Source organism: Salvelinus namaycush, chromosome 3 (genome assembly GCF_016432855.1).
Source record: "Salvelinus namaycush isolate Seneca chromosome 3, SaNama_1.0, whole genome shotgun sequence".
Lineage (NCBI taxonomy): Eukaryota > Metazoa > Chordata > Actinopteri > Salmoniformes > Salmonidae > Salvelinus > Salvelinus namaycush.
Genome location: NC_052309.1, coordinates 26,637,477 through 26,760,568, shown reverse-complemented (window position 1 = coordinate 26,760,568; position 123,092 = coordinate 26,637,477). Strand labels below are relative to the sequence as shown.

General features: G+C 42.9%; 4 protein-coding genes across 6 annotated transcripts; 1 reads left to right on the top strand and 3 right to left on the bottom strand.

Moving 5' to 3' along the window:
- The first annotated feature begins 13,581 nt into the window (after positions 1–13,581).
- Positions 13,582–22,756, top strand: LOC120045148 (guanine nucleotide-binding protein G(I)/G(S)/G(T) subunit beta-2-like). The gene is made up of 10 exons (XM_038990071.1): positions 13,582–14,439; positions 17,856–17,963; positions 18,272–18,310; positions 18,548–18,654; positions 18,792–18,855; positions 19,260–19,422; positions 20,181–20,247; positions 20,417–20,618; positions 20,799–21,015; positions 21,323–22,756. Exons 2-10 carry the CDS (start codon positions 17,907–17,909, stop codon positions 21,427–21,429), a joined length of 1,023 nt encoding a protein of 340 aa, XP_038845999.1. The 5' UTR covers positions 13,582–14,439; positions 17,856–17,906; the 3' UTR covers positions 21,430–22,756.
- A 1,077-nt stretch (positions 22,757–23,833) lies between these two features.
- LOC120045147 (misshapen-like kinase 1) lies at positions 23,834–58,195 on the bottom strand. 3 transcript variants are annotated; one of them, XM_038990068.1, is made up of 30 exons: positions 57,128–58,195; positions 54,401–54,466; positions 53,778–53,960; positions 53,466–53,576; positions 53,223–53,313; positions 52,200–52,330; positions 52,071–52,125; positions 49,733–49,811; positions 42,890–43,065; positions 42,109–42,178; positions 41,723–41,936; positions 40,531–40,638; positions 39,319–39,498; positions 38,836–39,006; positions 38,128–38,391; positions 33,485–33,564; positions 32,885–32,988; positions 32,675–32,775; positions 31,989–32,140; positions 31,631–31,748; positions 31,255–31,371; positions 31,004–31,115; positions 30,542–30,697; positions 30,181–30,324; positions 29,793–29,927; positions 29,525–29,625; positions 29,245–29,394; positions 28,770–28,929; positions 28,535–28,674; positions 23,834–28,397 (listed from the first exon to the last, which is right to left on the bottom strand). In XM_038990068.1, the coding sequence occupies exons 1-30, from the start codon at positions 57,182–57,184 to the stop codon at positions 28,314–28,316; spliced, it is 3,810 nt and encodes a 1,269-aa protein (XP_038845996.1). In that variant the 5' UTR covers positions 57,185–58,195; the 3' UTR covers positions 23,834–28,313. The 3 variants fall into 3 exon arrangements, with proteins under 3 accessions (XP_038845996.1, XP_038845997.1, XP_038845998.1); XM_038990069.1 differs by having other exon boundaries at positions 38,128–38,283; positions 57,128–57,184; XM_038990070.1 differs by lacking the exon at positions 38,128–38,391 and having other exon boundaries at positions 57,128–57,184.
- Positions 58,196–62,007: 3,812 nt separating this feature from the next.
- Positions 62,008–93,392, bottom strand: LOC120045146 (phospholipase D2-like). The gene is made up of 24 exons (XM_038990067.1): positions 93,284–93,392; positions 91,212–91,365; positions 90,931–91,061; positions 88,995–89,137; positions 88,731–88,824; positions 79,706–79,771; positions 79,563–79,621; positions 79,184–79,429; positions 76,550–76,693; positions 76,330–76,413; positions 75,885–75,963; positions 74,509–74,619; positions 74,123–74,341; positions 73,811–73,985; positions 73,569–73,687; positions 73,288–73,404; positions 73,052–73,156; positions 72,560–72,648; positions 67,999–68,112; positions 67,744–67,790; positions 67,269–67,403; positions 66,361–66,514; positions 64,359–64,476; positions 62,008–64,221 (listed from the first exon to the last, which is right to left on the bottom strand). The coding sequence occupies exons 2-24, from the start codon at positions 91,351–91,353 to the stop codon at positions 63,997–63,999; spliced, it is 2,916 nt and encodes a 971-aa protein (XP_038845995.1). The 5' UTR covers positions 91,354–91,365; positions 93,284–93,392; the 3' UTR covers positions 62,008–63,996.
- A 3,546-nt stretch (positions 93,393–96,938) lies between these two features.
- LOC120044297 (acetylcholine receptor subunit gamma-like) lies at positions 96,939–105,025 on the bottom strand. Its single transcript, XM_038988908.1, has 11 exons — positions 104,814–105,025; positions 104,223–104,356; positions 101,418–101,462; positions 101,096–101,205; positions 100,640–100,899; positions 100,175–100,375; positions 99,545–99,659; positions 99,310–99,424; positions 98,882–99,089; positions 97,381–97,514; positions 96,939–97,127 (listed from the first exon to the last, which is right to left on the bottom strand). The coding sequence occupies exons 1-11, from the start codon at positions 104,893–104,895 to the stop codon at positions 96,960–96,962; spliced, it is 1,572 nt and encodes a 523-aa protein (XP_038844836.1). The 5' UTR covers positions 104,896–105,025; the 3' UTR covers positions 96,939–96,959.
- Between the last annotated feature and the right edge of the window lie 18,067 nt (positions 105,026–123,092).

Below are 123,092 nucleotides of genomic sequence, written 5' to 3'. Positions count from 1 at the left end.
CATGTTGAAAGAGTGGATTACTGAATCAAGCGTGCCAACTAAACTGACATTTTGGATTATAAAGAAAGACTTTATCGAACAAAACGACTATTTGTTGTGTAGCTGGGACCCTTGGGATTGCAAACAGAGGAAGATCTTCAAAGGTAAGTGATTTATTTTATCGCTATTTGGGATTTTGTGACGCCTGTGCTGGTTTGGAAAAGTATTTTGGTGTGGGGCGCTGTCCAAAGATAATTGCATGGTATGCTTTCGCCGTAAAGCCTTTTTAAAATCTGAAACAGCTTTTGGATTAACAAGAAGTTAAGCTTTTAAACGATGAAAGACACTTGTATTTTCATGAATGTTTAATATTACGATTTTGTCATTTGAATTTGGCGCGCTCCAGCTTCACCGGATGTTGTCGATTTTGATCCCGCTAGCGGGATCCGTGCTCTAAGAGGAGCCTTTTGGACCTAGACTTGCTGTGCGGCAGAGAGAACAGTCTATGAATAGGGTGACTGGAGTCTTTGACAATCTTTTGGGCCTTCCTAGTATATACAGTTGAAGTCGGAAGTTTACATACACCTAAGCCAAATACATTTAAACTCAGTTTTTCTGACATTTAATCCTAGTAAAAATTCCCTGTCTTAGGTCAGTTAGGATCACCACTTTATTTTAAGAATGTGAAATGTCAGAATAATAGTAGAGAGAATGATTTCTTTCAGCTTTTATTTCTTTCATCACATTCCCAGTGGGTCAGAAGTTTACGTACACTCGACTAGTATTTGGTAGCATTGCCTTTAAATTGTTTAACTAAGGTCAAACGTTTCAGGTAGCCTTCCACAAGCTTCCTAAAATAGGTTGGGTGAATTTTGGCCCATTCCTCCTGACAGTTGGTGTAACTGAGTCAGGTTGTAGGCCTCGTTGCTCGCACACACTTTTTCAGTTCTGCCCACACATTTTGTATTGGATTGAGGTCAGGGCTTTCTGATGGCCACTCCAATACCTTGACTTTGTTGTCCTTAAGCCATTTTTCCACAACTTTGGAAGTAGGCTTGGGGTCATTGTCCACTTGGAAGACCCATTTCCGACCAAGCTTTAACTTCCTGACTGATGTCTTGAGATATTGCTTCCATATATCCACATAATTTCCGCCCTCATGATGCCATCTGTTTTGTGAAGTGCACCAGTCCCTCCTTCAGCAAAGCACCCCCACAACATGATGCTGCTACCCCCGTGCTTCACGGTTTGGATGGTGTTCTTCGGCTTGCAAGCATCCCCCTTTTTCCTCCAAACATAACGATGGTCATTATGGCCAAACAGTTCTATTTTGTTTCATCAGACCAGAGGACATGTCTCCAAAAAGTACGATCTTTGTCCCCATGTGCAGTTGCAAACCGTAGTCTGGCTTCTTGATGGCGGTTTTGGAGCAGTGGCTTCTTCCTTGCTGAGCGGCCTTTCAGGTCATGTCGATATAGGACTTGTTTTACTGTGGATATCGATACTTTTGTACCAGTTTCCTCCAGCATCTTCACACGGTCCTTTGCTGTTGTTCTGGGATTGATTTGTACTTTTCGCACCAAAGTATGTTCATCTCTAGGAGACAGAACGCGTCTCCTTCCTGAGCGGTATGACAGCTGCGTGGTCCCATGGTGTTTATACTTGCGTACTATTGTTTGTACAGATGAACGTGGTACCTTCAGGCGTTTGGAAATTACTCCCAAGGATGAACCAGACTTGTGGAGGTCTACAATTTTTTTCTGAGGTCTTGGCTGATTTCTTTTGATTTTCCCATGATGTCAAGCAAAGTGGCACTGAGTTTGAAGGTAGGCCTTGAAATACATCCACAGGTACACCTCCAATTGACTCAAATTATGTCAATTAGCCGATCAGAAGCTTCTAAAGCCATGACATAATTTTCTGGAATTTTCCAAGCTGTTTAAAGGCACAGTCAAATTACTGTATGTAAACTTCTGACCCACTGGAATTGTGATACAGTGAATTATGTGAAATAATATGTCAGTAAACAATTGTTGGAAATATTACTTGTGTCATGCACAAGGTAGATGTCCTAACCGACTTGACAAAACTATAGTTTGTTAACAAGAAATTTGTGGAGTGGTTGAAAAACGAGTTTTAACTACTCCAACCTAAGTGTATGTAACTTCCGACTTCAACTGTAGGTCCTTGTTGGCAGTAAGCTTGGTCACAGTGATTTACTGGGCCGTACACACTACCCTCTGTAGCGCCTTACGGTCGGATGCAAAGCAGTTGCCATACCATGTCACATTCACATGGTTAGCAGATGTTAATGCAAGTGTAGCGAAATGCTTGTGTTTCTAGTTCCGACAGTGCAGTAATATCTAACAAGTAATCTAACAATTCCCCAACAACTACCTAATATGCACAACTCTAAAGGGGTGAATTAGAATATGTACATGTAAGTATATGAATGAGTGATGGCCGAGCGGCATAGGCAAGGTGCAATAGATGGTCTAAAATATAGTATATACATGTGATATGAGTAATGTAAGATATGTAAACATTATTAAAGTGGCATTATTTAGTGTGCATTATATAAAGTGACTAGTGATCCATTTATTAAAGTGGCTAGTGATTGGGTCTCAATGTAGGCAGCAGCCGCTCTGAGTTAGTGATTGCTGTTTAGCAGACTGATGTCCTTGAGATAGAAGCTGTTTTTCAGTCTCTCGGTTTTGATGCACCTGTACCGATCTCGCCTTCTTATTTTTTTGTTTTTTAAATTTTTACCCCCTTTTCTCCCCAATTTTCGTGGTATCCAATCGCTAGTAATTACTATCTTGTCTCATCGCTACAACTCCCGTATGGGCTCGGGAGAGACGAAGGTCGAAAGCCATGCGTCCTCCGAAGCACAACCCAACCAAGCCGCACTGCTTCTTAACACAGCGCGCCTCCAACCCGGAAGCCAGCCGCACCAATGTGTCGGAGGAAACACCGTGCACCTGGCCCCCTCGGTTAGCGCGCACTGCGCCCGGCCCGCCACAGGAGTCGCTGGAGCGCGATGAGACAAGGATATCCCTACCGGCCAAACCCTCCCTAACCCGGACGACGCTAGGCCAATTGTGCGTCGCCCCACGGACCTCCCGGTCGCGGCCGGCTGCCTGGGCGCGAACCCAGAGACTCTGGTGGCGCAGCTAGCGCTGCGCTGCGATGGTGTTGATTTGAGCCAAGACCAGCCTTTCAAAGCACTTCATGGCTAGCGACGTGAGTGCTACGAGGCCGCAGTCATTTAGGCAGGTTACCTTCGCTATCTTGGGCACAGGGACTATGGTGGTACTGTATGCTTGAAACATATAGGTTTTACAGACTCTGTCAGGGTGAGGTTGAAAATATCAGTGAAGACACTTGCCAGTTGGTCCGTGCATGCTTTGAGTACACATCCTGGTAATCCTTTTGGCCCCGTGGCCTTGTGAATGTTGACCTGTTTGAAGGTCTTGCTCACATTGGCTACAGAGAGCGTGATCACACAGTCATCGGGAACAGTTGGTGTTCTCATGCATGCTTCAGTGTTGCGTGCCTCGAAGCAAGCATAAAAGGCATTTAGCTCGCCCTGGTAGGCTTGCATCACTGGGCAGCTCGCTGCTGTGTTTCCCTTTGTAGTCCGTAATAGTTTGCAAGCCTTGCCACGTCAGAGACGGTTTAGTATGATTCAATCTTAGTCCTGTATTGATGATTTGCCTGTTTGATGGTTCGTCTGAGGGCAAGGCAGGATTTCTTATAAGCGTAAGGATTAGTGTCCCGCTCCTTGAAAGCGGCAGCTCTAGCCTTCCGCTCAGTGCGGATGTTGCCTGTAATCAATGGCTCTGGTTGGGATATGTACGTACAGTCATTGTGGGGATGACGTCGTCGATGCACTTATTGATGAAGCCGGTGACTGAGGTGGTATACTCCTCAATTCCATTGGATGAATCCCGGAACATATTCCAGTCTGTGGTATCAAAACAGTCCTGTAGCGTATCATCCGTGTCATCTGAGCGCTTCCATATTGAGCGAGTCACTGGTGCTTCCTGCTTTAGTTTTTGCTTGTAAGCGGGAATCAGGAGGATGGAATTATGGTCAGATTGGAGGGCAAGGGAGGGCTTTGTTTGCGTCTCTGTGTGTGGAGTAAAGGTGGTCTAGAGTTTTCTTTCCTCTGGTTGCACATGTAACATGCTGGTAGAAATGAGGTAAAATGGATTTAAGTTTGCCTGCATTAAACATTATGTACAAAATAAGTTACAAACAATGCGAAAAAAACACACACAATAGCACAGTTGGTTAGGCAGGAGAACAAAATAAACATAGGTCCTTGAAAGCTTTTCTGATCAGCTCAGTCTTTTGCTGTGCCTTAATATTATATATTAACATTTTGTATCTACTAGCCTAACACTGGAAGATGCTGGCCAGTGGAATAGACTAGAGAAATGTCAACAACTTCCTATCTCAGTCTGCCGGTCATTTGTTGTGGTTACAAGTGAAAAGGTGGTTACCCCCAACTCAGCCAGCTCACATAAAAATATCCTCCTATCTCCCCATATTGCCTGCAATACAACATTTCCCAGTCTCCACCTCCCCACACTTCCCATCTAGGTCTTTCCAGACTAAAAGTTACCCACTTCCCAATCCACAATGAATCAATCTCATCCTTGTCAACAGAACCCCATCTCTCCTTTCACTCCCCAGGTGCCTATTGACTTCTGAATATTGAAAAATTGCCACCCCCTCTCCTCTATCTCCTACTCACGCTGACACTTCTGGGTCGTCCCCTCCGCTATAATACTTCTGCATTCCATCCCCCCTAACGGGACCACCACATCTACCTCCTCCCTCTTCCCTCTTCAGAGCTTCCTTAGCTACTTTATCCACTGCCTCATTTCTCCCTACCCCCACATGAGCTGGAACCCACAAAAAAACACCCTTTCTTCCCCACCCTATAAAGCACCATCAACAGCTCAAATAACAAGTCTGTGTTCTACACCTCCCTTATCTCAGCCCGACCAGGGCAGTGGCAGAGTCTGAATCCAAAATAACCCTTTTACGCCCCACTTCTTCCACACACCCCAATGCCCACACTAGTGCCATCACCTCAGCAGAAAAGACTGAAACTCCATCAGACATAGGGCCGCATCAAAGGTGGATAAATTAAGATGCCTTACTCAGTCTGTTTAACGTTGGACAAAATGGTCACAGTTCCGATCTGCTGTGGCTCTCCATTAGGCACCAAAGAAATAGCAGCTGGGTCTGGTCTGCCAAGTTCAATGACTGTATATGAACCAGAAAAAATTAGGGCGTGGGATGTCGACTCCAACACCATTAAGTTTGCTGACGACAAAATGGTGGTAGGCCTGATCACCGATGACGATGAGACAGCCTATAGGGAGGAGGTCAGAGACCTGGCAGTATGGTGCCAGGATAACAACCTCTCCCTCAAAGTCAACAAGACAAAGGAGCTGATCATGAACTACAGGAAACAAAGGGCCAAAAAATGCCCCTATTCACATCGAAAGGGCTGTAGTGATGTGCCCACATCACTAAGGATCTATCATGGTCCACACACACCAAGACCGTCATGAAGTGGGCACGACAACGCCTCTTCCCCTTCAGGAGTCTGAAAAGATTTGGCATGGGCCTTCAGATACTCAAAGTTCTACAGCTGCACCATTGAGAGCATCTTGACTGGGTGCATCACTGCTTGGTATGGTAACTGCTTGGTATCTCATCACAAGGCACTACAGAGGGTAGTGCATATGGCCCAGTACATCACTGGGGCCGAGTTACCTGCCATCCAGGACCTCTATACCAGGCGGTGTCAGAGGAAGGGCCTAAAAATTGTCAAAGACTCCAGCCACCCAATCATAGACTGTTCTCTCTGCTACCGCATGGCAAGCGGTACCGATGCAGGTCTGGAACCAACAGGACCCGAAACAAGACTGATCATCAAGCCATCAGACTTAAAAATAATTAGTTAAATAGTTAACCAGATAGCTACCCGGACTATCTGCATTGACCATTTTTGCCCTGTTGGTTTCGACTCATCACATAAGCTGCTGCTACTGTTTACGGTTGAATTATTTATCCTTTATTCCTAGATATGTGTGCTGTACATACAGTGCCTTCAGAAAGTATTCATACCCATTGACTTATTCCACATTTTGTTGTGTTAGGGCCTGAATTCAAAATTGATTAAATTAACTTGTTTTCTCACCCATCTACACACAATACCCCACAAAACACCAGTCTCAATGTCAACAGTGAAGAGGCGACTCTGCAATTCTGGCCTTCTAAGCAGAGTTGCAAAGAAAAAGCCATATCTCAGACTGGCAAATAAAAAGAAAAGATTAAGATGGGCAAAAGAACACAGACACTGGACAGAGGAACTGCCTAGAAGGCCAGCATCCCGGAGTCGCCTCTTCACTGTTGACGTTGAGACTGGTGTTTTGCGGGTACTATTCAATGTAAAAGCACTTCTGAATAAACTACCTTCTTATTTATCATCACTCATCAACATTAGAATTAGAATTCCTAAAACCAGGTCTCAAGCATGGATTACACTTGAGGCCCGTGCGATTTCCACAGAGTTGGGTATGGCTGCCTTTTCCTGTTAAGCTCCTTGCCTATGGAATAGCCTGCAGACTAAACTTAAATTTGAGACTCTTGTCCCCCTTGCCCATTTTAAACATTTATTGGAGGATTTTTATTTTTGTATTGCTTGTAACTGCTTCGGGTAATGCAAGTTCTTGTGCTGTTAGGGGAATAACCTATGTGTACATGTAACAATCTACTGCTGTATTTTTTGTGTTATCTGTGATCGTTTTGTTTGTCTTGTGTAGTTTCTTAATCATTGTACCTAAACTGTATGTGTAAACATGTATACGCAGGTGTAACGATGTTCGTCTGAGGAAGAAGGATTAGACCAAAGCGCAGCGTGGTACGTGTTCATGAGGTTTATTATAACCTGAACACTGAAACAAAAACAAAAGTGGAACAAAATGCAACAGTTCTGTCAGGTACTCACACAAAACAGAAAACAACTACCCACAAAACACAGGTGGAAAAAAGGCTACCTAAGTATGGTTCTCAATCAGAGACAACGATAGACAGCTGCCTCTGATTGAGAACCACACCCGGCCAAACACATAGAATTAGAAAACATAGAACAAAAACATAGAATGCCCACCCCAACGCATGCCCTGACCAACCAAAATAGAGACATAAAAAGGATCTCTAAGGTCAGGGCGTGACAGCAGGGCCCAGCTGTAAAAGATACCTTGGTCTCAGTCTGTGTTCCTTGTTGAAATAAAGGTATAATAATGGAGCTGCCAGTTGAGGACTTGTGAGGCGTCTGTTTCTCAAACTAGACACTCTAATGCACTTGTCCTCTTGCTCAGTTGTGCACCGGGGCCTCCCTTCTGTTTAGAGCCAGTTTGCCCAGTTCTGTGAAGGGAGTAGTACACAGCTTTGTATGAGATTTTCAGTTTCTTGGCAATTTCTCGCATGGAGCTGAACAAGGCTCACATGGAGCCTTCATTTCTCAGAACAAGAATAGACTGACGAGTTTCAGAAGAAAGTTCTTTGTTTCTGGCCATTTTGAGCCTGTAATTTAACCCACAAATGCTGATGCTCCAGATACTCAACTAGTCTGAAGAAGGCCAGTTTTATTGCTTCTTTAATCAGAACAACAGTTTTCAGCTGTGCTAACATAATTCCAAAAGGGTTTTCTAATGATCAATTAGCCTTTTAAAATTAGAAACTTGGATTAGCTAACACAACATGCCATTGGAACACAGGAGTGAAGGAGTGATGGTTGCTGATAATGGGCTCTGTACGCCTATGTAGATATTCCATAAAAAATCTGCCGTTTCCAGCTACAGTAGACATTTACAACATTAACATTGTCTGCACTGTATTTCTGATCAATTTGATGTTTTTTTAATGGACAAAAAAATTGTTTTTCTTTCAAAAGCCAGGAAATTTGTAAGTGACCCCAAACTTTTGAATGGTAGTGTATGTCTCTGATAAACTCTCATTTTAACTGTTAGTGTAATTTACTTGCCTGATATGAAGGTCAGTCTTTTGCGGGATAATTCACGCCTCTACCTTATTATTCACTGGTCTAGACAATTGGGAGACGGCACTACTAAGCTACAGTGCATTCGGAAGGTATTCAGACCCCTTGACTTTTTCCAAATGTTGTTACGTTACAGCCTTATTCTAGAATGGATTAAATCCTCATCATTCTACACACAATACCCCATAATGACAAAGCAAAAACAGATTCATAATTTTTTTGCAAATGTATTTTAAAAAAAAACTGAATTTTCACATTTACATAAGTATTCAGACCCTTTACTCAGTACATTGTTGAAGCACCTTTGGCAGCGATTACAACCTCAAGTCTTCTTGGGTATGACGCTACAAGCTTGGCACACCTGTATTTGGGGAGTGTCTCCCATTCATCTCTGCAGATCCTCTCAAGCTCTGTCAGGTTGGATGGGGAGCTTCGCTGCAGAGCTATTTTCAGGTCTCTCCAGAGATGTTTGATCGGGTTCAAGTCCGTGCTCTGGCTGGGCCACTCAAGGACTTTCAGAGACTTGTCCTGAAGCCACTCCTGCGTTGTCTTGGCTGTATGCTTAGGGTCGTTGTCCTGTTGGAAGGTGAACCTTCTCCCCAGTCTGAGGTCTTGAGCAGGTTTTCATCAAGGATCTCTATGTACTTTGCTCCGTTCATCTTTCCTTCGATCCTGACTAGTCTCCCAGTCCTTGCCGCTGAAAAACATCCCCACAGCATGATGCTGCAACCACCATGCTTCACCATATGGATAGTGCCAGGTTCCTCCAGATGTGAAGCTTGGCATTCAGGCCAAAGAGTTCCATCTTGGTTTCATCAGACAAGAGAATCTTGTTTTTCATGGTCCGAGAGTCCTTTTAGGTGCCTTTTGGCAAACTACAAGCAGGCTGTCATGTGCCTTTTACTGAGGAGTGACTTCCGTCTGGCCACTCTACCATAAAGGCCTGATTGGTGGAGTGTTGCAGAGATGGTTGTCCTTCTGGAAACTTCTCTCATCTCCACAGAGGAACTCTGGAGCTCTGTCAGAGTGACCATTGGGTTCTTGGTCACCTCCCTGACCAAGGCCCTTCTCCCCCAATTGCTCAGTTTGTCCAGGCGGACAGCTCTTGGAAGAGTCTTGGTGGTTCCAAACTTCTTCCATTTAAGAATGATGGATGCCACTGTGTTCTTGGGGACCTCCAATGCTGCAGAAATGTTTTGGTACTCTTCCCCAGATCTGTGCCTTGACACAATCCTGTCTCAGAGCTCTACGGACAATTCCTTCGACCTCATGGCTTGGTTTTTGCTCTGACATGCACTGTCAACTGTGGGACCTTATATAGACAGGTGTGTGCCTGTCCAAATCATGTCAAATCAATTCAATTTATCCAGTTGTAGAAACATCTCAATGATGTTTCATTTTTTTATTTACATTTGCAAAAATTTCTAAAAACCTGTTTTCACTTTTTCATTATTGGGTATTGTGTGTAGATTGAGGAAAAAAATGCATGTAATCAATTTTAGAATAAGGCTGTAACGTAACAAAATATGGAAAAAGGGAAGGGGTCTGAATACTTTCCGAATGCACTGTATATGGAATTGTTGATTTTGAAAATTTGATAAATTTTTTGGGGCCGTTACTGCTATTAGCCAAAGCAAAAAAAGTTGACTTACTGCTATTAGCCAAAGCAGAAAAAGTTGATTTTGAAAATTTGATACATTTTTTGGGGCCGTTACTGCTATTAGCCAAAGCAAACGCATTGAATAACAGATTCTCTACATTGAACAACAGATATCCCCCCAAAACAATCTAAAGGAAGTTTCTATCCTATATCTGATAGATATTAAAAAAGGTCAGGAAACATTTTATTCATTTTTTTACATGTATGTAATCCCTTATTTTTGGCACAAAACAGTCTCCATAAACTTCCATATTTTTTTTGACTGGTACCGGGAGACCTTCAGACAAGGGTATGTGTTCGTGAGAGAGTCTCACCTTTACACAGATGGGTCATTTTAGTGTGTAGTAGCCCAAACTGTTCGGACGCTACAGGCAGAATTTGGCAGATCGGCTGTACCGACTTCAGACAAGTCCCAAGACGCTTGTGGGGGTCGTAGACTTTAGAAAATTGTAAAATTTATTTTTTTAAATGCTTGATTATATGCGAAGTTCCATTTCTGAACCATAATCAGCTTTCCTGGTCAATTTCCAAATGTACTGTACTTATGTATTTTTTCTTCTTAGAATTAGTTCTCTCCCCTATAACACTTCAAGGGGCCAAGAGGTCGAATACAAGTAAGTGAAGCATTATTCATGAAAAAATCCATTGGAGGATGTATTCTCTCCTGCTAAGTACTGAATGAATTTCAGAGGTGAAACAGGCCCCTTTATTGTAATCTTTCTTTCAATTAGGACAAGCATCATATTCACCACAGCAGCATGTGGAGGACAGCCATGGAGGTATGTAATACATTCACTTTTCCCAGATGACTTATCCTATCTGTTCTTTTGTGCACATTATTTAATTTCAATGTATTGTTTCAAACAGGGCCTACATTGAGACACTTCAACGTGCCAAATGATGGCGGTAGACATGAAGGTAAGAACATACTGACTTAAAATATGAACAGTAACTTTTTTGCACCATGTATGAATGAGTGTGTACATTCAGAGGAGACACAAGACCCTTTATTTGTGTAATCTGTCTTTCAATTAGGAGACTGGACAGCCCCAGGATCATATTCACCACAGCAGCATGTGGATGACAGCCATGGAGGTATGTAGTACATTCACTTAGCACAGATGAGACTATGCTTGTCTGTCCTGTTTTGCACAGTATGTAATTATATTAAAAAGTAACCTGCAATTTACTTTTAACCTTTTTCAATTTTCTTGAATTTTTCTGGGTAGAAATGCAAAGACCAGAAAGAAAACAGTGGGCAATCAGGTGAGAACATAACTTGCATATCTATTTTTGGTGTATAATTGTTTTTAGGGGTGTGACAGTGATTAAGTGCTTCTTTTTTTCTATAGGTCCGGGTGGTATCGGACCGATGGGCCAATGGGTCGGTAGAAGATTTGTCCTTGCCTGATGATTTCAATCTCCCGATGGGGGACCGGCAAGGACTGAAGCTGCTGGAGACCAGGCTGAGCCAGGACACCGAGCTCCAGGAGAGACTGTGTGCTCAGAAATGTATATAGCCATTGCTTTTTCCGGGAAGGAGCAAGAGACATTCAACTTTGACCCTGTTGTTGCGACCGTTGTCTTGGATTTACATTTACTTTGTTACTTCTACCCCTGAGTCCAGGTTGGAAATGCACGTTTGTGACTGCACTGGGCCATTAAGGGTAGGTTTAGTTTAGCTTAACTTCTTCCAGTGAGAAGTAATTGGTAGCTTGGTAAACTATATTTTCAGAGTAGCTTCACCAACACTGTTCCTATCCTACTCTTGCAGTCAGTGTCCTTAGGAACTGGGCTTCATATTGATGTGACCCAACAACGTATCCAAGGACTTCATGGCCATAGTTGGTGACATTCTCTTAAAATAAGAATACATCGCATTTTATGAAAATGATGGTCTCTGTTTTGTTGAATGTTCACTGCCACCCACTGTTTAAGCAAAGAACTGAGCATCGAATCAGCATCAGCCTCTCTTGCTTGCAAAAAAATGGAGAGCGAAATGCACCATTGTGTTTATCTAAAGGTTTAATCAAAGCTTTATGGTGAAAAGATAAGAGCGGTCACCTGGTTTTGGGATGCAATTCCGGTTAACAATGCCTTTAAAAGTAAAGCATTTTAAATGTGGACTTTGCTCTGATTAGGGGAGCCCCTATTGGAACAAAAACATCTGATAATTTATGCTTATGTGTAGTTAAGTAAGACATTTTTAGTGGCATATATAATATTTGCATGCATGTGTATTTTCAATCTGTGGATGTATGGCTCCTTGTGTCCATCTCTTTGCTCAAGCCCTTGCTGTTGCTAGGCAACCTATCCTCATTTACTACAGTCCCTTATGGCCTGCAGAGGGACAGGGCAGGTGGGATATACCATTGCCTTACTTTGTGTAGGGGAAGGATGCTTGTCCCTGCCTATAATATTGCAGCCTCGCTGTTTCACTTCCTTGGATGTCCAAGCCATATCACCCCTTTGTCTGACAGAATGCACTGCAGCCAGATCCAGAGATGGTAGAGTCTACTGTATTCTGTTGAACTTCAAAGTACACCTTTCGACTTTTCCAATGACCTTTTGGAATACACTGACACACAGAGTGTCAACAAGAGCAAATCATGCATTCTCTTTAGATGTGTGTTGATCATTTACCTATCCACAGACTTTGGCAGATCCCGACTCCCATTCAACCAAAACCAGTCACTAGATTTCTGGGGTCAGCCCACCAAATCAGATTATGTTTGCTGAGAGTAAGCATACTTATATCAAATTGAAATTGAGTTAGCTTTTTTGACTGATCGAGGGCCTAGGTAACCCCCCACCCTAGGGGCATTATTATAAATTATCATTAATGGTATGTTTGGTTAAACAATGGTCTGCTCTAGTCAAACCATGGGAATATATTTCTCAGGCCCATATGGCCATTTAGTACCAGCTGCTTGGTTCTGGTTTACTCCTGTCTTACAAATGCATTAAAATATAAGAATATAATTATTATGTATATATTGTGTGTGTGTTGTGTGGGTCTCTAAGTTCAATGACAGTTTAAAAATGCATTAGATATAAGAATAATGATTATGCATATTATGAATTGTGTTTGTTTGTGTGTGTGTGTGTGTGTGTGTGTGTGTGTGTGTGTGTGTGTGTGTGTGTGTGTGTGTGTGTGTGTGTGTGTGTGTGTGTGTGTGTGTGTGCATGCACAGGTCTCTGACCTTTTTATCACACTGTAACCTTCACACAGTCTTTTGACAGTAAATAAAGACCAAGGTTTAAAAAAAATCTGGACAGACAGAGGATTTAGAAATGAGCGGATTACTCACTATCATGAATATAAAACCATGGCTTGATAAAAACCCAGCTCTCAGCAGCCTATGGCCTTGCTCTCGCACACACACATCTGCTAATTATAAAAGAATCCTTAGGTGTATAGCCTACATCTCCAGGGATAATACAGTGCTTCGGAGTAATTAGTCTACTATGAGGTATTAATTACACAAGTAGTTTAATCAAAACGTGAAGGGGACGAAGTAAGAAATCTGCTATGAGTGATGAATTGAGGCCGATTGGAGCCACTTCAACAGTTATTTTTTTCTAGGTGGGTGGGCTCTTGCAGTAATTTTCCTACAGTGGAAGTAGTTAACGCTATAAGTGCACACTGTACTGAGAGATATAGTCGTAGGCCTAATCAATAACTAAGACACGAAAAGGGTTCTCATAAAGGAGACAAATGCGGCCCTGTGATGTTCAAGATCTGCAGTAGATCGAGGACCATCTGAGAGTCATCCCACCCGTAGCCTATCGAGTAGACATCAGAGGGGGGTTTTAAAATGGTATAGTCTCTCCGAAATGGGTGTGGTTGAATCGTGCTTACGAGATCTAACGTTAGCAAGCGCAGACCGGGTGATTTAATCTGAAACGACGTTATTTTATTACAATACTGCAATTTAGAGCTTTGAATACAAGAACACCTCATGCGAATATGCATTAGGCCTATTGCATGTTTTTTTTAATTTGTGTACCAATGGGTGGGTTTCCTGCTCCTCCGGCAAGATAGCCCAGTCGCTTTTAAAATATCATTTAAATTTTTCTCTCAAGAGTTTAAGCCTCTGTGTTTGGCAATTTATTTAATAATTCATTTTTTTGACGAGGAGGCGACGGTCATTACGAAGCGAGGGAGTGAGGGGAGAGAAGGAGGAGGAAGATATCCGCGAACTAGCAGAGGAGGAAGGAAGCGAGGATCACGAAAACCACAATCAAGAGAAAAACTGAGTCATAAAAAAGCTATTTACTAATTTCATATGGTTCAATGCATTTTCTTTGATGCGTGGACAGATTGCAATTGTGTTCAATCCGCTCCAACAAAGATGTTTTCGAGTTTATGAAGGTCTCGGGCGTAGAAAGGCAAACCATTCTAAAGAGGAAACGGGAACACAACAGCAGAACTCATCTTTTCAAGGAGTCCAGTCAAACGGAGATATGGTGTCTCTGTACTTCGATCTAATACTTATTTGATGTGTAGCCTACATTGGAGATTCACTGAGCAAAAATCTAGAGAAGACAAGGAGCAGAGAGGATATTGAAAATATCTGCATATTTCTGTCCCTATATTGTTTTCTTTTCTAAGGAAAAAGGGGCCAATAAACATCCCCAGCCTTTTTGAAACATTAAATCCAGACTGTATTCGAGAAAGACTACCAACCTCATCGGAAACATTACCTAACAGGTAGCCATCCATTATAAAATGCTGTCAGAATTGTCATGGATGTAAGATGGCTGGATGATGTAGCCTACCAGTGATGGGCCTATTCATGACTAGGCTCATCATTTCGCTGAAATTATATTTCATCTGTATGTTTTGGTAGCCTAAATATAGACATATGGACGAACCTCCCCACTGTACCAAATGTTTTTCTATTTGCATATAGCATAACTTGCTGTACATTCTTGTGATAACCTATATTAACACAGGCAACCCCGTAAAGTGTTTGCATATTTAGCGGCTTGGAAAAATTACACGGTTGCCAGGGTGTCAGTGCCATTAACCACGAATGCCAGGGGTTTACTGCTATAGTCGTGGAATTATGGCCTTAAATTCATCAAGTAGCCTTAAAGCTACCTATATCAAGTAGCCTCCATACATTTGTGGGTACTGGGTAGGCTACTGTTGCTTGTAGTGAGGGAGTAGCCTAGCCGTCTGAGCTGCGCCCCAAGGCCGATGTAAGCAACCTATTTGTTGATGAGGGAGGGCTATTCTACAGTGTCTATGCTGCAATTTGACCTTAAAATGGATTTTACATTTTATGCAAGGAATTTATTTAGAATTCTATTATAGAAAATTATGCTTAAATGCACTCAATCCAATAACGCTAATATAATGTGCTTATTACTTTAGCACTCTTGGTTCGCTGTGAAATGTCAACCGAATAGACCAAGTAGGCTATCGTTTACTGTGCATGAACATAAGGGGTGGGGCCATACTGTATTTTGCATTATTTTTTCCAAATGACAAGCAAATCTTTGACCTATAGTTTAGGTAGCTTCTGTCTGTCAGTTGTCATGGGTAATATATTGTCTTGGAGAAAATGCTTAATAAGCTATTATGGTGACATTGATGGCCACCTATTCAGCACAGGACACGTGCTGAGGTCCACAACCACGTATAGTCAATAAGGATCATTTACATCCAGCCCTGCCCTGTGTTTTGCATCATTTTATACATCTTTCAAAATTATTTTACTAGTGTACAAACACTTCTTGAACCAATTCTACCAGAAATGCTCCCTTAAAATGATGTTCTTGAGGGAGGGTTAGGAACTGGAACGTGTGTCCAGACAACAACGGATTGGGTTGGTGACTGCCTGCAAGGTGGATTGCATTGCACATACTGTCCAGAAAGCATTGGGGAAAGGAGGAAACCAAAAAAGGGTCATTTGATGATGTCAGTGGGCGATGGTGTATCATCCCATCCCATGATGCCCAGTCCTCTCCTCTCCCACCCTGGTATCTGATGGTGATGCACCACCACCAACCCCTCAGTGCTTTATTGGCTAAATGAGCAGCTGTGCCAGGAGACTGGGACCCACCAATTTTCCCCGGTCGCCTTCCATTAGTGCTGTGTGATCCATCTGGTTGGAGGTTCCCACCGGGAACAATGACCCAGTTAACTGCTCCTCTCCCTAGCCTAGTAGATGGTGATGATGTGGATGTTCCTGTTTATTTGTTTGTGTATGTGGAGTTGGAGGCCTTTAATAACATGGCACATGTGATGTGAGTGTTAGGTAATGTTAACATTGAGGCACTGGAATTAGAGGAAATATGGAAAATGTGAACACTAAATGTGATATTACCAGACACTGCTGTATGGGCAGTGTACCTGTCTGTGAATGCATTTTCTTTTTTTAATATGCGTGTTTTACAAGTACCGGTACACCGCCACCGAAAGAGGTACAGTATCGACAGTGATGCAAATTAGAATGTGCAAAGCAGAGTACAATGGTCAGAGGTATTTCATCAGTGTCTTAACGGATTTGAATAGGCCCACAAACTCATGCAAATACTAGTGCCCATTTTTGAATAGGATTTGAATGTGAAACCTCTCTCTCTCTTCGAATTCCCTGTGCATGTGATCATAAACACATCTGTAGTGCTAATCATGTTGATATGGAAGTGTATGGTACAGCCAATACTGTTTTGGTGAATTTAAATAATACAAATAGGCCTACCATAGTATTTTCAGTCACATTCAACTGTGACGGTAACAATCGAGGTCTAGCGGGTGAACATTTTTGTAATTTGGAAATGTAGTTTGTTATAATGCTAGTGTCAGCCATTTTCAGTGTATTTCACTAGATGATCGAGATCTTGCTGTAAAATAGTTTTAATTCGTTTTGATACTGCAGCTTGAACAATGACATTTTGTGTCCACTAGAATCGACCATAATCGCAGCAATGTTGAATCATTAACAAGTCATTGTTAAAACATAGTAATAGCCAGGTAATAACATAGTAATTATGCAAATATCCCACTGGCAAATTCCAAATGTAATGATAGCTATGCTAAATAGAGATTCAAAACTGCTTTTTTAACATTTTTATTTTATTTATTCTTTATTCAAGTAGGCAAGTCAGTTAAGAAAATTCTTATTTACAATGGCGGCCTACCCCAGCCTAACCCGGACGACGCTGGGCAAATTGTGGGCCGCACTATGGGACTCCCAATCACATCTGGTTGTGATACAGCCTGGAATCGAACCAGGGTCTGTAGTGACACCTCTAGCACTGAGATACTGTGCCTTAGACCGCTACGCCACTTGGGAGCCCCCTTTTAGAACACAACACAAACACACATACATTTTGTTCAATGTGCTTGTAATGAATGGATATCATAAGGTGAATGCACCAATTTGTAAGTCGCTCTGGATAAGAGCGTCTGCTAAATGACTTAAATGTAAATGTAAATGTAAATGAATGATAAATGCCTGCCTGCCTGCAGTAATTCTAATCTTGTTTCTGTGCATTAAGTGGTTCGTGGATATCAAAGAGAGCCCATTAAATGATGAAGCGCTCTCTCAGATTATACCAGATTAGAGATTATTCTCCACAGTTAAACCAGACAAGGCTGTACTAGCATAAATATACAGATTACAGAGCTTTACGTATTTTAGATGTGCTATGTTAGTAAACCGTGCACTTAAAATACTGAATTAAGTATTATTTTATATGCCCAATTTACTCTGATTCTAGCTGCCGCTCTGCAGCCATGTTTGTGATGGTGTTAAACAACTAGCCTCCAGGTGAAACATGCCAAAATGATTATGATCAGATCAAACCCATTGATCAGGTTGAGACCAGCAGAGGACTACGAGACCTCTGATGTAGTTGGAGTCGATTACTCACCATGATAACACTGCAATCAAATCATGCAATCTGATACGCATGCCATGTACAAACATAGCGCATATTACATTACAAGCAGAAGATTGGTTTGTTCTGACGCAGGCACTGTCCATCATTCTAATTGGACATTTCTGCTCTTAGATGGAGTCCTAATTTTGAACTTGATATCTCAGTCTGGGCGATCTACATGAATGTTTTAAGTTTAAATTCTCATGCTGTTTTTCCATCCTTTGTTCCCACCAGGTGACTGACTGAGTGACAGAGGACTTCGACGAGGCCAGGGACCAATCCAAAATGAGCGAGCTGGAGCAGCTGCGTCAGGAGGCGGAGCAACTTAGGAACCAGATAAGAGTACGTGTGTCAGAGAATGTTACTGATCTGGGCACACATTTACAAAGAGTCCCAGAGGCTAGGCATGCTGATCTAGGATCAGTTTTGCCTTTTAGATTACAGGATATATCCTAGATCAGCAATCCTACTCTGAAACGCTTTATGATCTCAATGAAAGCAGTAAAACCATTGGGTCTAGAAGAGAAGGGGGTTGGTGGAAAAGGGAGTAGGCCTAACACACCATATTGAGAGGTGGGATATTTGCCTGGGTGAGATTCAGAGAGATTGCTAATGCTTGTCTAACCACTCTCTGTTTCTCTGTCTCTTAGGATGCCAGGAAAGCATGTGGGGACTCAACCCTGACACAGGTAAGTATCACACATACCCGCATAAAAGAGAGTATGGCTGCGTTTTGACAGCCAGCCCAATTCTCATCTTTTTTTCACTAATTGATATTTTGCCCAGTTAGATTAGCTCTGTAAAAGATCTAATGTGAAAAGATCTGATATGCGAAAAAAAGATCTGAATACAGTGCATTACATTGACACAGTAACCCTGTGATGTCTTCTTTACATTGCTTTTCTGTGTGTTTGTGTGTCAACCAGATAACGTCAGGTCTGGATCCCGTGGGGAGGATTCAGATGCGGACGAGGCGCACTCTCCGTGGCCACCTGGCTAAGATCTATGCCATGCACTGGGGCACAGACTCTAGGTGGGTGTAACGTTATGCCAACCCCTTAGGGGGCTTCCCTCTCTTCACACTCTCTCACTCATATACCACACATGGCAGTACAAGCGGTCCTTTCTGATGAGGTATAACACAATGGCTCTACCTCTTTGTCTCCGCAGGCTCCTGGTCAGCGCCTCTCAAGATGGAAAACTGATCATCTGGGACAGCTACACCACTAACAAGGTGAGAGCCTCACCCAAATAACAACATCTCCCCTGGTCTCACCAAGGGGCCTGGAAAGGTTGACTCACTCTCAGCAAACTAGGCAGCCTTCAGGGATTGGAAATGAAATGGGAGCCGACTGTGTGTTTTGACTCATCTCATACTTCTACTTACATCATAACCTACCAGAGTCACTTTGCCATTCAAACATTGTACATTATATTATACAATGGCTCCCCCTGAAAAGATCCCACAAATTCAATATAGAGGAAGCAAAATGAACTACTATTACGCTCCTGCTCTGTCTGGATGTGGACTTGGCTCTGGACTCCTGCCTGGTCCTGTTTATGATACTACTCTCTCCTTGTCCATGGCCAGGCCTTTATTCTGTGACACACAGTGACCAACTCTTATCCCCCCTCCAGATGCATGCTATCCCCCTGCGCTCCTCCTGGGTGATGACCTGTGCGTATGCCCCCTCTGGTAACTACGTGGCCTGTGGAGGTCTGGACAACATCTGTTCCATCTACTGCTTGAAGACCCGCGAGGGCAACGTCAGGGTCAGCAGGGAATTACCCGGACACACAGGTGAAGAAGCATTACTACACACAAATACCTATGTGACTAAGCTTGAGTCATTTTGTGTTCATTTTTATTGAGAAATCATGGAAGTGTCTTAGCTCGGTTATGTGAGTTTATTTGAACCTCCTTGATTCTAACTTCCCCAGTGACACTACATATGGTTATGTATGCAGTTCAGTTGAGTATTCCTACCTGTTCCCTGTCCCACTGGGATCCCCAGGTCCCAAACCCCTAAACAAGGAAGACTTTAATTCACATGGCTAATTAGTCACAGGGCAACACAATTATAACGAGCTGAGACATCAGCCAGAAAACCTAGTGAGTCCCTTAGCTGTGTTACAGCGCTAGCTCACCTGGGGCTTTTAAATTACTCACATTCGGGAGGACGAGTATTGTTGAAATTAAGTCTTACTCTTCGATCACACCTACAGCGTCATTTCGCAAAATGGTACGCAGCATCATCTGGATATGTGTGCAACAAAAGTTCAACATTCACATTCTGCTACCATTTCTGTCAAGCCGTCTACGCATACAGTCTGACGCATTCGTTCAATAAATCCAACGTATGCACAGCACAGAACGCACTGAAACTGCCTCTGCAACGCAATGCTGCAAGGCAAACGCAGCGTTCCATTGGAAATGAATGTACTTCTGGTGTACCAAAATGCAGTGAAGCTGTTGGTGTGATCGAGGCGTTAGTAGGAGCACCATACATTGATATGGTGTGGTCAGTGTTCTACTAGATGTTTTTATTTGTGTTACAGGTTACCTGTCCTGTTGTCGTTTCATCGATGACAATCAAATCATCACAAGCTCAGGAGACACTACCTGGTGAGTCCTGATAGATCAGTAACCAAGGCTGATGGAGAATGCAAATATAAATATACTACAGTATATTGTCTATACTGTAACTAGCTATGAGCTAGCCTAACCTTACACTCAAAATGATCTGATAGCAGTTGTTAAATCCAGTGGGTCGCTCTTCTGTTCTCTTATCCAGTGCACTGTGGGACATCGAGACAAGCCAGCAGACCACGGTGTTTTCGGGCCACAGCGGTGACGTCATGAGCCTGTCCCTGTCTCCAGACTTCCGCACCTTTGTGTCCGGAGCCTGTGACGCCTCCATTAAGCTGTGGGACATCAGGGACAGCATGTGCCGACAGACGTTCACGGGCCATGAGTCTGACATCAACGCAGTCTGTGTGAGTGTGCTGACCTGCTTTCTGGTTCATGTCATGGCATTAAGCCAGGAAACCATACTCTAAGACATGTCACCGTTCCCAAAGTCCTTCATGTTAGCTGCACTAGCTAATTCTGAGTGTCTAATGTACCTAATGCTAGCTGATCTAACCCATGGCTGTCACTCCCTCTCTCCTCTACAGTTCTTTCCCAACGGCAGCGCCTTTGCCACCGGCTCCGACGATGCCACATGCAGGCTGTTTGACCTGCGCGCTGACCAGGAGCTCAGCCTGTACTCTCACGACAACATCATCTGTGGCATCACCTCCGTGGCCTTCTCCCGCTCCGGACGGCTGCTGCTGGCCGGCTACGACGACTTCAACTGCAACATCTGGGATGCCATGAAGGGAGATCGAGCAGGTCAGTGGGGTGGAGTAGGAGCGGGCGGCTGTCATTTAGCTGGCAGCCATTGTTGTATAGTTGTGTCTGGCTATGCATCAGACCCGTGACTGAAAACAACTGATAACTTAAAAGGGAATGTTATATCTTCTGATTTCATTGAGATGTTAGACTTCAATTCACAAGCTGATCTCAGTCAAATGTAATTCAACCCTCTAAGGGATCCCTGTGTTAACAGTTCAGGGGTATTTCAAGATGGTGGATTGATGAGAGAGCTAACCAGGACACCATATGATAACACTTGTTTGTTTGTCCCTCTCTGTGTCAGGAGTGTTAGCCGGCCATGACAATCGCGTGAGCTGTCTAGGTGTGACTGATGATGGCATGGCGGTGGCCACTGGGTCCTGGGACAGCTTCCTCAAGATCTGGAACTGACAAGTTACCTGAGCCATGCACACACACACACACACACACATTACACACACATAGACACACACACATACCCACACGCAAACACAATATTGATCATACAAAGTATTCACATCTCACATTTTGGTACACATAGTTTGCACACTGTATTCACACTGTACGTAAAGATGTACACATACACACATACACATTGAAACATTGTACATAATATATATATATAACGCCAATTAGGTATGAGTTTACACAGACACACAAATGCCACTTGCAATTGTACATGTTACCAATCACATTGTATGCAGGAAGAGTCCACCAGAATTACAAACAGATGCCCACACTACCCACAACAGATATATATGTACACAGTACACACACAGTTATAATACATTTGTAATTGGAACTACCATTAATGACGTGAACAAATTCAATAAAATCCTGACATATGCTAAACTAAAACACTCATTTGAAATGTCACAATTTACCAGATTTTTCAACACACACACACACACACACACACACACACACACACACACACACACACACACACACACACACACACACACACACTTTAAGTGCATACACACATACATACGCACACAAACATACAAAAATATATACATGCACACACATCTACAGTACATGTTTATTTCTGAGCGAAACTCCAACCCTTGAGCTAAATGGGGGAGGCAATTCTGTTTTTCGTTTGTTTACTCTGAAGTCCCAAATATCCTTCAATCTGATTTTCTGTACTACAGTAGGTTTGTGTGTCTCTGTAACAGGGTGAAAAAAGTCACAGTTGAAGGAATAGAGAGTGATGGGCTGGAAAAGCATGATAATAAGTGAATCCAATAACACTCAAGACACTACAGACAGGGAGATAGATAGAGAGCAGAAAGAATGCCCAACTTTCCACAGTGACACTGTTAAAGGAAAATCAAGATAAACCATCAATTCTTAAAGTTTCTTCTGGCTCAAACAAAATGCTATCATGTAGTTACTGTTTTTATAGATATGTACACCCACATATATAAGTAAATATATGATAGTTTTGATTTTGATGTTTTTGTTGTATTAATTTTTTACGCCTATTTTATTCATGTTTTCCCTGTGTGCCTCAGATACACTTTAAGGATAATTAATAGAGAATAATGATGAAATTAAACTAAATGAAATCAATAAAATGAGAGATTCATAAGGTGAGCGAGATTATCAAGAGACAACTCTCAAATAAGCAGGGGGCAATATTCATACTTTGACTTTGTCAATATATTATGTCAACTTTATGATGGTATACATTGTACATACTATTAATAAATACACGTAGCCTCTCTTGCCAGTTTTGGCCAGTTGTGTGTACTTCTTTTTTAACATAGTAATTTCTGTGTTTAAAACCATGCATGCTAGTTTTCAAGGGAGATATATGGGGATCCTGTTCAGCACACAACTTGAACATAAACAGTGAATTTTACATGCTTTGATGACCCAATTTAACCTTGATGAAACATACCTGATGTCCAGATTTCTGCTCTAATTTCTCAACACACTACTTACTATAGACTGATTAATGATATAAATAGTTACTGGTCATTTTTAGAATGCTCAGATAATGTATTCATGTCGAAGTGTATTCTCTACCCTTTTTCCAGAAGTGTGCACCCGTTCACTCCCCCACATGGGGATTGGATTGGTGCATACCAAGACCAGAGGGAGTTCCCAACAATGATTTATATATACACTAGATGATAACCTGTTTTGAAGCCACTGTACCTCCATCTTGGCACACCCAACCGTTGTAAAACATACTTTGGAAGCTAAAGAAATGCATTTATTTAACATCTAAATTTGTATTGACAAGTTTATTATATTAGACGCTTTGATGCATACTTATATGTGAGCTAAATATACAAATAAAATAAATATTAAATGTTTTCCTTATTAAAGTATAATTGTTTAAAGTTCTAATGTTACTGTCCCCACTACAACATTATTTAAATACATGTAATTTTGTCCTTGAAACATTTAATTGAAATACTGTAGAATTCCATTCATTCATTTGGACTGCTTCATCCGGAGAGTGCCAATATGGCCGACCAGTGGCGTCAAAGCATCTCATTCGCCAATACATAGCATCAGCAATATAGGGTTTATATACATCATTGGTTTCCACCATGTTCTTTAAACCAGTCTATTCCTTTTAATTCCACAAGGTGGAGTATAAATCCACACTTCAGGGAAATGGTTGAATATTGGACTGCAAGCATGGTAAATGTGTCTGTTGGAATGAAGTACTGCATGATGGTGGTTGGGAACTGGAGGCCATTTATACAACACATGCTTAGCCCATTCTCTCATTGGATTCATTGTTCCTCATGCTTTACACCCAATCTATGAATACAGAAACTATTATAGACCGTTTAAGATGAGATCAATATAGTTTTATTTTTCAAACAATTCTTCATCAAGACTTTTACAGACTCATGAGTTCATTCAACACAATCTTTTAAAATATTAAAGTTCATCAGTCTATTTAATACAATCTGAAGTTAACCCCTCAAAACAGAAACACTAAACAAACATGGTAAAAGACATTTCATTTCTCAAAAACAAGAGATTGAAAAAAAAGAGAAAAAAAAGAAGAGATTATAGACCCATCCAAAGATATCAGCTTTTTCAGCTTTCAGACTTTCACCTGTACTGGTTCCCACAAGCACCTATTAAAAACCACAAATCCATTCATACTTTAATCTTATTCTACAAGATCCAAGATTATGTTGTACAGCAGGGTTTCCCAAACTCGGTCCTGGGGCCACCCCTGGGTGCACATTTTGGTTTTTGCCCTAGCAGTACAGAGCTGATTCAAATAACCAAATCAACAAGCTTTGATTATTTGAATCAGATGTGTAGTACTAGGGCAAAAGCCCTGTTGTACAGTATTACTATATCATATATGTGAATGGAGTGTCTGATTAGTGTGTGACTACATTGGGTGGAGCAGGTCATTGCCTCAATAGCAAGAGGAAGGTAATAAAACACTACACAGAAGCAGGAAACCCACCCAACTGATTATCATGTATTATCATTTATCATGAATTTATTGATCCTCCTCATAAAGGCAATTACTGGATAAACACATCAATGCAAAACTAGCATCACAACTGTTAAAGTGATGTTCGTGTATTATGCTGACTGGATTACAAGGTATATTTTCTTGGGATTAAGACAAAAAAACAGATTAAGCAGTGTATGGGTATCTCTCAATTATGAGACACAGACAAACCGTCCATCTTACATTCAGTTTGCTAAAGGCCACGATAAACACCCTCCCACCAAAGTCACACAGACAGAGACAGCAGAGAACTCAACTTAACACTCATATTGCTTATGAAGGAGAAGTGTCAACGTTTGATATGGCAAAGACAGCCTTCGTGATATGCCTGTTTTGTGGGGCTGAAAAATTTGATTAATGTAACAAAGCCCATTTTACTGTTACAACTTTGTCATAACACTACACTTGACTGATACTTTATATTTAGGATTGACAATAGAAATGTTGCTATACAAAAATTAGATGGCACACTTGATGACAAATTGTTGACCCTCTCCATCCACCCACCTTTCTGTCTCAGCTGGCTACTCCTGCATCGAACAGCACATGTCCTCAATAGACTGGTCACTCCCTCTCAACCAATAGCATGACTACTAGTTAGGCTGTATCAAGAGGAATCTGTACTTCCACTGGAAATACATGCAGCTCAGCCATCACTCTCATGCATCTGTCACACCCACCAAAACAGTCCAAACATTCAGTCTTAACGTACACACCCACATTCATAGCTTTCCCCTCTCTACTGTAGATTAGAATACATTGTGCTTAGATTAATTAATATACCAGACAGTAAAGTATGTTATAGAAATCTGTTTTATAGATATACATTCATTTATTTAAATCTCTCAATATCATTTACATATCCTTTAATAAAATAGTCCTTTCAGAATATATTAAGTTGGTTACTTTCCCACTGCATCTCAGCCAGTCCACACACTTGACCACCAGCAAAAACCTGCTTCTTTATCACCATGTTCCTAGCCCCTCTAACACCACATAACAAAACCCAGGTCACTGGCTTCAGTTTCATTTGAACATATGAAATACTATTAAAACTATTCGCAACAAATGTGAAGTAGCATATGGCTTTTCTATGGTATTTTGGCCCCCCTCCCACTGTCTAGAGAACCATCATATCAAGAGAGATGCATTTTTATAGGCATATCATTCTCTACATTCCAAATTGGTTTGCTGCCATCAACTGCACATTCTCCCTGTGCCTATATTCTAGTCACATGAATGTGTCATACAAGCAGATTGTATGCATTGAATGAAATTGCATGAAATTAACGATGGTTGAAATTCTCTAGAGAATGTTTCCTCTTCCACATGGTGGCAACAGACACAATCCCTGTAACTGGTCCATTCAATGTTTAAAGAGCAGTGGGTAAACATTGCAGTTATTATTACAGAATTAAATATATAATCATTGACAATGTAAAACATTAAAAGTTGTTGAAACATATTGGGATGTTCTGGTTTCTATTTAAGTGCACTTAATTGGCACAGAACACCATTCTTAACGAGGGAGGCAACTATTTATTATTTTGATCCGTCTGTCAGTAACACCTCTTCTTCATGAAGTTCAGAGTTAGAGGATTGAGTGGAGGGTCATATTCACCCCCCCAACACCCCCCTCCCAACACCCATCTCCCAGCCCCTTCTCTACTCCAAGGCACTGCTTAAACTGTAAACATGGCAGTTTGGCTAACTAAGAAAAGAGGACTTTTTCACAGCTGCCAGAGCTACTTGTTGAGTGTGTGTAAAATGTGACATTTGCAATATCAGTCACAAATGGCACACAGCTGATATTGAATGCACTAGGCTAGCGATAAACTAATCTAAGAATTGATACGGAATTGTGATACAGGATGAATGGCTCAGATATGTGCATGCAAGCATGCTCACATAAGAGTAAAATATACAAATTGTAACTGTACTAAAAGTGTCAATCGATTCTGTTCTTTACTCCCTTATATATTTTAATATATATTTAATGTTATATTTACTAAATATATTTATAACATTCATTTAGCATAAACTACATAACATACCCACAGCTTAAGCATTTCCCCTGATCTCTAAAAGAATCAAAGCAGATTCATGTATTTCCAGAGGACAATTGGGAACTTTGGTAGGGAAAACAATAGCAAATACACTATATCCAACAACTTGTTGCCTTACAACTAGTTTAGTAAGATGATAAATGAAAGTTCCCAATGAGTTTGAGTCCTCTGGTTCAGTATTGCAGTGACAAATATGACACAAAACTGGGCCTGCTAAAGCATCAGTCAGTGGATTTCAACACTGGCTCTAGAATCACACAGCTATTGCTTGGAACCACACTGATAGCTCAGTATTATCCACTGCAGCCCTATCCCTACAAACCAACATCTCTGAGTACAAACGTAACAAGATCCATACCAATGAACATAAAATACATCGATAACAGAGGTTACAGACAGAGTAGATCTAGCAAGAGGGAACTATTTTTCACTGGATTACAGCCGCCAGATGAGAGCCTGAACCCCAGCACTATCCCCCAGGTAAGGATCATGGACACCTGCTGCCATTATAATATTCTAACAAGCACATCACTCGCTCACCCAATTCCTATGTCCTCTATATTACGGTCACATCAAAACCTTCATACTTCATCACCCCTCAACCCCCACATCTTAAGTCACCTCACTGCCTACCTCTGGTACATTTTACACACAACAAATTAATTCAACCTAAACTCCCCTCTCTGAACAAGAACTGCACTAGAACAGCATATATATTGCAATATAACAGTAGAGTAAAAGTAAGAATGCCAGTTAGGCTAATACCAAATACAGAAACAGTACAGATAATATCAATTGTTTGCAGTGATAGTTTAAATTCTTGACAAGAGAAAAGTTTAATATCTTAAGTCTGTTCGATAGGCTCCTAAAATGGTAAATAGCTCCATCCCCGATATGAAACACGGGGAGAATAAAGAAATAGAAAGCATGACGCTAGAACACAGCAATATGTTCCATTTTACTAGGGACTAGAATGTTACTATGTTCACATAATGGATAGTCTGTCTTCCTAGGAGTTTTTATTTATTTAATTTTTTAAAACCTCCTTCCAAAAAAAACATCAAAATAAAAACATGAAATCAAGTTTTAATCAAATACCAATTTTTCTTTTTGAATGATGAGTTGAATAATTAAACCATAGTGAATCTGAAGCTTAGCATTTTGAGTGTTGCAACAATACCTTAGGGTGTGCCAGTGCAGTATATATATCAGGTCAGTGGTCACACCCTGAATGGAGGCGTTATATACACGTCTGCCAGTGACATCAATCTACCCATGTTTTCTTCCATTTAAACATGTTAGATACTGGCTATTTACAATTCAATATTGACTTATATTGGTTGAATCTTGCTTTCTTTAAAATGTATTTCACCAGGAAGGAATGTTTTTAACATACCCCCAATAAGAAGGAACTAACTACGGTAGTTACAACTAAACACAGGCGCACCAAGTGACTGAGGTACAATACTACAGGACAAGTATATACAGTACAAAGTAGAGATATTACATTAGAAGCCTGTAGTGATGTCTCATAGGTAGCTACCATTCCAGAGGGAGATCAATCAGATCAGGGGAGTCAGAAGATGGCAGGTGAGATGGACTCTTTGTCGTGAAGATTTAGGCTGGAATGGATTTACAGTATGCTTGTGTGTTGGCGAGCGCGCGTGCGTGTGTATATATGTGTATGAGTGTTTTGTGTCTGTGTATGGGACTATGTTGCTTCACCAGTTCATGATGCAGTTCCTGTTCAGGGTCATGAAGTAGACCTGGCTGCTGCCTCCGGAGCGCACAGAGGCAAAGAACACCTGAGACACACATTAACAAGACATTAGGCTTATTACTCATATTCAATGAGACTCCAGTGCCTACAGCTGTACGTACCGGAGGCATAAACATAGATCACTTAAGTGATATTTTGAATACCAATGTGTGTGTGACCCACCTTGTCATTCCTCTCACAGAGGAACTTGAGCCTCTGGGCTCTCTTGTGCATGAAGACTCCGTCCAAGTGGCCTGTCTCCACAGCACGGATCTCTATGGCCTTCTCTCCCCAGCCCATGATCTGGTTAGAGCAGATATGTGCTGCACACAGGGAGAGAGAGAACTCAGAACATGCCAATTTCAAGAGAAAGAAGTGTGTGTGCCTGTGACTGCGTGCAGGTACACATGTGCCATACCAACGGAGGTGGGCATCTCGCCCCACTGCAGCACCACATCTTTGATGATACGTCCGTAGGTGTTGACGTAGACTCCCTCGTCCTCGTAGCACAGCAGCATCTCCATGCCGTCTGAGCTGGGCAGGAACACGATGGCATGGGGCATTATCTGGATCTGGATCTGGGGACACACACAGGGGCGAAGGACTAGAATCTTGTTTTACCTAATATAGTTGAATGCACTGATTCTAAGTCACTCTGAATAAGAGTGTGAAGTGACTAAAATATTAAATATATGTACATCTTGAAAGAAAGTGGTAGAATATGTGAGGAGGTTTTCACATCAATACCTTTCAGGTCTGGGCATCTAATCAATGAAACTTATCATTATTCATGTTTTACAGATATTTTAGGTGTGAATTAATTCCAAAGCTATATTTGATTTGGAAGAATTTGTCTGCGTGCGTCTTGTCCCATGAGGAACTCCTCCACTCACATGCACTGGGATGTAGATGTCATAGTTGTTCCCAGAGTCGACATCGATAGCGTGGAAGCCAGCACTGGAGCCGTAGATGACCTTCAACCTCTGTCCTTCCTCCACTGTGAGGTCAACCAACTGGGGCCTGTGGGGCAGGTCACCAAAAGACTAGAGGAGAGTGAGAAAGGCAAAGAGAGAGGAGAACATGGGGTGTTTTGAATGTTGTTCTGGTCGACTGGCTGAGGGGAAATAGAACTCCTGGCATTTAGAACAATGAGGCAGGAAAGGTGAGACCTACCTTGAAGGCCATGAATTTGTGATAAGGCTTGGGAGCCCAGGCGTATACCTCCACCGCGTTCTTCATAGCTATCACCAGGAACTTGATCCTCTCATATTTCACTAGACACATACAAAGCAGGATTAGAGCCATTATGTGACGCTATAAATAAACAGTGCCAAAAAGGCAAAACCAAATGTGTAAATATACATTGTTAGAAAAACTTCAATAATGGGTTCAATAACGGGTCACATCACTGTTAATCCGTCTCCTCCCTTCCTTTACTCACCCACTTTGTAGTGGACACATCCCTCCATCTCCCCTACAGTGGTCCAGCCCTGCTTCTTCTCCACCTCTGGGTCATTGTGAAGGATCTTGTTCCTCAGCCAGGCCAGGTAGTACACACGCACCTTGTTCTTCTTACCTGGGATGGACACACACACACACAGTTATTTAGTGGATAAGGGGCTTAGTAGCAACATATGGAGTTTGTGATGCACAGGTCCTTTTCCCCAGGCTTATTAAATTAAGTGAAACGTTCAGAACGTCGCAGATAGAAATGCTAAAGTTAGAATCCTGTTAGCTCTATCTGAAGGTTTAATGACGTTGCACTCTCCTAAACAGACCCCAGGTGAGTGCAGAGTGTGTTAAAGTGCAGAGCAGTACTAATCAATCACCTGATATGGTGATGAGCAGGTTGAGTCCCTCCAGGACGTCCATCTGTTGGAACCTGCGGGAGTTGATGAGGGAGTAGACCTTCCCCTGACCACTACGGTCCAGCAGCTTCAGACCGTTCTCTGTCCCCACCAGCAGGTTCACACCTGAGGAACACACATGCACGCTTAGATACAAATATCCCCCTTAATGCAATCAATCAGGACGTACAATATGTGAAAAATGTGATACTCAAGCTGGGTGGAACAAAGCGTGTTACATGTGGTCATTGAAATGCATATCATTCTATATTTCATTTGAATTCTGTGGCTCATATGATTAGAGTGTGGGCTATAGCCAAGACCAGTGTGCCGTCTGTCTCACCCCAGAGAGCAGCACAGAGGATCTCAGAGTTGAACCTCTTCTTGTACTTGCGGATCTCGGGGGTGTCGCTGTGGGGGCGTGTGTTGGTGGGGTTCACATTCACCATGGAGCCTTTCCTCACCTCCATTTTCAGCTGCTCAAACCTGGAGCCCAGGCCTGGACACAGAAGGAGCAGAGTTTAGAGGGAGGAGAGAAACACAAGCCGTTCTCTATGAATGCTAAAACTTCCTTAAGGGAATGATAATATTGAATCAAGCTACTGTGGGCAACTGCTGCCCTCCTGCTTGTTAGACATTTACATGACTTAGATTTACCAACAGCAGTAGGTAAGAGATGCTGATGATTGTGAGCCGAGTACTGAAAATAGAGGGACTAGAATTTGGAAACTAGGTAAGTGAAGGTATATAGGGGAACCTCATTTAACCCCTTATGATAATGACCAGTTCTATTGTCTGTACTTACTGCCCACAGAGATGGCATCCACAGGGCCTGGTGGTTGGTACATGCCCAGGTCGACAAAGGTGGTGAAGGAGGACTTGCCACTTGACGCCTTGACTAGACCCCTGGACTGATACTGGGGGAAACAGGAAGGGAGTGAGAAATACCACTGGGAACGGGGTTTATGGCAGAGAAACATGTACATGGAGAGACGGATTAACAGTCAGAGACAGTCAGAGAGAAAGACAGGTGGTCAGACAGAGAGACAGACTTACATCATAGACAGAGTCTTTCCCAGGGGAGGAGTGGGAGGCCGAGTCAGTGGGGGAGTGGGAGGGCTGCACCACGTCAGGCAGGTTGGTGTATCCATTGTGGCTCCGCTTCTCTGGTGTCTGCCAGGCAACGGGGACAAACCACAGTCAAACTCCCAACACAACCGCTACATAAGAGTAAGCTAACTCCCAACACAACCGCTACATAAGAGTAAGCTAACTCCCAACACAACCGCTACATAAGAGTAAGCTAACTCCCAACACAACCGCTACATAAGAGTAAGCTGACCACCCACACACCCCCTCACGTCAGTCCTATAGGTGTGTGTTTAATGCAGATTAGTCCAGTAGGCTACTTCCTGAGAGACAGATGACTCACCCTCTGCACCAGCATGGTCTGGTCCCCGTAGCCTCCAGCCTGCCCCTCCTCCCCTCCCTCCCCCTCCTCCTCATGAACCACCATGGTGTTGACTGAGTCAGAGTCTGCATCCCGGGGACTAAAGAAAGACAGGAGAGGAAGTCAGGGGGGAAGATGGGAAGGAAACAGAGGAAGGTGACAGAGCAGAGTGCAGTGGAGGATATGGAGTGGACAGGAAAATAAAAAGACAAGGAATGGTCAGGGTGGCGGTAAAAGTGTACAATGGGCTTTCAATAACATTAAGAGCTATGTCTCTAAAAAGCTGTTCCTTTTTTCCTCTTCCTGTTTGTCTGTGTGCCTCTCCCACCCTGGTACTGACCGGTCTGTGGGGCTGTCCTCCTCCTCATTCCCCTCTCCACTCTCACTCTCCTCACTGCTCTCACTGCCTTCTGAGGATGAAGAGTAGTCGTTGGCCTTCAACGGAGGTCTGGGCTGCTCCTCAGGGCGCTCCTTAGCATACAGCCCATGGTCCTGAACACAAACAGGCACATACGCAGACGACACAGACACGCAACAGACATTAGGGAAGCATAGAGCTGGGCGTTTCCTCAATAGTTAACATACTTTGCCAGCATACCAGGACTATGGCAGGCTTGTGTAACTTTTAACACAGCAGCCTGACATAGTGGAAGCAAAAACATATCACAGCACACACAGAGATACTAACCTCTCCTATTGCTCTCTTGTAACTCTGTGCATTGGAAGAAGCAGTGGACAAACAGGGAAGTGAGTGCAGAGGAAAGGGTGTGATCAACAGGTACAGAAAATAGGATCATAAAAAGAGAGCAACTGTTAGTGCAGGTGTCAATATCCAGGTGTAGGGATTGGGGAGTGAGTGCAGATATTACAATAGTGCAGAATAGTCCGTGAAGAGAGCAATATAGATTTCTACAAGTGATAAGCTTAAAAGAAGATGAGTGTGATAAGGGTGTATAAAGTGTTGTCTGATTATCCATCACGCAGTGTTCAGAGTGGGGGGGGGGTTTACAGGTGAGGGGTACTTACAGCAGGGCGACTGGGGCGGGACGAGGTGCGAGACTCCCCTGGCTTGTGCCCCTTCATGCGCCCGTCATGGCCTAGTATGGGGGAGTCCATTTTGGAGGAGCCTGAAACCAACACACTAAATATCACATCATTGTTGGGGTTTGCTTTCATTTCGTAAGAGGGATCAAGAGATGGAGAGAAGCAGAGTCAGCAACAGTGTGATTTACTCACTGAGTATGCGGTGCCTCTCCAGAGAGCCAGTCTGGGGCAGATTGGATACAAGGTGCATGCTATCTCCTCTCTCCCAGCGGTCGTTGCGGCTGAGATCTGGGTTGCTGTAAGACACCAAATCAGTTATCTGGTCTCAGCAGTCAATATCATGTATGTGTCATGATTAGAAACAGAGTAATCTCCCCTGACATGCATTTAAAAGGCAAATCTGTGAGACAGGGAGTAAAACAGTTTCTGATGGGTGTGTTGGAACACCGTCAGCTGATTATTTTGATGAATCACGATATCCCAGATGTGTTGCTTAGAGTGGGAACAGGGATTTTAGCCACAAATCTAATAAACACTGCTTACATGTAAAATATTTTTGTGGAAAACGTCAGATACCTCCATGTTGTCAGCATGCAGCAAAAAAATATTAATAAACATAGGTAGACTTTCTGCAGAAGGAAGGAGGGACTGGGCTTTGGCAGAGGGAGGCACGGACTTTGTTGACAGATTGGAAAGTGTTTTCCTCCAGAACCTAAATCAAGTAGTGGGAAATTGTGCGTTCTTGACACCGAGATTAGACAAGATTAGCTCAAATGTGTCCGCCTGAGTTACCTGGATCTGACTGGATGCCTGATGCCAGACGAGAGGTTGGTGTTGAGAGCTGTGGCAATGGAGGCTGTCCTCTGGGGAATCTGGGAAAGATACAGTGAAATACCACATTAACATATAGATCTATATGCCCTTTAGAGAGCTCCAGACTGCGACCATTTAGTCACATTTTGTGACCCCTTGACTTGGCTGTGCGAGCAATTGTTTTTATTCTACATGGTCGCTTCACTCAAAACGTCTAAAACCACGATTTGGTCAAAACAGTAAAGCACATTATTCTTATGATTCCTGTAATTAAAGTGTCTGTCTGCCCCTGTAAACTGCTGCTGTGTCGAGGGAGGGAAAAAATGCTGCGGGATAATTTTTCTTTCTGATTGTATAAGATTTCAAAATCCAATTGCGGGGAAAACACAGCTATCCGGTTGTCACGGTCAAAGAGGTGGTTCTCAGCTTTCTGTAGTATAATTTATATTTCTCAACTCTCAACTTTGAGCTCAATAGCAACTATTTTACAACCAAGATAATTCTAATCAAATTATATTAGTCACATGCACCGAATACAACAGGTGTAGAACTTACAGTGAAATGCTTACTTACGAGCCCCTAACCAACGGTGCAGTTAAAAAATATATGGATAAGAACAAGAGATAAAAGTAACAAGTAATTAATGAGCATCAGTAAAAAAAAAATATATATATATATATATATATATATACGGGGGGGGGGGGGGGGGGGATTGTGCCGGTACAGAGTCAATGTGCGGGGGCACCGGTTAGTTGAGGTAGTATGTACATGTAGGTAGAGTTAATTAAAGTGACTATGCATAGATCACAACAGAGAGTGGCAGTGGTGGGGGGGGGGGGGGGGGGGGGGGGGGGGGGGGGGGGGGGCAATGCAAATAGTCTGGGTAGCCATTTGACTAGATGTTCAGGGGTCTTATGGCTTGAGGTTAGAAGTTGTTTAGAAGCCTCTTGGATCTAGACTTGGCGCTCTGGTACAGCTTGCCGTGCGGTAGCAGAGATAACAGTCTATGACTTGGGTGACTGTTGTCTGACAATTTTTAGGGCCTTCCTCGGACACCGCCTGGTATAGAGGTCCTGGATGGCAGGAATTTTGGCCCCAGTGATGTACTGGGCCGTTTGCACTACCCTCTGTGGTGGCTTGCGGTCGGAGACTGAGCAGTTGCCATACCAGGCAGTGATGCAACCAGTCAGGATGCTCTCGATGGTGCAGTTGTAGAACCTTTTGAGGATCTGAGGACCCATGCCAAATCTTTTCAGTCTACTGAGGGGGAATAGGTTTTGTCGTGCCCGCTTCACGACTGTCATGGTGTGCTTGGACCATGTTAGTTTGTTGGTGATGTGGACACCAAGGAACTTGAAGCTCTCAACCTGCTCCGCTGCAACCCCTTCGATGGAAATGGGGGCGTGCTCGGTCCTCTTTTTCCTGTAGTCCACCATAATCTCCTTTGTCTTGATCACGTTGAGGGAGAGGTTGTTGTTCTGGCACCACACAACCAGGTCTCTGACCTCCTCCCTACAGGCTGTCTCGTTGTTGTTGGTGATCAGGCCTACCACTGTTGTGTCATCGGCAAATTGAATGATGATGTTGGAGTCGTGCCTGGCCGTGCAGTCATGAGTGAACAGGGAGTAGAGGAGGGGGCTGAGCACGCACCCCTGAGGGGCCCCTGTGTTGAGGATCAGCGTGGCGGATGTGTTGTTACCTACCCTTACCACCTCCTTAGCTTAGTGATGAGTTTGAGGGCACTATGGTGTTGAATGCTGAGCTGTAGTCAATGAATAGCATTCTCACATAGGTGTTCCTTTTGCCCTGGTGGGAAAGGGCAGTGTGGAGTGCAATAGAGATTGTATCATCTGTGGATCTGTTGGGGTGGTATGTCAATTGGAGTGGGTCTATGGTTTCTGGGATGATGGTGTTGATGTGAACCAGGCTTTCAAAGCACTTCATGGCTACAGACGTGAGTGCTACGGGTCAGTAGTCATTTAGGCAGGTTACCTTAGTGTTCTTGGCCACAGGCACTATGGTGGTCTGCTTAAAATATGTTGGTATTAGACTTGGACAAGGAGAGGTTGAAAATGTCAGTGAAGACACTTGCTAGTTGGTCAGCAAATGCTCGCAGTACACGTCCTGGTAATCCGTCTGGCCCTGCGGCCTTGTGAATGTTGACCTGTTTAAAGGTCTTACATCGGCTGCGGAGAGCGTGATCACACAGTCTTCCGGTACAGCTGGTGCTCTCATGCATGTTTTAGTGTTATTTGCCTCGAAGCGAGCATAGAAGTAGTTTAGCTCATCTGGTAGGCTCGTGTCACTGGGCAGCTCTAGGCTGTGCTTCCCTTTGTAGTCTGTAATGGGTTGCAGGCCCTGCCACATCCGACAAACGTCAGAGCCGGTGTAGTACGACTCGATCTTAGTCCTGTATTGACGCTTTGCCTGTTTGATACGGCTTTGAGATACGGAGCGCACGAGATGCGCATAGGCCACTGCGATTGCACAGGCCTTATGTTTATTGGGACATTAATGTTAGATTATTACGTGGCTACTAGCAGTGGGTATTATATTTACAGTTAACGATCTAGCTAATGTGTTTTCAGTTTCCACTTACTCAGGCAGTGAACTAGCCCCAAATAAATTTAAATATAGATAATTCTGTAGCCCTGTTTTAACAGTAAAATATAACAATAGCTTAATTGTCAACCCAAAATGCATGACAATCACTGGATTAGCTTGCACATTAAAATATTTTGAATCAAAACATGAAAAGATGACGAAACAAAGTATTTCTTGAATACTGTCTCAGTAGTCTATTACACTTAAATAACACACTGAGAGTGACTTTATAAGATGATCAAAATATATATATATATATACAATGGGGAGAACAAGTATTAGATAACCTGCAAAATCGGCAGTGTTTCCTACTTACAAAGCATGTAGAGGTCTGTAATTTTTATCATAGGTACACTTCATTTGTGAGAGACGGAATCTAAAACAAAAATCCAGAAAATCACATTGTATGATTTTTAAGTAATTCATTTGCATTTTATTGCATGACATAAGTATTTGATACATCAGAAAATCAGAACTTAATATTTGGTACAGAAACCTTTGTTTGCAATTACAGAGATCATACGTTTCCTGTAGTTCTTGACCAGGTTTGCACACACTGCAGCAGGGATTTTGGCCCACTCCTCCATACAGACCTTCTCCAGATCCTTCAGGTTTCGGGGCTGTCGCTGGGCAATACGGACTTTCAGCTCCCTCCAAAGATGTTCTATTGGGTTCAGGTCTGGAGACTGGCTAGGCCACTCCAGGACCTTGATATGCTTCTTACGGAGCCACTCAGTTGCCCTGGCTGTGTGTTTTGGGTCGTTGTCATGCTGGAAGACCCAGCCACGACCCATCTTCAATGCTCTTACTGAGGGAAGGAGGTTGTTGGCCAAGATCTCACGATACATGGCCCCATCCATCCTCCCCTCAATACGGTGCAGTCGTCCTGTCCCCTTTGCAGAAAAGCATCCCCAAAGAATGATGTTTCGACCTCCATGCTTCACGGTTGGGATGTTCTTGTACTCATCCTTCTTCTTCCTCCAAACACGGCGAGTGGAGTTGAGACAAAAATAGAGCTTTTTGGTCTAATCAGACCACATGACCTTCTCCCATTCCTCCTCTGGATCATCCAGATGGTCATTGGCAAACTTCAGACGGGCCTGGACATGCGCTGGCTTGAGCAGGGGGACCTTGCGTGTGCTGCAGGATTTTAATCCATGACGGCGTAGTGTGTTATTAATGGTTTTCTTTGAGACTGTGGTCCCAGCTCTCTTCAGGTCATTGACCAGGTCCTGACGTGTAGTTCTGGGCTGATCCCTCACCTTCCTCATGATCATTGATGCCCCACGAGGTGAGATCTTGCATGGAGCCCCAGACCGAGGGTGATTGACCGTCATCTTGAACTTCTTCCATTTTCTAATAATTGCGCCAACAGTTGTTGCCTTCTCACCAAGCTGCTTGCCTAATGTCCTGTAGCCCATCCCAGCCTTGTGCAGGTCTACAATTTTATCCCTGATGTCCTTACACAGCTCTCTGGTCTTGGCCATTGTGGAGAGGTTGGAGTCTGTTTGATTGAGTGTGTGGACAGGTGTCTTTTATACAGGTAACGAGTTCAAACAGGTGCAGTTAATACAGGTAATGAGTGGAAAACAGGAGGGCTTCTTAAAGAAAAACGAACAGGTCTGTGAGAGCCCGAATTCTTACTGGTTGGTAGGTGATCAAATACTTATGTCATGCAATAAAATGCTAATTAATTACTTAAAAATCATACAATGTGATTTTCTGGATTTTTGTTTTAGATTCCCTCTCTCACAGTTGAAGTGTACCTATGATAAAAAATTACAGACCTCTACATGCTTTGTAAGTAGGAAAACCTGCAAAATCGGCAGTGTATCAAAAACGTCTTCTCCCCACTGTATATTACGTAACGCTGTGAAAACAATTGGTGTGGCCAAATCCTGGGCTGGTGCCACCAACTGAAAAATGTAGTGGCACAAGCGCCACCAGGGAAAATATTAGTCTGGAGCGCTGTCTTTTTTCAACATCTAAAGACTAAAACCCAGCAGGTGGTCTCTGACCTTGGGCGGCTGCTCCATCTCTGGCAGCCGGATCAAGGGGCCGCGGTCCTCCCTTGTGCGAGGCTGTGGGGCGGGGCTCTCGGAGGTGGGGTCGGAGTTCTGTCGGACCAGCTCCCTGGAGTGGACGGGGCGGGGGGTGGGGGTAGGGGATGGGTCCTGAGTGGGGAAGGCGGACATGGTCTTAGTGGGCTGGTCACACAGGGACTGGGAGCGGGGGACAGGGGCAGCGTAGGGCTTCAGCGGAACCAAGTGGGCCATCTGGAACTGCAGGGGGGCAGCGGTGAGGAAGTAGGGAAGGGAGTGTGAAGGTGGAGGAGCGGGCAGGGTAGGGCAGTGAGAGCAGGCAGGATAGAGTGGGACAGGATTGTGCATGTTGAGGATTTAGGATTGTGTATGTTTTAAGATGGGGAATAGAGGGATTTTTGCCATTTTATGAAATGGCAATAAAACAATATGAAAGCAATAAGAAGGGAAGAGAGTGGGTCCAGGAGGAGAAGGGAGAAAAGGAAGGTAAATAAGATTGGAAATAAATAAAATTCAAAGAAGCATTATTAGACAGGGGGTAATGCAGCTCAAGAAAGAAAGACAACGCAGTCGCCACTGTGCTAAACCAGTATTTGACCAAAATGTCTGCAATGTTGTAACAAGGGAAAACATACAAATAAAGTACACACTGACTAATACATTCCCAGATGAACACCAACACACCTTGCCCTGTCCCCCCTGAGGTTCAACAGGCCGCTGCATAGGCGGGGTCTGAGTAGCCTGGCCCCCTCCGGATTGGCTGATGGAGTCGGAGCGTGATTGGATGGCAGTGTCAGAGACAGTGGTGCAGATTTTGGGTGAGCCCTGCCTGTTGAGCTTACTGCGCTCCTCCACCTGAGACAAAGGGAGAGAAGGAAAGGGAGGCAAAGACGGGGGACAGGAGACGGGGAGAGGGAGGGAGAGAGCATATCACAGAGATGTCGATTCAGACTAACTTCCAGGAAAAAAGATGACACCTAAGGTGATACTACATAACTGCTTGTATATGCTAGCTTGTTACAGGGAAATAGCTAAATGTATTCCACTGGTATTACTCTATATTACTCGAGGTTATAAAACACTATGTAATGAAAGGTGTGGTCCCTAGGGTTATCTAAGGTGAAGTAAGAGCATGTTCCACTGTTCCTGTCTGTGTGGTTATTGTACCTCTCGGGCCCATGCGGGCTTGTTGTTGGGCTCCAGGTTCTTGCTGTAGTGGTAGAGGGGCTGGGGCTTCTTGTCCTGTTGCTGCTGCTGCAGGGACACCAGGTAGGCATGCTCCTGCTGCAGCTGCCTCTGCAGACGCTCAGACTGCCTCTGCTCCTCCAGCTGCTTACGTTTGTACTCCTGCACACACACCATGATACGGTCAAAGCAGACTTACTAAGGACTGAGCATGGCTAGTACACAATACACACCGCTTTGACATGCCCCCAAAACAGACACAATCCCACATACAAAGATGGGGACATCATGCAGGGTATACATAGACATGGGCTGATTCTCCAGTTCTCTCAAGAAACGTTTTCATCAAGTAAAAAGCAACATACAGAACATGGAGTGTTTGATGCCTCTAGTGGTGAGAGGTGTGAAGTGCAAGAAGGAGGAAGAGGGTGAGCAGTATGCCCTGCAGGCAGAGGTAGGGGTAGACTAGGGCTGAGGAGAGGAGGTGACTGCAGGATAAAGGAAGGAAGAGAGTTACCATGAGCAGCGCCTGCTCCTGAAGCAGCTGCTGCTGAAGGATTTCTAACTGCCGCTGTTCTTCCTCTAACTTATTTCTTATGAACTCCTGAAGAGAGGTGGAGGAGGGGTGAAGAGGGAAAGGAAAGACAATGGAGAAGAGGATAGATATAAATAGACCACGATGTAGGGGGGGGGGGGGGGGGGATTTATGACTGTCATACACTAGTTAGTATACAGCCCTAGTGATTTGTCATGGCTTTAAAGTTCTACATTCACACTAAAAGCTAAATGGTATTAGCTTTTTTCTATTGAATATCTACTGTTAAGACTACAATACAGTTCCATATAGGCATCACGTCTTCTATCAGTACTAGATGCAGGTTAGTTATCGTGAAGAAACGGGCCATTGTAGGAGAGTTAAAAGGTTGGAGAAAAGAAGACTAGGAGAGTAGATTATAAAACGTAGGTTGACTGTGATATAATGCCAGTCACTGTGTGGTAGAGGTAGAGCGGAAACAGAGCAGCAGAAACTGAGCTCTTGCACAGAAAACACACTAATTTAGATCCCGGCTGCCATGGCAACCAGCGCACGGACATTCCACAGCTGAATGGCTTGCAGTAGGCTGCAGAGTAGGCTACACCCACACCTCTTCTCAATTGGCTGATTGTGCTCCTGTGCTTCTCGTGGTTGGTTACCTGCTCCCTCTCAGCCAGCCTCCTATCCTCCTCCCTCCTTATATCGTCAAGTCTCCGATGGGGGCCCTTTTCTTGCTGTCTCACCATCTCTCGCTCTTTTCTCTGTTGCTGAGAGGGATGACAGGAGAGAGAAATCAGTGTGGAGGCCACTTTTGCACATTAGTTGTGGTTATAATGGATGCCTTGCATAAACCTTTAGTTTTTTCCCCCTCCACCGCGAGAGGAAATGGAAAGAAAGAGAGAGGAAATGGAGAGCGAGAGAGCAAAAGAAAAGACAGCGAGAGACAGCGAGAGAGCAAAAGAGTGAGCGAGCGTGAAAGAGAGAGAGCAAGCGAGCGAGATGTTAGTTGTGAGTCACTGCCAGCCCCCGTTACCAACAGCCACTGCAGCCCTGCTCCTCTGCTGAGACCGCACAGCTCCCTGATTCAAACACTTGGCCAGTTGTTCTTTTAATTGTTATCACCCTGAATAGTTTTAAGCCGCCTTCTGAAGACACTACAGCCTCCCTATTAAAACAACTCCCTTGAGAGGATGCCTCTTAGAATTAAGATAGCACTTGCAAATGACACGTTTTACATTTAAATGCTCGTCTTCTCTTTTGTTGTTGAGAATTAATGATTAACAATCTCGAGAGAATATTGAGCTATCATTTTTTAGTTCTCTCCCTGATGGTAAGTTGCTTTCTGACCTTGTGATAATCAATTCCCATCTACTGCACACTGTATGCAGGTAATCCAACATTAATTGAGATTTAAATCCAGTGGAAATATTTTAATTGCACAGAAATGATGTGCAATTATTCATAATTATCATTAATAAAAAATGTATTATAGATATCGTCAAACCGTTGGTGTTACCAACTTGCTAAATTAGCAAGCTTCATATCCTGCTGTATTACGGTATCTCCCTAAACAGTCGCAATGTACATAACAACAATCCCAGTAAACCTGTCTACTGTGAAAGCCTTAGACTTGGAGTGACATAAATAGCTAGATAAAAGGCTTGTGATGATTCATTCTTTGTAAGGTGGGATCAAGTCAGCTGAACCATGTTGGTCACAGGTTTTACCTCAAAGGGTAAAAACGTGGTTTGCTTAAGCAAGCTAAAGAACACAAGCCGCAGTTGATGAAATTGTCTGTTTGTCAGTGTGTGTGTGTGTCTCTGTGTGTGTGTGTGTGTGTGTGTGTATTACCTCTTCCAGGCGGCGGCGCTGTTCTTTCTGCTCCTCGATGCGTTTCTGTCGGTCGTGCAGCAGCTGTCTCTTGTGTTCCTCTGGGTCTCTACGCTGAGCAGCCAGCTGGGCCTGCTGTCTCTTCAGAGCCTCCGAGCGCTCCTTGTTCTCTTGCTGAAGACGCAAGAAGTCCCGCCTCAACGTCGACTCACCCGGCACATTCAGGATGGAGGTACTGGAGGAGAGAGGTGGAAGGGTTAGAAAGGAGGATTTAGACAGGGAGGAATATAGCATGATGAGGTGATGAGAGATCATAGTAGAGAATCAGGAGATTGTGTCATTAATCTCAGGACACTATAGTATTATATTACGGGAGTAGTAATGTTATATGGGTAGTGTTGTGTTACCTGGACTCCCTGTCTTCCCCACGGTTCTCATCCTCCTCATCACTGCCACTGTATTCATACTCGGTCTCCTCTGAAACAAAGGGAGTGAGAGAAAGAATGAACAGAAATGAGAAAGCATATCATATAGTAGTGAAAACATACTAGGTAACTGCCAAAAAGGAAACACATGAGTAAATGAGGGATACAAAGTATATTGAAAGCAGGTGCTTCCACACAGGTGTGGTTCCTGAGTTAATTAAGCAATTAAAATCCCATCATGATTAGTCATGTATAAAAATGCCCAGTTGCCCATTATTTTGGCTACCGTGGCTAGAAGATGTCAGTGACTTTGAAAGAAGGGCTTTAAAGGACCACAGGGGGTTTAAAGGGTGTGTGATTGTGACTCAGTCACCAGATCTCAACCCAAATTAACACTAACAGGAGATTTTGGAGCGGTGCCTGAGACAGCGTTTTCCACCACCCTCAACAAAACACCAAATTATGGAATTTCTTGTGGAAGAATGGCATCACATCCCTCCAATATAATTGTAGACACTTGTAGAATCTATGCCAAGGCGCATTGAAGCTGTTGTAGCCCAATGACCTATTAAAGACACTATTTTGGTGCTTCCTTTATTTTGGCTGTATGTACATACAATGACAATAATCCACCCAATCTTCTCAGTCAACCTCAACCCTCCAACCATTATTCACACAGACATGTGCAAAACACAATATCTCATGCCCAACCCAAACCCACAGAGGCCTCAGTCGGGCTCAGGCCGGCCCTTCCCTCGCTCACCCTTCTCGCCCCTCTTCTTGCGTGTGCGGTCGATGTGGTCTTTGAGCTGGATGCGGACCTGGCGCTCCGTGGGCTGGTCCCGGATGAACGAGTGCTTCAGGAGCTGCTCTGTGGTTGGCCGGCTGGTGTACGTCTTCACCAGGCAGCCCTCTATAAAGTCTATAAACTTCTTAGACCTGGAGGTGGGGTGGGTGGGTCAGGTGAGGAAGAGGGGAGTGTTGAGTAACAGGTGTTGGTGGAGAGAGATGGGAGAGCTGGTGTGAGTGGGAATTTTAGGAGGCCTGGTATCTCCTGTAGGTCGCATGTATTTGGGAATGAAAACTATTCCATGATGAGTGTTCAGAAAGAAAGGAGAAGAACAGGGAAGGTCTGTGTGCGTGGGAGTGAAAGAGACAAAAAGACAGTCCGAGTATCCATACATTAAATGTACAACAGTGCCTCTTTCGGTAGATTTTTCACTGCTATTTTCATTAGGATGTACTTGGGTGTATCAATTGCAGTAAAGTTGTCCACATGACTTGTCTGGAGGCCAATAGCTATCCCTAAGGTATGTACTATAGGTCAACCAAATGAAACATGTGCATTGAGCAACAACTTCATTCAATACATTCTTGTCTTAGTCATTGAATAATTTGTAGTTTAAATGTGATTTGCAGATGACTCGCTTGTTTGAGGTCTAAGAATTTCTTCCTACATGCCTGGTTTGTCAGGAAAAAACTGTGCAAGTAAAAAACAGGCTACATTAGTTTAAGTTAGGGCTGTTGTGGTGACCGTATTACTGCTACACCGGCGGTCACAAGTCAGGAAGGCAGTCAAATTCTACATGACCGTTTAGTCGCGGTAATTAGGCTTCTCCAAGAACTGATGCTGCTGCTGGTCATTAGTAACCTACCAAACTTGCTAACTACTGCCTGGTACTCAGCACTATTGTCCCTCTAAAATCACTCTGACATCAATTCAAATTTTATTTCACATGCACAAATACAAAAAGGTGTAGATCTTACCGTGAAATGCTCACTTTCAAGCCCCTTAAGTCCATTTATTGAACTGCATTTTTGGTTAAGAAAATATTTACTAAATAAAGTACATTTAAATTCGAAAAGTAACAAGAAAATTACATAACGAGGCTATATACAGGCGGTATCGAGCCAATGTGCGGGGGTACAGGTTAGTCAAGGTAATTTATAAAGTGACTATGCATAGATAATAAACAGCGAGTAGCAGCAGTGTAAAAACAAGGGGGGGGGGGGGTCAATGTAAATAGTCCAAGTGTTCATTTCATTAATTGTTTCATTAATTGGGTGTAGAAGCTGTTAAGGTCCCAAACGTGGCTCTCCGGTACCGCTTGTAATACGGTAGCAGAGAGAACAGTCTATGACTTGGGTGACTGGTGTCTTTGACAATTTTTTGGGACTTCCTCTGACACCGCCTTGTATAGAGGTTCTGGATGTCAAGAGGCTTGGCCCCAGTGATGTACTGGGCCATACGCATACCTTACGGACAGATGCCGAGCAGTTGCCATAACAGACAGTGATGCAACTAGTCAGGATGCTCTCGATGGTGCAGCTGTAGAACTTCTTGAGGATCTGGGGATCCATGCCAAATCTTTTCAGTCTCCTGAAGGGGAAAAGGTGTTGTCGTACCCTCTTCACGAGGCGGTATGCAAATTGGAGATGGGTCTAGGATTTCTTGGGATAATGGTGTTGTGAGCCATGACCAGCCTTTCAAAGCACTTCATGGCTACAGACGTGAGTGCACGGGTCGGTAGTCATTTAGGCAGGTTACCTTAGTGATCTTGGGCACAGGGACTATGGTGGTCTGCTTGAAACATGTTGGTATTACAAACTCAGACAGGGAGAGATTGAAAATGTCAGTGAAGACACTTGCCAGTTGGTCAGCGTATGCTCGGAGTACATATCCTGGTAATCCGTCTGGCCCTGCGGCCTTGTGAACGTTGACCTGTTTAAAAGGCCTTACATCGGCTGTGGAATGCGTGATCACACTCGTTCGGAACAGCTGATGCACTCATGCATGTTTCAGTGTTACTTGCCTCTAAGCGAGCCTGGAAGTAATTTAGCTCATCTGGTAGGCTCGTGTCACTGGCCAGCTCTCGGTTGTGCTTCCCTTTGTAGTCTGTAATAGTTTGCAAGCCCTGCCACATCCGACAAGCGTCGGAGCCGGTGTAGTACGATTCGATCTTAGTCCTGTATTGATGCTTTGCCTGTTTGATGGTTCGTCAGAGGGCATAGCGGAATTTCTTATAAGCTTCCGGGTTAAAGTCCCGCACCTTGAAAGCGGCAGGCTCTACCCTTTAGCTCAGTGCGGATGTTGCCTGTAATCCATGGCTTCTGGTTAGGGTATGAACGTATCGTCACTGTGGGGACGATGTCATCGATGCACTTATTGATGAAGCCAGTGACTGATGTGGTGTACTCCTCAATGCCATGGGAAGAAACCCGTAACATATTCCAGTATGTACTAGCAAAACAGTCCTGTAGCTTAGCATCTGCGTCATCTGACCACTTTTTTATTGACTGAGTCACTGGTGCTTCCTGCTTAATTTTTGCTTATAAGCAGGAATCAGGATGATAGAAATATGGTCAGACTTTTTTAAATGGAGGGCGAGGGAGAGCTTTGTATGTGTCTCTGTGTGTGGAGTTAAGGTGGTCAAGAGTTTTTTCCCCTCTGGTTGCACATTTAACATGCTGGTAGAAATTAGGTAAAACAAATTTAAGTTTCCCTGCATTAAAGTCCCCGGCCACTAGGAGCGCTGCCTCTGGAAGAGCGTTTTCCTGTTTTCTTGTGGCCGTATACAGCTCGTTGAGTGCGGTATTAGTTCCAGCATCTGTGGTGGTCTGTGGTGGTAAACAGACAGCTACGAAGAATATAGATAAACTCTCTAGGTAGATAGTGTGGACTACAGATTATCATGAGATGCTCGCCGGAGGTAGAGTAAAACCTTGAGTCTTCCTTAGATATCGTGCACCAGCTGTTTACAAATATACATAGACCGCCACCCCTTGTCTTACTAGAGGCTGATGTTCTATCCTGCCGGTACAGTGTATAACCCACCAGCTGTATGTTCAGCCACGACTCGGTGAAAAAAGATTACAGCTTTTAATGTCCAGTTGGTAGGATATAGGTGCTTTTAGTTTGTCCACTTTATTATCCAGCGATTGTACGTTGGCCAATAGTATCGATGGCAAAGGCAGATTAGCCACTCATCGCCGGATCCTCACAAGGAACCCTGATCTCCTTCTGCGAAACCTCAGTCTCTTTCTCCTGTGAATGACGGGGATGAGGGCCTGTTCAGCTGTCTGGAGTAAATGCCTCTCGTCCGACTCATTAAAGAAAAATTCTTTGTCCTGTTCAAGGTGAGTAATCACTGTTCTGATGTCCAGAAGCTCTTTTCGGTCATAAGAGACGGTAGCAGCAACATTATGTACTAAATAAGTTACAAACAATGCAACAACAAAAAATTTGCACGGTTGGTTAAGAGCCCATAAACGGCAGCCATCCCCTCCGGCGCCAATACACATTACACTTCACAACGGCCTTAGTGTATTTGGACCATGAGACCTATAGTCCACGATCAATGCAAATGTTTTTGAAAATCTAAATCAAACACTTCATGAGAGCCCATGAGCTCATGTTGCGGAACATTTCTATCCCATTAGCTTTCTATAGGCTAGGCAATATTTATTTCTCAGCTTTCCTAATATTAAGCACATTACTTATATTTACAACAGGAGTACAGCCTACCTGGCTGGCATGAAGGAAAAAAACATAGGGAAAACCATCCTCCATTCGCCATTTAAGTGCATAGATGACATGTATTTTCCCCGCTGCCCGTTTCGATACATGTGCTTGATAATGGTCCATTATAAATCAAATGTGAGATATTATTTAGTATATGTGAAGACAAGATTAGTATAGTCTGATGGGTGATAATATATAATTCACAAGTGATAGGCTAATATTATCACTTGAGAATGATGCCCAGCATAAGAAACAATGCCTTTTTCTTTGCAACTTGTTCGAATCATAGCCCATAGGCCAGTATGTTTTAACAAGGTTAGTAGCACAACTAAAGTGGTCAAATAACTTCTTAGAATGAAGCACATTAATCTGCTTTACAAGGGTTGTAGAGCCTAACTGGCATATATAAGCAAATATTTATATCTTGCTCAGAATAGGTTGACTTTTGTACTATGGGGGACAGTGGATTGACATAGGCTAGTGCTTTTGCTGTTCGTTAGGCCTATTCATCTTGTTGACTGACGAAAAGTAAACGTGGACAGTTCTTCCAATATCTTCAATATGCACCTCGGAATTGGATAATTCTGGGACGCGGGCAGTTGCGTCCCAGATGTGCCTGTCTTAACTTACAGCCTATGAGAAAGACCCGATCACGTGACGGAGAACCGTGCGAGTGAGAAACGCTTCGGGTTGTGCAGCACACTCAGGGAGAACGGCACAACACAGCACTCCGGGCCGCAAAAGGCATGGATTTGTTTAGGGTCCATTACAGCCACAAAGGGGATGCCGCCGTGAAATTCGAGGCATTATGAAGTGCTTGTCAAATTGTGAATGAGTGACTATTGGAGTGTGTACAGCCTGCACAAAAAAAACAAAGCAGAGCTCATGCCTTTCAAGCGACTTTTTTCAAATCATCATTAGAGTCACATCATGCAGCCTTACAATGTATAAAAAAATCAAAACATATAGCCCAACGTTTGTAGAACTAAAGTTACAATAATAACTCTAAATTAAGCACATAGGAGTACCTAAACTCCGCAAAAAAAGAAACGTCCTCTCACTGTCAACTGCGTTTATTTTCAGCAAACTTAACATGTGTAAATATTTGTATGAACATAACAAGATTCAACAACTGAGACATAAACTGAACAAGTTCCACAGACATGTGACTAACAGAAATTGAATAATGTGTCCCTAAACAAAAGGGGGGGGGGGGGGGGGGGGGGGGGTCAAAATCAAAAGTAACAGTCCGTATCTGGTGTGGCCACCAGCTGCATTAAGTACTGCAGTGCATCTCCTCATGGATTGCTCCAGATTTGCCAGTTCTTGCTGTATGATGTTACCCCACTCTTCCACCAAGGCACCTGCATGTTCCCGGACATTTCTGGGGGGGGAATGGCCCTAGCCCTCACCCTCCGATCCAACAGGTCCCAGACGTGCTCAATTGGATTGAGATCGGGGCTCTTCGCTGGCCATGGCAGAACACTGACATTCCTGTCTTGCAGGAAATCATGCACAGAAAGAGCAGTATGGCTGGTGACATTGTCATGCTGGAGGGTCATGTCAGGATGAGCCTGCAGGAAGGGTACCACATGAGGAGGATGTCTTCACAGCGTTGAGATTGGACTGAGCTTGTCATTGCAGGCAATGATGCTGTGAAACACCGCCCTAGACCATGACAGACCCTCCATCTCCAAATCGATCACGCTCCAGAGTACAGGTCTCAGTGTAAAGCTCATTCCTTCGACGATAAACGCGAATCCGACCATCACCCCTGGTGAAACAAAACTACGACTCGTCAGTGAAGAGCACTTTTTTGCCAGTCCTGTCTGGTCCAGCAGCGGTGGGTTTGTGCCCATAGGCGACATTGTTGCCGGTGATGTCTGGTAAGGACCTGCCTTACAAAAGGCCTACAAGCCCTCAGTCCAGCCTCTCTCAGCCTATAGTGGACAGTCTGAGCACTGATGGAGGGATTGTGCGTTCCTGGTGTAACTCGGACAGTTGTTGTTGACATCCTGTCCCGCAGGTGTGATGTTCGGATGTACCCTGTGCAGGTGTTGTTACATGTGGTCTGCCACTGCGAGGACGATCAGCTGCCCGTCCTGTCTCCCTGTAGCGCTGTCTTAGGCGTCTCACAGTACGGACATTGCAATTTATTGCCCTGGCCACATCTGCAGTCCTCATGCCTCCTTGCAGCATGCCTAAGGCACGTTCACGCAGATGAGCAGGGATCCTGAGCACCCTTTCTTTTGATGTTTTTCAGAGTCAGTAGAAAGGTCTCTTTAGTCTCCTAAGTTTTCATAACTGACCTTAATTGCCTCCCGTCTGTAAGCTGTTAGTGTCTTAACGACCGTTCCACAGGTGCATGTTCATTAATTATTTATGGTTCATTGAACAAGCATTCTTTTTTTGCTGAGTTTACTTCTTTGATAACTGCTCAACACAGAATAGTTGCACGCCCGCAAATCATTGATAAAATATGTATATTTTATTCAACTTTGTTCAGTTGTAATCGTCATACTATAAAATATAGACACAGAAGTATAGCAAATATTGTCTGCTAAATGAACTAGTGTAGCCCACAGCTATTTGTCATAGCCACATCAGGACTTAACATGGATAACTCAGAGTATGCTATTCTGTTCTTCTGAAATAGACTACATTTTCTTCATATCATGCTTCTTTAGAACTATCTAAAATAAATAATGGATTTATTGTGAAGGTGTAGGCTATATCACATGGATTTATTATGTGTGGAAACTAGGAGATGCTAAATGTGTTTGTTAATTAACTGTCAATTACCTTAAGATCGACAGTTATTTGCTTGACAATCACCAGCTGATGAAATTTCGTGACCACCACAGCCCCTAGTGATAACATTTCTGTCATGCCACTGTACCATGGCCAGCTGGTGTTGAATATAAATAGCTCAGTAAAGCGCAGCAGGGCTATGGTAAGGAAGGAATCTTATCACTACAAAGGGAGGGCAATAGAGGGTGGGGAGCCAAGAGAAAATAGCTATGTCCTAAAATAAAACTGAAGTTTTAGGAAAAACAACAGCAGAAACCAAACCGCAGCACTCACCACTTCTTGGACTTGAGTTTGGGAGGGGGGTTCCTTGGGATGAGGAACAGAGCTCTCATAGGGTGCATATCACACAAAGCTGGGGGGAGAGAGAGAGGTAGATAATGATGGATTGGTACAAAGCATTTAAATCAAAAGAGCATTTAAATACTGCTTGTACACTACTATACAGTATAAACATGTAATGATCACATAATCCTTATGCATACAACTGTAGTCCCAATCAATATAATGTGCTCTTGATAAACCCGATCCTTATCCTTCCTTTGTTGCCTCACACCTATTGCTCCATTGTCTTGTTTGAGCAACACGTACGTATTGTCTTCCAAGCATAGCTAGCTTAACCTGTCTGGTTAGGTTATCAGCACAACAATAAAATGCCCTTTGTTAGGACGAATACACTGACGTTAGTTCTGATACTGCCCAAGGCATGCAGTGGGTTTCATTTCAGTACTTTCAGTGACTACATGTGGACTTCAGGAAACAGCAGAGGGAGCACCCCCCTATCCACATCAATGGGACAGTAGTGGAGAAGGTGGAAAGTTAAGTTCCTCGGTGTACACATCATGGACAAACTGAAATGGTCCACCCACACAGACAGCGTTGTGAAGAAGGCGCAGCAGCGCCTCTTCAACCTCAGGAGGCTGAAGAAATTTGGCTTGTCACCAAAAACACTGACAAACTTTTACAGATGCACAATCGAGAGCATCCTGTCGGGCTGTATCACCGCCTGGTACGGCAATTGCTCCGCCCACAACCGTAAGGCTCTCCAGAGGGTAGTGAGGTCTGCACAACGCATCACCGGGGGCAAACTACCTGCCCTCCAGGACACCTACACCACCCGATGTCACAGGAAGGACAAAAAGATCATCAAGGACAACAACCACCCGAGCCACTGCCTGTTCACCCCGCTATCATCCAGAAGGCGAGGTCAGTACAGGTGCATCAAAGCTGGGACCGAGAGACTGAAAAACAGCTTCTATCTCAAGGCCATCAGACTGTTAAACAGCCATCACTAACATTGAGTGGCTGCTGCCAACATACTGACTCAAATCTCTAGCCACTTAATAATAAAAAATTGGATGTAATAAATGTATCACTAGTCACTTTAAACAATGCCACTTTATAGAATCTTTACATACCCTACATTCCTCATCTCATATGTATATACTGTACTCTATACCATGTACTGCATCTTGCCTATGCCGTTCCTCATCCATATATTTATATGTACATATTCTAATTCATTCCTTTACAATTGTGTGTGTATAAGGTAGTTGTTGTGAAATTGTTAGATATTACTGCACGGTCGGAACTAGAAGCACAAGCATTTCGCTACACCCGAATTAACATCTGCTAACCATGTGTATGTGACCAATAAAATTTGATACATGGTGATTACACGACCAGTTTAAGTATGTCATTCTTGACAATGTTTGTGAAGTATAAAAGCAGTTTATGTGCATCTGTGGGAACTTTTTATGGTGATACATGTACCAACGTGCACACTTCACCGTTTTGCACATTTAGTCATCACAACAGAACGAATGTTGGTTTGTTCACATGAGTTAAATCAGTCTGCTCATGTCAGACCAGAGGGTGGTTTTATCAGGTTTTGAAAAACAACAGCAATGCTAGCTAACAATTAGCCAGTAGCCTCCCAGTCACCAGTAGAAACTCAGTGTTAGTGAGAATGTGAGAAAGTCCATATTGCATAATTCATTGACTACAAGCATCTGACGACAACAGCCCTCGACTGTCTGCCTGTCTGGGCTGTGTCACGCATACTGGGTGGATACAGCAACAGCAGGAGCTCCAGGGAGAGAATCCTTCTCCAGGCAGGCATCCCACTTCAAAGCTGCCTACGGTGGGAGCAGTGTGCAGTGATATGTGCTTGTGTTATGCGGTTTGATATAGAGAAGGCTCTCTAACACCACAGATCAATAGCCCCCTCACCTCGTATCTTACATGAGCAGCACAGTGGTGAATGAGCCATCTCAAACACATGGCTTGATTTATGAGCCAGTGACGAGACAGGAGTTTCATAATGTGGGAGATGATTAAATCTCTCCACTGCAGGCTTATGTTATGCAGAATGTGCTTTTGAGAGTTTAGGAGATAAATATCAGCTGTTTGAGTGTGTGGGTGAGTGTGGACGAAAAGGGTAATAAAGTGGAGATAGATGCATGTGGGTGGGTGCATTCGGGTGGGTGTGGATGAAAAGGGTAATAAAGTGGAGATAGATGGATGTGGGTGGGTGCATGTGGGTGGGTATGGATGAAAAGGGTAATAAAGTGGAGATAGATGTGTGTGGGTGGGTGCATTGAGATGTACTTACGAGGAGCTCCCTCTGCAGTCTCTATGGCTGTGATCCCCAGGGACCAGATATCGCTCTGTGGAGACATGTGAGATTTACTACCCACTCTCACACACAGACAGACACGTTAGGATGGAAAGGGGTCATTACCCTGTAGTCATAGGTGGAGTCGGGGTTCTCGTCACAGGCGATGACCTCAGGGGCCATCCAATAAGGTGTGCCGATGAAGGTGTTCCTGCGCCCCACGGTCCTGTCCAGTTGAGCACTCACCCCAAAGTCCACTGCACACAGCGGAGGACAGAGACTCAGTATTACTGGCTACAGTTACATTTTTCAAGTCTTGATTAAGTTAAGTTGTAGATAAAACCATAATACAAATATGTAGTGTGCTTGATGGTGAGACAATTGAGCACTTTATTCAGACTTAGGGAAGCTGCTATAAAACACAGACTGAAAGATCACATATGGAAACAAAGAGCACGATTACATATTCATCACAACCAGGGGTTGGACCCGGTTCAGAGAACAGAACCAAAAAATAACAAAAATGTTTGAGGAACGGTAACAGAACTGGGAACGAAAGTGATCTCTAATGTTCTGGAACAGAACCGTTATTTTTAAATCTTGAGAACCGATTAATAATGTTCTTTTTTTGTTACAAAAATATTCCTGTCTAGTATATAATTGTCATTTGGTGTAGTTATAATGCTAGTAATAGCTTAAACACAGTTCAGTTCAAATTACGTCATGATGTTCAGCGCATCAAGCCAAGCCCCCTCCATGTCCACCCCGCCTCCTCTCGAGCTCTCCCCACCAGTGAAATTTCAATCGCATCTGCCTGCACTTTTCTGACCAATTAAACGTGCAAACAACTAGCTTACGCGTTACATAGCAAGCTTCTCTATCTGTGCTAATGTGTCGAGTAAATTAATGAGCCATTTTGTAAAAACTATGTTGATTTCACAGGTTCAAAAAAAGAACGAAAATGTACTATGAACAGTCACTTTCTCTTGGTTTGAACCAATTTTGTAAATGTATTTTCTGTCCGGAACACCGGAACAGAAAACATACAAATGTTTGATTACAACAAGCCCACACACTGTACAGAAACACATGTAAACAACAAGCAGCAGCAGAGCAAACACATTAACAGTTAAGAATCAATCATCTCACCGAGTTTGACCTCTGCGTTCTCTGTCAGCAGCACATTCTGGCCCTTGATGTCTCTGTGGATGACCTTGTGTTGGTGGAGGTGCGAGAGGCCCTGGGTATTAGAGAGGGGTCAGAGTTCAGTCAGGGGTTTGAGGCCCTCTGGAGGGCGTCTGTAATGGCACTTTTCCAAAGCAGGGATTTACACTGGTGCTTGGCCTAAGACTTTTGTAATGGTTCTATAGTGGGTGCACTGTGGTTCCTCACCCTGAGGATCTCTCTGCAGATGTAAGCGATCCAGTCCTCCTTCAGAGAGTTGCCCTTGGTGTTCTTTACCAGGTCTGTCACTGAGCCCGCCCCACAGAACTCCATCACCAGCTATACACAGACAGGAAGGAACTTAGCACACATAAATACAATATTCAGTGTGTCTGTAATAAATAATATACGCTGCATGCAATAACCCTAATCTAGTTTCTGTGCATTATGGGGTTCATGGATATCAGAGAGAGCCCTATAAATGATGAAGCTCGCTCTCAGATTATACCACCAGACAGGGACAGAATCCATCAGACTGACCCAGAGCTGGTCATCATGTCCAGGTGGGCTCTTCTTGACGAAGGCTCCGTAGTAGGTGGCGATATTGCGGTGATGGCTGTACTTCTTCAGCATGTTGATCTCAGCCTTGATCTCTTCCTCTTCCTCCTCAGTCACGTCCATCACCTTGATTGCAGCCAACTGTCCTGTCTTCACGTGACGCCCCTGATTAAAGGCAGAGCAGACTTGATCATCTTAACTGGTCAATCGAAAACGAGAAAATTAAGTGAGTACAACAGAAAAAAATATATATATCCTAAATTTGAGCCAAAAATCTCTAATAGTTCAAGGAACTCCTGCCCTGGTTTAATCCGTTTTTAGAGTGATTATGCTGTATGTTTCACCACGTCATTTACTCTTCTTCTCTCCCCTCTACTTTTTAGTTCTCTCCATATTATCTCATTACCACTACCTGTCTCCTGGGCTCCTCAAACTGACAGCCTTAGCGTGGTCCAGCACAGGTGCACTAATCTGGCCTAATCTCAGATTTACTACCACAGCTGGAGTTTGAGACACTCAGGGGAGTAACTGAGGTGGTTCATCTGACTCATCCCCTCAGTGTCTCTCAGCTCCTAAACTGGGTCGCTGGCCCAAACTCGTCTTACCTTGTACACCTGTCCATAGGTCCCATTTCCCACCACCTCCACCAGCTCAAAGATCCCTGCTGGGTCCTGGAAGAAAGAGTGATAGATTCATTAAGATTGGTTGCTCTCTGGCAGACTGAGACCAGAACACCAGGCCAGACAGACTGGGAGACAAGATGCAGACAGACATGGTACATTTAAATAGAATCTATATCATTTAAATATATAGGCCTAGACCACACAAGCAAGGAGGCCTGAGCGCTTTTGAGATGTTTTGAGACACATAGAAGCTCTAGACATCCATCCACCACTTATGTTATAGAAACATTTGCAAGAACGTTTCTATTTTTCCCCACCATAAGATAAAACCACAGGTGATGGTCATAATGGCTACTTCTAGCTAAATGCTAAAATTAGCCATCGCTTTTTTCCCTGGATAGGGCAAAAAGACACCCAGTTCCACTTTCACAGTGTGATTCATTATGGCCTGTGTAGGGTCTGTGGGCGTTGGGGCTGCTTTGGGTTGGAAGCGTACAGCGTGATCATCCTGCTTTCATCTGGTTCCAATAATGGGTCTGTCTCCTGACTTTTTCAAGTGTTGGTCTTTAACAGAGAGAACGCATATAAGGAGAGGAGAGAGGTGTACAAGAGAATGAGGCATAGATAGATGTGAGCATTAGGGCTAAGGGGGTTGAGAGAGAAATGAAATAAACATAATGGGAATGACAAATCGTCCAATTAGTGCATCTATGCTGTGTGTAAGAGGAGCACTGAGAGCAGGAGAAGCAGGATCAAACTGACAAAAGGGCTGGAGTAAAAGCGCTGGAGTACAAGTGTACAAAATAGAGGGAAAGAATGAGATGACAGGGGTCGGGGGGGGGGAAGAGGGAACGATGGCATGGAGGAGGCTAATGCAATTATCCAGAGGGAAGGGAGAGATGGCAGCATCGCCCACGTCCAATGCAGAGAGAGGGAAGGAAGGAAGAAAGAGATGAAGGTGGGGGGGAAGCTAGGGAGTGTGGAGCGCTGTACCAGCAACAAAACTGTCAACATTGATCAGAAAGTGCATGAGACACACTGTGGACCTGTTAACGTCACTTCAGTCAACTTAACTTGGGTGCAGAAGTGCAAACTTCACCCATTAATAATGCTGTTGGATCTTTGTGTCCGTCAGAAGACCCCCCCTAATGTCTGTACTTACCTAAAGAAAAACAGCTTTTCCTCTCTCCCTCGACAAATAGGCCTATCAAATTCACAAATATTTAGGCCTTTAGACTCACTGTCTACTATCAAAAATAAACTCACAGAAACCATAAAAAAATGTCAAATCGAGAAAAACAACTGTCTGCAAAGGGGTCGGTTGCTCAAGAAATATCCTAGAACAGATTTGGAAGTTGGAAGGTAAGCGTTGATTCAATGTGTGTTGACACTTGTCCTACCACCTGACATTTGTTGATGTGGGGACTCAAAGAATCCAAGGCATCCCCAAAAAAATCCATTACACAAAGCCTGTTCTACTAGCTAACTTTTGAGTCTTCCACAGAAAACAGTCATGCACTAGTACTAGCCTAGATTGTACTTGTAGGCTATGTGAGTGTGTATGTGTGTGTTTATGTGTAGCAGGCAGAGTGGGTGTTATATAGGACAGCCATCAAACAATGAGCTCCAGTGAATCATCCCTCTCAGAGCTCTCTCTCTCATCCCTCTTCTCTCAGAATGGAAAATTAAATAGCATTGCCTGGAGAGGTCTGGCCTGTAACTCGCTGTACTGAAATCGCAAAAGTGTGTAGGTGAGATATACCGGTAGATATTAAATCTCCCTTTCTCAAACTAAAGTGCCTCTACTCTGTTGTTACATGCCACTAGTCTTTGTTTTGATGATATACTGACACTGGATCATGGTATCAGAACGGTCAACCTCCATGACGGCCCACATTACAAATAGATAACTTGAATGTCTATGGTCCTGGAGAGTGAGCTCCCAGGTCTGGGTTTATTAATTATTTATGTTCAACTTCTAATTTTTATGGTTTTGGAATATGCAAAACGGGAGTTTCACAATACACTTGTGGACCATTGTGTGCATGTCAGAGAGAGAGTGCCCCCAAATCTATTTAAAATCATGCTTTGATAGCTCTTGGAATAAATGTTTTTGAGATTACGTTGTTATTACTTCTAATGATACAAAAACGAAAAGCCTACGAGGAAGTCTTGTAGCGCAACACACTGTGGTAAATACGTGTGTCAACACCTGTGTGTTGTGGTCTGTGAAGTTGTATGATAAGATACGGGTAAAAAGTACACAAGATACAGTTCAACTGTTTGATAGATAGACTAGAAGTAGATCGATGTGGGCTAGTTTTAAAAGGATAAATGCAACGTAGATACAGGCCTATTTTAAAAGCCGTCGATCAAACGAATCAGGCCTTCATCCTGCTCACTCATGCACTTACAAAAATGGACTCAGATTGACCAAGGTGATATGGGGAAAAAAGCAAGATAGTGTAGTCAGTAGTGACACCCAAATTTCGCAACCCTCTCTGTGCGTAACCCACAACTAGCCATTTACCTAAATATAACATTAGGTAGCTAACGTTAGTTAGCTCAAGCAAGCACCTCAAACTTACAGTTCTAGTTGTTGCAAGTCTCCAAAAAATGTATTATCAGTGAACTTTTGTCACGCGCATTGTGACAACTGGCTGCAGCTTTGAACTAGCCAAGCTAACTAGATGTACAGTAGCCACTTACCCTCAAAGCTGCGAGGTCTATGTCATCCAAGCTTCGTGTGGTGGCGTTTTCAGACATGCTGGCAAAAGTCGTAGCTAACGTTAGTTAGCTAATAATTTAGCTACAAAATAAAAGCAGCAGCCAGTAGAAAATCCAGGTGGCCCAATGTTTAACTTAACTGTGTCCTGAGCTGTCAAGTCCCGCTCAGAACATCAATCCCTGATGAGACTTGACTTGCTAGCTTAACTAGCTAACATAAACAAATGGTTGCAAAAATGGCAAGGTAAAACGCAGTTATCTAGCTAGCATACTAAGTTCAATTGCGTTACAGAGACCCAATCGTGTGCTGCACTCTCTTACTGCGTTCATTTTGGCAATAACGTCACTGCGTATATGCTGTTTGAAGGTCGTCGACAGATAATTCGAATGCTTCTAACTACAAATACAATGCAATTATAATGTTAATGTTTGTGAGATTAAACAAGTAGATAACTAGCTTGCTAAATTAGCAGGCTAGATAATAACAGCGTAATACAAAGGTGGTCCGCAGCAGAGCTGTCACTTTTCAGTCTGCCACAACATGAACGCTATTAGCTAGCTAGCTAGCTACCCACGCACAAATCAAAAATAAGATTTATTGTACTTATACATGGATTATAACTACTCGCAATTCCCATCTGGCAAATACTTAAAATGTTCCACAAATGAAGTAGCAAATGGCGAGCAGCGCGATCAATGTGGAATGTACGGCTAGCGACGTCAAATGTTCGATATCCGTACACAAACTTTCATTCCTTTCGCGTTGACAGTGATCGCGCCTTGCACTGCCTGTACCGACCGTGAAAAAACAAACAGTTTCTGTGCAGTCCCAATTGACCCTCGATCGATACGCGTCATGGAGCTGGTTCGTACTTCTAAAATAGATACTTTAGCTATTGTAGTTGGTACCAATGACTAGGCAAGTAATTTTCCGACAAATATAGTGCATAAACTTATTTCCTCGCCATGTTTTGGTATGGCCCATATGAATAGTCAGAGGACTCAACATTGTATATGTTCTATGGCATCTGTGATCGCATGGGCAGCGCCTTCTTCTTCTATGGTGTTATGGGGGTCCGTAAACAAACGTTAGAGGTGCATGCCGGTACCAACTGGACGGGGGTGAAAAAATACACAAAAGAAAAGTAAATTCATTACAGGAATGGAAGAAAAAACATGAATCTCTAAAAAAACGACCCCAAAATGATAATCAACAAAAACATTCCCACTCCTTCAGATAACTCATTCCTCCCTACTCAGGCTCTGGGGCCTGAGAGGGTGGGACTGCTCGAGACTCTAAGCAGCTCTTCAGATGTAAAATATTTTAATATTTTCTACTAAGCTATATGGTATTGTTTTAAATGATTTGGAATTTTTAAATGATTTGGAATTTTAAGACCCCTTGAAGTTGTCATTTTTATATATATATATATACACTATCGTTCAAAAGTTTGGGGTCACTTAGAAATGTCCTTGTTTCTTAAAGAAAAGCACATTTTTTTGTCCATTAAAATAACATCAAATTGATCAGACATACAGAAGCATTCAGAAGCATTCAAATTATCTGTCGACGACCTTCAAACAGCATATACGCAGTGACGTTATTGCCAAAATGAACGCAGTAAGAGAGTGCAGCACACGATTGGGTCTCTGTAACGCAATTGAACTTAGTATGCTAGCTAGATAACTGCGTTTTACCTTGCCATTTTTGCAACCATTTGTTTATGTTAGCTAGTTAAGTTAACAAGTCAACATTGTTAATGTTGTAAATGACTATTGTAGCTGGAAATGGCTGGTTTTTAATGCAATATCTACATAGGCGTACAGAGGCCCATTATCAACGTTGTGTTAGCTAATCCAAGTTTATCATTTTAAAAGGCTAATTGATCATTAGAAAACCCTTTTGCAATTATGTTAGCACAGCTGAAAACTATTGTTCTGATTAAAGAAGCAAAAAATGGCCTTCTTTAGACTAGTTGAGTATCTGGAGCATCAGCATTTGTGAGTTCGATTACAGGCTCAAAATGGCCAGAAACAAAGAACTTTCTTCTGAAACTCGTCAGTCTATTCTTGTTCTGAGAAATTAAGGCTATTCTATTCGAGAAATTGCCAAGAAACTGGAGATCTCGTACAACGCTGTGTACTACTCCCTTCACAGAACAGAGCAAACTGGCTCTAACCAGAATACAAATAGGAGTTTGAGGACTTGGTGCACAACTGAGCAAGAGGACAAGTACATTAGAGTGTCTAGTTTGAGAAACAGATGCCTCACAAGTCCTCAACTGGCAGCTTCATTAAATAGTACCCGCAAAACACTAGTCTCAACGTCAACAGCGAAGAGGCGACCCCGGGATGCTGGCCTTCTAGGCAGAGTTCCTCTGTCTAGTGTCTGTGTTTTTTGCCCATCTTCATATTTTCTTTTTATTGGCCAGTCTGAGATATGGCTTTTTCTTTGCAACTCTGCCTGTTGTATTCGGCGCAAATGACAAATAAAAATTGATTTGATTTGCTGAGGACGTGTTGGCTGCTTTTCCTTCACTCAACTGTCCAACTGATCCCAAGCCATCTCAATTGGTCAGGCGATTGAGGAGGCCAGGCCATCTGATGCAGCACTCCATCACTCTCCTTCTTGGTCAAATAGCCCTTACACAGCCTGGAGGTGTGTTGGGTCATTGTCTTGTTGAAAAATCGCAAGGCACTACAGAGGGTAGTGCGTACGGCCCAGTACATCACTGGGGCCAAGCTTCCTGCCATCCAGGACCTCTATACCAGGCGGTGTCAGAGGAAGGCCCTAGTCATAGACTGCTCTCTCTGCTACCGCAAGGCAAGCGATACCGCAGCGCCAAGTCTGGCTCCAAAGGCTTCTTACACGGCTTCTTCCCCCAAGCCATAAGATTCCTGAACAGCTAATCAATTGGCTTCCCAGACTATTTGCATTGTCGCCCCCCTCCTCCCTCTTTTACAGTGCTGCTACTCTCTGTTTATTATCTATGCATAGTCACTTTAACTCTACTTACAATTACCTCAACTAACCGGTGCCCCCGCACATTGACTTTATACCGGTACCCTCTGTATTTAGCCTCACTACTGTTATTTTGCTGCTGCTCTTTAATTATTTGTTACTTTTATTTTTTACATATCTATTTTTCTTAAAATCGCATTGTTGGTTTGTAAGTAAGCACTTCACTGTAAGGTTGTATTTGGCGCATGTGACAAATAAAATTTGATTTGATTTTAATCACACAGTCTCCTCTGAACAGTTGATGTTGAGATGTGTCTGTTACTTGAACTCTGAGAAGCGTTTATTTGGGCTGCAAATTCTGAGGCTGGTAACTGAAATCATCCTTTGCAGCAGAGGTATCTCTGGGTCTTCCTTTCCTGTGGTGGTCCTCATGAGAGCCAGTTTCATCATAGTGCTTGATGGTTTTTGCGACTACACTTGATGAAACTTTAAAAGTTCTTGAAATTTTCTGCATTGACTGAACTTCATGTCTTAAAGTAATGATGGGACTGCCATTTCTCTTTGCTTATTTGAGCTGTTCTTGCCATAATATGGTCTTGGTCTTTTACCAAATAGGGCTATCTTGTGTCAACACAACTGATTAGCTCAAACGCATTAAGAAGTAAAGAAATTCCAGAAATTAACTTTTAACAAGGCACACCAGTTAATTGAAATGCATTCCAGGTGACTACTTCATGAAGCTGATTGAGAGAATGCCAAGTGTGCAAAGCTGTCATCAAGGCAAAGGGTGGCTACTTTGAATAATCTCAAATACAACATACATTTTCATTTGTTTAACACTTTTTTGGTTACTACATGATTCCATATGTATTATTTCATAGATTTGATGTCTTCACTATTATTTTACAATGTAGAGAACAGTAAAAATAAAGAAAAATCCTTGAATGAGTTGGTGTGTCCAAACTTTTGACTGGTGCTGTACGTGTTCGTGACAGTCTCATCTTTACACATCGGGGTGTAGTCCAAACTGTTTGGATGTTAGACAGAAGTTGGCAGATCGGCTGTACCGACTTCAGATAAGTCCCAAGTCGCTTTTCCCATTCTTTTAGACAATTGTCCATTCTTCCTTGTTTCCACCGCCATAAGATTTAAGTTCACCATCCGCTTCCGCCATCTTCCTGCCGTCCATCCACCTCCCATAGTCCCCTACTCCGGAAACCGTCATCCTCCCTCCCCATGGGCAGTGCCAATGAGGCCATCTCCATTTTGAAGTAGTCAATGTTCTTCTTCCACTACTTCTATGAGTTGGTTAACAATCTGAAAGGGTGCCTACTGCCACCTGAAGTGTGTTGTTTGAACAGATATAAAGCCAAGGTTGGCGATTTGCTGCTACCTGCAGTTATGAAATGTTTTCTCATGAGTATAATTCACTGGCTGACCCCTCCTGATGACCTGGATTGAATTATGTGATCCTTCAATAACACAAAGATAGTCCCACCCAGTTGACTATTTCAAAATGGTGAAAGTGCTCAATGGCGCTGCCCTGCTCAAACATGCATTTGGGCACTAAAATTCCTCTATCGCTGTTGTACAACCCTTTTCATCTGTGTTGTCAGCTAATTCATCCCTTTCCAGCAAGTGTATATACAACACCCTTTCCTCTCTACTCTTTTATTTGTTTTCTCTTCCCACCCTCCTATGCCTACTGAAGAGTGCTACGGTACACCATCGGGGACAAATTACCTGAGAGGTGATCAGTAATGCATACTAGTGCCTTGGCCTGTCGGCTCAGCTAGCCTACTGTTTACCTGGCTGGAAAATCAGATTGACATGAGACTTAAAAGCCAAAACCAGAGGCAAGTTAACTAATACTGTTCATACTAAAACTTTAAATGTTTAAATGTTAGGATGTTTATTAAATGTTACAAAGATACATTCTCACACATGATCATTGAAAAAAATAAAAGCAGAGGCTATAACCTAGTTATTATAATAATTAAGTGATAAGTGATACATACATTTGATGCACATTAAACTGTTTAAAAACATAGTGAAATGTAGGCCTACACTGTTTAAAAGGTGGCAGACAGGTTTGTGAATAAACAGTAAATCTTTAACATTACCATCTATAAATGGGGTTTAGACTCTGCATAAAGTAGTATGGTGAATATAATTACCATTGATAGAGTTGAGAATTTACACATTTTATTTGGTGAAATGAAAATATGAAACCAATGCCAAAATCTAAAACAAAATTAGTAGTAGTTGTAGTAGGCATAGTATCATCAAATGAAATCAAATGTTATTGGTCACATAGACATACTTAGCAGATGAAACAGTAGCAGGAGGAGGATTAGATGGAAGAGGAGAAGTAGTAGTGGTGGTGATAGATTAAGTACTGGTAGAAGTAGTATCACTAAATAAACATTACCATTTCAGTTAGTCTAAATAATTTGGTAAAATAAATTGGTTAAGCTCAATAATTTGATTATGCTGAGATAGGGACAACATGCTAGAATTCAGCATGCACATGAGACTATCAATGGAAACATAAACCTGTTACATGCATATAAAGACTATGGCAGAAAAGAGAACATCCCTGCTCCTTGTTCACCTGTCACTTGATTCCTCCCATCCCAGATTAGAAACTGTGCTTTACAAAAACACTATTTCCTTGCTCCCCTATCTCAAAATGAGGTGGAATGTTCTGGACCACTGACAACCGGGTAAGTAATGTAACAATAATGTACTTGGCTGCCATGGTGACAGCAAAAATACGCAAAAATGAAAGCACGCCAGGTGCACCCCCTGAATATCTTTTTCCTCATTCCCCTCTATTCACTCCATGACCCTCTTATGGTCCTTTGCCTTCCTCTTTGTCATGGGCTCTCTCTCACATCCATGTCTTCCATATCACCTTCAATCTTTTCATAAACCTCTGTTTGATTCAGTCCATAGCTCATCGTACTCTGCCCCTCTGTTTAGCTCTCCTTTCCTCTTTTGGCCACAATCTAGTCAGCTCTTTGTAACCGTCACCATAACAACCACAAATGTTCTGACAGATTTGCTGGTACTGCATTGAGAGGGTAAGAGAGAGGCAGAGAGAGGCAGAGAGAAAGAAAGAGGCAGAGATAGAGAGGCAGAGAGAAAGAAAGAGGCAGAGAGATAGAGGCAGAGAGAGAGAGGCAGAGACAGAGAAAGAGGCAGAGAGAGCGAGGCAGAGAGAGAGGCAGAGAGAGAAAGAGGCAGTGAGAGAGAGAGGAGAGCTATCCACCCACAACCTTGCAACAATACATGTACGCTATGTTCTTCAATCATCTGAGACTCTTGACTTCTGATCTCCATTCCTCCCCCTGCCTATCATACAGTGGCATCCTGTTCCTGTTGTGTTCTATAATGGCACACCCATGCCTAAGCCCTTTGAAAAAAGAAATACTCAGGTTCAGTATTATATCAACAAACAAATTTGGTCAGTTGAGTATAGCAATGATCCAACATCATAAAAATGTACTTTTAACATTACAAGAGTGGTAATCCTTCAAATAGCTATGTCTCAAAGTCACTTGGAACACATACAAGGCTCATAATGCATTAGTATACATTATCATCTAGTGTTGAATTTTTTATTCTTCCATTTTAACAAAGAGTTCAAATTCACTCTGTATCATTTATGTAAACATCTTAAATGCCTTGCATTTATTTGCATTCTTCAAAGACACATCAGTTAGTGTTTTTTAGCTAGGTGAGTTGAGTATACATTTTGTTCCAATCTTTTGATTTCCAATGGAGTGGAATCTGGTCAATGCGATACAAATCTATAAAGCTCTCTCCTGCTAGACTGGGCTTTTCCAGTGTCATCTTGGTCCTTGTGGCTGGTAGCCTGGTACTCTTATGTCCAGAGTTCTGTTGGAGCCATGCCCTCCATGCTGCCCAGTGGGGGGAGCAGATTCTCCTCAGACAGGAAGTTGAGGGGGAAGTGGACCAGTAGCCCCCTGACGGCCTCCAGCTCCTCTTTAGCCTGCTGGGGGTATGTGTCACACAGGCGTTCCAGGCCTGAATGCTCCTTCAGCTCCCTCATGTTGTGGACAGAGTTGCACGGGAGGCAGCGGAAGACCTGTTCCGGGTAAAGGGAAGGAACAGTCCATGGGAAAGGTGAGCAGCAGAGATGACAGGGAGAAGGGAAAGAGAGAGTGGATGTAATTGAGGATGCACATAAAAGAGAACAAAAATAGCTTTTAGTTCTATTCATACCTTGTCATAAATCTTAGCATTCAGTTTTGCCGTCGTGTTCCACCCCACAAAGAAGAACTGGTCACTGATCGGGTCATCGATGTCGATCTGGGGTTCAGAATCGGCTCCTAAAAGCACCCTGGGAAGCACATGCACATAGTTGTAAGTCAGTTACTACCAAGCAGCTATGTTAACTGCACATTCAAACTGTTGCTAGAGTGACAGTTCATAATACAGTATCTGAGTAGAGGTTGGTGCAAAAATTCATATTGAAAAAAAAAAAGAGAATTCCTTCATACAGAGAATGATGACTACGCCTGCGCAAAATTGTCATCTGAGATGGTTCCCTTGGAAACTAGAGGATATACTTGGTAGCTGCTGATTCGAAATGAATAGCTCTGCTGGCATAATAGGCTGCAGACAAGCTCTGTGAGAAGTATGCATATTCTGTCTAGGATCTTTAGGGACAGTTTCAGTGCATCACAAATGCCAACAATTGCTAATCAATAGATCCATCCACTAGCAGTGGAGTCAGCGTTATTAGTATGTCAGTGTAGGGACCCTGGTTACGACCTCCCTCGCTAATATAAGGACGGCTATGTGAGAGTGGTTCATCTCGTGAGAAACCTTTCATGTCCAAACACCCCCAGGTTCAACACAGACACAATACATGACCAAAAGTATGTAGACACATGCTTGTTGAACATCTCATTCCAAAATCATGGCCAATAAAATGGATTTGGTCCCCCCTTTTCTGCTATAACAGCCTCCACTTTTCTGGGAAGGCTTTCCACTAGATGTTGGAGCATTGCTGTAGAGACTTGCTTCCATTCAGCCACAAGAGCATTAGTGAAGTCGGGCACTGATGTTGGGCGATTAGGCCTGGCTCGCAGTCGGCGTTCCAATTCATCCCAAAGGTGTTCGATGGGGTTGAGGTCAGGGTTCTGTGCAGGCCAGTCAAGTTCTTCCACACTGATCTCGACAAACCATTTCTGTATGGACTTCGCTTTTTGCACGGGGGCATTGTCATGATGAAACAGGAAAGGGCCTTCCAAACTATTGCCACAAAATTGGAAGCACAGAATCATCTAGAATGTCATTGTATGCTGTAGCGTTAAGATTTCCCTTCACTGGAACTAAGGGGCCCAAACCATGAAAAACCACCCCAGAACATTATTCCTCCTCCACCATACGTTACAGTTGGCACTATGCACTGGGGCAGGTAGCGTTCTCCTGGCATCCACCAAACCCAGCTTAGTCCGTCGGTCTGCCAGATGGTGAAGGGTGTTTCATCCCTCCAGAGAACACGTTTCCACTGTTGCAGAGTCTGAGCCATTGTTGCTCCTAGACATTGCCACTTCACAATAACAGCACTTAGAGTTGACCGGGGCAGCTCTAGCAGGGTAGAAATTTGAGGAACTGTTGGAAAGCTGGCATCCTATGACGGTGCCACGTTGAAAGTCACTGAGCTCTTCAGTAAGGCTATAACGAGTGCGCTGAGAGTCGGGAAGCAAGTTCAGGGAGTGAGTGTTTTAATAAATAAAAGAACCACGAAACACGGAACACAAACAACGCATCGACATGAAAACAGAGTCAATAACACCTGAGGAAAGAACCAAGGGGAGTGACAGATATAGGGAAGATAATCAAGGAGGTGATGGAGTCCAGTTGAGTGTCATGAGGCGCAGGTGAGCGAGACGATGGTGACAGGTGTGCGGGATAATCAGCAGCCTGATGACCTAGAGGCCGGAGAGGGAGTATACGTAACAAAGGCCATTCTACTGCCAATGTTTGTCTGTGAAGATCACATTGCTGTGTGCTTGATTTTATACACCTGTCAGCAACGAGTGTGGCTGAAATAAACACATCCACAAATTTGAAGGGGTGTCCACATACTTTTGTATATATAGTGTATATCATTCCCATACCACTCAACCTCAGTAAACCTCTCTATCAGTGAACTAATTTAATGTAAAATCACAGACAGTGCAGAAGTGTATGGACTCTTTTGCTGAGTCCTAACCTGAAACACTCTTTGCGCAGGGCCAGAGTGAGGGGTCCAGCCTGGTACTCCTCTCCCCCCATAATGGAGGGGATCCTCTCCTCATCCTCCACCAGCACAGCCAGCTCACTGTCCCGGCTTCCCAGCATACTGCGGTCATTGATGTTAGCTGAGCCTGGATGGAGAGAGCACAGAGAGAGTGGAGGGAATAGAAACCGGAGAGGAGAGAAAAAGAGAGACAGAGCCAGAGACAGAAAGAGAGAGCAAAGAGGAGCGTGTTGTGACAGTGACGATGGCCATAGATGCTGCAGCAACTTGCTTACAACAAAATCAAAAAACATTGTTCATAAAACTTTTCTGTGTCTCAAGGACTCATCCTTATCTAGCTGACAGAAGCATCATAATTACTGTACCCTACCCAGTCCCAGTGTAATCATAATAATATCATAGCATGGAGCCATGCAAGCGCAAGAGTTTCAATGGGTTGTACCTAAAGGTGGGTTCAGTGGGTTGTACCTACATTACACCGTGTGGAGTGCATGTTTTTATATAACGATTCCAATACAATCTACCTCGGGAAAAAATGCATTCATCTTCAATGAGGGTGGTGGCTTTTAAGTTCCCCTTCCCTCCCTCCCCTAAAGTCCAGTATGTTTTTATAGCTGAATATTTTATTAGCTCTGCATATCATTCACCTTGTGATTATTATGCAGAGACAGTAATTAGCAGCCTGTGATTGATCCCAGTGATGAGTCACAGTCACAAGCTGTGTCGGAAATGGAACCCTATTGCCTATAGTACACTACTTTTGGCCAGAGCAAAGGTAGTGTACTACAGTATATAGGGAATAGGGGGCCATTTTGGAAACAGCCACAGTGATGCCCCATCCTGTCTCATCTGTAAGTGTGGCTGTGATGACAGTGACTCACCGATGATGTAGCGGCGGTCATCAGCTATGAGGGTCTTACTGTGTACGTAGATGAGCTCTGTGACCAGGGACTGTGAGAGCTGGGAGTGTGTGCGCAAGCCACACAGGGTGATGTACTCGCTCCACTGGTCCTCAACTGGGGGTAGGGAGACACTGGTTGGCTGACACACTGGCATAGAGCTAAAGCCAATGAATAAATGAACGCTAACGAAACAGGACCACAATTTAAACATGAGAAGACAGATGGGCGTTATAGGAAAAGAGGATGAAATTATTAAGTATGGGGAGAATGGAGAACAATACTATAGATAATATAGATAGTAAAGTTAGATACCTAGTATGAGCCTTCAGTTAGCAGAAGGGTAAGCCAAACACAGGAGAGAAAGAAAAGCAGAAATATTATCAGAGATGAGATAGACAGACGGACAGTAATTCCAGATATTAGGTTGAATTGGAAATAAGGAAACAAAACTCACGTTCTCTCAGTCTCATCAGTATGGAGTACTCTCCACGGCACATGGTCCTGTCGTGAAAAATACATATTACTTACATCATCAAATCGACAACAATCTTTAAAGTTGTTTTCTTAAAACACAAATCACTACACAAAATGTATGTTTAAAAATTATGCAGTATGATACTGTAAGTGATGGTGTGCTACTTTTTACTGTGTGTGTGTGTGTGTGTGTGTGTGTGTGTGTGTATGTAGGCCCATAAGGGAGGGTTCTGACCTGTAGGTGAAGTGTAATATGGCCTGGATGGCTTTCCCACCCCCATCGCTGATGTCTCCTTCAAACCCAGGAAGCAGGGGCACCACCACAAACACCCTGTACTTCTTCTGCTCACTGAGGAAGAGCAATAGAGTTAGGGAATGGGGTAGAAGAGGAGAGGGGGTTATATATCATTTAATTCAACATTTTTTTCAGGAAATATTCCAAGAGTATGGACATCCACTCTTGTGCTGCCACTCCATCAGGGCGGGGATAGTAGTGATCTTAATCATTATCGGCCCATTTCAAGGCTCCACGTCTGGCTAAGATTCTTGAATCCTGGGTAAATGTAAAATATATCCCCAAAAATGTATCAGTGAAATGTATTTTAAATGTAAACCAATCAGGGTTTAGACCTGGGCACAGCACTATTAAAGAAACAGCTTTAGTTGTTAATGATCTTGTCAATGCTTTCGACACTAAAATGAAATGTGCTACTTTGTTTGTGGACCTGTCAAAAGCTTTTGATACTGTTGCCTGAGCTCTGACGCCTGGTTCATGGTTTCATGATTATCTCAGTGAAAGAACTATGGCCATCGTGATACAATCCTAGTCAGAAATTCGGACACACCTACTAATTCCAGGGTTTTTCTTTATTTTTACTGTTTTCCACATTGTAGAATAATCAAAACTATGAAAAAAACACAGACGGAATCGTGTATTAAGCAAAAAAGTGTCAAACATTTTTTTAGATTTGAGATTCTTCAAAGCAGCCACCCTTTGCCTCGATGACAGCTTTGCACACTCTTGGCATTCTCTCAACCAGCTTCATAAGGTAGTCACCTGGAGTGCATTTCAATTAACCGGTGTGCCTTGTTAAAAATTAATTTGTGGAATGTCTTTACTTCTTAATGCGTTTGAGCTAATCAGTTGTGTTGTGACAAGGTAGGGGTGGTATACAGAAGATAGCCCTAATTGGTAAAAGACCAAGTTCATATTTTGCCAGAACTAGCTCAAATAGCAAAGAGAAACGACAGTCCATCATTACTTTAAGACATGAAGTTCAGTCAACCCACCCGCAGCACGCGCCCCACCCCCCTTATCCTACCTCATTTGCACACACTGTATATAGACTTTCTCTATTGTATTATTGACTGTATGTTTGTTTATTCCATGTGTAACTCTGTGTTGTTGTTTGTGTCGCACTGCTTTGCTTTATCTTGGCCAGGTCGCAGTTGTAAATGAGAACTTGTTCTCAACTAGCCTACCTGGTTAAATAAAGGTGAAATAAAAATAAAAATGACAAAAAATGCGGAAAATGGCAAGAACTTTTAAAGTTTTTTCAAGTGCAGTCGCAAAAACCATCAAGCGCTATGATGAAACTGGCTCTCATGAGGACCGCCACAGGAAAGGAAGACCCAGAGTTACCTCAGCTGCAGAGGATATGTTTATTAGAGATAACTGCACCTCAGATTGCAGCCCAAATAAATACTTCACAGAGTTCAAGTAACAGACACATCTCAACATCAACTGTTCAGAGGAGACCATGTGAATCAGGCCTTCATGGTTGAACTGCTGCAAATAAACGACTACTAAAGGACACCAATAAGAAGAAGAGACTTGCTTGGGCCAAGAAACACGAGCAATGGACTGGTGGAAATCTGTCCTTTGGTCTGATGAGTCCAAATTTGAGAATTTTGGTTCCAACCGCCGTGTTTTTGAGAGACACAGAGTAGGTGAACGGATGATCTCTGCATGTGTGATTTATTTAGAATTCAAGGCACACTTAACCAGCATGGCTACCACAGCATCCTGCACCGATACGCCATCCCATTTGGTTTGCGCTTAGTGGGACTATCATTTGTTTTTCAACAGGACAATGACCCAACACACACCTCCAGGTTGTTTAAGGGCTATTTGACCAAGAAGGAGATGGAGTGCTGCATCAGATTACCAGGTCTCCACAATCACCCGACCTCAACCCAATTGAGATGGTTTGGGATGAGTTGGACCGCAGAGTGAAGGAAAAGCAGCCAACAAGTGCTCAGCATATTTGGGAACTCCTTCAAGACTGTTGGAAAAACATTCCTCATGAAGCTGGTTGAGAGAATGCCAATAGTGTGCAAAGCTGTCATCAAGGCAAAGGGTGGCTATTTGAAGAATCTCACATATAAAATATATTTTGATTTGTTGAACACTTTTTTGGTTACTACATGATTCCATGTGTGTTATTTCATAGTTTTGATGTTATTCTACAATGTAGAAAATTGTAAAAAATAAAGAAAAACCCTTGAATGAGTAGGTGTGTCCAAACTTTTGACTGGTACTGTACATAAAGGTGAACCACGGGTAGATTTTTTCTACATTTATATAAACCGCATTGGTCAATCTGTTAAATTGTAAACTTCATCTACAGTATATATACAGTGGGGAGAACAAGTATTTGATACACTGCCGATTTTGCAGGTTTTCCTACTTACAAAGCATGTAGAGGTCTGTAATGTTTATCATAGGTACACTTCAACTGTGAGAGACGGAATCTAAAACAAAAATCCAGAAAATCACATTGTATGATTTTTAAGTAATTCATTTGCATTTTATTGCATGACATAAGTATTTGATACATCAGAAAAGCAGAACTTAATATTTGGTACAGAAACCTTTGTTTGCAATTACAGAGATCATACGTTTCCTGTAGTTCTTGACCAGTTTTGCACACACTGCAGCAGGGATTTTGGCCCACTCCTCCATACAGACCTTCTCCAGATCCTTCAGGTTTCGGGGCTGTCGCTGGGCAATACGGACTTTCAGCTCCCTCCAAAGATGTTCTATTGGGTTCAGGTCTGGAGACTGGCTAGGCCACTCCAGGACCTTGAGATGCTTCTTATGGAGCCACTCCTTAGTTGCCCTGGCTGTGTGTTTTGGGTCATTGTCATGGTGGAAGACCCAGCCACGACCCATCTTCAATGCTCTTACTGAGGGAAGGAGGTTGTTGGCCAAGATCTCGCGATGCATGGCCCCATCCATCCTCCCCTCAATACGGTGCAGTCGTCCTGTCCCCTTTGCAGAAAAGCATCCCCAAAGAATGATGTTTCCACCTCCATGCTTCACGGTTGGGATGGTGTTCTTGGGGTTGTACTCATCCTTCTTCTTCCTCCAAACACAGCAAGTGGAGTTTAGACCAAAAAGCTCGATTTTTGGATGGGGCCATGCATCGCGAGATCTTGGCCAACAACCTCCTTACGTTTCCACATTGTACCAAATATTAAGTTCTGCTTTTCTGATGTATCAAATACTTATGTCATGCAATAAAATGCTAATTAATTACTTAAAAATCATACAATGTGATTTTCTGGATTTTTGTTTTAGATTCCGTCTCTCACAGTTGAAGTGTACCTATGATAAAAAATTACAGACCTCTACATGCTTTGTAAGTAGGAAAACCTGCAAAATCGGCAGTGTATCAAATACTTGTTCTCCCCACTGTATGTATGTATGTATGTATGTATGTATGTATGTATGTATGTATGTATGTATGTATGTATATATATATATATATATATATATATATTGTATATATTTATATTATACAGGGCGCATTTGGAAAAGAGAACTAGGTCTCAATATGTCTTCCCTGTTCAAATAAAGGTTAAATAAAACATTTAAGAAATTTAAAAACATTGGCAACAATGTGGTATGTGACATTAACAATATTGAATCATGATTATTTAACTTGACTCGATACAGACCATCAACTGACAAGCAAGTATAAAACATGTATAACCAGGTGTGAAAGTAAGTAGGTACGGTCTGGTATGGCGTCCCGGCAAAATGAATAGTGCGGGTACGCCATACCGGTAAAACATGAGCCTATCACATTAATTAAAACAAAATGTAAATCAAACTGTAAGCTATCACACCACTTTTTATCATTACCGCATGTCAGAGGCATGAACAATTTGAGAATGGACTTGAAAACGGGTGGTATAGCCTACAGTTCAAAATGCAATGTGGTTAGACATGAACACTGAGATTTTGCCAAGGCAGAGTTCAGTGGCCGACACGGAGATCTACGTGGACAGCAGTAGACTCATAAATTCTGGCCTAATGACAATCGCCAAATGTCATGACACTTTTTGGTGTTTTGTATAACAGATGTCTCTTTTCATTCACCACTTTGTTTGGAGGCTGGAAATATGTTGTGAGTGGATGAAGGTGCGCGGGGAGCCTAGTGAAGGAGTCCTTTGACGTGACTACTTTGACAATCAGATGAAAACATCATGATTGATTGTTTATGCCACAATAAAAGGTAATACTTTTTAAAAGTTAAATGACAAGCATTTACGACTAGGCCCACAGAGGTGCTATTGAATGAATAGGGATTCTGTATGTAATTTTATGATTGGGCGCGAGCACATATAGGAGGTCCCGAACCAGGAAGAAATTAATTCTACTTTCACCCCTGTGTATAACCCAGTGTGATGATCAGTCCAGTAAAATCATGTTATACAGTAAACCCAGCCCTGTGCTGACTGATTAAACCCAGACAGACAAAGCGAGAGACATGGTGGTAGAACCACACCTGTGTGCACGTAGTATCCTCTTCACGATTGCGTCACCGATGCCATTGTGCACGTTCTTCCCATCAGCACAGCTGATGAAGAACTGGTTCTGAGAGCAGAGAGGGTGAAATTTGAGAATTTATACCACAACCCATACATTCAATTGGACTTGATAGGACCATGTGGACTGTGAAGGCATAGGGGACTGCCGTTATCGCAACCTTGAGCTCCAAGTTGACTTTAGTACAGAGATACAGTCACAAGACAGCATGGGGGAGGTCAGGGCACTGAATACCGTCTTGCATTACAAAAAACAACCTCGTCTCCTGGTTGATTTCTATGCTTTTACAGCAATCAAACAGATAGGTAGAGAAGATAGATATGGCATAAATTAGCATGGGTTTGACTCTGGTAAATTGGTGCAATGAGTCTGGTAAGAGACTGAGTCTGGTAAATGGGTGCAATTAAATAATGTGTATATAATGTATGTAGTGTGCTGGTAGCAGAGTTACCTCGATGTAGATGTAGTGTTCACTGTTCTCGATGGTATGGATGTAGGCATTGAGGATAGAGTTGTCACAAGTTCCAGCTGACCAGCGATCCACAGAACGCAACACCTGAGAGAAAGAGAGGAGAAAATGAAAATCAATAAACAATTGATCATCAAAAAAAGGAGAATGAGAGACATTTCTGTGAGCTTGTATGTGTCCGAGTGAGTTTGTTCACTCTTATGTGTGAGCATGTGTACCTGCACGGAGGCCTTCCCAGAGCCAGGCACAGTGAATGGCAGTGCATCAGCAGTACTGTGAGACTTGGGCAGAAGGCAGGGGAAAAACGTGCTTCTAATGTTCTTGTACTTAAAGATCTGTAGGCAGACAAAACAAAGACAATAAGAGCCAGATGTCTCTCTCACATAACCCTATTTTTGTCTGGGGTTGTCCTTTGGAACCTAGTTTAGAAGTAGTGTACGTACATCCAAGTAAAGCCATGAAAGAAAGATCCTTAGGAACCTCTCATTTGACCTCTGACCTTGGCAAAGTTCCAGCGCTGGATGAAGTGGCGGGCCACGTCCCTGGCAGCTTTGCCATGGAGGGCAGCAGACAGGTCACGCCACGGCATACGGGGCACCTCAGTGCGGTCAATGTTGTCTGGGGAAACAAAACACATTAAAATGAAGGATTATCCCTCCGGTGTGTGTGTGTGTATGTTAGTAAGTGACAGAGAGAGTGGTAGTGGGTGTTATGAATGGGGGTATAATGTGTATACTGTACCTTCAAATGGGCGGTCCAGTTGGACCCAGTCTCTCTTGATGAAGTTGCTGTAGTCCTTGCCAAGCCACAGCTGGGTGTTGTTCTTCAGATCCTCAGAATTGACCTCTTCCGGCTCTAGAGGCTTTGGATCCTGGGCTGAGTTTGACCCATCCACCTGGTCACCTGAATCAGCTGCCTAGGAGGCAGAATAGGACAGTCTGGCAATGAAGTCACTGCTTAACACCAGGTAACAATATGAACTATGGATTATCAGAACAACACAGGACAAAGAGAAAGAAAGATTCATCTTGACTTTGTCTTGAGATGTATCACCTCTGGCTCAGAAATTGGAGCCTTTGGCACTTCTTCAGAGATGTGATTGGCTGTCTCCGTGGGAACTGTATCAGTCAACCGGTACTGGCTGTCGTCCCACCTCCCAAAGGCCAGGTCCAAGCCTCCAACGAAAGCCACTGATTGGTCGATGGCCACCATCTTCTCATGATGGGCCCAGAAAAATACCACAGCAGACATGTGGTTGGGGTGTCGCATCACCTGTTGGAGAGACATCAGTGAAGCTAAGGACACAAATCTAATAACGTTTTTTGAATAATGACACAATATAACACCAGCAATGAAAGCATGATGATGCTATGTGGGTTGGTTTATGAGGTGTATAGCACCACCTGATTGCAGAGCAGAGATTAGTGTCTCAGACAGACCTTGATGTTGGGGTGCATGTCCATCAGTGTCTTCTTGCTGTGGCCACTGTTTATACCCAGTGCCATCTCCACCTCCTTGTACAGGAGCACACACACTTTGACACCTTGTTCCTGCACAGATAAAAGAAAGGATGGATATACACAAAAGGTGGGAAGGAGGAAAGGACCCAGCTAGAACATTTGGCTCCTTGGATGTTGCTGGAAAGTATGTTTTTGGTTTCAAATTGGTTGTGGGAACAAAGCCATACGTTTCCTGACAGGTAAAACTGAACGTTTTTTTAAACATTCTGAGAACAGAAGTGAAAATTTTACCTGTTCTGGGATTGTTTATTTTTAAGTTGCAGGGAGGTTTGCAGAAAGCTTTACTCAAGTTCATTGAACGTTTTCCTGGGAGGTTTTATTTTTTTATTCTGAGATCTGAAAATATAGGTTATTTGTAGGTAATTAAATAACATTCTGAGAACATTCTCTAAATGTTGTGAAAGTTTTGTTATGGTTATTATTGACTCTAAGAACTACATTTTTAGGTTATTTAGAGGTTTTTTAATAACTTTCACTGAATGTTTCATTAAGACTTAATAACCCTGCTAGCTTACTTTGGGTTAACTTTTTTTTTTTTTTTTTTATGTTCTCTGAATGTTCCTAAAGTTTTATTGTGTTTTTTATGGAAGGTTTTCTTCATGTTCAGTTAACGAAATGTAGAGCTTATTGAGAGTAATGGGTACGATACATTTTCGGAACATTTCCATAATATTGCCAAGAACCTGCATAAAAGAGAACCAACCATACATTCTCTGAATGTTCTGGGAACATCACTTAAGTCACATAATTTTTTAGAACATTCCCAGAATGTGGTAAAAATATGACATAAAATAGAACCACATGGGAACTTGTGTGGTGGAATGATCTGTTAAGTACTGAAATTCCCACAGAAGAACATTGTTTCTTGACATTCTCTGAACTATTTGAGAACATTCCCAATGTCAAACCATTTGGAGAACGTCCCTAGAACACATTAACAAAAATTTTATTAAATGTAACCATGTTTGAACTTTTGGAAAACGTTCTGTTAAATGAAATACCACGTAAATAATGTATTTTTTGTGTGAAGTTCCTTACATGTGCTGAGAATGTTCCAAAGCCAAGCAATTATCCTGCACCATTCCCATAAAGTTGGGGAAGGTTGTATGCAAAATAACCAATAGGATAACTACGCTCTCACCAAGCTCTAAGAAACAAATGGTTCTGAGAACATTATGTGCTGGCTGGGAAGGGATTAACCTTCAGTGCTTTCAGATGAGAGGAGGGAGGAGGACAGGTATAAGAGAGACTATAGACATATGTTGTCAGGAGAAAGGTGGGAAGTAAATCCGTACTGCTTTGCGTTTGAGGATCTGGTCCAGGCGCCAGTATGTTCCTGTAGCTGGCCTCTTCAGGAAAACCTCTGGGCTGAGCCTTGGAGGGAGGGAGGGAAATAAATATTCACCATGCAATATTAACAATGTACATATTTACACTCTGTCCTGCTGTTTACAGTAAAATTAGAAACAAACCTAATAAATGTTGGAAAAAGTGGTCTCCGTTGTTATTGAGAGAGTGAAATCAAATATTTGTTTTGTTTGCTGTATGCTCTAATTTAGCTAACGGCATAGCAGAGCCATGTATACAGTATACCGTATAGGGCTCTGGATAACCACTCACTGTAATTGACATAAGTGACATGAAACTTGGAACACAGAGTATTCCTACTAGCCATAAAGATATACTGTATAATAATATAACGTTCTATTCTATTTCGATTGTGCTAGCTCTGCTCCTCACCACCAGTCTGTGATGAAGATCTCCTCCTTGGCCTGCTCCAGAGCATCAGCCAGGTCTGCAAAGTAGCCACTGCCATTTACATACCTTTAATACAACCAATTCATAAACAGAGACATTACATTCAGGTTAAGGGAGCACAAATCTATGGATGTATACAGTATGTACAAATACCATATCATCATCTAATGTGAAGTAATACACACACACACACACATCTGACCATTTAGTGAGTGTGTTCTCCCGTGGTGGGGCAAAGCCCCCAAAGCGTTGGACCTGGAGGAATTCACAAGGCTCAGCCAGCCTGTTGATCTCATGGCTCCACCAGTGAGCCTGTCTGTAGCTGTTACACTTGATGACCAGATTCCTAAAACACACATACAACGCTCATGTAAGAACACACATACACATATGAGGCAACACAGCGAGGCAATAGGGGAGAGTGGGGTATGTTGAACCAAATAATTATTTGAGCCACCCTAATTGTTTCTAGAAAACCATACACAAAAATAATCATGTGGCCAAATATTTAGGAAGAGTTCATCATTTCATAGAGTCTGTGAAGTAAGAAGCCATATGGGGAAAGTGGTAAGCAAGTTAGGTCCAAAAAACTGATTTTCACAAAGTCAAATTAATTTATTGTGTTATAGGTTTCATGATGCTTGTATGTAAACCAAAGTAGATAGTTTAAATAATGTTTTATACATCAGTTGAGACTATAAGCTAAAATATGAGGTCCTAAACCTAGCATGAAAGTGTATCCTTGTAGCTGTGTGGGCTAATATAGTCAACATATTTGCTTTGGGGTAAGTTATGCCAATGGCCATGGGGTAAGTTGAGCCAATCTCCACCATAGCCCATACATTTTATCATCACGTTTAGTCAGTTTCGTGCATAATATGCATGGTCTTTTTGCAATGTGTCATGTATGAACTCAAGATGCATATTTTATTGTTACATAGCAGACATCTTCATGCCCCCTGTATACACACATAAAACAAGCAGGGGTCTAGCCCCCCTTGAGATTCTTGAGAGAGCAGCGAAGGAAGAAGTGAGAAAGGAGGAAGTCCATTTGAGCAGCAGCAAGGGATGAAAAAAATAGACTGAATGACAGAAGAGGTTCAATGACAAAAACCAAAATGAACATGTACCTGTGCGAATGAGGCTATGATAGAGTAGCAGAGGCACACAAGGTCTTATCTGACGACATGGAGTCTGAACTTCCTAAACATATCAAGAATCTTGTGGACCAGTTTCATGGGCTTTGTAGCCTCAAATGCAGAGAACTTGCCTACTAATTGACACATTGAAACATCCCTGTCCCAGACAACTGGTCAAGAAATGGAAGAGTAAGTGATATTGAACAGAAAGATCTATATCTGAATTTAGGCATACATTTAAGATATACAATACACCACATTAATTAATTAAACGTTGACCTATCAGCACCATTACCCACTGTCACAGGACACCATCAACCACATACCCCAAGGTGACTCAACTTACCCTGTCCCATTCTCAACTTACCCCAAGTTGTGTCAAGAGACCACTTCTTTTGGACAAGCTATGTTTTCAAAACGGTTATGTTTATATGAATTCAGATTATTTCCAGGGATACACAACATCCTGAAATATATGTAGATATCTTTGTTAGAAATATTACTGTATGTGACACGTTCCAGGAATCTATGTGTATGTTGCACGTCACTACTACACAGGAGAGGCATTTTAACGTTTATTTTTTATTTTTTTTATCAAAATAAGTTCTGTGGGAGAAATGCCTTCTCGAACATGTGGACTGTCATTTGCCTTAATAACAAACATGTATGCCATATGTAAATAAATTAAATTTAAAATAATGAATTACAAGCCTAGTTGGTTTGACAACGAAAAAAGACAGGAACCTTCCTGCTAGCCATGATTGGCTGAGATAATGGATGGGCTGGACATGAGTTCGGATTGGTCTGCCATGTAGCATGCTTCTGTTTATAACACGAGTTGCTCATTATGTGTAGATAATCCTTTCTACCAAGGATTTTTTTTAAGATATCATGAAGAACTGAAAAAGTGTTGCTACTGCTGAATTTAACAGGCGCTATAGACAAAGATCAGTGGGAAGAAGTTGTGATGGACTACTTAGATTTGATTTTATTTAGTGTGTGTTTACCAGAGATGGTAACGTGAAGAACAACATGACCTGCACCAAAGTCAGAATAGGATATAGAACAAGGACTAGATAAAGTATATTTGTACTAATACTTTTTTCTACTACTTTCACCACTTTTAGACTTAATCTTTGGTTGTTTACTACAATAACTTACTCACTCTGTTAAGTACATGGCCTCACACGTGAACCCTTAAGATGGGTGGGGCTAAGGCTTATATGGGTGATAATGATGCTGAATGGGTGTAGAAAAATAAGAGCTCTCCAGTTGGTGTAACACAACATTTTCTCAAAAGTAGTGTTACACGTTTATCAACTTTCAAAGCAGAATTACTTTCCCATTGTTCCTCTACTGCAGTGTATGATATACAATGTTCTATCTCTGAGTCTCTACTTTTATCCAATGTAAAAAAACAAATTCAAATTTTGCTATATAGGACTGAATCAAGGAGGTGGGTCACATACTGTATTCCCCTTGACATAGTGATGCGGAATGTAAAAAGAAATCTCAATTTACCACACTCTCCTCTACCTGCCTGCACGAATACACACACAGCTAGGGATTGACTCATAAATAAACAATTAGGTATACAAATGTGTACTTCACAAGTGTGATCTGTATTTGAGTGTACACTTTTATGGGTGTCTGCCTACAAATAGATAATAACATTTTGGACACCACTGTGGACTTACCTGTTGAAGTTCTGAATACAGACCCCATACTTGGTATCAGTGTATGCACGGCCCACTTGAACTTTGAACTCTGGGTCAAAGACCAGTACAAAGCAGACGACCCCATTTTCCCGGTTCATATAGAGCAGGAAGGAGTCCTTGACCACCAGCCAGCGCTTTGACCAGCGGAAGCAGAACTGGTGATGACCAATACAGTTCAGCCCCTGGATACGATGACCTCCTGACCTTTTGAAGATGGAACCCTCCCTGAAATACAATGACATCACTCACATTGCTCACACGGACATAGAATTAGTCGCATTAAAATATAGTGAATAACACTCACTCTCACTTTCTCGTATACCATCACACACTCTCATAGACTATTAATATTGCTTACAGGCCTTTGGGTCCAAGCTCACTGACAAAAGAGAGAGCACTGACATCAAGGAATTCCAGCTGGAATCAGAACAAGATAGACATTGATGACAGCACATCCTGACACTGAATGATAATTGGTGTGTGTGTGTCATCTTCACTCACCATGCCGTGGAAGTTCTTACAAAAGGAATTCTCCAGGAGGCCATTTAGATATTTTTCAAGGTATTTCTATAACAGAGAAATCAGAAATCAGGACTTATAGCCTACTAGGCCGCAGGGGGTTCTGAGAAGGAAAAAAAGTATATACACTGCTCAAAAAAATAAAGGGAACACTTAAACAACACAATGTAACTCCAAGTCAATCACACTTCTATGAAATCAAACTGTCCACTTAGGAAGCAACACTGATTGACAATAAATTTCACATGCTGTTGTGCAAATGGAATAGACAAAAGGTGGAAATTATAGGCAATTAGTAAGACACCCCCAAAAAAGGAATGGTTCTGCAGGTGGTGACCACACACCACTTCTCAGTTCCTATGCTTCCTGGCTGATGTTTTGGTCACTTTTGAATGCTGGCGGTGCTTTCACTCTAGTGGTAGCATGAGACGGAGTCTACAACCCACACAAGTGGCTCAGGTAGTGCAGTTCATCCAGGATGGCACATCAATGCGAGCTGTGGCAAAAAGGTTTGCTGTGTCTGTCAGCGTAGTGTCCAGAGCATGGAGGCGCTACCAGGAGACAGGCCAGTACATCAGGAGACGTGGAGGAGGCCGTAGGAGGGCAACAACCCAGCAGCAGGACCGCTACCTCCGCCTTTGTGCAAGGAGGTGCACTGCCAGAGCCCTGCAAAATGACCTCCAGCAGGCCACAAATGTGCATGTGTCAGCATATGGTCTCACAAGGGGTCTGAGGATCTCATCTCGGTACCTAATGGCAGTCAGGCTACCTCTGGCGAGCACATGGAGGGCTGTGCGGCCCCACAAAGAAATGCCACCCCACACCATGACTGACCCACCGCCAAACCGGTCATGCTGGAGGATGTTGCAGGCAGCAGAACGTTCTCCACGGCGTCTCCAGACTCTGTCACGTCTGTCACATGTGCTCAGTGTGAACCTGCTTTCATCTGTGAAGAGCACAGGGCGCCAGTGGCGAATTTGCCAATCTTGGTGTTCTCTGGCAAATGCCAAACGTCCTACACGGTGCTGGGCTGTAAGCACAACCCCCACCTGTGGATGTCGGGCCCTCATACCACCCTCATGGAGTCTGTTTCTGACCGTTTGAGCAGACACATGCACATTTGTGGCCTGCTGGAGGTCATTTTGCAGGGCTCTGGCAGTGCACCTCCTTGCACAAAGGCGGAGGTAGCGGTCCTGCTGCTGGGTTGTTGCCCTCCTACGGCCTCCTCCACGTCTCCTGATGTACTGGCCTGTCTCCTGGTAGTGCCTCCATGCTCTGGACACTACGCTGACAGACACAACAAACCTTTTTGCCACAGCTCGCATTGATGTGCCATCCTGGATGAACTGCACTACCTGAGCCACTTGTGTGGGTTGTAGACTCCGTCTCATGCTACCACTAGAGTGAAAGCACCGCCAGCATTCAAAAGTGACCAAAACATCAGCCAGGAAGCATAGGAACTGAGAAGTGGTGTGTGGTCACCACCTGCAGAACCATTCCTTTTTTGGGGGTGTCTTACTAATTGCCTATAATTTCCACCTTTTGTCTATTCCATTTGCACAACAGCATGTGAAATTTATTGTCAATCAGTGTTGCTTCCTAAGTGGACAGTTTGATTTCACAGAAGTGTGATTGACTTGGAGTTACATTGTGTTGTTTAAGTGTTCCCTTTATTTTTTTGAGCAGTGTATATATAGAATATACATACAGTTGAAGTTGGAAGTTTACATATACCTCAGCCAAATACATTTAAACTCAGTTTTTCACAATTCCTGACATTTAATCCTAGTAAAAATTCCCTGTCTTAGGTCAGTTAGGATCACCACTTTATTTTAAGAATGTGAAATTTCAGAATAATAGTAGAGAGAATGATTTATTACAGCTTTTATTTCTTTCATCACATTCCCAGTGGGTCAGAAGTTTACATACACTCAATTAGTATTTGGTAGCATTGCCTTTAAATTACTTAACTTGGGTCAAACGTGTCAGGTAGCCTTCCACAAGCTTCCCACAATAAATTGGGTGAATGTTGGCCCATTCCTTCTGACAGAGCTGGTGTAACTGAGTCAGGTTTGTAGGCCTCCTTGCTCACACACGCTTTTTCAGTTCTGCCCACAAATTTTCTATAGGATTAAGGTCATGGCTTTGTGATGGCCACTCCAATACCTTGACTTTGTTGTCCTTAAGCCATTTTGCCACAACTTTGGAAGTATGCTTGGGGATATTGTCCATTTGGAAGACCCATTAGCGACCAAGCTTTAACTTCCTGACTGATGTCTTGAGATGTTGCTTCAATAGATCCACATATATTTCCGCCCTCATGATGCTATCTATTTTGTGAAGTGCACCAGTCCCTCCTTCAGCAAAGCATCCCCACAACATGATGCTGCTACCCCCCGTGCTTCACGGTTTGGATGGTGTTCTTCAGCTTGCAAGCCTTCCCCTTTTTCCTCCAAACATAACGATGGTCATTATGGCCAAACAGTTCTATTTTTGTTACATCAGACCAGAGGACATTTCTACAAAAAGTAGGATCTTTGTCCCCATGTGCAGTTGCAAACCGTAGTTTGGCTTTTTTTAATGGCGGTTTTGGAGCAGTGGCTTCTTCCTTGCTGAGCGGCCTTTCAGGTCATGTCGATATAGGACTCGTTCTACTGTGGATATAGATAGTTTTGTACCTGTTTCCTCCAGCATCTTCACAGGGTCCTTTGCTGTTGTTCTGGGATTGATTTGCACTTTTCGCACCAAAGTACGTTCATCTCTCGGAGACAGAACGCTTCTCCTTCCTGAGCGGTATGACGGCTGCGTGGTCCCATGGTGTTTATATTTGCGTACTATTGTTTGTACAGATGAACGTGGTACCTTCAGGCATTTGGAAATTGCTCCCAAGGATGAACCAGACTTGTGGAGATCTACAATTTGTTTCTGAGGTCTTGGCTGATTTCTTTTGATTTTCCCATGATGTCAAGCAGAGGCACTGAGTTTGAAGGTAGGCCTTGAAATACATCCACAGGTACACCTACAATTGACTCAATGATGTCAGTTAGCCTATCAGAAGCTTCTAAAGCCATGACATCATTTTCTGGAACTTTCCAAGCTGTTTAAAGGCACAGTCAACTTAGTGTATGTAAACTTCTGACCCACTGGAATTGTGATACAGTGAATGATAAGTGAAATAATCTGTCTGTCAACAATTGTTGGAAAAATTACTTGTGTCATGCACAAAGTAGATGTCCTAACCGACTTGCCAAAACTATAGTTTGTTAACATGACATTTGTGGAGTGGTTGAAAAACAAGTTCGGTAGGATCGGTAGGATGGTTAGTTTTATGAGGGTATGTTTGGCAGCATGAGTGAGGCTTTGTTGCGAAATAGGAAGCCGATTCTAGATTTCATTTTGGATTGGAGATGCTTAATGTGAGTCTGGAAGGAGAGTTTACAGTCTAACCAGACACCTAGGTATTTGTAGTTGTCCACATATTCTAGGTCAGAACCGTCCAGAGTAGTGATACTAGTCGGGCGGGAGGGTGCGGGCAGCAACCGGTTGAAGAGCATGCACTTAGTTTTACTAGCATTTAAAAGCAGTTGGAGGCCATGGAAGGAGTGTTGTATGGCGTTGAAGCTCGTTTAGAGGTTTGTTTGCACAGTGTCCAAAGAAGGACAAAATGTATACAGAATGGTGTCGTCTGCGTAGTGGTGAATCAGAGAATCACCAGCAGAAAGAGCGACATCATTGATATATACAGAGAAAAGAGTCGGCCTGAGAATTGAACCCTGTGGCACCCCCATAGAGACTGCCAGAAGTCCGGACAACAGGCCCTCCGATTTGACACACTGAACTCTGAGAAGTAGTTGGTGAACCAGGCGAGGCAATCATTTGAGAAGCCAAGGCTATTGAGTCTGCCGATAAGAATGCGGTGATTGACAGAGTCGAAAGCCTTGGCCAGGTCCATGAAGACAGCTGCAAAGTACTGTCTTTTATCAATGGCGGTTATGATATCGTTTAGGACCTTGAGCGTGGCTGAGGTGCACCCATGACCAGCTCAGAAACCAAATTGCATAGTGGAGAAGGTACGGTGGGATTCGAAATGGTCGGTGATCTGTTTATTAACTTGGCTTCGAAGATTTTAGAAAGGCCAGGCAGGATGGATATAGGTCTGTAACAGTTTGGGTCTAGAGTGTCTTCCCCTTTGAAGAGGGGGATGACCGCGGCAGCTATCCAATCTTTGGGGATCTCAGACGATACGAAAGAGAGGTTGAATTGGCTAGTAAAAGGGGTTGCAACAATTTCGGAGGGTGATTTTAGAACGAGAGGGTCCAGATTGTCTAGCCCAGCTGATTTGTAGGGATCCAGATTTTGCAGTTCTTTCAGAACATCAGCTGTCTGGTTTTGGGTGAAGGAGAAGCAGGAGGGAGGGTTTGGGCAAGTTGCGGCAGGGGGTGCTGAGATGTTGGCCAGGGTAGGGGTAGCCCGGTGGAAAGCATGGCCAGCCGTGGAAAAATGCTTATTGAAATGATCGATTGTCGTAGATTTGTTGGTGGTGACATTGTTTCCTATCCTCAGTGCAGTGGGCAGCTGGGAGGAGGTGCTCTTATTCTCCATGGACTTCACAGTGTCCCAAAACTTTTTGGAATTAGTGCTACAGGATGCAAATTTCTGTTTGAAAAAGCTAGCCTTAGCTTTCCTAACTGACTGAGTATATTGGTTCCTGACTTCCCTGAAAAGTTGCATATCGCGGGGGCTATTCGATACTAATGCAGAACGCCACAGGATGTTTTTGTGCTGGTCAAGGGCAGTCAAGTCTGGGGTGAACCAAGGGCTATATCTGTTCTTAGTTCAACATTTTTTGAATGGGGCATGCTTATTTAAGATGGAGAGGAAAGCACTTTTGAAGAGCAACCAGGCACTCTCTACTGACGTGATGAGGTCAATCCTTTCAGGATACCCGGGCCAGATCGATTAGAAAGGCCTGCTGGCTGAAGTGTTTTAGGGAGCGTTTGACAGTAATGAGGGGTGGTCATTTGACCGCGGACCCAGTACGCACGCAGGCAATGAGGCAGTGATCGCTGAGATCCTGGTTGAAGACAGCAGAGGTGTATTTAGAGGGCAGGTTGGTCAGGATGATATCTAAGAGGGTGCCCATGGTTACGGATTTAGGGATATACCTAGTAGGTTCCTTGATGATTTGTGTGAGATTGAGGGCATCTAGCTTAGATTGTAGGACGGCCGGGGTGTTAAGCATATCCCAGTTTAGGTCACCTAACAGTACAAACTTACATCATCATTGGTTAACCAATTTTCAACATAGAACATATCTTATAAAAGGTTTGTCTATTTGTACCTTGAAATACCGTCAGATCTTCAACGTTATATTCACTATCATTATCCTAGGATAATTGATCTACCTAAAGCTGTCCATTTGGTCTCCCATCCAGGGTTTAACCAATCCCAGCCCTGCTTAGCTATGACATTTGTCACTACTACCAATGTGTTACCAATGTGCTCCCGAGTGGCGCAGCGGTCTAAGGCACTGCATCTCAGTGCAAGAGGCGTCACTACAGTCCCTGGTTCGATTCCAGGCTGTATCACATCCGGCTGTGATTGGGAGTCCCGTAGGGTGGTGCACAATTGGCCCAGCGTCGTCCAGGTTTGGCCGGGGTAGGCAGTCATTGTAAATAAGAATTTGTTCTTAAGTGACTTAGTTATGAAAGGTTAAATAAAGATTACATATTTTTTGGAATTATCGGCAGAATTATTATTGAGCGATTAGGGATATGGCGGTCATTACATAAACGCATTTAACATCTTCTGGATCCCACGCATAGCCTACAAGCCACTGATGCAGACCTTTGGAACATCTACATTTGAAAAAAGTCTAATAAATACAATATGAAGAAAATGTAGTCTATTTCAGAAGAACAGAAAACATATTCTGCATTGTCCTTATGCTAGGCCCTAATCTGACTATGCCATATGGCTGTGGGCTACACTAGTTCATTTAGCAGACACGATTTGTTTAGAATTCCGTGGCATTATTTTATATTGTTTTAAAGTATGAAGAATACAAATGAACACAGCTGAATAAAATAGAAAGGATATTTTCTCCAAATGATTTGAGGGAGTGCGTACATGCGACTATTCTGTGTTGAGCGGTTAACAAAGAAACAGGTCCTCCTATATGCTTAATTTAGAGTTAATTATGTAACTTTAGTTGTGATAAAAATGTTGGGCTATATGTTTTGATCTTTAATACATTCTAAGGCTGCATGATGCGACTCTAATGATGATTTGAAAAAAGTTGCATGTAAGGCATGAGCTATGCGTTGTTTTTTTGCGCAGGCTGTACACACGTCATCGGTCTCTCATTCACAATTTGACAAGCACTTGATAATGCCTTGAATTTCCCGACTGCATACCCTTTGCGTGGCCATAATGCACCCTAAAAAAATCCATGCCTTTTGCGGCCAGTGGCCATTGTGCCCTTGGGCTGAATATAATAATTAGAATATCCTTCTCCCGGCTGCGTCCAGAAGCACCTCTCATGGTTCTCAGTCAAGTGATCGGGTCTTTCTCACAGGCTACTAGTGAAGACAGACATATTGTGGATGCAACCGCACGCGTCCTTTTCCAATTCAGAGGTGCATATTTAAGATATTGGAAGAACTGTCCACATTTACTTTTTGTCAGTCAACAAGATGAGTAGGCCTAACGAACAGCAAAAGCACTAGCCTATGTCAATCTACTATCCCCCATAGTACAAATGTTTAGTTATTCTATTCTGTCCAAGAATGAAATATTCCATAGTCCGAAAGAACACCATTATCCAAAGTGACCACAAATGTGATTATGCATGTAATCTTTTATTATAAAGGTGCATTTTTATGCTGAAAATTATCTTCCCCAAACTTGAAACTCACGCGCTGCGTATGTATGCCAGTTAGGCTCTACACCCGTTGTAAACCGGATTAATGTGCTTAAATTTGAAGAAGATATTTGGTCACTTTAGTTGTGATACAAACCTTATGAAAACATATAGTCCAATGTGCTAGGCTACATTAGGTGTGTGACTATGATTTGAAAACGTCACAAAAATCACACTATTCTTGATTTAATCTTGTCTTTACGTATACTCAATAATATATGTGTGAAATTAGTTTTGATTTAGAAAGCTGCATGATAATGATCCAATCTCAAAACAGGGGCACCGGGGGGAAAAATACGTCAGCTATGCAATTAAATAGCGAATGGAGGACGCTTTTCCAGTGGTTAATTTTTATGCCAGCCAGGTAGGCTATAATCCTGTTTTAAAGAGAAGCAATGTGCTCAATATTAGGAAGGCTGAGAAATAAATATACTAGACCTAGCCTGTAGAAGGCTGATGGGATCCTCCTCTTTTTAATAGAGGCCATCACTCTGTTTTCTCACGCAATTGCATAGCCTATAGAAATGTTGCACAACATGAGCTCATGGGCTCTCATGAAGTGTTTGATTACATTTGCATTGAGGTCACAGTGATTAGAGGGGCAATAGACTACAGAGTACCAGGCAGTTAGCAAGGTTGGTAGGCTACTAATGACCATCAGCAGCATCCGAGCTTGGAGAAGCCTAATTACCGTAAATGGTCACATGGAATTTGACTGCCATCATGACTCGTGACCGCCGGTGTGGCGGTAATACGGTCACGGTAACAGTCCTATGAGCGATCTCTTAATAACTAAATAGATTCCCTGTTGCTATTGACGTCATTCCAAAGGGTCAGTTTAACAGAGCAAAATAAAATGTAACCATACTTTATAAGTCATATATCATCAATATTTAGGCCTATATAGCATTTGCAAAGTCATCAACAACTATTGTTCCAATTCAACTCAGGGTTCAACTAAAAATATACAAACCAGTATAGGCCTAGGGTTTCAAGCTTTGGTTGTTTTTAAATTTTATCTTCAAGTTGTTAATTAATATGTTGGATTCATGTCTCCATCTCAACCATAAATCTATGTTAAAGAATAGGACTAAATAAAATCAAACTTTAAATGCACTTTAATTAAAGTTTGATTTGATTTAGTCCTATTCTTTAACTTTTTTTGGTTGAGATGGAGACGTGAATACAAAATATAAACTATTAATTTGTAGACAAACTGGAATTAAAGCCAGACTAAGTCAGTGGAACAAAAGATACAAACTAATGTAACCATTTTTATTCAACCTTAAAATGAGTAACACACCCATGGCCACATTTTGAGATTACTGTAACTATAAATGTCTTATGTAATCATAGAAGGTGTGCATTGTGCATGTTCAAGATATCATGCAAAATGTGCAGGTCTGTGGAGATATTCACAATATTCCTATAATAATCTGTCCATAATTTTGCACTACAGATGTAGGATCACAATTTTTCTGCACGGCAGGAAATGCAAACTTGTAGTATGTTCAAGGTTTAAAAAGGCTTAAATGGTATGTAATTTCCACTTTAAAATGACTTGATTTGCCCTACTGAAAAATGTATCAACCCCTACAAAAAATTCCATGAATTATAATCCACATAATAATTCACATTTCCTGTTGCTGCAAGATTATTTTCTTGCTGTAGCAAACTGGCTCAAATTAAGATCCTACATCTGTATGTACTTTTTATGTAATCTCAACTGCAATCCAGGTCATTTAGTTGTGCTATTATATGAAGCACATTTTATTCCCATTTGAACTTTGTTGTGCTTTTCAACGGTTGAAAGCAAAGTTATAACACATTGGGAATTCAACAAACTTCTGCCTGTCTTGAGTGGGTGGGTGCATAAAGGTGGAAATCTCATTGATCAACATCTCAACCAAATATGACCCACATTTCCATGTTGAAATGACATGGTGTGCCCAGTGGAGTGAGCCTTTATGTTAGACTGAGTTATGTGTGGGTCTCTGTCTGCGTGTGTACCATGGTGTTTATCAGAGTCTATCTTTGTGCATACTGTATACAGTTTGGGTGGGTCAATGAATGTAAGAGTGATACCGGTTTACTGGAGGTTTGTCTCATCCTCTCAGTGCCGTGTAGACTTGGCATCTCCTCTGTCATAGCCCTCAGCTGCGCTCTCTGGGCTGCAAATCTAAAAAGAAATATTTGAATATTCTAAAAATGTTCCTTCTTAAACTCATACAGAAATGAAAACAGGCCTTCACTCTTATTTGAATTGCATCCCCTCTAAACAAATTACTCTCCACTCAGATAATGGGTTGCTTTGCATGTCTGAGCTTTGATTGGTGCTCTGACTCTGACCTTCCCAGAGGCAGGAAGTGAGCCATCATCTTGTGCTTGTAGAGGTCACGATGCAGCTCCTGGAAGTGCTTGTACTTCCTCTTGACCGTCCAGGTGAACTTGCCATGGGTCAGCTTCACAGTGTACAGAGAGCACACACTGACCTAGCAGAGAATACAGTATATGTCATACACCTACAGTTGAAGTCAGAAGTTTACATACACTTAGGTTGGAGTCATTAAAACTTGTTTTTCAACCACTCCACAAATGTCATGTTAACAAACTATAGTTTTGGCAAGTCGGTTAGGACATCTACTTTGTGCATGACACAAGTAATTCTTCCAACAATTGTTGACAGACAGATTATTTCACTTATCATTCACTGTATCACAATTCCAGTGGGTCAGAAGTTTACATACACTAAGTTGACTGTGCCTTTAAACAGCTTGGAAAATTCCAGAAAATGATGTCATGGCTTTAGAAGCTTCTGATAGGCTAATTGACATAATTTGAGTCAATTGGAGGTGTACCTGTGGATGTATTTCAAGGCCTACCTTCACACTCAGTGCCTCTGCTTGACATCATGGGAAAATCAAAAGAAATCAGCCAAGAGCTCAGAAAAAAATTGTAGACCTCCACAAGTCTGGTTCATCCTTGGGAGCAATTTCCAAATGCCTGAAGTTACCATGTTCATCTGTACAAACAATAGTACGCAAGTATAAACACCATGAGGCCACGCAGCCGTCATACCGCTCAGGAAGGAGAAGCGTTCTGTCTCCTAGAGATGAACGTACTTTGGTGTCGAAAAGTGCAAATCAATCCCAGAACAACAGCAAAGGACCTTGTGAAGATGCTGGAGGAAACAGGTACAAAACTATCTATATCCACAGTAAAATGAGTCCTATATCGACATAACCTGAAAGGCAGCTCAGCAAGAAAGAAGCCACTGCTCCAAAACCGCCATAAAAAAGCCAGACTACGTTTTGCAACTGCACATGGGGACAAAGATCGTACTTTTTGGAGAAATGTCCTCTGGTCTGATGGAACAAAAATAGAACTGTTTGGCCATAATGACCATCGTTATGTTTGGAGGAAAAAGGGGGAGGCTTGCAAGCTGAAGAACACCATCCCAACCATGAAGCACGGGGGTAGCAGCATCATGTTGTGGGGGTGCTTTGCTGCAGGAGGCACTGGTGCACTTCACAAAATAGATAGAATCATGAGGAGGAAAAGTATGTGGATATATTGAAGCAACATCTCAAGACATCAGTCAGGAAGTTAAAGATTGGTCACAAACGGGTCTTCCACATGGACAATGACCCCAAGCATACTTCCAAAGTTGTGGCAAAATGGCTTAAGGACAACAAAGTCAAGGTATTGGAGTGGCCATCACAAAGCCCTGACCTCAATCCTATAGAAAATCTGTGGGCAGAACTGAAAAAGCATGTGCGAGCAAGGAGGCCGACAAACCTGACTCAGTTACACCAGCTCTGTCAGAAGAAATGGGCCAAAATTCACCCAATTTATTGTGGGAAGCCTGAAACGTTTGACCCAAGTTAAACAATTTAAAGGCAATGCTACCAAATACTAATTGAGTGTATGTAAACTTCTGACCCACTGGGAATGTGATGAAAGAAATAACAGCTGAAATAAATCATTCTCTCTACTATTATTCTGACATTTCACATTCTTAAAATAAAGTTGTGATCCTAACTGACCTAAGACAGGGAATTTTTACTAGGATTAAATGTCGGGAATTGTGAAAAACTGAGTTTAAATGTATTTGGCTAAGGTGTATGTAAACGTCCGACTTCAACTGTATATACACATTTACAGTTCACACACACACACACACACACACACACACACACACACACACACACACACACACACACACACACACACACACACACACACACACACACACACACACACACACACACACACACACACACACCTTGGAGCGTGTGGTGTATCTCTCAGTGCTGTCCACTCTGCAGATGACCTGGGTCCCAGGCAATAACACAGGCACACCTGCCTCTTTTACATCCAGCAGATGATGGACCACCAGGAAGGGACGCTCTTCTTCTGTGGGGGGGGGGGCAATCCATCATCACAGATTAATAAAACACCACAACTGGAGTCTGTCATCAGTCTGATGTGATGTAAAGGTATTTGGATGGAGGGAATAAAAAAATGTATAAGCTATATCAACAACTTATGTCTGTGTTTCCTCACCTCCTTCCTTCATGAGACCATCTAGCTCTTCCTTGCTTAGCTCATAGTTATCCGTGATGAAGCGCTTTGTCTTTTGGGTCTCCGCCGCTCCCCCCTCTGGACTGGAAGGGGTTTTGCAGCATGCTGGTGCTGGACTGGCCATGGTGGTCTATCCCTTTTATCACACAGAAAAGAAGCACTAAATATGAATCACAGTCCATCATCATAATCTTCAAGACATCTAGCTATGGTGTCCAAAAAGTTAAAAGCACAGGTGTCTCAACAAAAGTGTTGTTGAAGTTTGTCTAAGTTAGGACTGCTACTGCAAAAATATTTCTTCAGAGGCTACACTGTTTGCAAGATTAGTTGGAGTATTGTTTTTCTCTATGAGAGAGGGGAATGCAAACATGGTTAAATAACTGAGAAACTCTCAAATCTAGCTGGAGTCCCACTACAGGCCAATAGCGGGACTATACAACACTATGACAGAGTCATTTAGACTAATTTCAGGCCTGTGCCAATAAGGCAGAGAACAATTTTTCAGACACGTTATGTAGGAAGTACAGTACCGTAAAGGATACATAACACAGCTAAGTAATAAATAATGGGAAAATTGATCTATGAACTAGGAGAAACTGGGGCTTCAAGTGTGTCTAAATATAATCCTGGGACCTCTCAAGTGCCTCAGACACCGCAGTAAACCAGACAGTTCACACCGATCACACCACAGTAGCAAGCAGGTATAGAGGGACTAGTGTCAACAGCTAAATATCATGTGTGCACAATGACATATGGGTGGGTACTGAGGAGCTGAAGAGGAAAAAAATAAGAGATAACAGCTTTAAACAGCAAATACAGAGAGCAATCACGTGTTGGTGGTGTTTACCTGGTTTATCATCGACAGTGTGATACATAAGAAGCCTGGGACACAATGAGAGAGAAGAAGTTTGTGTGCAAATGCATGTGGGTTGAGGGATCCGATTGGCTGACAAGATTTGTTTCTAGGGCAACCAGGTTCCAGGTGGAACACAATCCAGAGAGAGAGAGAGAGAGAGAGAGAGAGAGAGAGAGAGAGAGAGAGAGAGAAAGCATTGGCAGAATGTGCATCACCATCTCCTACAAGTCTCTTACTATGCAGAGTATCATTTCTAAAGAAAATATGTACTTTTTACCCCCATATATTTTCCCAGACAGCCAAAAGTACTAGTTACAATTCGAATGCTCAGGCAGAACAGCAATTCACACACACCTATCAATATAACACGTTGTCATCCCTACTGCCTCTGATCTGGCAGACTCACTAAACACAAATACTGCATTTGTAAATTGTCTGAGTGTTGGAGTCTGCCCCTGACCATAAATAAATAAAAACAAAATGTTGCTGTCTGGTTTGCTTAACATAAGGAGTTTGATCTATAGCATTTACTCTTACTTTTTACTTTTACTCAAGTATGACAATTGTTGACACTGTACTTAAGTACATTTAAAACCAGATAGGACTACTTTTAGACTTTTACTCAAGTAGTATTTTACTGGGTGACTTTCACTTGAGTCATTTTCTATTAAGGTATCTTAACTTTTACTCAAGTATGACAATTGAGTACTTTTCACACAACTGGTGGCTCCATAATTATTGTAAAACAACCAGTACTCCCATGGAACCAAAATCTATGATCAGCCAGATATTTGCTTAATGTATTACACCATAATCAACACTTTCTAAAAAGGTTCTATATTCTAGCTAGTTTGTCATTAAAATGACTGACTAGCTAGAAGATTTCCCTGCTTAAGCCATAATTCTTCATAGCACCTTTATAGCCTATGGAAAGTTTTTGTCATAGCCTCCACTCATCCCAGTTTCACCATTGTAGTTACAGAGTTCCAAAACACTCTAGGGAAAAAACTAAACTCTTGGCATGCGAGCGTAGGAGCAGATTTGGCAATGTGAGACAATAATGAAGGGTCCCGTTGAAATGTCGCATAGGCCCTTTTTAACAGGCCTATTTACGTGTTGTTTAAAACAATTTCTAAATCACGGTAGTTCCCTTTAAAAAGTTAGATCGGGTAATTTGGCAGAGGCGTATGCTACTTACTAAAGCGTCACACAGAAAACATCTGAAAGATGATGGTCAAATTCCGTATTGTTGAATCAAAAAATCAATTAACTTCTATCGTTTTTCATTGTAGTTCCTCCGTCCTAGTACACTTAACAGTAGTTTTTTTAAGTAAAAGAGAAGAGGGAGACACGCCCGATACCGTACTCACTCTAAATGATGCACGCGTAAATGTTTCTTCCGGCTGCATGGTATGTATGTATTATTCATGAAATCATTCACCGAGACTAGATACTACTGTAGCATAATTAGTCATAAAGGAGTTTCAATATGATACAATAGCGCACGAAAAGTTGTCCGCATAAACAAATTCATTACTGTATCAACAATGTATACATTTTCCTTAGACATGACCTATCCATGATCATAGAAAATGTTGCATTGTGGCTGGCATAGGAGACAGCAGCGCTCCTGTTGTAGCCAGGTTGTCGGTGGTTGTCAGCACACAACATTAGCCTGAATTGCGATTCTTCTATTAAAGGTCCAATGCAGCCATTCTTATCTCAATATCAAATTGTTTATTGTTTTCTATTAAAATGGTATATATATATATATATATATATATATAACTTCTTAGCAAAGAGCAATTTACCAAGCAATAATTTTTCTAGGACTATCTGGGAGTGGTCTGAGTGGGGAGGGGAAAACTGAAAACTAGCTGTTATTGGCAGAGAGGTGTGGAATTTGGAACTCTCTTTCTTATTGGTCTATTAGCAAATTTACCGCCTGGTGATGACACCAGGCAGGCAAAAACTCCACCCCACCAAAACAGCTCTTTTCAAATAGCTCCTTCACTAAAAGTGCATTATCATATTTTTTTTCGCAGTATTATTCCAACCTCATAGTGTGGAAATATATATAACACACAGGGAAATCATGTTTTTGACTGAACTAGGCCTTTAAGATTTTGAAGTAACAACTACTTTTAACATAAAATCTTTGGGTGGAGACTGCAAATTAGGGTGAACCAGCAGACATTGTCCAGCCATAGTGCTCACATGATGGTCAGTCATTCAAGGTCAGTCGGACTGAGCACACCCTGTACACTCAGTGGAAGTAGTAAATAAAATGTGTTCAACCTGAAAATATATTTTTTAATCTCAGGTTACATTGTTTTAATATTGTAAATAGAAAAACAAATTTATATCTAAATAATATGAAGATCAAAAAGCTTTTGTTTAAAACACATTATTTATTGCCCAAAGAAACATCAAAACATGATCTTAAAGGTGTGTAGCCTATTCTTATGTCACTCAAAAGTTTCATAATTATAGTGGTGTGAAATGTCTCAGACTTGTAGAGCCTACCCCTATAGGCTAGAACCTATGTGTACTTTCACCGTACACACTACACTCACTGATCAGAAAGTGTATCCCATTAATATGCCTTAAGAACACCTTCATCTTCATTCCCAAAGGTTTTAATAATACTCTAGTGAAACAAAACATTTAAACATTACAGTACTTGACAGTAGTAGACAAAATTAATCAATACAGCCTTACTTGCATGTGAGTTGTTGGTAAGGTCAGGGGTTGAAGAAATATTTACTTTGCCTTTAATATTAAAACTACCTTCAAACTGTTGTGTTGCATGGTAGGATGCCATGCTACTGCTCCATTTAATCCCTGGGAAAGCTGGGTTGTGCTTGGATTCCCATATGATTCTAATCAAGACTTGGACTCAGGCAAGCAGTGTTTTGGAGGTGGTCTGGAGCTACCTTGGTTTTTAAATATCAGACAATGTTGAAGACTATCTCAAACTGCCATTTCAAGATTGAATAGCCACATATTGTATGTGCACCCTCGAAACAATGATCCCAAAAGTCTTTCGATAAAACATTTATTAGATTTAATTATTACAGTATTAATAACATAAAATACTAATAACACTCATTATACAATATTTTTGTTGTTGTCTTAAACAAGTACAACACAGTACTTTCAAGTAATGGTTTGAATCGCAAAAGTTTGTACTGACTCTATGTACCATCCAACACATCCTCTTAATACTAAAACTCAACATATTCAATGTCCATAATGTAAAACCAGGCTGTATCACAACCGGCCGTGATTGGGAGTCCCATAAAGTGGCGCACAATTCGCCCAGCATTGTCCGGGTTTGGACTGTGTAGGCCGTCATTGTATATAAGAATTTGTTCTTAACTGACTTGCCTATTCGAATGCTCAGTTAAATAACGGTTCAAAATAAATTTAAAAATACACAAATTATTATATGCATTGTTGTTCATGATGATTGCATAGATTTGATTTGTGTATGCTAACATCAGCAGCACAGGGGTTTTAATTGTGTAGGATTGTAATTGTATACAAAAAATAAATTATATATCTACATAACATTTTAAAAATGAGGCACAAATTGGACAGAAAGGAAGGCAAGGCCTCAGTTTCTAACTTTTAATTAAGTCTCTGTGTCATTGTGTCATTCTTAGAAATTAAACAGAACAATTCACTTAACCATGAAAATGTATTGTGTGTAAATGAAAGTAACTAGTTAAATCAAATATTCTTACAGTATACGGTCTTCTTACATGGCATTGTATCCATCAGTAAAAACCTGTGTCACATGTACACTGAGTATACCAAACATTAGGAACACTTTCCTAATATTGAGTTGAACACCCCCCTTTTTGCACTCAGAACCGCCTCAATTCGTCAGGGCATGGACTCTACAAGGTGTCAAAAGCGTTCCACAGGGATCCTGGCCCATGTTGACTCCAATGGTTGCCACAGTTCTGTCAAGTTGTCTGGATGTCCTTTGGGTGGTGGACCATTCTTGATTTCTTGATACACATGGGAAACCATTGAGCATGAAAAACCCAGCAGCGTTGCAGTTCTTGACACAAACCAGTGTGCCTGACACCTATTACCATACTCTATTCAAAGTCACTTACATTTTTTTTTAAATTCACCTTCTGATTGGTACACATACACAATCCGTGTCTCAATTGTCTCAAGGCTTAAAAATACTTATTTAACCTGTCTCCTCCCCTTCATCTACACTGATTGAAGTGGATTAACAAGTGACATCAATAAGGGATCATAGCTTTCACCTGGATTCACCTGGTCAGTCTATGTCATGGAAAGAGCAGGTGTTTTGTGTACTCAGTGTACCATACAGTGAGATACAAGAAAGACAAGAATTCTGCAGGGTATAGGTGATCTGCAGCGTCCTCCTAAGGTGGTGTGTAAAGACTAAGGTATGAATAAGGTTGAAGGCTAAAACAGAGATCTAACTTCTTCATTTTGTTCTAACATAACAGAGCCCACAAAAGCCCACAGCAGACATGTTGAATTAATTTCACAACTGCTTTGCTACAAACTGTTTGAGGTTTTTGGCATTTTCATGTCACAGGCCTTATAAAAAATAAAATGCACACATGTAAATCACACATAACAAGAAATGGTTAAGCTAAAACTCAAAACACAGTATGAAATATTTATCAAAAAGGATGACGTCATATCAAGACGATACCATTTTCAGTCATCTACTGCTAAAAAGACAAACAAATAAGTAAGTAAGAGTAAGAAGTGAATAAATCTTAGCTCTCAATGATATGAAGACGATGAGGATGTGTCCTATAACCTGTGACCAGGTTAAGGGTGGGGGTGGGGGGGGCTTGCCTTGCCTTGCCCTCCTAACTGGGGAGGTATCGTTTGTTTTCCCCAGGGAATGGAAAATCTGGGACGGAGTTGAAATGTCCCGTGAGGAAGATGGCAACCGTTCCGATGGAGAAGAGAGCCATGGCCACCCAGAAACAAACCTTGTCAATCATCTTCCCAATCAATACCCAGCTTTCCATTTCCTATGGGACAGTTAACAGTGAGTCAGAAGGGGGTAGAAGTGGGGAGATAATAACCCACAATGTTCTATCAGGATTTCTCTCTCAGCTCGTCATGGGCCAGTATTCACAAAGTGTCTCAGAGTAGGCCTTTTAATCATAATTATTTATTTTATCACAAATAAATCTGGATCAGCACTCTTTGTGAATACGGCCTTGAACTGGCTGAATTCAGATGAAATTTACCCCTGATTCCCAGGGTAAAAGCAATACTTACTGATCCAATGTCATTTGCTTGCTTTGTGCTCTCAGTGATAAAGTTGCAAGCATCCACACATTCCTTGATCTCAGGAGCAGCTTGGGCGAGGCTCTTGTACAGGCTGGCTGTGGTGCTCACATCAATACCATCCACTAGAGGGTAGCAGAGACACATCAATACCATCCACTAGAGGGTAGCAGAGACACATCAATACCATCCACTAGAGGGTGGCAGAGACACATCAATACCATCCACTAGTGTAGCAGAGACACATACAGTTACCTAAAGGTACACTGATGATGGACCACAGTGCTAATCTTTATCCCCGCTCCTTTTCCCATTGATTGTGATACTTATTTATAATACCAAATACAAGCAAAATGCTTTATAAAACCAATTCAAATTGAGCCAGACATCTATTCAGAAAAGTGGCTTGCTGGATAATGCACATACATTACACTCCGTATTTATTTGGACAGTGAGGCTAAAACGTTTAATTTAGTTCTATACTCCAGAATTTGGATTTGAGATCAAATGTTTAATATGAAGCGATAGTACAGAATGTTACCTTTTATTTGAGGGTATTTTCATACATATCTGTTTTACCGTTTAGAAATGAAAGCAGTTTACGTATTTAGTCCCCCGTATTTAATCCCCCAAGTTTAGTATTTGTTCTCATATTCCTAGCACACAATGACTACATCAAGCTTGTGACTCTACAAACTTGTTGGATGCATTTGCAATTTTTTAAGTTTCTGTTTAGGATTATATTGTGCCCAATAGAAATTAATGGTATATAATGTATTGTGTTATTGTGGAGTCACTTTTATTGTAAATAAGAATATAATATGTTTCTAAACACTTTTAGAATAATGTGGGTCTTACCTTGATTACAGATAATCATTAATGAAATTTACAGATGCACAAAGATACCACCAAAACATGCTAACCTCTCACCATTACCAATAACAGAGGCTACAACAAAACATGCTAACCTCTCACCATTACCAATAACAGAGGCTACAACAAAACATGCTAACCTCTCACCATTACCAATAACAGAGGCTCCAACAAAACATGCTAACCTCTCACCATTACCAATAACAGGGGAGGTTAGCATTTTCGGGGGGGTATGATATTTATGCTTCTGTAACTTACTCACTCATCATTATTCACAATTCAACCTAATCCAAAACAAAATAAACTGCAAATACATGCAACAAGTTTGTAGAGTCACATGCTTGATGTAGTCATTGCATGCTAGGAATATGGGACCAAATACTAAACTTTTTACTACTTTAATTAATACACTATAAGTGCATTTCTCCAAATAGTTATGACACCTTCAGATGGGGTGACTAGATACATAAAATGTGTTCATTTCTAAATGGTAAAACAGATACAGTATGTATGAAAATACCCTAAAATAAAAGGTAACATTCTGTACTGTCGCCTCAAATAAACATTCCCCCATGTGCTACCCTTCGCTCCCTACCAGTATCTCTTTCCTTCATCTTACCAAAGGATCGTGTGAGGCCATGCCTCTCTCTCTGCTTGTCAAACATCATCTCGCTGCGTGGTTGTTTTAGCACATACTCCTCCGCTCTCTGCATCAGGCCGAAAGAGCTACGCCGTCGCTCCCTCACTCCATTCACCTCCGCCTCTGCCTCTCCATCATCCACCAGAGGGTCCATACCCAGGAATCGAGGGACAAGCTCCAGGAAGACCTGAACAGAGGAGAGGAAAGGTGGAATAGGTATTAGTTTGGCAAGAAAAAAGTTGAATATTCATTCTGATAAAGTAGCATTTTATCATATCGTATTGTTTCTTAATACAGATGACATTTACTTTGTCCATTCTATGTTTGTTTGGGCTAATGTTACAGGTGCCTTGATTTTGGTTTTGATTTCGAATTACCATGATATTACACAGTTACTGTATACATACGTGTTTGATAGTGTGAGACATGGTGTGGGTATTGGGACTGCGGAGGGAGATGTTGAGCACCACGATTTGGTTGGTGGCGATGAGCGTTGTCACAGACATGACAAAGATCAGGTACCTGGGAAGAGAAGAACAGACAGATGTGGATGGAGAGGGGATTGGGCTCTCTTATGGAGTTACAGAAATACTGTATATGGAGGAAGGCAGTAAGCAAGAGACTGGAGAAATTCTTACTCACTTGCCAATGAGAGGGACATTGAGAGATGTCTCAGGGACCTTCTGAGCAATAAGAAAGAGGAAGACAGTCTGAGCCAGCAGGACAGAGATGGACACAGTCAACTTCTGTCCCCCAGCTGTGAAGGGGACAATGGAGAGTCAGAGGGGTACAGAAGGGAGTGCAGTGCTTTTCCCATCATCATCCTCATAGATGACAACAGGCATATTATATTGTACTCTAGCAATTCCAGACATAACATGAGATTGTTCAAGTGTTTCCAAATGCTTCCAAGTGCTTTAGTTGGGATGCAGAAATCTATTGACATTCTATTGCACAGGCTAACCGAGTCCAACTAAAGTCCAACAGCATACAGTGCATTCTCTAGTTTGAAACTCAAAACCATTAAATCTATGTTGGAGCATTTCTTAAATATAAACAATTTGAAATAATAGTCAATATACAAAGCAACACTAGCAACACTAGTAACACTAGCAACACTAGCAACACTAGCAACACTAGTAACACTAGCAACACTAGCAACACTAGCAACACTAGTAACACTAGCGGACAACTGCTAACTTCAGTTGGTGATGGCATACTGCATCATCTTCCAGTTTCACTAACTCTAAGTTACACTCTTATACCACTGACCCTGTGCAGGTAAGAAGTAGGCCAGTACGACCAGGGAGGAGATAAGTGAGCAGGGCAGAATGATGTTGATGATGTAGAACAGAGGTTTCCTCTGGATGACCAGGTTGAAGGAGATCTCCTGGTACTCCAGGTCATCAGGAGTGTAGCGTGAGTTGATCAGCTTCCTGGCTGGCCGGTGCTTTATGGCCCACTCACCATTCTCTAACAGGTTGGAAACAAAGACACTGGGATGAGTAGAAACCATTTCATTAGGATTGGACCAGTTGACTGGTTGTGTCAGTTGTTTGCAGATAGGTGTAGGCCTACAGATTGATTTTGAGGAACTACAAAGTTTCATATACTGTATTTTGGTCACACATACAGGACCAGAGTAGTAGTGGAAAACTATCGAGGGGGGTAGTAGGTTTGAAATATAATTTTTTTAATCCATAAAAACAAAACATTGCAACATTAGTGTGTGTATACCAGTGAAGGCCTCAGGATCAATGTCCACCCACTCAATGGGCTGTTCAGTCTCCGTGTCAACAGCCAGCATGATTTCCAACTCATTTGCACTGTATGTCTGGGACCTAAAGACTAAAGTGCAGTTCTGGTAGTCAAAGGGGAAGTAGGTGATTTCTATGGCACATGTGCTGCGGTAGATAGCTGGAGGCAGCCAGTACATGTAGCCACTGGAGTAGATTAACACATTGGCATAGTAGGCCACGTCAAACTTGCCATCAATGCTGCAGAGGAGGAGGGAGAGAGGAGAGGGAACAGAGGAGGGGAAGAGAGGAGGTGGAAAGAAAGGGTAGAGAGGGCGATGAAAAGAGTTCAAGAGTCTATTGGTCAAAACATAGCAGTGCCACAGAAGGGCGGAAATCAGAATGAGGAAAAAAGCCAAAGGAAAAAGACGTTGAAAGCCCTCCTCTACTGACTCACTTGTTCTCAAGGACAATGTCAGGAAGCCACACTGTGTTGTAAGGCACACGGATAACCTCGATGCCAAAATACTCAGAGGTGTTCCAGGCCAGGCGAATATCATTCCATTGCTGTGAGAGGGAGCAGAGGGTGTAGGCAGAGTAGAGAGCGTGAGAGGATCAGAGGGAAATAAAAGACACACAGCTAGAAATCAGGTAAAAGTAGGAGAAAATAAAAAAACAGAAATAATCTAGTCAAAGACGTATGCAGGAAACACATGATAAACTAATTGAGAAGATACAATATCAAAATAAATGTGGTTATCAATGAGAGAAACACTCACAATCTCAATCCAGACATTAGTCGTGAGAGTCTCTTCCTTTTCGTTCTGTAACAGAGGAGATATATGATGGTCTGATGCAGACATTTGTCTATTTTATTTGGGTAGCCTACATAACCTTACAGGAATACATGTGGAGGTGCAGTGAGATTGTGAAAGGGTAGTTGGTAACTGTGGCAGCTCTATGGAATTATGCTGGGCAGTTTGATATGTGATAATACTGTAGTGCACCTAGGGCTGTTGCAGCCACACTGTTGCCACCATACCAGCGGTCACAAGTCAAATTCCACATTACCGTTTAGTCATGGTAATTAGGCTTCTCCAAGCTATGATGCAGCTGCTGGTCATTAGTAGCCTACCAAACTTGCTAACTGCCTGGTACTCAGCACTATATTGTCACTCTAATCACTATTGACATCCATTCAAATGTATTCGAAAATCTAATCAAACACTTCATGAGAGCCCATGAGCTCATGTTGCGCAACATTTATATAGGCTATGCAATTGCGGGAGAAAACACAGTGATGACCACTAATAAAAAGGATGCCATCAGCTTTCTATAGGCTAGGCCTACCATATTTATTTCTCAACTTTCCAACTACAGATGGCGCCGGGGAGGATGGCTGCCGTTTCATGGGCTCTTAACCAACCGTGCTTTTCTGTTAGTTTTCCGCATTTTTTGTCATTTATTTTGTACATAATGCTGCTGCTACCGTCTGTTATGACCGAAAATAGATTCTGGAAATCAGAACAGCGATTACTCACCTTGAACTGTACGAAGAATTTCTCTTTAATTAATCAGATGATAGGGATTTACTCCAGACACCCGAACAGGCCCTCATCCCCGTCATTCGCAGGAGAAAGAGACTGAAAAGATATCGCGGAAAGAGATCGGGGTGCCTTGTGAGGATCCGCCGATGAGTGGCTAATCTGCCCTTGCCATCCATACTACTGGCCAACGTACAATTGCTGGAAAATAAATTGGACGAACTAAAAGCACAGATATCCTACCAACAGGACATTAAAAACTGTAATATCTTATGTTTCACCAAGTCGTGGCTGAACGACGACATGAATAACATACAGCTGGCATTAAAGTGTCCGGGGACTTTAATGCAGGGAAACTTAAAACCCGTTTTACCTCATTTATATCAGCATGTTAAATGTGCAACCATAGGGGAAAAAACTCTAGACCACCTTTACTCCACATACAGAGACGCGTACAAAGCTTTTCCTCGCCCTCCATTTGGCAAATCTGACCATAATTCTATCCTCCTGATTCCTGCTTACAAGCAAAAATTAAAACAGGAAGCACCAGTGACTCGGTCAGTAAAAAAGCGGTCAGATGAAGCAGATGCTAAGCTATAGAACTGTTTTGCTAGCACAGACTGGAATATGTCCCGGGATTTTTTCAGATGGCATTGAGGAGTACACCACATCAGTCACTGGCTTCATCAATAAGTGCATTGATGACGTCGTCCCCACAGTGACTGTACGTACATACCCCAACCAGAAGCCATGGATTAGAGGCAACATCCGCACTGAGCTAAAGGGTAGAGCTGCCTCTTTCAAGGAGTGGGACTCTAACCCGAAAGCGTATAAGAAATCCCTCCGACGAACCATCAAACAGGCAAAGCATCAATACAGGACTAAGAGCTTTTCAAAATATCATTAGAGTCACATCATGCAGCCTTACAGTGTATTAAAAATCAAAACATATACCCCAACGTTTGTAGAACAACTAAAGTTACATTAATAACTCTAAATTAAGCATATAGGAGAACCTATTTCTTTGTTAACTGCTCAACACAGAATAACAGCATGAGTACACTCCCTCACATAGTTTGGAGAAAATATCCTTTCTATTTTATTCAGGTTTGTTCAATTGTATTCTTCATACTATAAAATAATATAAAATAATGCCACGGAATTCTAAGCAAATCTTGTCTGCTAAATGAACTAGTGTAACCCACAGCCATTTGGCATAGCCAGATCAGGACCTAACATAAGGACAACTCAGAGTATGCTATTCTGTTCTTCTGAAATAGACTACATTTTCTTCATATCATGCTTCTTTAGACCTGTCTAAAATAAAAAATAAAATGATTTATTGTGAAGGTGTAGGCTATATTACATGGATTTATTAGACTTTTTTAAAATGTAGACATTCCAACGGTCTGTGTGTGGAAGCCAGGAGATGATAAATGTGTTTTTGTTAATTAACGGTCAATTACCGTGAGACCGACAGTTATTTGCTTGACAATCACTGGCTGATGAAATTTCGTGACCACCACAGCTCTAAGTGCACCCCGAATGGTTGAAGCACAGGACTGTTTGGTAATGTGTATGGAATGTTGTTGGGTTGCAGCAGGTGTGTAATATGTGTGTGTATAATATGTGTGTGTAATATGTTTGGAATGTGTTGTATGTTGTTATATGGCATTGTTATGTTGCAGCAGTAAGTAAAGTCAAGTTTATTTGCATATGCACAGCAGAGGAGGCTGGTGGAAGGAGCTATAGGAGGACAGGCTCATCGTAATGGCTGGAATGGAATTAATGGAACAGAGTCAAACATGTGCTTTCCATATGTTTGATGTGTTCCATGTATTCCATTCTAGCCTTTACAATGTGCCCCTCCTATAGCTCCTCGTACCAGCCTCCTCTGATGCACAGGATACACAAGGTAAACAGGACAATGAAATGCTTGGTACAATGAAATTCTTATTGATATGCATAATGTGTGTAATGTGTGTTTGTGTACTATGTGTTGTTGGCGTTATACTGCATCAGGTGTGGTTTGTCTCTCACCAGGGAGATGAGGTTGGTGAGGATCAGCTTGACCTGCACCTCCACCTTGTCAGTGGGGTGCGCCGCTGGACGGATGTTCTTGTTGTAGCCTCTGAACAGGTCCCCAATCAGCTTAGACTCCTCATTACAACTCACTGCACAAGGCAGGGAGAAAGAGAGAGAGATAAAGAGCAAGAGGACACAGCAGAGTGCCATGGCAATATATGATGAGATATGGGTGGAGTAAAACCCATAGGGACTACAACACATAACACTTAAAATGCCAAATGACCTTAAATGATCAGTGACCGATTGCTTTGCTAAAATCACCCATTGAACCCTTTTCAATTTACATGTTTGACATTTAGGCATGTCAACCCTAACACCAAAAGTTGTAACAATGTTTGTGAAAGTTTTCACAGCGCCTATAAAAACATGAACATGACATCTGCCTCACAGGAACAATAATAACAAGCCCATAGAAACACCAAAACAACAGTCGCAGACACATTTGGCATGGAGACGGAGATTAATAGTCAAAACACCGAGAGGTGCCATTGCCAAGAGCCTTGATCCTGGCCATGAGAAAAAACAATCAATATACGCACTTACCTGGTATTGTCACACCCCAGAGTAGACCTGCAGTTGCAATCAAACACGTCCAAAAGGAGTGCGTTGCCATCGCAAAGTTCATTGCTCTTTACGCACAGTTCCAGATTTGAGTGAAGTACAAATTCAAAGAAAGAGAAAGCGAGAGGTTATTTCCGAATGGCTCGTCGTCTCCCTTATCCCGCTGCCCCTCGTCTCGCTTCTCCAGCTGTCGCTACCCTTGGCTCGGGTTACACACCAACCGGGAAACGCTAAACTCGGCCTTAAAGTCACACTCGGGTCGTTCATAATAATAATCATTATCATTATTCTATGGGGTAGTTATGACAATACTCCGATTATGAAGGGGACCTTTTCTGCTTGATATGTCAGCGGGTTTCAAACTAGTAATAGCCCACAACGTTCTGAATGTAGGATGGAATGGGATAGTGTCCATTTACAAAGTAGCCTATCTCTGTTTTACAAATATTGCATCTATAGGCCCAATATGCCTAGACCACAGCTGACCACTTCGAAAACGTGTGTGTGTGTGAGTGTGTGTGCGTGTGTGTGTGTGTGTGTTTCGACGCTACTGGTGAGCAAAGTGAACAGGTGACGGGGATCCAGTTTGGAAGCCGTTCCATTGCACTGCCCCCACTCTCTACCCGGGGAGGGTATAAATAAATAGTGTCTATGCTGTGCTCCTTGCAGTTTGCACTGCGGGGCTCCGGTGAAACGGGAACAATCTCTGGGGGATTGGGGTGGGGTGGGGTGGGGTGGGAGGATTTTGTCACGATGACGGCTGGTTATAGACGACAGATAGGACGGGGTCCCGTGAAGATGAATTATGTACCAGGGTGTGTGTGTGTGTGTGTGTGTGTGTGTGTGTGTGTGTGTGTGTGTGTGTGTGTGTGTGTGTGTGTGTGTGTGTGTGTGTGTGTGTGTGTGTGTGTGTGTGTGTGTTCAGATTGGAGACGCCGGATGCGCCTGTTACATTTCGTTGAGTGACCAAACACCAACCAGTGGCAGCAGAGCAGGCGCTGCAGTGACTATGTGCGCAAAATGCCGTGGAGAGGTAAGAATCCAATCATCAGCATATCAGCATACAATTGTCGTTGGTATTTGATAACGACGTCAACCAACGTTAATTAACATTTCCATGGAATAAATAAAATGAAGGTCTAATGAACATTTATTGTCGATACCGGGAGGTATAATCCGAAATTTGTTGCAGCTTTTGGTCAATTCGATTTTTTTCCTCAAATTTGATCATGCAGCTGCCTGGATGTTAAGAAAATGTTGATGAAGTTGTCTATGTAAAACAACAAGACAATAATTTATGCCTTGTATAATGTGTTCCGTGTGAATTCCGCCGTCTGCGAAGTGCCTCTAAAAATACATGAGTGAAACGGAGATGCGCTCCTTTGAGGTAACCGGGACCTCTGTATCTGGGAGACCAAAACGTATCTCACGGTCGCAGAGTTCACAAATTCAAGCCACAGAGCAGGACACATGTCCCACATAACATAGACTATTATCATGCACACCTACCTTCAATGTTGCAATAGTCTAAATTATATTTATACTTTGATTGACCCCACACCCTCTCTCACACACCCCATCTCTCTCTCGCGTGCGCTCATACACGCACGCACGCACGCACACACACACACACACACACACATCAACACTTAAGACTTATCTCAATTGGCGTCTTCGGCTAAGTAGTCGGCTAAATTCTTCACATGACCCACCCCTCCTTCCCCACATCCTTCCCTAATGAATGCCCTTGGTTTCACTTTTCTCTCCACCAACAAATGCACAATTATGCATCCCCATTCTCTCCTGAGCACATGAGTGTGATTAGTCTATAGCTGTGTTCGAATACTCATACTAACCGCACTAACGTAAATTGAGTATGTAGTATGCTTATTAGTCACAATATGGATATAGTTAGTATGCCAAAGGTTCCCAGATGTTGTACTACATTTGCTGAAGTTTGAAGTATTCAAGCAATGGACACTCTTTCCGTGCTTTTAGGGTCCATAATGCAATGTTTCAGGAAATTGGCATGGCTTCACAACGTTTTCAGATTTGAAGAGAATGGTGGAAAATATGCAGCTGAAGTCCGACGAGAGTGCATACAAATTTGTTGCTTTAACTAATTATGACAGATGTTAAGAAAATGTTCAGCAATGTAATAAAGTAATGACTTTTCAAATAAGTTAGGTTACATGTTATGTTGGCTGACAATGTGTTAGCTACGCTATCCTTACGAACTGCATTGCATATCATTACAGCAGTAATGTACCGGGCATGTTAGCTACCTACTAACGTTAGTTGGCTACTAATACATCGAACTTGCCAGAGTGCAGAATAACTGATGAATTTATGAATGCTCAACACCCGTTGAATGTGGCTGGTGCAGTAAATTTCGGCAAAAAAGTGTAATTCAATTGTTGCCAGCAGCACGGTTACAGTCACTAACGGTCTCATGAAAACTGCCTAACCAGAAAATTGTCAAAGACCCTATCCACCCCAGTCATAGACTGTTCTCTCTACTACCTCATGGCAAGCGGTACCGGAGTGCCAAGTCTAGGACAAAAAGGCTTTACAACAGTTTTTACCCCCAAGCCATAAGACTCTTGAACAGGTAATCAAATGGCTACCTGGACTATTTGCATTGTGTGCCCCCCCCCTCAATCCCCCCCAACCCCCCCTTTTACGCTACTGCTACTCTCTGTTTATCATATATGCATATTCAGTTTAACTATTCATACTACCTCAATTGGGCCGACCAACCAGTGCTCCCGCACATTGGCTAACTGGTCTATCTGCATTGTGTCCCGCCACCCACCACCCGCCAACCCCTCTTTTACGCTACGGCTACTCTCCGTTCATCATATATGCATAGTCACTTTAACCATATCTACATGTACATACTACCTCAATCATCCTAACTAACCGGTGTCTGTATGTAACCTTGCTACTTTTATAGCTTCACTACTGTATATAGCCTGTCTTTTTACTGTTGTTTTATTTCTTTACTTACCTATTGTTCACCTAACGCCTTTTTTGCACTATTGGTTAGAGCCTGTAAGTAAGCATTTCACTGTAAGGTCTACACCTGTTGTAACGTCCTGACCAGAGTTCTTATGTGTTTTGCTTGTTTAGTGTTGGTCAGGACGTGAGCTGGGTGGGAATTCTATGTTGTGTGTCTAGTTCGTCTGTTTCTGTGTTCAGCCTAATATGGTTCTAAATCAGAGACAGCTGTCAATCGTTGTCCCTGATTGAGAATCATATATAGGTGGCTTGTTTTGTGTTGGGGATTGTGGGTGGTTGTTTCCTGTCTTTGTGTTTTGTCTGCACCAGCTAGGACTGTGACGGTTAGTTCGTTTGTTATTTTGTATAGTGTCTATGTCTAACGTTAGTAGCTTGTGTATTGCACTTTCGTTTGTAGCTTCACGGTCGTTTGTTGTTTTGTATTAGTTTGTCAGTATCTTGTCTTTGTGTTAATTAAATTCATGGAAAATTACCACGCTGCACATTGGTCCTTCTCTCCTCTCCTCGTCCGAGGAGGAGGAAGAGCTAGACTGCCGTTACAGAACCACCCACCAAACTCGGACCAAGCAGCGTGAGTACGAGCAGCAGCGGCCCACTACACAGGAATCCTGGACATGGGAGGAAATTCTGGAGGGTAAAGGACACTGGGCTCACATTGGAGAATATCGCCGCTCTCGGGAAGAGATGGAGGCAGCTAAAGCCCAGGAGCGGTGGTATGAGGAGGCAGCACGGAAGCGTGGCTGGAAGCCCGTGAAGAAACCCCAAAAAATTATTGGGGGGGGGGGGGGGGGGCTAAAGGGTAGTGTGGCGAAGGTAGGTAGGAAACCTGCGCCCACTTCCCATGCTTACCGTGGAGAGCGGGAGTACGGGCAGACACCGTGTTATGCGGAAGAGCGCACGGTGTCTCCTGTACGTGTGCATAGCCCGGTGCGGGTTATTCCACCTCCCCGCACTGGGCGGGCTAGATTGAGCATTGAGCCAAGTGCCATGAAGCCGGCTCGACATATCTGGCCTCCAGTACGTCTCCTCGGGCCGGTGTACATGGCACCAGCCTTACGTATGGTGTCCCCGGTTCGCCAACACAGCCCAGTGCGGGTTATTCCACCTCCCCGCACTGGACGGGCTACGGGGAGCATTCAACCAGGTAAGGTTGGGCAGGCTCGGTGCTCAAGGGAGCCAATACGCCTGCACGGTCCGGTATATCCGGCGCCACCTTCCCGCCCCAGCCCAGTACCACCAGTGCCTACACCACGGACCAGGCTTCCGGTGCGTCTCCAGAGCCCTGTTCCTCCTCCACGCACTCTCCCTATGGTGCGTGTCTCCAGCCCAGTACCTCCAGTTCCGGCACCACGCACCAAGCCTCCTGTGCTTCTCCAGAGCCCTGTACGCACTGTTCCTTCTCCCCGCACTCGCCCTGAGGTGCGTGCCCTCAGCCCGGTACCTCCAGTTCCGGTACCACGCACCAGGCCTATAGTGCGCCTCGAGAGTCCAGTGTGCCCTGTTCCTGTTCCCCGCACTAGCCTTAAGGTGTGTGTCTCCAGTCCGGTACCACCAGTTCCGGCACCACGCACCAGGCCTACTGTGTGCCTCAGCAGGTCAGAGTCGGCCGTCTGCCCAACCCCGCCTGCACTGCTCATCTGCTCAAAGCCGTCTCCACTGCTCGTCTGCCCAGCGCCGTCTGCACTGCTCGTCTGCCCAGCACCGTCTGAGCTGCCTGCACTGCTCGTCTGCCCAGCACCGTCTGAGCTGCCTGTCTGCCCAGCGCCGTCTGAGCCATCCGTCTGCCCAGCGCCGTCTGAGCCATCCGTCTGCCCAGCGCCGTCTGAGCCATCCATCTGCCCAGCGCCGTCTGAGCCATCCGTCTGCCCAGCGCCGTCTGAGCCATCCGTCTGCCCAGCGCCGTCTGAGCCATCCGTCTGCCCAGCGCCGTCTGAGCCATCCGTCTGCCACGAGCCTTCAGAGCCGCCCGTCTGTCCCGAGCCATTAGAGCCGTCCGTCTGTCCCGAGCCGCTAGAGCCGTCAGCCAGTCAGGAGCCGCCAGAGCCGCCAGCCAGTCAGGAGCCGCCAGAGCCGCCAGCCAGTCAGGAGCCGCCAGAGCCGCCAGCCAGTCAGGAGCCGCCAGAGCCGCCAGAGCCGCCAGCCAGTCAGGAGCCGCCAGAGCCGCCAGCCAGTCAGGAGCTGCCAGAGCCGCCAGCCAGTCAGGAGCTGCCAGAGCTGCCCTCCAGTCATGAGCTGCCTTACAGTCATGAGCTGCCTTACAGTCGTGAGCTGCCCTCCAGTCGTGAGCTGCCCTCCAGTCGTGAGCTGCCCTCCAGTCATGAGCTGCCCTCCAGTCATGAGCTGCCCTCCAGTCATGAGCTGCCCTACAGTCATGAGCTGCCCTACAGTCATGAGCTGCCACTCAGTCCGGAGCTGCCACTTAGTCCGGAGCTGCCACTCAGTCCGGAGCTGCCACTCAGTCCGGAGCTGCCACTCAGTCCGGAGCTGCCATTCAGTCCGGAGCTGCCATTCAGTCCGGAGCTGCCATTCAGTCCGGAGCTGCCATTCGTACGGAGCTGCCCCTCTGTCCTGAGCTGCCCCTCTGTCCTGAGCTGCCTCTCTGTCCTGAGCTACCTCTCTGTCCTGAGCTACCTCTCTGTCCTGAGCTACCTCTCTGTCCTGAGCTACCTCCTAAATCATGTGGGGGCCTTGGGGAGGATTCTTAGGCCAAGGTCGTGGGCGAGGGTCGCCACTCAAAGGACGCTAAGGAGGGGGACAAAGACAGTGGTGGAGTGGTGTCCTCGTCCACCGCCGGAGCCGCCACCGCGGACAGATGCCCACCCAGACCCTCCCCTTGAGTTTTAGGGGTGCGTTCGGAGTCCGCACCTCAGGGGGGGGGGGGGGGGGGTACTGTAACGTCCTGACCAGAGTTCTTATGTGTTTTGCTTGTTTAGTGTTGGTCAGGACGTGAGCTGGGTGGGAATTCTATGTTGTGTGTCTAGTTTGTCTGTTTCTGTGTTCAGCCTAATATGGTTCTCAATCAGAGACAGCTGTCAATCGTTGTCCCTGATTGAGAATCATATATAGGTGGCTTGTTTTGTGTTAGGGATTGTGGGTGGTTGTTTCCTGTCTTTGTGTTTTGTCTGCACCAGCTAGGACTGTGACGGTTAGTTCGTTTGTTATTTTGTATAGTGTCTATGTCTAACGTTAGTAGCTTGTGTATTGCACTTTCGTTTGTAGCTTCACGGTCGTTTGTTGTTTTGTATTAGTTTGTCAGTATCTTGTCTTTGTGTTAATTAAATTCATGGAAAATTACCACGCTGCACATTGGTCCTCCGATCCTTCTCTCCTCTCCTCGTCCGAGGAGGAGGAAGAGCTAGACTGCCGTTACACCTGTTGTATTTCGGCGCATGTGACAAATAAACCTTGATTTGATTTGAGAAGTATACAGAATGGTGTCGTCTGCGTAGAGGTAGATCAAATAATCACCAGCAGCAAGAGCGACATCATTGATGTATACAGAGAAGAGAGTCGGCCCGAGAATTGAACCGTGTGGCACCCCCATAGAGACTGCCAGAGGTACGGACAACAGGCCCTCCGATTTGACACACGGACTCTATCAGAGAAGTAGTTGGTGAACCAGGCCATGCAGTCATTTGAGAAACCAAGGCTGTTGAGTCTGCCGATAAGAATGTGGTGATTGACAGAGTCGAAAGCCTTGGCCAAGTCGATGAATACGGCTGCACAGTATTGTCTCTTATCGATGGCGGTTATGATATCATTTAGGACCTTGAGCGTGGTTGAGGTGCACCCATGACCAGCTCTGAAACCAGATTGCATAGCGGAGAAGGTACGGTGGGATTCGAAATTGTCGGTGATCTGTTTGTTAATTTGGCTTTTGAAGACCTTGGAAAGGCAGGGTAGGATAGATATAGGTCTGTGGCAGTTTGGGTCTAGAGTGTCTCATCCTTTGAAGAAGGGGATGACCGCGCCAGCTTTCCAATCTTTGGGAATCTCAGACGATACGAAAGAGAGGTTAAACAGGTTAGTAATAGGGGTTGCAACAATTTCGGCAGATCATTTTAGAAAGAGAGGGTCCAGATTGTCTAGCCCGGTTGATTTGTAGGGGTCCAGATTTTGCAGGTCTTTCAGAACATCAGCCATCTGGATTTGGGTGAAGGAGAAATGGGGGAGGCTTGGGCGAGTTGCTGTGGGGGGTGCAGGGCTGTTGACCGGGGTAGGGGTCATTTTTTGAATGGGGCATGCTTATTTAAGATGGTGAGGAAGGCACTTTTAAAGAATAACCAGGCTGCCTCTACTGACGAGATGAGTTCAATATCCTTCCAGGATACCCGGGTAGGGTCGATTAGAAAGGCCTGCTCGCTGAAGTGTTTTAGGCAGCGTTTGACAGTGATGAGGGGTGGTCGTTCGACCGCAGACCCATTACGGATGCAGGCAATGAGGCAGTGATCGCTGAGATCTTGGTTGAAGACAGCAGAGGTGTATTTGGAGGGCAAGTTGGTTAGGATGATATCTATGAGGCTGCCCGTGTTTACGGATTTGGGGTTGTACCTGGTAGGTTCATTGATCATTTGTGTGAGATTGAGGGCATCAGGCTTAAATTGTAGGATGGCCGGGGTGTTAAGCATGTCCTAGTTTAGGTCACCTAGCAGCATGAGCTCTGAAGATAGATGGGGGGCAATCAATTCACATATGGTTTCCAGGGCACAGCTAGGTGCAGAGGGTGATCTATAGCAAGTGGCAACGGTGAGAGACTTGTTTTTGGAAAGGTGGATTTTTAAAAGTAGAAGCTCAAATTGTTTGGGTACTGACCTGGATGGTAAGACAGAACTCTGCAGGCTATCTCTGCAGTAGATTGCAACTTCACCCCCTTTGGCAGTTCTATCTTGTCGGAAAATGTTATAGTTAGGGATGGAAATTTCAGGGGTTTTGGTGGTCTTCCTAAAGCAGTGATTGTGCTAAAGCAGTGAATAAAACAAACTTAGGGAGGAGGCTTAACATGCATGAAACCAAGGCTTTTACGGTTACAGAAGTCAACAAATGAGAGCACCTGGGGAATAGGAGTGGAGCTAGGCACTGCAGGGCCTGGATTAACCTCTACATCACCAGAGGAACAGAGGAGGAGTAGGATAAGGGTACGGCTAAAGGCTATAAGAACTGGTCGTCTAGTACGTTCGGAACAGAGAGTAAAAGGAGCAGGTTTCTGGGCACGGTAGAATAGATTCAAGTCATAATGTACAGACAAATGTATGGTAGGATGTGAATACAGTGGAGGTAAACCTAGGCAGTGAGTGACGATGAGAGAGATATTGTCTCTAGAAACATAATTTAAACCAGGTGATGTCACCGCATGTGTGGGAGGTGGAACTAAAGGGTTAGGTAAGGCATATTGAGCAGGGCTAGAGGCTCTAAAGTGAAATAAGACAATAATCACTAACCAGAACAGCAATGGACAAGGCATATTGACATTAGGGAGAGGCATGCGTAGCCGAGTGATCATAGGGGTCCAGTGAGTAGTTAGGCTGGCTAGAGACACGGCAATTCAGACAGCTAGCGGGCCGGGCCTAGCAAGCTAGCAGAATGGCCTTAGAGGGACGTCGCGACAGAAGAAGTCTGTTATAGCCTCCTCGTGCGGTTACGTCAGCAGACCAGTCGTGATGGATTAGTAGGGTTCCGTGGAGTAAAAGGGGTCCAGGCCAATTGGCAAAATAGGTATAGTGGCCCAAGAAATTGGCCGATGGACCCATTCAGCTAACTGTCCGATATGCTCTAGACAGCTAGCGGGCCACGGCTAGCAGGCTAGCAGGTATTCGGCTAGCAGGTATTCGAACACAGCTTATGTCTCTGCCCCTCCTCCACCCCAACAGCAGCACAGCCACTGATAATATCCAAAGTCAATCAGTAATGGTGATAATGGAGGAACACTTACACTATTTCCCCTATACCCCAGTAGTTTATCAACCCATACATCTAAGATGGGGCCTACTATCTACAGGATATGTCATCAGGTTTTGTCAGGATATATCTGACGTCAGCGTACGTCAAAATACTGTAGGTCTACAGCCAATCACAGCATTTATAATTTTAGTCACATAGGAATTTGGCTTGTCACCAAAAACACTCACACACTTTTACAGATGCACAATCGAGAGCATCCTGTCGGGCTGTATCACCGCCTGGTACGGCAACTGCAATAACCAACCGAGCCACTGCCTGTTCACCCCATTTCCATCCAGTGGGCGAGGTCAGTACAGGTGCATCAAAACTGGGACAGAGAGATTGAAAAACAGCTTCTATCTCAAGGCCATCGGATTGTTAAACAGCAATGATGCGTTGTGCAGACTGCACCCCCCTCTGGAGAGCCTTGCGGTTGTGGGCGGTGCAGTTGCCGTACCAGGCGGTGATACAGCCTGACAGGATGCTCTCAATTGTGCACCTGTAAAAGTTAGTGAGGGTTTTTGGTGACAAGCCACATTCTTTCAGCCTCCTGAGGTTGAAGATGCTGTCACGCCCTGGCCTTAGTATTCTTTGTTTTCTTTATGTTTTTTAGTTAGGTCAGGGTGTGACATGGGGAATGTATGTGTTTTGTAGTGTCTAGGGGTGTTGTATGTGTATGGGGCAGAGAAGAGTGTAGTTGTCTAGTTATGTCTATGGCTGCCTGGATTGGTTCTCAATCACAGACAGTTGTCATTCATTGTCTCTGATTGGGAGCCATATTTAAGGCAGCCATAGGCAGTAGGCTTTTGTGGGTAGTTGTCTATGTGTAGTGTTTGTGTCAGCACTATTTGTCATTATAGCTTCACGGTCGTCAGTTTGTTATTTTGTTAGTTTGTGTATAGTGTTCGTTTCGTGTTTTTCTCTCTTCTAAATAAAAGAAGATGTATTTTGCACACGCTGCGCCTTGGTCCTCTCTCTCACCCATAGACGATCGTGACAGATGCGCTGTTGCGCCTTCTTCACCACACTGTCTGTGTGCGTGGACCATTTCAGTTTGTCGGTGATATGAACACAGAGGAACTTAAAATTTTCCACCTTCTCCACTGCTGTCCCTTCGATGTGGATAGGGGGGTGCTCCCTTTGCTGTTTCCTGAAGTCCACGATCATCTATTTTGTTTTGCTGACATTGAGTGAGAGGTTATTTTCCTGACACCACACTCCGAGGGCCCTCATCTCCTCCCTGTAGGCTGTCTCGTCGTTGTTGGTAATCAAGCCTACCACTGTTGTGTCGTCTGCAAACTTGATGATTGAGTTGGAGACGTGGATGGCCACGTAGCCGTGGGTGAACAGGGAGTACAGGAGGGTGCTGAGAACGCACCCTTGTGGGGCCCCAGTATTGAGGATCAGGGGAGTGGAGATGTTGTTTCCTACCTTCACCACCTGGGGGCGGCCATTCAGGAAGTCCAGGACCCAGTTGCACAGGGCAGGGTCGAGACCCAGGGTCTCAAGCTGTCACGTTCCTGACCTTATTTCCTTTGTTTAGTCTTTGTTTAGTTGGTCAGGACGTGAGCTGGGTGGGTATATTCTATGTTTTGTGTCTCATTGGTTTAGATGTGTCTGATTGGCCTGATATGGTTCTCAATCAGAGGCAGGTGTTTTACGTTGTCTCTGATTTGGATTCATATTTAGGTAGGCTGTGTTCACTGTTTGTTTGTGGGTGATTGTTCCTGTTCATTGCGTTCTTTGTTTTCACTAGGTTCACATGTTCAGGTCTGTAGCGTCGTTGGTTTCATTCTGTTTATTGTTTTGTTCGTGTTTATAAGTGTTCCAATAAATATGGAAACGTACCACGCTGCGATTTGGTCCTCCTCTCTTCCACCTAACGACGGGCGTTACACAAGCTTAATGATGAGTTTGGAGGGTACTATGGTGTTGAATGCTGAGCTGTAGTCAATGAACAACATTCTTACTATAGGTATTCCTCTTGTCCAGATGGGATAGGACAGTGTGCAGTGTGATAGTCATTTAGTTCAGTTACCTTAGCTTTCTTGGGAACAGGAACAATGGTGGCCATCTTGAAGCATGTGGGGACAGCAGACTGGGATAGGGATTGATTGAATAAAATCAATAAAAGGGCAGACTTTGTGGAGTTATTGATTGACAAGCTCATTTGGCAAACTCATTGGCAAATTATGCAATTTAATCAATTGCAGGAAAATATCCTATGACAAACCTTTGTTGTGTGTGGGTTTTAACATGGTTAACATCACCATGACAGCAAAAAACATCTAAGTGACCCCGCTGCTTTCTTTTATCTGCAATTGATTGGTCTTGGCGCATATATTTGGAAATCCCCAAAACATTGAGTTCAGTAGTATGTAGATGACCATGGGACTCGGTAGTGCACGATGAGTGTGGACTGTGTTGACCTGCCATTGGATTAATAGTGGAATTTTAATAGTATAGAGGGCATGATAACATTGTCAGAGTATAGAGTCCACATTGGATGATAAACAAGCAACAGACAGGAACAACAAACAACGTATTTACATAGAGCATAACCTGTCCTTTATTTACTGAACTGTGACTTCTGTGGTCAATTTGTTCTCTTACACTACCTCCCCTCTGATATTTAAACATCCTGTCAGACATTTGGGAAGCCTGAATGTAGGACTGTGTTTTTACAGGGGGGTGATTAGAGAAAAGTCTTGGTTGTGTTAGCTGGTGTGGAGAATGGGTATTGCTTTGGTGGGACAGACCACACTTGCTTAATCAGCTAGCGGCTGATTGACTCAGATTATTTCTGGACCCTTCCATTGATCAACAAAGCTGAAGACTGACACAGAGAGACCAACAGTTTCTTAAATAAAGAGGGAGCCAGGAAAGGAGAAGGACAGAGCATAGAGAAAGAGAGCAGGTCCAGGATGGTTTTTGAAACAGAGAAAAAGGAGAAGTTAGGGTGACAAATTTAGGAAGACAGTGGGGGTCAGAGGTAAAGGGGCCAATAGAGAGACAGAAACAGAATCTGAGTGGGGAGATCAAAGAACCCACTCACATGAGGAAGAGGCAGCGGTATGGACAGATAGAGGCTGGCAGGCGTAGTAGCATATTCCGGGAGAGAGGGGTGAGAGAGAGGGCCAGGCTGACTCACACCCAGCCGTGTGTGAGCATGGGAGTAAAGGGCAAGGCAGCTGTGGCCACCGGGGTTCTAATGCTCTTGCTCAGCGCCATGTGACAAGGGCACGAAAGCCAAAAGGCACAAAAGCAAAAAGGGCACGAAAGCTAAAAGTAACGTATTTGTCTCAAGCCAACACTGAAAGTGTGCATGTGCATGTCAGCATGTGTGGCTGAGCATGTGTTCGGTATAGTAAACATTCCATGTGTTAGCCAGCCTATGTAATGTAGCTTTATTGATTTACACATGCCTCACTTGTTTGCAATGTATATAATAATATTACATGGTGCCTGCTGTCACGTTGGTATGAAGAGATTCGGGAGACAGACGCAGGAATGCATAATAGTTTTTAAAATTAAGCCCCAAATTACGGCGCGCCGTGTAAAGGCACGGAGACGAAGACCAAACAAACACGTAACAAAAACACAGGGTTGAATCCCAAAGAAAAGAGCGAGGAGTACCTCGAATAAATAACACTGGCGCACAATGATTATCATCTGCGCAATCCTCAAGGGCACGAAAGTCAAAACACACAGCACAGGTACTCAACCCGCACTAACGGACATTGTAACAATAATCGACAGCCGAATGGAAACATAAGGGCACACTTACACAAGTACTAATCAGTGAGAATAGGGGACAGGTGTCCGTAATGAAAGTTCCAGAGGGATCCGTGACACCTGCTAACCTAGGAATCTCTAGAAGTTTGGATTTCCTCCTGTGGTGGTTAGGTTGCTGGTTAGGCTGGGTTAACACCACACACCCCCACATCTTGCTACTCTACACAATAATCAGGGCAAGCTTTGCCTCTATTCTAACGTCATCCAGCACCGTAACTTTAGTTGCAGTGAGGAAAACATACACTTAACAAAGGTATTAGAATAGAGAAGGAGATAGGTGTGAAGCACAAGAAATATTCAATTTCCAAGCAGTTAACTTCAGTTCATGATGCAAGGATGTGTGCTATACACAAGTTTGTAATTATCAGTTTGCTCTTGAATCTTATTTAGATCAGTAGGGTGGCTGGCCTATTGTCATGCGTCTCCCACTATCACAGATGTCAGTCTCATGATATGAGACGGAACATATGAGTGATCTAATAAGCCTTTATTACCCCCCCATCAAGTACACATTGTGCCTGAGGTCATGAAAGTGTGTGACAGCTTGGTAGAATGGTCAGGAAGAAGGACATAAACTAATAACGTTGTGATTATAAATCATGTCTGTCTGTCTAACAGAGTGAGGTTTCGTCACTATTCTGAAGGATTAGATGTTTTGGTTGCACTTTGTTTTACAGTTTAGAAATTAACAGGTATCAATTTAGAAATGACATGATTCATTGTAATTACTGTGTAATAACCAGAGTGCTAATTATATCGTGACATTCCGGCGGGCTCCTTTTTTTCACTGGATTGCCTATTTGTGCACGCGCTTTTAACAGTAAAAATTTTGTAACTTTTTTTGGCTGTCCCAATAGGAGAACCCTTATTGGTTCCAGGTTGAACTTTTTTTGGTTCCAGGTAAAACCCTTTTGGGTCCCATGTAGAACCCTCTGTAGAAAGGGTTCTACATGGAACCCTAAAGGGTCCTACTTGGAATCAAAAGTTTTCTACCTGCAACCAAAAAGGGTTATTCAAAGGGTTCTCCTATTGGCACAGCCAAAGAACCCTTTAAAGGTTCTAGATAGCACCTTTTTTTCTAAGAGTATACGCAGTCATTAGATATTGGAATGTTGTTATTTGGTTGGGTTGTCAACTAAACACTGTTCATTACTTTTGTAATACAGTAAATAGTCTGAAGTTAAGTCTATCTTACAAACTAATGTAACAGTATTCAACCTTAAAATGAGTACCACATCCATGGCCACATTTTGAGTTAGTCTAGAGTAACTATAAATTCTAATGTATTCATAGACAGCATGCATGTTCAAGATAGCATGCACAGGTCGCAGGTCTGTGGAGATCTTCACAATTGCTGTAATAATCTGCACAGAATCTTGAACAGCATTGATCACTTGCACCATGTACTTTTAATGTAATCTCAACTGCAATCCAGGCCATTTGGTTCTGCTATTAGATGAAGCACAGTGATAACACAGTAGCCCTTGCCTGCAGTCAAATGGGTGGAATGTTGTTAATATTTTTCCTAATTTCCTAATTAATAAACATAATTATTTTATAAACGCCAAAGATATGGTTTTGTTATATTTCAGTAATTTGTGATGTGTATAAAGTGTAAAATTGGGATGCAAACTCAACATTTTATACATTTCAACTCTATATCTGACATGGTACAGGTGTCTTCTTTTTTTAAGCCCATAACAATGTGTGTGAGGTGTATACATTTGTTTCAAAGTAGATTTGTTTAAGACTACCAAGAAACACTCTGTGTGACCTTGATTTAGCCCACTGCAGTTGTTGTATACATACAAAATATCAGATATTATATTACCATTTGAACATTGTTGTGCTTTGAAATGGTTGAAAGTGCAGTGATAACACATTTAGATGACAACTAAACCAAAAATCTGACATTGTTTTTCCATTAGAATTTGGTTGTGCTATTAGATGGATGAAAGCATAGTGTTAGCAATATTGAAAATTCAACATACTTCTGGCTGTCTTTTTGAGTGGGTGAATAACGTATGAAATCTCATTGATCAACATCTCAACCAAATATTACCCTCATTTCAACGTTGAAATGACGTGGTGTGCCCAGTGGGGAGTAAAAACATTTTTTCCTCATCTTTGAAAACATTGTATCTTACTCTTAGCAGTCTTCTTTCTCTTTACAGATATTTGGATTACCAATGGGATTTGTGTCATACATGTTAAAGTTAGATAAACAGGGTAAATCAACGAGAGAGAGAGAGAGAAGAGAGAGAAGTATGGTCAAATACAATTAAAACAATTCTAAACTTACTTGTACAGCTGATTTTATATGAATGGACTGAATATGGATAACCAAATTTACTCAAATGAATCTTTTACTCTTTTACCCCCCCCCCTATCCATGACCTGGCCCTGCGGAAGGCAACCAGCAGCCGGGGCGTGTCGTACTCTGCTCCGGCTGCACCGGGCTCTGCTGTGGCGCCCCTCTGAGCTCTGGCGTGAAGCCTATCAGCACACCCTGGGACACCACCACTCCTGGTTCGTACGCAAGAAAGCAGATATAGCCTTCATCGCCATGCCTGAGCGGGGATTCTTCGACAGCCTGGTGTGTGTGATGAACCAGGAGATGGCCACCAGAATGGGGCTGAACAGTGTGGTCCGGGCCATCGGAGAGGTGTATGACAGAACTCAGGGGGCTCTGGAGGAGCATGACATGCTGGACCTGCCGTAGGAGAAGGGGGGGGTTCTGTTCCTGAGAGACCAGCCACATCTGGATATTACAGTAATACTCTTTTCACACTACTGAGTGGAACTGTACCAAGCCAAGCTGAGCTGTACTGCGCTGGCCTGGTTACACATCCGCCACAGAGGTTGGAATCATGCTGGAATGGACCATGTGAAAATAAACTAGAACCAGCACAGTATGGCTCGGGTCAGCACAATAGTTGGAAACTAGGTCTTACAGTCTATCCCCTGGTGCCTTGTTTCATATGCTGTACTATCAACACACCTTCTACTATCAGGCTAAAGTTCACTAGCAAGAACAATGAGCTGCTCAAGTGGTCATGAGTGAGTGCTCCCAACAGAGTTAACTAAATTGTATTAAGGGCCATATGACCACGGTGGTCATATGACCAATGTGCAGGTGAAAGCAATCAACTGAATCTAAACTTCATCTTCGTTGTACAACTGACAACAGTCATTGTCATGTCACTGTTTGTGTGAGATCATGTAATGGACTTTTTATACTGTTGGAAGACCGGAGAACATATGAATTATGTCTGGTTGAAAAAGAAGTCTAATTTATTAGGTATTGTTGTAAATTAGGATGATGCTGCCAATTTAATTTCATAGGTCAGTGATTGTTGTGAGTGACTGATATGTTTATGTGTAATTCGGCATTGCCGTCGTTGACTCAAAGGCCAATCCCAAGGCAAAGGACTTTATCCATGCCCCACACTGTCATTATGTCATTTGTAAATATTTTCTAGGGCTGCAGTACACATCAGATGGACATTATTCATGGTAATCAAAACCACATTTACAATGCAGTGATTCACTAGGATCTTTGCTACTGTTGTTGTCATGGTTTAAGCAGCCCTACACATTTTACACTGTACAAATAATATTTTTGATATGTTTACATTATCTAAATGAATCTCTGACTTGAAAAAATGAAGCAATCACACACTGATATGCAGTGGTGTAATGTACTTAGGTAAAAGTACTTTAAAGTACTACTTAAGTAGTTTTGGGGGTATCTGTAGTGTACTCCACTATTTATATGTTTGACTACTTTTACTTTACTACATCGCTTAAGAAAATAATGTACTTTTTACTCCATACATTTTCCCTGACACCCAAAAGTTCTCGTTACATTTTGAATGCTTCGCGGGACAGGAAAATGGTCCAATTCACACACTTACCAAGAGAACATCTCCAGTCATCTCTACTGCCTCTGATCTGCCAGACTCACTAAACACAAATGCTTTGTTTGTAAATTATTGTTTAGTGTTGGAGTGTGCCCCTGGCTGTCCGTGAAAAAAAACCATGCCTTTGGGTTTGTTTAATATAAGGAATTTGAAATTATTTATACTTTGACTTTATTATTTTACTTTTAATACTTAAGTATATTTAAAGCCCAATACTTTTACTCAAGTAGTAAAAGTACTGGTTCACTTTAACTTTTACATGAGTCATTTTCTATTAAGGTATCTTTTCTTTAACTCAAATATGACAATTAGTTACTTTTTGATCTCCTGTTGCAGTACTGGATTATCTCCACTAGAGGTCATAGTGCTATACTACAGAAGCACATCACTCTCACTCAACCTTGAAGTGAGTGACAAAGTCATTTAAATTAGCATTTGTGACATAATCCCCCTTCTACCTCACAAGCACTCACCACTCACTTGGACACATGCTGTGAATGGCATAATACCACCATTGAAGAGATTTTTGAATGTAAGCTACAATGACTTTTTGACCTCAGAATATATTTGAGGGAATTAACTGTAATTTAAAAAACTATTAATAACCACCAAGTGTCTGACTGTACTGTGACGGTTAGAAAAAATAAAAAATGCTCTTGAGATTGATAATGGAGACAGAAATATTGCTTTAGGTTGTTCATGGAGAGTCAACATAAATCACTGTATGTCTGTGAGTCTGTGTGTGTGTGTGTCTGTGTTTGTGTGTGTGTGTGAGAGAGAGAGCTGTTGCATGCTCAGTATATCAGCCACCTGCGTTACACTTGATCACACTATTTTAAACCCACAAATACCTCTAATGCTATGTAATCCTTGCTCTCTCTCCCTGTCGTCCTCCACTGGATCTCATTCCCAGAAAGTATGAACGGAAGAGAGAGGCAAGGAGAGAGCCAAAGGGCATTGCGCAGAGGAGGAAGTGAGGTAGAGAGAGTGAGCGAGAGAGATAGAAAGAGAGACAGAGAGAGAGAGAATGTACAGGGTGGTGAGAGTTGAGGTGAAGGTCAAAGACTGGGTGTCAAGTTCTGTTATAAACTTGTAAAGTGGTCAGAGCAGGGTAGACAAGTCAGAACCACAATGACATTTTAACATCATGAAGCACTGTCCAATCTGAGAACAGAGTCCAAGTCTGACATTCAGATTCTAACACATTTACTTATCTTGCACCTTCTATGAAGAAAGTACTAAAATGTAGTGGTTTTAGTTCAATTGTTTCGAGATTCAAATTATACATTGTAATTTAGGTGATCTACAGTACAAGCCAATGTCTCCCATGAAAGGTATTTAAATCAAATGTTATTTGTCACATGCGCCGAATACAACAGGTGTAGACCTTACTGTGAAATGCTTGCTTACAAGCCCTTATTAACCAACAATGAAGTTTTAAGAAAAATAAGAGTTCAGAAAAAAATATTTACTAAATAAACTAAAGTAAAAAATAAAAGAGCAACAATAAAATAACAACAATGAGGCTATATACAGGGGGTCGGTACCAAGTCAATGTGCGGGGGCACCGGTTAAACAAGGTAAT

Bases quoted from the DNA above. Each gene is read 5' to 3' on its own strand.
- LOC120045146 (XM_038990067.1), bottom strand. From the start codon at position 91,353: ATGGCCAGTCCAGCACCAGCATGCTGCAAAACCCCTTCCAGTCCAGAG. The intron at 79,622-79,705 runs GTGAGTGAAGAT...TTCTGATTCCAG, and splicing joins GTAAGAACTTCCACGGCATG to CTGGAATTCCTTGATGTCAG. The intron at 68,113-72,559 runs GTGTGGTTCTAC...GCTCTTCCTCAG, and splicing joins AGGATACTACGTGCACACAG to TGAGCAGAAGAAGTACAGGG.
- LOC120044297 (XM_038988908.1), bottom strand. From the start codon at position 104,895: ATGAACTTTGCGATGGCAACGCACTCCTTTTGGACGTGTTTGATTGCA. The intron at 99,660-100,174 runs GTCAGTGGTATA...TCCCCTTCACAG, and splicing joins CTACTTCTTACCTGCACAGG to CTGGGGGACAGAAGTTGACT. The intron at 99,090-99,309 runs GTATGTATACAG...TCCTCTGTTCAG, and splicing joins TGTCTCACACTATCAAACAC to GTCTTCCTGGAGCTTGTCCC.
- LOC120045148 (XM_038990071.1), top strand. From the start codon at position 17,907: ATGAGCGAGCTGGAGCAGCTGCGTCAGGAGGCGGAGCAACTTAGGAAC. The intron at 19,423-20,180 runs GTGAAGAAGCAT...TTTGTGTTACAG, and splicing joins GGAATTACCCGGACACACAG to GTTACCTGTCCTGTTGTCGT. The intron at 20,248-20,416 runs GTGAGTCCTGAT...TCTCTTATCCAG, and splicing joins AGCTCAGGAGACACTACCTG to TGCACTGTGGGACATCGAGA.
- LOC120045147 (XM_038990068.1), bottom strand. From the start codon at position 57,184: ATGTCTGAAAACGCCACCACACGAAGCTTGGATGACATAGACCTCGCA. The intron at 54,467-57,127 runs GTAAGTGGCTAC...TCTTTCTTCCAG, and splicing joins TAGACCTCGCAGCTTTGAGG to GACCCAGCAGGGATCTTTGA. The intron at 31,372-31,630 runs GTGAGTCATCTG...GTTGCCTGGCAG, and splicing joins AGACCATGCTGGTGCAGAGG to ACACCAGAGAAGCGGAGCCA.